The 138,365-nt window shown below is 56.3% G+C and overlaps 6 protein-coding genes across 11 annotated transcripts in view; 2 read left to right on the top strand and 4 right to left on the bottom strand.

The window, feature by feature from the left end:
* The window catches only part of Timp2 (TIMP metallopeptidase inhibitor 2), a 46,747-nt gene extending 18,721 nt beyond the window's left edge, over nt 1–28,026 (bottom strand). The window contains exon 1 of the mRNA XM_047544302.1: nt 27,646–28,026. Coding sequence (XP_047400258.1) covers nt 27,646–27,775 — 130 coding nt within the window. The 5' untranslated portion in view covers nt 27,776–28,026. The remainder of the gene's footprint in view (nt 1–27,645) is intronic.
* On the bottom strand, nt 3,503–5,688 carry Cep295nl (CEP295 N-terminal like). The gene has a single exon (XM_047544301.1). It carries the CDS (start codon nt 5,552–5,554, stop codon nt 3,881–3,883), a length of 1,674 nt encoding a protein of 557 aa, XP_047400257.1. The 5' UTR covers nt 5,555–5,688; the 3' UTR covers nt 3,503–3,880.
* Nucleotides 28,027–57,158: 29,132 nt separating the features above from the next.
* Nucleotides 57,159–66,687, bottom strand: Lgals3bp (galectin 3 binding protein). Of its 4 annotated transcripts, none has more exons than XM_047546862.1 (7): nt 66,394–66,687; nt 64,298–64,353; nt 63,955–64,128; nt 62,906–63,097; nt 62,395–62,526; nt 61,093–61,351; nt 57,159–58,624 (listed from the first exon to the last, which is right to left on the bottom strand). In XM_047546862.1, exons 2-7 carry the CDS (start codon nt 64,347–64,349, stop codon nt 57,520–57,522), a joined length of 1,914 nt encoding a protein of 637 aa, XP_047402818.1. In that variant the 5' UTR covers nt 64,350–64,353; nt 66,394–66,687; the 3' UTR covers nt 57,159–57,519. The 4 variants fall into 4 exon arrangements, with proteins under 4 accessions (XP_047402818.1, XP_047402817.1, XP_047402820.1 ...); XM_047546861.1 differs by lacking the exon at nt 66,394–66,687 and adding an exon at nt 65,973–66,208; XM_047546864.1 differs by lacking the exon at nt 63,955–64,128 and having other exon boundaries at nt 66,394–66,685.
* Nucleotides 66,688–68,954: 2,267 nt separating this feature from the next.
* Cant1 (calcium activated nucleotidase 1) lies at nt 68,955–83,867 on the bottom strand. The gene is given in 5 exon segments (XM_047547165.1): nt 68,955–70,956; nt 70,959–71,060; nt 71,865–72,068; nt 73,957–74,609; nt 83,727–83,867. Coding segments are annotated over 4 exon segments (1,203 nt in total). The 5' UTR covers nt 74,588–74,609; nt 83,727–83,867; the 3' UTR covers nt 68,955–70,690.
* A 6,144-nt stretch (nt 83,868–90,011) lies between these two features.
* On the top strand, nt 90,012–114,573 carry C1qtnf1 (C1q and TNF related 1). 2 transcript variants are annotated; one of them, XM_047546258.1, is made up of 4 exons: nt 90,012–90,677; nt 102,713–102,872; nt 105,025–105,164; nt 105,870–114,573. In XM_047546258.1, the coding sequence occupies exons 2-4, from the start codon at nt 102,727–102,729 to the stop codon at nt 106,418–106,420; spliced, it is 837 nt and encodes a 278-aa protein (XP_047402214.1). In that variant the 5' UTR covers nt 90,012–90,677; nt 102,713–102,726; the 3' UTR covers nt 106,421–114,573. The 2 variants fall into 2 exon arrangements, with proteins under 2 accessions (XP_047402214.1, XP_047402216.1); XM_047546260.1 differs by lacking the exon at nt 90,012–90,677 and adding an exon at nt 95,803–95,823.
* Nucleotides 114,574–134,264: 19,691 nt separating this feature from the next.
* The window catches only part of Engase (endo-beta-N-acetylglucosaminidase), an 11,145-nt gene continuing 7,044 nt past the window's right edge, over nt 134,265–138,365 (top strand). Inside the window, exons 1-5 of one of the 2 annotated variants that reach the window (XM_047547578.1) lie at nt 134,265–134,492; nt 135,957–136,027; nt 136,179–136,380; nt 137,210–137,358; nt 137,810–137,967. In XM_047547578.1, coding sequence (XP_047403534.1) covers nt 134,365–134,492; nt 135,957–136,027; nt 136,179–136,380; nt 137,210–137,358; nt 137,810–137,967 — 708 coding nt within the window. In that variant the 5' untranslated portion in view covers nt 134,265–134,364. The remainder of the gene's footprint in view (nt 134,493–135,956; nt 136,028–136,178; nt 136,381–137,209; nt 137,359–137,809; nt 137,968–138,365) is intronic. The other variant, XM_047547577.1, reaches the window with a different exon arrangement.

Below are 138,365 nucleotides of genomic sequence, written 5' to 3'. Positions count from 1 at the left end.
GCTGCTGTGTGCTGTGTGGCCGTGGGCGGTCACCATTCCTCATCGGCTGACTCATTTAGGAAGCAAACCCACGAGGGCTGGACCCTTGGATTCTTGTCTCAGGCCTGGTCTACACTGACCATTCGAGAGCCCTGGCCTGTGTGGGGCCCTTGGGCATGCGGCCCACCCTCCCAGGCTGCCGTGAGGGAGGACCAGCTCTGTTCCGGCTCACTGACCACTCCTCCTCAGCGCAGCCCTCCCGAGCAGGTGGAGAATGCAGGATGGTACAAGAAGGCACCCGGCTGCTCCAGGGGCTGCACGTCCACCCTGGTCCTCCAGGGGCCAGCTGGAGGCCCCACAACACCCACATCATTTTAGAGGTCTTGACCTGATCTCGGTTGCCACTTTCCGCTCATTAGATGAACTACTGCAGGTCAGAGGCAGGGTCCCTGTCCCACCTCCAGCATTAAAAACTCAGTGTTCCCATCTTCTTCCACACGTGAGGTCCTGCGGGCCAGCGTGGGCACTCTGGCTACACGTGGCTGGTGGGGGAGGAGAGTGTGAGGAGGGAGGACCTACGCCGACCCTCAGAACAGCAGACGGGGGCACCCTGGTCTCTCGTCCTGGCTTCTGCCCTCTCCATGGGTCTGCCCTCAACCTGGGGACAGTGGACTCAGTGGCCGCACGGCTCTGCTGCTCTCCCGCAAACCTCTCAGTCAGACAGGGAACCCTGTCCACCACCAGGTCTGCTGTGAAGGCCTTTCTGAGTTGCTGTGGTTTGGGGAGAAGGACCCACAGGGCAGGGGTGTGAGGAAGTGAGTGGATGGCTGTCCTGGTAATGCAGAGAGTAGAGGGGACAGGGATGCTGTCCCCAGGCATGGGAACAAGAGCACCAACCAGCAGGGAGTTCTAGAACACAGTGCTCTGGCGAGGCCCACACAGTAGACCAGAGTGCTTCAGGAGCAGCACAGACTCCCCGTCTGGGGTCTTCCCCGCCACCCAGTGCTCTCCGTGAACACCTCTGGGAGCCCCGTGCCCTTCCAGAGGCACTGCCCCCGTGTCACAGTCAAACGAGGCTGGGCGAGGCCAGGCAGCTTGCAGGGGAGCCACGGGAACCCAGGCTGGACCCTGCCCTCCAGGTCCCACGAGGCCGTCCGGGGTCCATCACTCTGGGGAGGACTTAGGGACGCCAGAGAGGCACAAGCAGGAGCCAGGAGGTGTCCTCCACCCCCGCAGCTGTGTCAGGAAGGAGCAGTGGAGAGAGGGGTGGTCAGAGCCGCGCCCGAGGGCAGAGGTGCAGTCAGGGCTCAGGAGGAAGCAGAGATGTCAACACCTCGCGGAGTCACCAAGCCCTTGTCAGGCAGCAGGGCCACGTTCTCGCCAGGACAGGCACGGCTCTGCTCCTGGGGGAGGCAGGTGCGTGGTGTGGGGACCGGGAAGCCGGAGGTTGCCCCACAGCCCTTCACACCACCATCCGCCATCCAAGGTCTGCTGGCTCCTGTGGATGGGGTGGGAAGGCACCGTGACACCTTCACAGAGAACTGCTGACAGGCCATCTGTTTTGGGGGGGAGAATAAGTCCCGAGAGGTTGATTTATCACCCATACACTGGCCCAGGCAAAGGCCAGCCCGTCCCCCCTCGGCCTTCTTCGAGATAGGTAGGGAGCTGGGGTGTCTTGTCCTGCTGCCAGGGGACAGTGTAGGTGTGACTGTCCAGGCAGAGATGAGTCACCCTTCATGGTGTCTCGCTGTCCATCCCCACACCTACTTTTAGCCCAGTGTGGCCAAGAAGGGGCGACTCCTCACCTAGAACACGCGGGCCACAAATACCACCTTCGCAAATGGAAACAAAAATAACCCAGCCCAGGGAAGTCTGTCCACTCCTTAGACTGCGGCTTCCAGGCCAAGTCAGGGGGACCTCGGCCTCACGATGCCTGGGTCCATCACAGTCACCATGAAGCCCAGGACTGTGCAGCTCCCTCTCTGCCTTCTCAGAGGCTGCCTCATGGCAAGCAGTCTCGCTCCAGGTCATTCGTGTAGGCCGGGCTGGGCATCAGGTAAAGCCCAGCCTCTGGTGGGTGCAGGGGACACAGTGACTAAGATACAAAGCACCAAACCCAGAAGGCTTGTGCTGCCACCATGGCCGTCCCAGCGAGCGCGGCAGTGCTCTGTGAGCTTGAGGCTCTCCCAGAACCTGGCTCTGGTTTCTCGGAGCCACGTGTACCTGGTGGGTGTGTGGCACCCCGTGGGTGTTTGGTCCCTGCCAACCACAGGGAGACACTCCACTTACTCACTTCTCTGTGTCCTGCACTGACCCTGAGTCCCACGGCACTCCTGTGTGTAGTTTGCTGTTGGTCCCCAGGGACAGTGTCTGGCACTCAGGATTTATCACTGGAAAATGTTAGAGGAAACCTCTTCCAGGGAGAAATTGTGAAAATGGGATTTCAGGCACGCCCACCTCCAGCTGTGGGGTTCTAAACTTCCAAAAGGACTTGAAAAAATGCGATGAATCCACAAGAGCATCTACTTGGCACCCACTTTTTGATCCAAATGCACTAGGGATCTAGTTGTCTTTTCAGAAGCAGACACAAAAGAAGCCTCGATCCTGGGAAGGAGGCTCGGAGAGCCAAGGACCATACTACACTGCGGAGAAAACGAGCCACACCCTCCTGTGCCACGGACACAAAGGGGAGCTCCCAAGACCCCCCGGGACGTCCAACCCCTTGCACAAAATCCAGAAGCAGGTAAAACCAAACACCATGATGTTGGTCACGCAGGGCTGTGCTGAGGGCTAGGCTAACCCCCACCTGGCAGGGACGGATCTACAGAGGAAGCAGGGGTGGAGAAAGAGCAGCAGCAACAGGCAAAATATGTGGCTTCTCAGCAAATGTGCCCGAGCTTGGGTTTGGGTGGCAGGCTCCCAGCCGTTCATTACATTGTCTGGAAAATACACGAGATAAATAAGGCTGTTGGTGGAGCAATGAGACCAAGGTGCCAAGGTATCCAAGGGCCTTGGAAGAGAAGGGGGTGGCTCAGAAACTGTCCTAGTCCCAGGATCAGAAAACTGGCCCCAGGGCCACCTCCAGCCACCAGCTCTATCTGCAAATCAAATCACTCATATCTGTGCCCTCCACAGGTCGATGGCAAAGCAAAAACATTTGCTCTCTGGCTCTTGGCAGAAAAAGTTTGTCAACTCCTATCCCTGTCCCTAAGTCTGCCAAAAAAAAAAAGAAAAAAAAAAAAGCCCGTTCCCCATTGTGGGGTGCCCCTGGCTGCCACAGCTGCTGGGTCTAAGGTAAAACCAACAAGCAGGAAACTGGCCCAACCCCCAGGTGCCCCACTCCGCCAGCCCCGCAGGACTCCCAGCAGGGCTAGGGGTGCCTTCCTTCTCTTTCTTGGCCCCTCTCCCTCCACACCCCCTGTCCATTAAGGTCACAGGAATGAAGCAAGTGATGTACTATTAAGCAAAGCTGCCTTTGTCATTCTCAAGGCCAAGAGAGGTTTTAGTGCCATCTCTCCGTCAACGTCTCGGCCCGGGGCTAAGCATCAAATGATGTATCTCTTGAAACTGTGCCCCCCGACCTGGGATGCCCCTCAAGTCCCAGTGTTTCCTCGGCTAAAACACCTGAAGAGTGGACTCTGCCTAGAGTTTCCACATGTGCCCGAGGCACGTGGAGGCAGCCTTCCCTGTCTGCACCAGAAAGGCTGGCCTCGCTCCCCAGACCCCACAGCTCCCCACATCTGTGCCAAGGAGACAGCCTGAGGATGGGGGCGCACACCGCTGACCTCTAGGGAGGCCTACAGGGTTCTGAGACGGCAACGCACGGGCCGGGCAGACTCAGGCACACCACAGGCAGAATCGTCGTCAGTGCTGTATTCTGCATGGGTGGGACCCTCGCCTTTCAACATACGCTCTGAAACTCTAGCAAGCGCTTCCTGGCTTTTTCCAGAAACTCCTCGTGCAACTTGTTCTGCTCTGAAATCTGCAGTTGGATGTCACGGATCATCTGATTCTGTTTCTCCTCGTCGTCCACGATGCTGCTGCTGGAGGGGGACGAGGTTCTGAACGACCCTCTGTCCTTCGTCTGGTACCTGTTGGGGTAGGCCCGCAGGAGGGCCAGGCGCACTTTTCTGCGCTCTCTCCGCTCCTCCTCCAGCTGGGGCGAGTAGTGGATCTCCAGGCTCATGTCTGGGACCTCCGCCGACTCAAAGGAGGGCTTCTGCCTCCTCCACTCCATCCTCGGCCTCTGTCCCAAAGCCATCCAGTCGGCTCCGAGCACGGGCTCCTGCGGGTGAGGCTCGGGGGTGCTCTCCAGCAGTGTGGCCAGCTCGGAGGCCTCGTGTGCACACTCGGTGCTCCTCGAGAGCAAGTCCTCTTCCTCGACGACGCTTCTCACCTCGGGCAGCGATGTCTGGCTTCCATCTTTCACTGAAGGTTGGGCCACCTGATGGTATTTGAGGAGCTCGGCCTTGCTTAGCGACGGTTTTAAATCGGTCTTAGATGACATCCGGGGGACCTCGGCCTCTGCAGGGTCCCCAGACTCACCAGCGGACAGCGTCTCCACCTCTGCCACCCTCTCTTGTGGGCTGCCACTGCCGCAGCCCTGCATGACTAAGAAGTCCTGCTCTTGGGGGTTCTGGTCCTTCCTGGGCCTCGAGTCCAGGTGCAGGTTCAAGTGCCTCTTCAGCTTCCTGTTTGTACTGAACAGCTGCTCAAAGGCGAACTCCAGCTCCCTCTGCCACTTGTTCTTGGTGCTACGCTTGTCTGGAGGTGTGGGGGCCACAGCTTCCCTCTTGTGGGAGGGGCCCATGGGCCAGAGCTGCTGGAAGTCGTCCAGTCTGTTCCTGGAGCAGTGGTCCTCAGAGCTGTTCCTCAGGCCTCTGGCAAAGCGAACGGTGGTCCCCTTTCCTGCCTTCCTCCTCCTCCCCTCCCGGCCTCGCTGCTTTTCCTCCAGGTACTTGAGTTCTTCTGCCGTGGCCAAGAGTGGGTTCAGGCTTCTGCCCACCCGAGGGTCTGCAGTCCGCCGGCCACGGCTGCTCTTGCTTGAAGTGGCCCGCTTTCCTTTGCTCTTCTCAGCGGGACCCAGACCCCGGGTCTTGGGAGCCCCCTGCCTCTCTGGACCCGCTGCTTTCCTCCGGGGCTTGGGGTGCCGGGCTTGCTGTCTGGGCAGTTCTTCCTTGTGACTCTTGTGTTCGTGAAGGACGACTCTGTGCTTCTCCTTGGCCCTCAGGGCTCTTTCTGCTGCTCGCTGGGTGGGCTCCTCCGGGTCGGCTTCAGCATGGGCTTCGTCTTCGCCTTCGTTGGCCTCGTCTGCGACGCTCGCTGCCCACTCTGCCGCCCCACCCAGCGCATGGGATGAACACAGCTGCTCCAGGTCTTGGAAGAGCTGGGCCTCCTGCCACTCGGCCTGCAGCTCCTCGGCCAGGCGCAGCAGCTGCTGGGCCTTCCACTGCAGGTTGGGTCTCCTCTGCAGAATGCCGTCTCCTTTGTCCCTGACTTGTAGCAGCATGTGCTTCTGCCTCAATAGCACCACTGCGTCATCCGGCGAGGCGCTTGGCAGCATGGCTCTCTGCATTTCTGTGAGTTCTGTTTCCAAGGGCAGGTGGCTGCAGCCAGGGGGGAGGCCTCTAGCACCTGGGGCCCAGAGAGGCCACTGCTACCTGCGAGGGCAGGAGGACACGTGCCGCTCGCTGGGCGTTCTCGGGAGTGAGCAAGACCCTGGAGACAAGGTACATGGGATCTCAGTGCAGGACACACCCTCCCTGACCTCTGCCCACCAGAGCCCACTCTCTCTCCCAGTCGCAGGCCTTGGGCAAGAGCCCTTAGGACAATTGCTTCCCATGGGGTGTGGTTTGGCATCCCAGGGGACATTTCTCAACATCTGGGGATGTTTTGGGGGGTTGCATCTGGAGAGGAGGTGCTACTGGTCTGTGGCTGGGCAGTGTGTGTTTTGGGGGCACAGAATGGGCCCCCAGGACAAAGGAGGAGCTGGCCAAAATGTCAATAGTGTAGACGGAGGCACATGTTAGGGTTCAGGTGGGGGGTGGCGGGTGCAATCGGAAGCATGTGCTAACATACCTGGGGAGGGCAGGGTGGAAGCAGAGGAGGAAGCATGGCCTCCCAAGGGCCATGAAAGAGGAAGGGGCAGAGGAGGGAGGAGCCTGCCGGTGGACCCGTGGGCCCGTGTGCATGCTGGTGTCTGCAGATACACGTGTGCAGCTGTATGTGTGTCCGTGTGTGCAGGCGCGTGCACGTCTGGTACTTGAGCCCCATGCAAACCCAACAGAAAGGAGCAGGCGTGAATGTCCTTTCACAACTCTCAGCTCCTTCTTCCTGTGACTACCAGAGGACTCTGGCAGGTCTCTGGCATCGGCCAGGGCCCGAGCTTGGTCAGGCCTTCCTGGGAGGAAGGGCCCGTCCCCATGTCTGTCACCGCTTGGCATCGAGGCCAGAAGCAGCTGGATTTGTGAGCTGAAGCAGCTGCATCCCGCATGCTGCAGGTCAACCCACTCGCTTTAGCCCTGGTGGAACCAGGCTTAACAATTTCAGCCAAAAGAGGCTGCAGTGGACAGAATGTAGCAGCACAACACGTCATAGCCAGCGTTGACAGACCGGGCTCCCCTGGGGCACCTGGTACCCAGCAGTTCATTTTTTGGTACAGTAAACCTGTGAGGGAAGGACCCATTATCACCCCGGGTTCACAGATGGGGAAACCGAGGCAGGGAGCAAGGAGGACACTTGAGCAGGTCACACAGCTGGAACCTCTGCTGTCTGGGTAGACCACCACGCCATGGTGGTCACACTGACACTGGCTCTGACAGAAGAGCCTCTGGGGGAGGGCCCTGCCCCTCTTGGTAAGTCAGGCCATGCACGGGAATCATACATAAGAACAGTGGCTAGTGTCACATTCCACCAGGCCAGGACAGCAGGAGGGAAAGCTGGGTCTCCACCAAGGTGACACAGCGGTTCAATGGGGAAAAGAACAGACTTTTGTTTTTTTGCTCTTTTTTTTTCCCCCAAAAAAAAATCATGCTGTAACTATGTACGCGCAAAAAAGGAACGCTGACCCTTTCCTCACACCATATACAAGATGAAATCACAAGGGTCGCAGACCTTCCTGGAGGGCACCTTCCGGCCTTGACGTAGTCAAAGAACCTTCAGATACAAACCCAGAAACTCAAGCAGCAGAGGAAGAAGTGGGTAAACTGGAGGCCCTCAGAGTCCAAACCACCGGCTTTGAAAGGCACTTCTGCGAAAATACAGGCACAGATGTGCAGAGACTCAAGAAAAGACTCCGATCCAGAATACTGACCAACGCCCACCACTAATAAGACAAAGGATCTAATTCACCAGTGGGCAAAAGGTTTAAGTAGACATTCATCAAAGACGACAGACGTACGGCTAAGGCGGTACGTAGGCATCCCGCAGTGGTCCCGGGCAGATGCGACTGAGGCTGTGTGGGAACGCCACTCCACACGCGGAGTGACTGCAGTTCAAGAGACAGACAACGGCAAGTGTTGGCGAAGAGGCGGGGAAACCAGGACGCTTCGCAGCGTTGGTGGGAATGCAAATGGCAGCCACTTTGGAAAACAGCCAGCAGTTTCTTTAAAAGGTAAGCACAGACTTACCAGGTGACCAGGCACCTGGCTCCACACCCAGGAGGAAGGGTAGCGCTTCCACCAAGAAACCGAAGCTCGGTGAACGTGGGAGACCTTCCCAGCTCGCGGAGGAGCTGGATTTGAATCGGTCTCCTGTGCCCTTCCTCTGGGGGCCACAGGGGTGTCCAAAGAGGCGGGGAGGGAGCTGGGCTGCTGTGAATGCCCCTCTGCTGTCTCGGGAGACCCCTGTGGGAGTGGGGCTCACTACACTCCAAGGGGCAAAGTCTATTTGTGAGCCAGGAGCCACTGACTCACAGCTTTATCAGCAGGTGACAACCTGCTTGAGTGCCCCCCAAACTCAGTCAATGGCCCACATTTAGGGGTCTTGGGGATGAAGTTGGGAAATCAGTCAACTCCACTGCCCAGAAATCGGGGCCCCAGGACACCTAAGGTGCAGTGCATCCTTACTCACCGCGGAGTCCTCAGTGCCTCCCGCTGTTCCTGTCCCCTGTGCCCTCCCAAACGCTCTGCCTTCAGACCAGGACCGGGTCCCAGCTGGACCTGAGGCAGCTCTGGCAGGGAAGATGACCAAGGCATCTGCCTTCCTGAGGCTGAGGTGGCCAGGGGTAGGGGGCCCCCGGGATGCCTGCTTTCTGGGTTGTCGGCCCCCCAGCCCTGTAGGGGAAGACCCTGGCCAGGCGGGAGGACATGCTTCTGACTGGGGCTCACTGCACCAGACACACGTGGGCTCTGCTGGACAGAAGGCCCTTCACTGGGCAGTGTCCCCCTTGCCACACTCCCACGGCCCTCCCACCCCTGTGGAATGTTCCGAGCATCCCCACGTGGCCCCTGCCAAAGAGCAGACGGGCTGCCCTTTGTTGCCTTCCACCCCTCAGTGAAGCCACAGCCCCCTTCCCAGTAAGGGAAGGCCCCTGTCTGGCCTTCCTGTGCACCACAGCCTCCTGGACACTGGGCTCATTCTCCCTCTCACTCTGTGACCCCAGCAGATGGAGTCAGGCCTCAGCAGCCCCACCCAGCAGTTGCCTGGACAGTTTCTCAGCAGATGCGGAACAGCCAACCCTGCCCTGAGAAGAACATTCCACACAGGTAGCAGGGAGTGCCAGGCCCACGGGGGTTCACTGCCCTCTCGTCCCTTCCCAAAGGAGACCCAGGGTCCTCTGAGCCGCCCGGCAGAGGGCATCTGCTGTAGGCCCAGTAGAGTCGATAAAAGCATCATGTTTGAGTCTGTGTAGGGCGCCAGGAACAGGGGCTTGTGTTCAGAGGGGCCTGGGTCCTGGTTGCAGGACATGGGCTCCCATGTGTACCCGGAGTGACTCCGACCCCTGCCTCTGTAGGAGAGGCATCTGCTGCCCACACAGAGGAAATGAGGTGGGCACGGTACAGACAGCACCCACCCCCACCCACCTCAGAGCCAGTTCCCTTGAGGACGGTCACACAGCTCAGTAGTGACAGTCATGACCAAGACTCAGGCCCTGAAACTGTGACGATGCTGCTGGATCCCCTAGGTGTGACGGCCATATGGTTAAATCCACCCACTGAAGTTGACCCTCCGAGACCCTGAACCTGGCACGTAACTGTCGCAGCCAATGCCATGTCCCTCCCGAATGTGGGTTGACAGCAGGGATCATGACCTCCGTGGGGACAGCAGTGTGACTCAGCTGCCTCTCTCCATCCCGAGGTGGCCCTTATCCCTCTCTGTGTCACTCTGGCTTCTGACAGCCTCACACACATTTCTTGGCTGGAACCCCTGAGGCTGTGAGCCATTTTGTATGTAGTTAACCAAACCAGGTAACATTTGGGGAGAAGCCAGGGCCACATGCAGCTGGCCAGGAGGACGTGGCCTCCATGATCATGCAACCCTGGCTGATGACAGACCTGCGTGTTTTCAGTGTCCCCAAGCTTCACACACCCTTCCCCACCATCTCACTAGCCCACATGGTGGGTGGTGAGGCCTAGTCCTATCTGTGCTCTCTGATGGGGACGCAGGGTCTCAGAGAGGTGGAATAACTTGCCTGAGGTCACACAGTACAAGGGCAGTGTTGCAAGGCCTCAGCTCTGAGCAAGCAGACCCCTGGTCCCAGGCTCCTAACCTGCAGCCAGTGGAGACCAGAGCTGGAAGTCACTTCTGTGGCACAAGTGGACTCCAGCCTGGGCTTCACTGTCCTTGCCTGACCTCTGACCTCCCTGGTCCTCCTGTGACCTTGAGAAGCATATTTGGCTTCTGATGGCAGCTAAGGCCTAAGATGGGCCCCTGTGCTTTCTGTGCATGTGTGATGGTTTGGATGTGAGGTGTCCCCCAGGGCCCCTGTTCATGCAGGAGTCCTCGGAGGGGAAGTGGCTGGGCTGTGAGAGCTGTAGCCTGATCAGTCCACCCAGGTCTGAATGACTGGCTGGGTGGTAACTGGGCAGCTGGGGCGTGGCAGGGGAGGGGGTCACTAGGTCGTGCCCTGCAAGGGTGCATCTGCCCCGGGCCCCTTCGCTCTCTGCTTCCTGACCTGCCGTGAGCTGAGCGGCTTTCCTCTGCTGGGCCCTCCCCTCTGATGTGCTGCCTCACTGGGCCCAGAGCAGGGAGTCGGCTGGCTGTGGACTGAGGCCTCTGAAACCCGAGCCCCAAATAAACCTTCCCTCCTCCAAGTTGTTCTTGGTTATTTCGGTCACAGGGATGCAAAGCTGCCTAACAGTGCATTTGCGGGGCCTCTGAGTTCATCAGAAGGACCACCTTCCGCTTCTGGTTCAAATATCCCACTCCTCAACGTGTATTATGAGGCGAGGTCTTGATTCCCAGTAAGTCGGTGCCGGTTCCACAGGGCTGAGGTTCTGCATGTCTAAAGTGCTCCCCAGGACACGGCTGCCGCTGGCCCACAGACTACAGCACGTGTCCCCCGAGAGGCCAGGCCTTGCTCTGCCTGCCTCCCCGGCAGTTGCTGAGCCTGAGCATCTCTCACCTGAGCCCCCCAAAAGCCCCTTTATCTGTCTCGCGTGGCCCTGCCCTTTGTCCGCACCCTCTTCTACACCAGGGCTGCAGCCTCTGTCCACCCAGCGACCTTTGACCATCGCCCACTGTCCTTACCACCAAGTCCCCAAATGTGGTCCGTTTGGGGACCTGCAGCACACACACCTGGGCTGCTGGTGAGAGGGCAGGTCCTGGGCCCTGCCCCTGATGGATCCCAGCTCTGTGCCCCAGGGCAGGGACGTGCTCCGTCCACTCCCCTCACAAGGGGTTCTCTGGCTTCAGGCTGGGAACGGGGAAGCAGCTCCCCACGTGTCTCCCTCCCATTCTGTCCGGGAGCGCTGCATCGCAGCAGGGCTAGCCAGGTTCTGCCACACCCAGCACGCCACCTGTCCAGCCACATCTTAACTGTGCCCACGTGGGCTCTTCTTTGTGAGTTGGACGTGGCCTTCCCCCTGTCCTCCCCCACACTGCCCTAGCCCAGGTGGGTCCCCCTCCCTGAGGACACACTGCCTTCCAAAGCAACAGACTGAGCCGCAGGGCTGCCCGGTGAGCACTTCTTTGAAACACGTAAATCAGCTATAGAAAGGCTCCTGCTAGCTGGCCCTGACCACGGAGGGACGCCTCCATAGTCAGAGCTTACGACCCCATATGCGGGGCTGGACATTTCCCTGCCTCTGGGAGTACAGAGAATGCATGGAATTCGACCTTTAATTTTAAAAAAGTACTGAGAATTTCTTTGGGATGATAGCATGGGGAATCTTTGGGGGGCTTTTAAGATGTATAGAGCAGAGACCCTGAAGCTAGGTGGCCCCAGAATGTGATCCAGGCTTTTAAGATGGATCTCTTACAGCTTCCCATGTCCTCCCAGGTCATAGCCGTGCAGCTGCCTCTCGACAGCAGCCCATACCTCCAGACTGCTGTGTGCTGGCACCGCACAGGCAAGCTCAATACGGTTCTGTCTAACGTGAGTGACGGGGGCCGAGTTCCCGATGCGCTCTGCTATGCACCAAGCACCTGAGCTTTTGAATCAAAGCCATCGATTCTAAGATGCGGACCCCTGCAGGACACTGATGGCCCTCAGGAAGACCCAAAATCAGCTGTGAAACTCCAGCTCAGATCTTTAACAGCTTACATACTGACTGAATCTGGCAAGATAAGATGTATTGGGAACACATCTAAAACTCACACGTGGGTCCCAAATACGACCCAAATAGGAAGTGGAAGAAGACGAAAGGGCTCTGCCAGGGAGGTGACAAGCAGGGTGATGGTCCAGCCAGGCCTGCACTGGCCAGACCTCACCTGAACATTCCAGGAGCAGAGGGCAAGAGGCACACCAAGGTGCCAAGGACAACCATTGCCTCTGTGACATCCAAAGAGCACATGCCTGTCCCTAGGGTATGGCCATCAGATGAGACGAAGTATCAAAGACGAAGCATCAGAGGGGATGGAGCATCAGAGGGGATGGAGCATCAGAGGAGATGGAGCATCAGAGATGGAGTATCAGAGGAGACGGAGCATCAGAGATGGAGTATCAGAGGAGACCGAGCACCAGAGATGGAGTATCAGAGATGGAGCATCAGAGGAGACGGAGCATCAGAGATGGAGTATCAGAGGAGACGGAGCATCAGAGATGGAGTATCAGAGGAGACGGAGCACCAGAGATGGAGTATCAGAGGAGACGGAGCATCAGAGATGGAGCATCAGAGATGGAGCATCAGAGATGGAGTATCAGAGGAGACGGAGCATCAGAGATGGAGTATCAGAGGAGACGGAGCATCAGAGATGGAGCATCAGAGATGGAGCATCAGAGGAGACAAAGCATCAGAGATGGAGTATCAGAGGAGACGGAGCATCAGAGATGGAGCATCAGAGATGGAGCATCAGAGATGGAGTATCAGAGGAGACGGAGCATCAGAGATGGAGCATCAGAGGAGATGGAGCATCAGAGATGGAGTATCAGAGATGGAGCATCAGAGAAGGAGTATCAGAGATGGAGCATCAGAGATGGAGTATCAGAGGAGATGGAGTATTAGAGATGGAGTATCAGAGATGGAGTAACAGAGGAGATGGAGCATCAGAGATGGAGTATCAGAGGAGACGGAGCATCAGAGATGGAGCATCAGAGATGGAGCATCAGAGATGGAATATCAGAGGAGACGGAGCATCAGAGATGGAGCATCAGAGGAGATGGAGCATCAGAGATGGAGTATCAGAGATGGAGCATCAGAGAAGGAGTATCAGAGATGGAGCATCAGAGATGGAGTATCAGAGGAGATGGAGTATTAGAGATGGAGTATCAGAGATGGAGTAACAGAGGAGATGGAGCATCAGAGATGGAGTATCAGAGGAGACGGAGCATCAGAGATGGAGCATCAGAGATGGAGTATCAGAGGAGACGGAGCATCAGAGATGGAGTATCAGAGATGGAGCATCAGAGGAGATGGAGTATTAGAGATGGAGTATCAGAGATGGAGTATCAGAGATGGAGCATCAGAGATGGAGCATCAGAAATGAAGTATCAGAGATGGAGCATCAGAGGAGATGGAGCATCAGAGATGGAGCATCAGAGGAGATGGAGCATCAGAGATGGAGTATCAGAGATGGAGTATCAGAGATGGAGCATCAGAGATGGAGCATCAGAGGAGACGGAGCATCAGAGATGGAGTATTAGAGATGGAGTATCAGAGATGGAGCATCAGAGATGGAGCATCAGAGGAGATGGAGCATCAGAGATGGAGCATCAGGGATGGAGTATCAGAGGAGACGGAGCATCAGAGATGGAGTATCAGAGATGGAGCATCAGAGGAGATGGAGCATCAGAGATGGAGCATCAGAGATGGAGTATCAGAGGAGACGGAGCATCAGAGATGGAGTATCAGAGATGGAGCATCAGAGGAGATGGAGTATTAGAGATGGAGTATCAGAGATGGAGTATCAGAGATGGAGCATCAGAGATGGAGCATCAGAAATGAAGTATCAGAGATGGAGCATCAGAGGAGATGGAGCATCAGAGATGGAGCATCAGAGGAGATGGAGCATCAGAGATGGAGTATCAGAGATGGAGTATCAGAGATGGAGCATCAGAGATGGAGCATCAGAGGAGACGGAGCATCAGAGATGGAGTATTAGAGATGGAGTATCAGAGATGGAGCATCAGAGATGGAGCATCAGAGGAGACAGGCCGTAGGACACGTGGAGGATGGTGCCTGGCTCACAGAGAGGCTCGGCCAGTGTGCAGAGTGCCACAGAAATGTGAAGACAACAGACAACCCATAAGCAGAGAACTGACAGGCAGATGCGGGTCTAAGTGACTTAACAAGGTGAAAGAAGAGTCTGTTCTGGAAATGACCGATGTGACAATGTCATGGATAGACATTTCAAAATCTTAATGCAACCATTGAAAGGATTGGGATTAACCTCGTGAGAAACGCAAGAATGATGAGCTGCCTGAGAACAAGGGGAGTGGAGAGGGGGAGACGCCACTTTCCAGAGGCCAGAGAAGAACAGGCAGTGACCAGGAGGGGCAGGGCAGGCCATGGACTCAGAGCCCAGGAGAAGAGTGATGGACAGGCCATGCTCGGGAAGAGAGATCCTAAGGAAGCTGCAATGCTCAGAGGGGGCCGGCAGGGGCATTTGCTGGGGACAGAGAAGTCTAGCAAGACACTTGCTAGATGAGGCACAGCCGTGTGACCCAGGGCAAGCTGCCTAAGTTGGGGTGCCTCGGTCTGCTCATCTGTGAAATGGGGTGGTGACAGCTGTGTACATGTTGCCATGGGAACCCTCCAAGAGCTTTGCCAGCCGTTTGGGGAAAGGGTGGTACTTACTGTGTATGTCTCCAGATGACTGAGCTGGACCTCTGAGAACACATTACAGGGAGGCAGAGTGTGGCCAGCTGGAGGGAAACACTTTCTACTGGGCTGTCTTGAAATCATTGGGTAGGTAGTGAGAGACCCATCACTGGAGGCATCCAAGCAAGCCCACATAAAACAAACATCACAGACTAGATTTTACTCTACTTCTGCATTCTATCCCCTACACACATGCTCTGGGACACACAGCATGCTGACCGCACCCTGGTGTCCGCTATTTCCTGACTCGGTTGGGTTCTAGAGTGGAGTGGTTCCAAAGCCACTACACTGGGTTTTGGACTAGGGGTGTCAGGGGAGGATATGAGCCCCAGCCAGGCCTCAATCCTGGAGGCTGGTGAATCTGTGGGTTTCACCATCTCCCCAGTGGCCCCCAGGACTGGACAGCTCTGGAGGGTGAGGAGGCTGAGCAGTCAGCCTCGAGAGGCTTGCTATGCCTCAGCTGCCTCCTCTACCAGCCTCACACTGACAGACCCCGAGATGGACTGACCTCTACACACATGGTCCAGACACCAGCTCGCAGAGTGACCTCTTATGGCAGATCCAACTGGCACCTCACTAAACACAAGGACAATGTCTATCATCCGCCTGCCAAGACCCCACAGAGGTCAGCGGGCCCCCACACCAGCAGCTGCTCTAGCCGCATCCTGACACCATCCACTTCTCCAAAACCCAGGTTTACCCCAGCCCATCCCAGTGGCTGCCCCGCCCAGCCTTCCCCGTCAAACCATCTGGGGAGCATCCGGGGTGGGGATCCCCAAACCTGCCTTCTGGACCTGTGATCAGCTGCCTCTTACTGGCCCTTTTCCCAAGGCCCTCCTCAAACAAGGAGCCTCCTCAAACAGCCGGGCACAGTAAAATCCGCCCTCACACCAGATAAGGGGGCAGACACAAGAAGAACCTCTACCCTAGGTGGTCTGCAGGGGTCTCAGGGGCCCACTGACCCACGCTGGCTGGGGTTGCAACTCCTCCTTCACCAGCAGCCAGCTGGCCCCGCTGGTTGGCTGGTAGGCTGTTGCCATGGGAACGGCAGAGCTGCTGGGCTGTGACATCACTGCAGGGGTGAGGCTGGGCACAGAGACAGGCTGGCCGGAGGGCAAGCACACAGGTGAGAAGGACAATCTCAGCTCTGGCACCAGCAGCTGGGGTGACGGGGGCCGCATTGAAGGCAGGTCTGTGGGAGGGCCCTTGCCCCACCTGGCAGCACCATGCCCTGCTCAGGTACGGCTCCTCCCCCGAGCTTCCAGGACATTAAGAAGGCCTGCTTCAAGGTCAGGGCTCCCCACAGTGCTTCCCACCCCATCCCCGTGGGGAGAGTGCCTGGCCCTGCTCGGGTGGAGGGGACGCACGCTTCTACTTCCACAGGGCTCCAGCCCGCCACTGCTGAGCAGAAGCCAACTGGGGGTGAGCACTCTGTCCCATCCCCTCTGCCCCCCACTGTCCCCCAGAGTGAGGCACCAGACGTGCTTGACCTTGCTCCAGGGCTGGGGTACCCTTTGTAAACCTGACTATTGAGAAATCTAGTTGGGGGAACATGGCTTGGGTCCCCAAAGGCAAAGCAACCAATGCTTGGGGCTGGTTCTTGTGTGAGGGGGAAGTGAACGGCAGGGCTTTGGTGAGGACATCTCAGGATTCAGTCTCAGGAGAGCTGAGCCTGGGGCCAGAGGCTCTGTCTAGGCTGGACAGGCCCCAAGAGAGGTCACTGGCCCTTGAACAGGGCAACGCGGCACTTCTCCCCACGAGAAGGTTCTCCACCAGATCCACCCACCCGTTTCTCTGGTCCCTCTTCTCAGCCCTTATGATAGTTCATTTTCTCTGTTGACTGACTGGGCTAAGGGCTGCCCAGATAGCTGGCAAACATGATTTCTGGGTGTGGGAAGGGTGTTCTGGAAGAGACTGGCATTTGAATCGATGGACTGCCTGATCTAGATCTGCCCTCCCCAGTATGAGCAGCCATCATCTGGCCTGTCCCAGGGTCAGGACAGAACCAAGGGACAGAAGGAAAGAAAATTCTCTCCCTGTTGAGCTGTGACACCCAGGCTCTCAGGCCTTTGGACCCAGAATGAATCACACCCCAGCCCTCCCAGTTCTGCAGCTTGCAGACGGCAGATTGTGGGAATTCTCAGCTCCGTAATCGTGCGAGCCAATTCCCATAATACATTCTGTCGTCTATGGATCTATATATCCTATTGGTCCTGCTTTCTGGAGAATCCTGGTAACTCCAGCTCTGAAGACACTTGCCCTTCAGCAAGAGAAAGTTCTGGAGAGGAGGGAGATAGCATGGTGGCTCAGAGCCACAGCGTGCAGGGCCTTTGACAGCTCTGAAGTTAGGACAGTTCTGCCCAGCCTGGGCCTTCCTGCCTCAGCCTTCACAGGCCCTAGAAGGCAGCCCACGCCTAGGTTAAGCCGCTCTGCTACACGCCTCCTGTGTGGAATCCACGGCTGGCTAAAACCAGCCAGGACTGGAGGTCTGGTCTGCACGGCTGTTGAGTGCAATTAGACCCATATGTGGCAAATTCAAGTTCATTACAGCAAAATTAGAAAACCTGCGTTTGCCAAAGGCAGTCTGACTCCCCTCAGGCGTCCGTACTTCTTATATTCCCATTTAGAAATCTACACACTTGTTGCCTGCAGAGCATCTGCTGCTGAAGTCTGCCTGGCCCCTCCCCTGCCACTGCACATCCACGAGCTTCTGAAATCCCCCTAAGAAAGGTGAGGAGGGGTTGTCTGAACAAAAGGAAGTCTCATGTTGACAGCCCTCAACGACTGCCATCCGGCCCCTCTGAGGCTCAGAGGGCTCACGTGAAGAGCAGATACCCCCACGTCAAGCCTCTCCAAGGGCAACGGGCCTCCTGGCCAACAGAGCTGAGCGCGGGCTCCGAGCTGGGCACCCATCCTGTTCCCAAGCCCACCAGCCAGGATCCATCTCCTAGGACTCCTGGCACCTTGCTCCGCTGGTGACCTTGGGCAAGTCAAGGCCTCCCCGTGTCCAAACACGAGCTGCCTTCCCGCCCTCCCTCACAGAGTCCTTGAGAAGAACGAAGAGACGGGAGGTGCTTCTGCACTGGAAGGCACAGCACTTGATGTTTTGAGCTCTTCGCTGGCTGTCCTGCCCCAACCTTCCGGAACTGGTGCAGAGAGCGAAGACCACCCCACACTCCCTCCCACGCCCCCGCCCCGGAGCCCACTGAGCGGTGGGGACAAGACATCACAGCTGAGAGTCAGGGACAGTGCTGCTGACGGCAGCTCCGCACTAACCCCTCCCCGACGTGCTTCGGTTCTCCCTGGGCAGGGCCAGGCTGCTCCTTTGTTCCCAGGGACATCTGAGGGTCAGAGGTTGACTGCCAAGAGGGAGGGCTACAGAGGAAAGCTACTCTCCCTGCAGCTGCTGGACAGGGGGCCCGTGTCCCCAGGGTCCTTCGGCCATGGTGTCACACATCCTGAACACACCACCCACCAGGGACCTGAAGCCTGTGAGCGACACTCAGGCCTTTCTCCCGAGGCCACATCAAGGGCTGCACCCATGAAGCACCCTGGGTCCCATCACCTGGTGGCTGAGGCCTGGCTGTGGTTGCTTCTGGGACACCTGGCAGACGCGGGACCGGGACATGGGGGCCTGTGTTCTCCCCCGTGCTGGCGGGGCATGGTGAGACGGGGGCAGGTGCGAGGGGCTGAGGGGCAGAGGTCATCTGCTCTGTGTGGCGGCACTGGGCGCACCCCTGCAACCTCCATGCCCGAGTGCTCTGGCTCTCTGCTGAATCCTCTCCAGGTCATGGACCCCAGCGGGCACACAGAGCTGGCCAGGGCCACACAGCCCCGCACAGGGCATTCGCAAGCTGCTAGACCAACAGGGTGTGGTGCCTGGAAATGACGAGCTGCTGACATCCCAGGAGAGATTTCTGGTCAACCCAAGACCCAGTGATCATTTGGAACATGTCACCCTCCTCATGTAGCCTGGGCTGGTGGCTCTGAAAACCCATCCACCCCCTGGGTCCTAGATCTGGGCCAAGGGGTATCTATCGGGCTGCAGATGTGAGCTTGGGGGCGTGGAGAACAGGTTACCAGACACCTAGAACATCATAGGCTTGCCCGGTGCACACGGGGAGGTGCCCCTTCCTGTCCTTCCTGCCCTCCTTTCTTCCTAAAGGGCTCTCAAGGCCACCAGTTTCTCTGGAGCACTGTCCAAGCTCCCAGAATATACAGAGGGGTGGGTGGGGCAGACGCCGACCAAGCCCTCCCGGCTTTTGCACGCTTCACTCATTCGTCAGAAGCCACCGTGGCAGGTGCAACCTGAGAAGTACAGCCATGCTTTTGCAGAAAAAGAAACTGAGGTTCCAAGAGCCACAGAGTTGGGACAGAACCAGCCCTGTCTGGCCCCAGAGCCAAGGCTGTTTTCCCCAAAACCTTTCCTCTGTCTTTTTCTTTAAAATGTCCACTTCCTCAGTGCAGAAGCAGCTGTCAAAATGGGTCCTGACTCGGGCCTCCATCATAACTAGGGGCCCCTGCAGAGAGCCTGGTCCAGCCTGTTTGCTTTGTCCCACCTGTGGAAGGTGACCCTGATCCCCACAGGATGCCAGGAAAGCCCAACCCATCTCCCTGGACTACAGATCAGCAGGGCCAAATAGAGTCTCAAGCCAAGCCAGTGCTAGCCCTGAAGACGCACTGGTCAGACCCCCAGGGCTCTCCACCCAGGGAGCATTCCACAACAGAGAGTGGGCTTTCCCCTCAAAGCCCACCCACCTCCTCTGGGGCCCAGAACGGGTGGGCGAATCCACTGCATCTCCAAGGTCAGGTTAGAGGATGACCCCAGGATCGCCTCCTCTCTGGTTATCCTGCTTGCTCCTGGAAGTAGGGAACAGGAACCGGGCGAGAGGTGTGCCAGCCCTACAGACCAGGAAGCCCACGCTGGTGTAGTGTGCCCTCAGTGACAGGGCAGGGGTCTAAAACATTTCTTTAAAGGCCAGACAGTAAACCGTTCCGACTGCGAACTCCAGCAGCCTCTGTTCCGCCCGCTCAATCCACTCTTGCAGGCAAACACAGCCACAGACCAGGCATTTCCAGTGGGCACAGCTGTGTTCCGATAAAACTTTATTTACAACAGCCGGTGATGGAGAAGGGTACGCAGTGTGCCAAACTCTGAAAGGAGCCAGCAAGGTTTAGGAGGCCAACTGCCCTCCGTGGGACCCAGTCACACCAGCACAGGTGCAGCATGCTTACCTGCCTCGGTATGCTTCGCCTACTCTGGGTGCTGCGAATCGACAGATGGGTTGGCTGCACCACTCCGAGTCGGACTAAAAACCACGGGGTCACCCAGCTGAGTCGCACGGAGCATGAATTGCGTCTCAGCGATGCTGATAAGCAGCAGGGCCATGTCTCAAGGGGTAACAGGCTCTGGTGTTGAAGCTGTACCTCTAGGACCTCAGGGAAACTCAGGCTGCCTGGGCCCTTCCTGGGTCAGCCTTTCCACCGCTGGCCATCCCAGGAAGCCCTCCCCTCTGCTCCTGCATCCCAAATGCCTTTATTTTGCGGGGCGGGGGGGACAGTCCTGGGAGTTGAACCCAAGGCCTTGAACATGCCAAGCCCTCGATCGACCACTGAGCCACACCCCAGCCCCCAAAGGCCTTTTGACTTTAATTATACAACAACACGTGTTAATCGCAGAAACTTCGGAAAATGTGCCTAAGCAAAAAGACCTTCAACCGTCCCCCTCGGTCTCCCCCGAGCCCTGGGTTCTGATGGCTCCTTCCAGACCGTTTCTGTACACGAGCACTTGATGTGTGCACCCTTGTTTGCTCAGATCTTGGGGTGGGAGCAATCTTCAGCTTCTCCACCTGAGTGTTGGCTTAACGTCCTTGTCAAAGGGGACACGTGCACACTGCAGTTTCTGAAAACGCAGGCTGCACTTGACAGTCACACCAGGACGCTGGTGGACGGGCACGCGCGGGCTGCCTTCCGGGTCCCACAGGTGGCCCTCCCGTCCCACACGCCTGCTTACTGTTTCCTGTAAGAACCAACAGAGGGCAGGCAGCCCAGGGGCCACGCCAGAGTTCACTCCATCTGTCACCCCAGCCCCTGGCTCCCAGGGACCACCTTGAGACAAGTGGGAGGGAATCAGCACCGTTCTGGAAACACGGCCCTTGTTTAACGACCCCCTTCCTGTTCAGCTCTTTTCTATCCGAGTGACGCTCACTTGGCCCAGGTCTCAGCTTGCACGTCTGTAAAACGGGATGGCGCAGAGGAGGGGTGTGGTCACTGCCACCATCACTGCTCTTAGTGCCACCGTCCCCTTCACCTCCTTTCACAGAATCACCCTGGCTACCCTCCTGGCCCCTGAAGGCACCAGATGGACTCAGGTCTCTCCTTGTTCCCCACCTGTGGGACACCCACGTCCTGGCCCTCGGCCTTGGCTGAGAGTTAGCCTGAACTAGGGCCAAGTCCAGCTCGGCACCGGGTGCAGGAAGAGCCGATGCCATGCCACCCTGGACAGCCTGTGACACGGCTCAGTCCCTTTGATCCTACTTTCACCCGTAGCCTTGCAGGGCAAATTCCTGTCTCCACTTCTGAGATGGAGATGTGGAGGCAGAGGCCCCTCGTCCCAGGTCCCTCTGTGGACCAGGTGGCAGGTCAGGACGCGGGGGGCACAGCCAGCCTCGACCATGCCCTGCTGCGGCTGCCAGCGTCCTGTCCCGCTGGCTGCTCCTCCCTCCACGTAGCACTTCCCTCTCCCACCACCCCCTCGCACACTCTCCACTGTCTGCTGAAGCACTGGCTAGGCACGTCCCCACCCAGACCCAGCCGTCAGCGTCCCAGAAGTCCAGTCCCCACCCCGCCTGACCAGCTGGCCAGCAGGGGACACTGGCCCTGCGTCCCCCGTCTGCCGCTGTGTGCACCCAGCAGCCCTTGGCCCCAGCTCGAGGCCCACTCCTCTCCTAGTCCCTCCTGGGTGCAGTTGCTGCTCTGCTCCCCCGACAGCCAATGAAACTGCTCCTGCACAGCGCCTTCCCCACCGCCCGCACCGCGTGGCCACTCTCAGGAGGCCAGGGAGGCACCCCGCCCTGCGACCAGAGGCCAGCCTTGCTGCGTCCCCCAGGCTCAAGGCTGCCCGTGCTTTGGGTCCACTCTTCACTCCATGCCCTGGGCTCCAACCCATCGGCCCCCACGTGGCTCCCCGTCCCACCAAGGGCTGTCTTGGCTGGGCCCGGCCCTCTGCTGGCCGGTCCCCTCACCTTGGCTGAGGTCTGCCTTCTGGGCCACCCTGGGGCCACATCTCACAACTGAGCTGGCCACGGGGCTGTCCTGGCCTTGACACGAGGCCTAGCAAGATGGGCAACCGCGGAACAGCAGCACGTCATTCTCCTGCCTCCTTCCTGCAGACAGGACGGGGCTGACTCATTGTTTAAAAACCCCTGAAGCACCTGCCACAGGATTTTGTGTACCCAAGATGTAGCCGTTCAATTGTCAAACAAAATGAAACACTCCAGAAAGAAAATATTGCAAAAAAAGAGGAAGGTCACTGAGGCAGTCACCAGGCCCACCCTTCCTGTTGGGGTGTGTCCTCCCACCCCGGGTGCTGGCCACCTCCCACAGGTGTGAGTTTAAAGGGCAGCTGCGGCCCACCCTGGGCTCCTTCCTCAGGACCTGTGCCCACGTGGAAGATGACACATAGCAGCTTCCAGATCTTTGGGAGCCAAGGCTGAACGGGTGGGGGGACCCAGGACATGGGGGACCTTCCTCCTGGAGCGAGGTCCAGTCCTGGGCCAGCCCCTCCTCAGGCTGCTGGAGGGAGACAGCAGACATGGGCTGCTCGGAAGATAGAAACGAGGCCGCATTTCCGAGACTGGGCAAATGGTCACAGGAAGCAGGAGACTTGAAACCCATCAACAGGCTCCCTTTAAATGGCAGTGACTAACCTGTGGGGCCACAGACCCCTCTGTGAATCTGGCAGCAGCCACAGTCCCTGCCCACACCATGGACCAACATGGACACAAACACACACACACACCCCATTTACAGTTCCAGGGTTCAAGACCTCCCAAGCCCACCTCTGGACAGCTGTCCATGCACCTGAGCGACGACCCGCTTATAAAGACCACACCTCAATCTGCTTTTCTGGGCACTGGCCCACCCCGCCCTGTGGGGACTAATGCCATGCCACCCAGCAGGGAGCAGTCACGAGGTGCCAGTCCCACAAGGGGTCCTCTTCCTCAGCTCCTGCACACCATGTCATGACGGAGGCCCCGCTGGCCAGGGCACTAGGCTCAGGCTGCAAGGATTCCAGTCTGCTCAGACCTCCAGGGTCCAAGTGGTGGACCCTGGGAGGACCCAGGGCCGAGGGAGCCGGCCGTATCCTGAGCCCGCTCTGGGACACTGATGCTGCTGGCTGCCCCTCACTCCGGGAGTCTTCCTCCTTCCCTGGGTGCAGGTGCTGGCAAAGCAATCTCAGGGCATCTCCTTTGCCACTCAGACCTCACCCCTGACCCCCCAGGGCCCCCCGTGCTAGGCAAATGCTCTACACTGAGCTGCACCCCAGCCCTAACTGGGGTCTAAAAAAATTCTAATGCCCACACCCAGGGCCCAGGCTCCCCTGGCACCTGAACCAGCTCTGCCTCTTTCCGTGATGGCTCCCGCGGCCACTCTGCAGCCTGAGCACCCCCGTGGCTTGCCCTGGGCCTGGGGCTGAGAATCCCACGGGGCAAGCTGCTGTGGCGGCGCCTGACTCTCAGCTGCCCCAGAGGTTTGGCTTGCTCTGCACCAGGACTTCCTCACCTCTGCTGGGCAGTCAGTCCCCCGAGGAGGCCCACCTGCCACCACCAATGATGTGCTGGGCGGCGCCTGGGGCACGTCCCTCAGCTTGGGTTCTCCTTGCTTCCCAACCTTGACTTCTCTGGGCTGCCTTTCCTCCTCCAGAAGGACCAGTCTACCACAGCACCGCTTGCCCTGGGGGCCTGGTCTGTGAGCCTGTGCGGGGGGCGGGGGGGTAGCATTCAGGGCGAGTGCTGGGGTCACACTCCAGGGAGGGAAGTGTGTCCTGACCCTCCTGCCACTGCAGGCTGCCTGTCTCCCCTTCCCTCTCCATCTCCTCCCTTGCCTTTTCTTTCCCTGCTGTGTTTTCTCCTGGAACCTCCCAGCTTCCTGGAATCCCCACTGCACATCTCTTAGCTGTCTTTGAACCCCAGAGGACCCTGCCCCCTGCACCTCCCCCAGGGCCTGGCATCAGTGTCCCTCATCAGGGCTGGGTGCCTGCACCTGCCTCCCCATGAGCCCACAGCCGTCTATACCCGGGTTCTCGGGGCACTGGAACGTGGCCCAAGGATGCGGACTGCACAGCCCGCACAGTGCGATCCATGCGGTAACCATGAGGTGGGGGCGGGGAGGCAGGTAACCAAGCCCATCTGCAGCTCTGCACACAGCCAGCACTGTCGGAGTGACCCCAGGCTGCACTGCCCTCAGATCCCGGGCAGGGAGAGGGTGCCCTTCCACACCTTCCCCACCTCCACACGCCCCCCGACCCACGCACACCTCTGCCTCTTGGTTCCAGCCCTGGGAGCTGCCCGCAACTCAGGCCCCAGTCGCCGCCTTGGCAGAAGGCCTCCCTCCCTGCAGGGACACTGTCCAAACGGAGTCAGGGAGCCAGCCCCCCAAGCCTTCCATCGGAATCCTCATCTTCACCTCCCACAAACGCATTCCAAGTTCTCACTTGCTGCCTTCTGGATTTGGGTTGTTTGCGAAGTTTATCTGACTCAACGCCGGGACCCTACTGACTACCTTCACAAACAGCTGCTCAGCCTGACCCAGCTCCACAGCTGTGTGGGGTTTGGTTTCTCCCTCCCAGGGGCAGGAGAGTGGCTCTTCTCCCCTTCCTCCCCTGGGGGCAGAGCCCGAGGCTCCATAATCGCTCATTAAACAGATAAGCCTGATAGGAACCTCAGGACGCGCAGAACCAAAGATCCAGGTCAAGCAGTGCCGCAGGAGATGCCCGGTGTCCAGAGAGCGGCCCCCTCCACGGAAGGCCTGGTCCACGGAGGCCAGGTGCCGTCCTGCTCTCCATGTGTGCAGGGGACACAGCCATCACCAACTGCTTGCTGTGAGTTTTCTGGGGTGGCCACGCCTACCTGTCTGGTCCCATCCCTGCACACACAGGACACCCCCAGGTCCATAGAAGGTCAGGATGCCCTTGGCCCCTTTGTCCTGGACCCAGCACATGGCCGTTGGGGCCTTGACCAAGCTGGTGGCTAGCCACCCTGCAGTCGCTGCAAGGCCTGCAGCAGGTGGTGAAGGATGCATTAGATGAGGAGGAGTCAGGCCGGAGCTCAGCGGCGCTGAGCTGGAGATACGCAACACCTCCTGTTTGTCTCCACCTTCCTGGAAAGGACAGGGACCTAGGGCCCTCCAGGAGCGGCCAGATCATCTCTTCCTAAATGTCATGGCCCCACAGTGAATTCTCTTTGCTGACCAGTTGCAGTCCTCTCATTGCCAGAGAGACACCTCCCAGAAATTCTTCCACAGCAGAGATCTGTTTCTTAAACCAAGTGCCTTGTGTTGACACCAAGCCGGTTAGCCAGGTCACATCCAGCCAACAGTGAAAGGAGCCAGCGTGTCTCAAGACACAGCGGCCTTCATCAGCTCCCAACATGCACCCCTTCTGAGACCCTTGGGTCATGGTGCTGGTTGCACAAACTCAGCTGAGGGGTGTTTTCTCTTCCTTTTTTTTTTTTTTTTTTTTTTTTTTGTACCAGGGATTGGATCCAGGGGCGCTTGACCACTGGGCCACATCCCCAGCCCTTTTTTTAATTGTTTGTTTTGAGAATAAGTCTTGCTAAGTTGCTGAGGCTGACTTTGAACTTGTGATCCTCCTACCTTAGCCTCCCAAGCCACTGGGAATACAGGCGTGTGCCACAAGGCCCAGCTGCCTTGAGGGACTTTTTAAACTATAAAAGTAGAGGTCTGAACCAGCCCCTTTGTATCTAAAAAGAGACCCAGTCCAGAGTAAGCTTTAGAAGCCCCCCAGGTGATCCTATTCCCAGGATGAAGAAGTGCTGCTAAGCAAGTCGCCAACCCTTGCCACTTAAAACCCTGGAGGACAGACCAGCCACCGTGGATAAGCAGGGCTCAACCAGGGCCCTACTCTGGGCTTTCAAGGAGGGCAGCCTGGGGCACTGGGTTCAGTAGGGCCCTCTCCCCAAACTCACATCCAGCCAGAACCTAACCTCATTTGGAAATAAGGTCTTTGCTGGTGTAATGCAGTCAAGATGAGGTCACACTAGATTAGGGTGCGCCCTCCACCCAATGGCGGGTGTCCTCACCAGAGGGAGATTTGGAGCCAGACACACACACAGGGGCGAGGGCAGTGTGAAGACAGGCAGAGCTGGGAGGGATGTGTCTATACCTCAAAACACCAAGGACTGCCAGGAGCCACCCAAAGCAAGGAGAGACCTGGAACAGGAGCCCCAAGGGGGGCCAACTGCCGATATCTGCATTTCAGACTCCTGAATAGTGAGACGATAAGTCCCCTATTTTAAGTCCTCCAGTTGTGGTCATTCGGTACGGTGGCCACAGGAGATAGACACGCGGGGTTTTGCAGTGTGAGTTGGGGCCTCCGTGCTGGGGCAGGGTTAAAAGTTTTGGCTTTATGATTTTTCGATGCAACGATCTGACACCAATGCTGGGAAATCTAGGCAGGAGGGGGCCCCGAGGCATGAATGAGAGCCCTGGACCCTCTCCACCCTTGATCCAAACCAAAGCAAAGGCAGCGCCCAGCTCAGTGGCTGCCTTCACAAGCTGGGCAAGGACAGAAGTGGCTGCCCGGAAATTCTCCCCATGCGGCCAGGGTGTGTAGGGCGGTCCCTAGCTCAGCTTCTTCTCACTCAGCTCCTCTGAACCAAAAGCCCACGTCCTACAAGCCAGTTTCCTTCTGGGGCCCCATGACTTGCTGATCAGAAATGCAGCCTCACTCAGGAAAGGAGCCTGGACATGCCTGCACCTCAGGGACACCCCCATGAAGACCACTCATGGCTCCCTCATGGGCACAAGCCTCTCTCCAGCCCCAAAGGTTGCTGCACAACAAAGTCAAACTGGAGGAAAGGTCACATTTCCCCTACATCGGGTTTTGTGGAAACTACTCTGCAAGCCCTCACCACGCCCTGAGCCCAGGTGGCCTTAGCCACATGGTCCCACAGACAGGAGCTGCTGAAAACTCCCGGGCTGGGCAGGCTAACTGGGGCGGGAAAAGGAGCCACGGAACGGACATGGGCAGGGCATCACTGGCAAAGGGAGATGAGGATCAGCCAGGGCAGGTGAGGGATGCCCAGCTTCACCATGAGGATACAGGGTACGGGACTATGAATTAGGAGCAAAATTCAAAGGGAAGGCAGAGGGCCTTCCAGGCCTGGCAGCTCTGCACCTGAACTTGCCCCGCGCCAGGCCTGGAGGGATCAGCAAGTGTCAGCCTGGGTGGCACCTCCCATTTCTGCCACACTGGTCCACTTCTGTCTTCTGCTCCTCTATGGATCAGACCACTGCGCCCCCTCCTGCCTCACCAGCCCCACCTTTGGAGGCAAGGAGTCCGGAGGGTGATGGAGATTAGATGCACAAACCCCACGTGCCCCTCCAGTCACCAAAGCCTCTAGTTTTCGTGGACATCCTGAAAAAAGTCACCCACAGCAAAACACTCAGGGTCCTGGTCCTTGTCTGGCCCTGTTTGTGGGGCCTCCTGGGCAGGGCACCCAGCAATGAGCCAGGTCTGTCTTTCTCAGCCTTCCCCCTAAGCTTGTAGAACCTACCCACCTGCGTGGGGGGCTTGCATCCTGGTCCCTGCTTAATACCTGAGCCCCCAAATGCGGCTGGTGGGAGGAGCCCCCGCAGAGAATCCCTTCCCCACCCAGTAGGGAGCCCAAGGAAGCCCAGCTCGCACCTCACCTGTGCAAGTTTCTTCCCGGGGTCCCCAGACCTCCAGCCACCCCCACCGCCGCCGTGTCCCCCGCCCCCAGCGCTGGCATCCCAGGGCGGCCGCCTGCCAAAACCCAAGCCCAAGCCTTCCCTGGCTCCCTGTTCTGGGGCTGGAGCTGCTGCGGAATTTCGGTGGAATTTTGAGGTCGTGAAGCATCTCGGCAAACAGAGGGAAAGAAAGGGCGAGACGGGAGGGGGCAGAAAGTGCGCCTGGGCGTCCACTCGTAGGACTCTCGAGGGAGCGGGCGGGCGGCGCGCGCCGGGCGGGGGTCGCGCCGCTTACCTACGTCTGCGTTGCAGAACGCCTGTTGCGGGTGCACCGGGGAGCAGCTGCAGGCGTCGGCCGGGCGCAGCAGCGTCGCCAGCAGCAGGAGGCCGAGCGCCAGCCGCAGGCTGCGGGCCGCGGCGCCCATGGCGGGCCGGGGTCGGCGGGCCGGCGGCCCCGGCGGTGGCTGCTTCGGCGGCGGGCTGGGGGCCGGGCGGGGCCGGCGCACCCTGCTCACCTGCCGCGCGCCGGCGCAAACTTTCTCCGCTCTTTGTCTCGGGTGGCGCGGGCCGGGCGCGGGGGCAGCGGGCGCGGAAAAGAAAGCGGGGCGGCGGCGGCGGCGGCGGCCCGGCTTGGCTCCCCGACTGCCTTCTATGGATGTGTTTGCTGCGGGCTCGGCCCGAGCCGGGCGTTTTATTGCGCTCCGAGGAGCCTCTGCTCCTCCTCTCGGTGGCTGGCGGCCAGTGCAGGCCGGCGCTCCCAGCACCCCTCCTCCCGCGCCTCCCGCGCCTCCCGCGCCTCCCGGCCCTCCCCGGCCCTCCCCGACCGCGCTTTGTTGTGCCCAGCCTGGCACCGCAGGCCTCCCGCACCACCCGCCCGGCGCCCTACTCGAGCGCTGTGCACCTGGCACCCGCCGCCCGGGCCGCACCGCGCGGCCCCCTGCAGCCCCCGCCCCCCAGATGGCCCGTTCGCGGCGCGGAGTGGGCCCTGTCCAGGACTTGAGACTCAGACCTGTCCCTCGAGGGCACCTGGCCACCCACCACCCACCCTTCCCCTCCAGTCTGGCTTTTGGGTCTACCCTGCCTAATCTTCCACCCGGACCGGACCCTGGGGAGATTGGAGCCACTGATTGAGCAAAGGGATGTGCCCTTGGGAGCAACCCTGTCACCCCCTCCCCCTGTGCTTCTGGCTTTGGTGAACTACTGGGGATTTATTTTTTCAAATGGAGGCCTTAGAATTTTAAGTGTGCTTGGCCAGTTGTTGGAGGGAGTGAGGGGTGGGGTTACTGTGGACCAAACAGGATTTTACATCAACTGGCCATATTTCAGACCAGCCAACAAGAGAGAAGGGAGGGCCCGAGAGCCCAGGAGCCAGCAGGATCTGTGAGCCTCTGCTGAGTTCCTGCCCTTCGCCCACATCTGAAGGACTTTCCCAAAACAGTTCTGTGTTCCAGGAATGGCCAAGGACTTAAAGGTGTGGAGGAGGAGAGAAGAGAGGGGACTGTTGGCTGGTCCCTGTCTACCTGTCAGGGAGCCTGTCCCACCCACAGGTTTGCAATCCAGCTGGGGAGATAGAAGCCCAGGAAAAGGACACAGTTAAAAGAGCAGCTGCCAGCTAGATCCTGTGGTGCTAACCTGTGATAGGACATGCTGGAAAACACTGAAAGCATGGGCAAGCAGCTCCTTCTGCTTCCTTGTGCTTTGAAACAGACAACTTGGAGAAAAACTAAAAAGACAGTCATTATTTTTAGCGCCCTGACAAATCTAAAGTCACTTTTGACTTTTGTTAACCTAAAATAGAGTTGCATCGTTCTTGAAATGGTGTTTGATGCTAACTTTTTGGAAAGTTATTGCAAGTTGGCTGCCTGTAACCTCTTCATTTTTCTTTCATTCTTTTTTATTACAAGTGGGAAAAACGCTATTGAACTTCACAGAGCCTAGACCCCTGTGTCCATTTAGGAGACAGACCAGTGGCTCATAAAGTGTATGTTACGGTGATGAGAACCTTGGAGGTAGGACCGATGGTGTCCCAGAAAGGGAGCACAAGAGGAGAGGCCTGAAATGCACCCTCCCCTAGAGGCTGGCTGCAACCTCTCATCTGTACCAGGTCTCATCCTCCCTACCTGCACACAAACAGGCTGGACTTTCTCCCCTCCTCCAAAATCTGTTCCTGACCCCAGTTCTACTAACACAGTACTCTATTCCTGTGATCCCCCCTAGAGTTATCTTCTCCAAACAAGCATCTGCACCCCAAGTTTCCAGTTCTTTGCCTCCCTCACTAGGTCTGTTCTCCCTCCTTCCCTCCCTCTCTTCTTCCACTCCATCAACAAGTACTTATTTGAGCATGCACTGTAGCCTGGACACTGTCCCAAGAGCAGGGCACTCCAAAGTCTATAGTTCTGGAACAGCAGGTGGAAAGACCACAAGGTCCTGAGACAGGACTGTACTGACCTTGGTGAAGGCTAGCCCTGTGACATCAGGGAGTGAGGACAGAGGGTGGAGGCCGGAGATGGTCAGAGGCTGGGAGGGGACAGATAAGCACAGGAAGGACATGCCTTCTCTGATGAGTGAGGTGGGAGGGGCAGTGCCTGATGCATCTTCTGGCAGTAGGAGCAGGCAGCAGGAACTGGCAGGACATAGCCACACACCCCTACGCTCACTTCCCCAGCCTTCTTGCTCAGAGAGATGCTTTTACAAAGTTTCTAGTGGATTGCTGTGCATGGCTGACCCAAGGCTTCAGAGTCCTGCTGGTGACTCCAGGAGGTGTCCAGGGGCTGAGAAAGAGGGAGCATCCCAGACACCCTGGCCTGCCCTCCCTCTTACCTCCAGCCCTCATACCACTACCTGCTGCCCACAGGGTCCCCCTCTGGGCCCAGCCTCTGTCCCTGATCTCCCTCTGCCCCCTCCTGCAGTTAGAACCTTCTCAGTCTCAGCCCAGGAAAGCAAGGCTTCCAACAAGGAATCTGCTGACCACAGGGGTCGCTTCCAACCTGGCTCTGGGCATTCTTATGCTCTCTGCTCCTAGACCAGAGGGTTCAGCACAGCACAAACGCCAGGAAAGGACTGCCACCCACGGCAAGGACAGGATCGGGATACCCCACGCCTGGGCAAGAGAGGGAGGGAGGAGGCCTCTGGGCCGGCGGCTCCCCTAAAGTTTCACCCCATCCAGGCTTCTTCACCTCTCACCTTAGTATTGGAGGGCGGGCTAACAGGGGAGCCATATCAGAGACCCCAGCCTGCCTTATGGCTACTCCAGGGGAGCAGCTCTCCAGAATTCTCAGGACAGACAGGAAGGGGCAGTGCTGCCAGGCCAACATGCAAATGGTTTGTGGTGGGGGGGCTTCCAGGAACTCAGACCACACCTCTAGGGCACCGATTCCTCCTGGAACACTCACCGCCCTCAGAGAGACTTTCCCAGCACAGAGCCCTGCAGAGTGTCAGCTCATCCCTCCCACGTCTGAGCACACCCAGCAAGCATGTCCCAGGGCGGACCTGGTAAACAGTGACTGTGGCCTGCAGGAAGTGCCAGCGCTTCCTGCAGCCTGCTCCTTCCAGGTAAACAGAGTCAGGGTGCTCTCCAGGCCTCCCCGGCCCCAGGGAGGGGCAGGAACCCAGCTGAGACAAACCTCGTCCACCCAGTGGGAGGAAGAGCTCTGCTTCTCCTAGACAGGCCCTCCCAGTCTGAATCAGATCCATCTCCCCTGAGCGCGCAGCCGTCTCCCCTAGAGACAGCTTGAGCACAGCTGAAGCCCCCACACTCTTTCCGGCAGGTTCCGGGAGAGCCAGACGCTCTCGTCAGTAACAGGCATCGAAACTGGAAGTGGACCCCAAGCTGACGGTCCAGAGCTCTGGAAGCTGTGGGGGTGTCTCAGGCAGGTCTGGGGTTGCTGGGAGCTGTAGGTGAGGATGTGTCCAGGGGTCTGGCTGCCTGGGAGGTTTCTGCAGCCATGTGATGGGACCAGGTGGCTTGGCCACAGTAGGCAGGTGATATCTGTCCCCTCTGGGGATGGCAAGCCAGTGAGTCAACACAGGAGGGCCTGCAGACAGGCTGCCCTTCCCCACACTGTCCACGTGCGCATCTCTGTGTATGAGGCAGACACGAATGAGGAACCTCATTGTCACGCCCTTCATTTGGGATCAAGTGTCTTGATGTTGGCATGTTGACATTTGGCCCAGAGGGTGCTTTGTGGGTGGCCACCCTGGGCGTTGTAGGATGTTGACTAGCATACCTGGCTCACCCTACCTATTGCCAGTAGCACCCCTTTAGGTTATGACAAACCAAAGTGCACCCAGCCCTTGCTGGAGAGCCACTCATGAAGAGATGAGTGAATATCTTCAGCCCTGAGTAAGCCCAGGGCAGAGGTGCGGGAACAACGAGCTGCCATTTTGTGACTCCAACAGTAGTGCATAGAGGAGAAGGGTCAGGGACCTGCAGACCCAGGAGGGAGTCATCCCATGCGGTCAACATTGGTCAGGGCAGAGGAGAGGCTGGGAATATGTCAAGACTTTAAAAAGTGTCCTTGAGTAATATTTGGTGTGAAATTAAGTATCCGTGTGAATCTGGACAGATGGAACAAAGGTGTTGCCTAGCCGTGGGCAGCACCTGCCTGGGTGGTGGCAGCCAGGAGAGGATGGGGTCTTCTGCTCCCAAACCCACTGCAGGAAAGCTACTTTCAGGAGAGCGTTCAACCCCACAGGGGCAGCCCCAGGCAGAATGGCTTCCGTTACACGGCTGCCCACCGTCGTCAAGGATCACCTTTTAAGTGATTTCCTTCTTGCTTCCTTCTGGGTCCACGTGTGTCCTAAGCTGTGCAGTAGAGTGTATTAGAGGTGAGCCCTGGCTTCTGCACACTGGCCCTCTATCTCCCTCTCCCTTCCTCCCCTCCCCAGCCAGGCACCACTGGGGGTGAGGGCAGTGGGGAGCCAGGGCACCCTCCTTAACCAGCCTACCTGGATGTGGCCCCCTGGACACCGTCTCCTGGACACCCTCACATGGGACACAGCTGTCACAGCCCCTGGCAGCAGCCCCGACACCACCTGTGTTGGTTGATCAAGTCTCTAGTGACTCCAGAAAGAGGATGAGAGGGAGGGAGGTGTCTTGGTGGCCAGCAGGAACCCCTGGTGTCTGGCCCTAAGAGAGACGGCTGCAAGAGCAGGTCCCTCCCCCGGGGCGGCCTCCTCCGGGGTGGTCTCCCCTAGGTGGCCTCCTGGGGTGCTCATCGGCACAGCCTGCTGCAGCTTTGGCCTGGAGCCTGGGTGGACCTGGTTTCCTGTGGGCTTCTCCTCCCAGACACCACCTTTTGCCTCCTCTCTGATTCACAGTGGCTCGCATCCAGCAAGGGTGGCCGGAGCAGGGCCCCTAGCCCTCCTCCAGGAGAGAGGGCGGGTCCAGGGAGTCTGGCCCCTGGGGCAGTGGATTCCCCAGAGTCCAACCCCAGGGCTCTGCCCACCTTCCCCACCTCCCCTCTGCCCACCTGCCTTCCTCCCCCACCCCGGCCACCCTGGGCTCTCAGACCCTCAGACCGGTTCTGCGATCACAGGGGAGTGCAGGAGGTGCTGGGAGGGGATGCTCCGCCTGCCGCTTGCATTTCCTCATGCCCAGACTATTTCCTTTTGGCCCTGGGCATGTGGTCATGTGCTGCTTTTCATGGGCGGGTTGGGGACCTGGGCCAGCGAGCCGCGATGGGAAGCCAGTGCCCCTCCATCCTGGATTTCTCCAGGAAGCGGTCTCAGCTGGCCCGGAGGGGCGGGGCCGGGGGCTGTGTGTGTGTGGGGGGGTGACTGTTGGTGGTTTCAGGTTCCCCTGGCTCAGGTTTCCAGCCCGTACTCCCGTCCTCCGCTTCCTCTGGTGCTGGGGAGTGATGGCCCATGGCCATGATGTCATCGCCTAATCCAAACAGAAGGGAGGCTGGTTTCTGGTGCGGGCTGCGGGCCAGTGCTGACTGCAGCAGTAAATCTCATTTCAAGGCTGTGATTAGGTCTGTGCCCAAGAATCCCCCTCCCCTCTCCCTGGCCCTATTTTTCTTCCTATGTGCTGCCTGGCCGTCCCTCCCTCTCGCCGCTCCTCTCCCCTCCAGCTCTCTTCTCTGGGGCTTCAGGCTCTTGGTGACGTCACCCTGCAGCGAGCAGGGCCATCAGTCCTGGGCCAGAGGCTCTCCTCGCCTCCAGATGCAGCCGGCCTCCTGCCTCTGGAGCCGGCGTCCGGGATTGGGAGTAGGTGGGAGCACTCACGTCCTCCAGGGACTATGGGGTTGGGGCAGTGGGCAGAGCCCTTGAAGGCCCTAACTCAACCTGGAGTTCGAGAGCCAGAAAGGGCAGGTTTGGGGTGACTCGGTCACAACAAAGGACTCAGGCAAGGAAGAGCCAGCTTCGTGGGAAGTGATTCATGGTGTCCCGAGGCCGTTTCCACTGGGTTCTGGAGTTGGGGGCCTGCTTACCTTTCTCACTTGCAGGAGAGCTGCCCAGCTCCAAAGGCAGAGCCCGGGCAGTGGCTCACCCAGGTGCCCAGAGCTCCCTGAGCCTGCCCAGCCTGGGTAGGAGTGGGCCTAACCTGAGGGACGTTGTTTCTCCCCTTCCTTCGTCCCGGTGTCCTCTGCCCCGAGAGCAAGGACAATGGCTGGTCCCCACTCAGTGTTCTGTGCATTCTCTGCCCCCATTGGCCCCGTGGCCATAGATGCTCATGGGGAAGGTGTGGAGCCAGGGCTCCCTGGAGAGATGGAGGGTGCTCAGTGCCCATCAGTGTCCTACCACGTCCAGCCGTGGTGCTTTTTTAAAAATTTTTAAATTTTATTTATTTATATGCGGTGCTGAGGATCCAACCCAGTGCCTCACGCGTGCTAGGCAAGTGCTCTTCCATTGAGCCACGACCCCTGCCCCTGGTCGTAGTTCTGACACCTCAGGAAAGTAAGGATGCTCCAGATGTGGCCTCTGACATGGCCCCAGGTGTTCCTGGCCCCTACCCGATGCTGCTCCCTTCAGAGCTTCCCCAGAGTCTGTCTGCACAGGGTCTGGCCAGGGGAAGGCGATGCAGGATCATCTCAGTCCTAGGGAGCTGCCCACATGGGAGGGGTCTCGTGCAGTGGAGAGGGCGTCACCCTGACACGGGGTGGAGATCCACACTCGACGCTGCGTTTCTCTTTCTTTCTTTTTTACTGGTTCTGGCAATAGAACCCAGAGGGGCTTGATGACCGAGCTATACCCCTAGTCTTTTTTTTCAATCTTAACTTGGGAAAGGTCTTGCCATGTTGCCGAGGCTGGTCTTGAACTGCCTCAGCCTCCCCCGTCACTGGGATTAGCAGCACATGCCACCCCACCTGGTCCCACTGTATCCTTGTTAAGGTTGTATTGATTTGTTCACCTGCTCATTCACTTAACAAGTAGACCTGTGTAGGAGCCCGAATGTGGATGGGAGAAACAGGACCCCGCCCATCCTCAGCGTGGGAAAAAGAGACAGAGATCATTTCACGGAGTGTGATGGATGCCGGGGCAATGGTGGCACTGAAGCCTGGCAGAGGGGGCAGGGGAACCCTGCCTGGGAGAACTGACAGCTCAGAGGAGACCAGGGGGCGGAGTCAGGGCCACCCAGGCATGGGTAGGCATGGCCCTAGATGGAGGGCCAGCGTACCGGCAGGCTGAGAGGTGGGCTGGGCAGGGCCAGGCTGGCCGAGCAGATGGGTGGGGGTGGGGCTGGCGGCCAGCAGGGTCCGAGGTGAGCAGCGTTGCTGGAGCTGGGCAGCAGCTGTTGGTGGTGACTCACAACCGAGCAGAGAGATTGGAAACACATGTTCCCGCCAAGAGGCGCGTCTATTACTCAGAGCCGGGGGTTCTTGGAGGACCCAGGAGTCAACAGGGAGAGGGTGGGGAGGGAACGTGGTGGGCGTGGGCCATGGGGAGCCCTGCTCACCGTCCCTACCTGAGCATCCATCCGTGGAGGGGGTGTCCCTATCTGTGACGACTTAAAACACTTTTTTTTTGTTTGTTTTAAATGAAAAGTTCCAAACCCCTTCTTAAGGGGAGAGGAGTGTAGTGCTCACCCAGGAATCTCCTCCAGCCCAGTTTCCTCATCGTCTGTCCAGAAGAGTCTTTTGCAGCAAATCCCTCTTCTTACCCTGAGGCAAATGCTGGGAGAACTGTTTTTCTTCTGGCAGAAGCTTGGCCTGTTCTCAGGTAGAATGGCTCTAGCTTTACTCCACCAGGCTCGATTCGATCGCAAGCCTCTCCTCTGAGGAAAGGCCAGCATCCAGCACCCTGCTCTGAGTCCTCGCCTCCAGTGCAGGCGCAGCTTCTCACCCGTCGCTGCGGCCGGCATGGCCATGTCTTCAGGGCCAGTGGCCAGTGCTTCGCCCCCTGCCCGTGTCTGCCGCAGTTAAAGGCTTAGAGTTTCTCAGAAGCCTGGAACTTTCCTGGGTGGGCCAGGGGAGAAATCTGGAATATTATCATGACCTATAATTTATGGAATGCATTCCACGCGCCCTTCCCACCCGTTATCAGTTTTTAATCTCGCTGTGTCATGAATGCAGCAGGACAGCTTACTGCTGTCGTGAACTTGGGTTCAGAACCAGATGAACCTCTGGGTGACTTTGCGTGCTTGTGTGGCTTCTCGGTCTCTGCCTCCTCGTTTGGAAACTGGGGTCCTGCCAGCTCCTGGGACAGCATCCAGCACACAGCAAGTCCTCGGTGACGATGGCTATGAAGGGGTCAGGAAAAACAAGGTTGCGTGGCTCAGAGCTTGCTGGAGCCAGGGCCCAAACCCAAGCCTGTCAGACTCTGACCCCTGTCCCCCTTTCCACCAGCTGGGCTGCCTAGCACACCCTTTGCAGAGTTCTCTGAGCCTGGAGGACCTGCAACTTTCAGTTAGGGTCTGGAGGCCTCTGTGCCCAGAACTCATTTCCCTCGGCACCAGGGTTAGGGGAGGCATCCAGCCCCGGGGAACACTTTCCTCAGGAACTGAAGGCCCTTGGGAGCCCCTGGGAAGGGAGAGGAACCGGGTAGGAGGATGCCTTTACCTGGAGGCAGGTGCCCTGAGGGGGATGAGTGCAGATCTTGGGATTAAGACCCCAAAGACACCGTTTAACCCCAGAGGGCTTTATCTCGAGGATGCAGAGAGCACCATGGAACTTAGGGCAAAATCACAGCCAGATGCGGGGCCTGGAGAGCGGTGGGACTTGGTGCCCCGCTGGCTCCTCCCACTGCCCGGGCTTGTCTTCACCTTCCACCTCCCTGGAGCCCTGGTGACCCCTTGCCCCAGCCCACCAGCCCTCCTGGTTCAGATCCTCCCATCTAGACCATCCTTCTCTAGGGTCACATTCTTCTGATCCGGTCAGACCATCTGGGACCTGGCTCCATGGTTGTGGTCAGCAGCACCAACTGGGGGGTCACGGCCTGGGGTCTGAAGGGTAGACCTGCTCAGAATGGGCATGGGAATGGACACTGCTCCAGAGGGAGGCCAGAGTCCCCACCAAGGAGGTCACAAGACAGGCTGGGGGACAGTGGGCCCATGCTGACCTGCCCACGAGATCCAGTACCCTTAGATTCTTTCATCCCCAGAGGGCCACCACATCTGCCAGCCTGGCAGCCACGGCCCATCAGCTTGAGAGGCCCTGTTCCCAGAAGGGCCCTGGGGCTCCGTCCCCCAGGCCTCTGACCTTAACGGGGGGGGGGAACCCTCTTCAGGAGCCTGTCCTGTCCTTCATGCCCCCTGGGCAGCTGAGGATGGTGGCAGCGTGGGGGCAGCATGTCTCCAGGAGGCACCTCGGGGCTGCCGCTCTCGGCAGGATTCTGTGAGCTGAGAACGGAAGTGAGCAGCCTCGAGGACGAGGTGTGGGGTGAAGAGGGGAGGACCTTCTCCAAGAGTCCAGAGGTGGCAGCCTTCTGGACACAGCGGGGACTGCAGGACGGGGTGGCACACGACAGGCAGGCTTCCTCCACCACCTTGGCCAACCTCTGGCTCCTCTCGACTGGAGCCTCCTCATCCATAAAGTGGAGACGAGAACCTGCCGCGCCCCTCGGGGTGAGGTGAGAATCCCGTCCATTGCCCACTAGCAGGTTGGAGCCCAGCACCGCTGGACTGGCTGAGTGCTGCTTACCGGGTGGGCTAGACGTTCAGGGCTGGGGATACCGCACACACGTGGTGCGCAAGAAGGCTGCCGTGTGCCCAGGGGACCCCTTGCAGCCAGGAGCTGCTGAGCGGTCAGCACAGGTGGTACACCATGCAAAGGCCATCTGGCCCCACAGGAGCTGATGCCCGCTCCTGTGCCAACGGCCTCAGCTGCAGCGGGCCACGGGGAGGAGCCGCCCGCAGAGGCTGAATCTGTGAGAGTCCACAAGGGCAGCAGCCAGGGAGACAGGGACTAGAGGTTGCCTAGAGCCGGGGGCTTCCCCGGGGGTGCAGGGTGACAGCAACAGGGACGGGCGTCTCTGAAGTGCAGAGACTATTCTAAAGCCGGCGAGAGCACATTGAGCCGGGAACCGCGCAGGTCCGACGGTGGTGAGCGGTGTGGCACCCGAGGCTTTCAATGGAACCATTGTGTTTATTTATTTCTTTATTTTTTTAAAGAAAGGAAGAAGGGAAAGTGATCCGGGCCTTGAAACCCAGATGGAGACTAAGGAAGTTAGAGAAAAGGAGCCGTCCGGGTGGCGGAGGTGGGGGGGGTGGCGGGGAAGGTGGTGGCTTCCCCAGGCGGAGAGGTTCCCAGCACCGCTTCCTGCCGGTCAGCAAGAAGAGGCTGACAGGGCAGGGATGTGGCTGAGAAGCCAGTGGGAGGGCAAGGCCAGCCAGAGGGCGTGAGAGCTGGCAGCAAGGGGGCCCAGGGCCATGCTCCCGCTTCTACCTGGGTCCAGCCGGACACTGCCGGGGGGATGCAGAGAACAGGAGGTGGGACAAGGCCCGGGCTCAACTCCTGGCCCCCAGCAGATGACCTCTGGGGCCACGCAGCCCTGGGGGACGAGGGCTCCACTCCCACTTGGTCAACCCTGGTCCCTCCTCCTCCTCACCCTGAGCGAGGACCAGACCCTCATGCCTCATGCCACACCAGGAGGGAGCTAGGTGGGGTTGCATGGTTCCCAACAGTGTCCCCACCACCTTGCCCACAGTGGCTGTGTCCCAGGGGAATGGACCCCCCAGGGTATTCGCCATGGCTTGGTCCCAGCCCCCCTGAGTGACCAGGGAAAGCCACCAGCAGGACAGAAAGCAGCTTCTCACACTGGGTCCAGGAGAGGCAGAGCTTTGCTAGCCAAAGAGCAGACAAAATTGAAAAGAGCCACCAGTAAGAGTGAGGGAGAGGCTGGAGCCAGACACCTCGCCTGGGCAGGGACCTTCTGGGGGTATCGGGGAGGTGGGCACTCTGGGCGGGTGCTGTGGGAGCCACATGAGGCACGTTGGGCAAAGGAGACGGGCTGGGTCTGGTGCTCCGAAGGCAATCACACCTCATCAAAGGTCTTCGTAGATAGTCAGGTCACGTTTCAAATCATCACTCGTGAGAAACGGACCTTAATGTTCAGGACCACTCTGGGTTTACAGAAAACCAAGCCAGCGGGCAGAGAGCTCCGTGGATCCCCCACTGTCCTCCCTCCTGTCACATCCTGATGAGCATGATGCGAGGGGTCCCTGACCTCCGCGTTGTGTTCCCAGGGGCCGTGGCCCGTGTCAGGGTTCCCCTCTCTGCTACCCGGGGGCCATGGTCCACGTCAGGGATCCCCCCTCAGGTACCCAGGGGCCATGGTCTCTGTCAGGGTTCCCCTGTCAGGTACCCAGGGGCCGTGGTCCACGTCAGGGTGTCCCCCTCTGGTACAAGCTGTGGGTTGTGACACTGTGGGTCACATAGGTTGGACTCACTGCCCTGAACATCCCTCTGCCCCACCCGCTCATCCCTGCCCCATGTGGTGTGGCCCTCAAGGTGACATTTGCTCAGAAAGGGCCACAGTAGCCCGACTGAGTTCACCTGGTGCCGTCCTGTCCTGTGGGCATTGGGATCTTCACAGGACCCTCCTGCAGCCTGAGGTCTGACAGGGTGGCTCCTCTCCCGTCCACAAGTGGAACCCAGAATTTTTGTGTTAGGGCCCTGGAAGAGAGCAGGCAGCCAGCAGGCACGAGCTGGGTCTGGCCATCCTGTTAGCACTGCTGAAACCCTCCAACCATCCCCAGCTGGATCCTGCAAATGCCCCTCAGAAAGAACAAGGCCGGAAACCGCTCAGGGCTGTCTGCCAGCAGGAAGCGGGTGGCAGGTTTGTAAGCACCGCAAGCCTGGGGAGGCTTGGGCCGCGAGCAGGCAGCCCTGACCTTGGGGTGGCCAGCTTTGTCAGGCCTCCTCTGGGGCCAGTGTGAGGACGGCAAGTCCCCAGCAAGGTGTGGCACCTCCTGAGGCAGGCGATACAGGGAGGGTGCCAGGGCCTGTCCAGGGCAAGGAGCACCCAGCACAGCCACGCACACACGTGGGACCCTAGGATGGGCCTCCTCAGTGCAGCTCAGGAGCACTGCTGGCCAGGGCCAGCCACCCCATGCACACGAAGCTGCAGAAGGACAAGCAGGTCACCCACGAATCACAGCAGTGGCCTTGTGACCCTGCGCTCAGGCCTCGACTCGGCCGGAGACCTTTCTACAGGACCTGCGCCCGTCCTCCTTGGCTTCAGCTTGGGGAAGCTCTTTCTGACCCAGTCCCCAGTGAGTGGCCCCTGGTGAGACGGGAGGCTGAGAGCCGCTCTTGGCTGCAGTGTGGCTTCCTAGCAGAGAAGAGGACAAGTTCTGGGAGACCCCAAGATGAGGAGAGGAGCCCCTCTCTCCTATCCCCTGCTCACCGCCCAGCTTAGAGGTGACCACCCCTTTGGAACTGGGCACTGGCTTTGCAGGCCTTCTATTTCAGGTCAGATCATCCCAATCACACACACGACCCACCAAAAACCTGTTCAGTCATTTTTTGCAAAAACGATTTTATGTATTTACAGAGCACCTGCCCAGCTAGGCCAGACCTGCCGCCTCTCACCACCAGTTTGCACTTGTCCCTGCCAGGGTGACCGTGGTCAGGAGAGAACTGCAGGTCTGTCTCTGTGGCTCAGCATCCTGACTCCAGTGGCGACCCTCCCACCCAGAGGAACCAGCCTGAACATAACTGGAGGGCAGATGGGACACCAAGCGGGCTTTTCACCTGGTTGGGCTGCAGAGGACACAGGACACTGCGGGTTCCAGAGTGGCAGTGAGCAAGGAGGCCGGGAAGCCGCGATGCCCAGGAGCCCGACTGGATGCACCCCGGCACACAGCCATCCAGGCTTCTGCGGATGAGGCGTGGACCTTCTTCAGCTGCGCGGCCTTCTCTGTTCGCCACGAAGACCAGACCAGCGGAGACAACCTGCGAGCGAGAGGCAGAAGCCCACCCCATTGCCTCCGGTGGCTCATCGCCCACGGCAGGTGAGGACACTGACCGCCGTGCTGGGGCGTCCCGGGTCTGCAGGAGGTGCCGCGGCCCTGGGCGGACCCCAAGCGCCCACACACTGCACTGAGGGTAGGACGGGCTGGCGGGGGCCGGCAGGCGCCATCCCCCGGCATGCTGGAACTTTCCTGGGGACTTCTAGGCTCTCCGACATGCCCAACAAAGCCTCCTGTGCCAGAGCTCCTGTGCCAGGCGAGGAGGAGATGGGACTTGCCAAGGTCGGCCTGTACCAATGATAGGGGGCCGTGTGCGTGGGGCGAAAGGCCGTCCCGGGAGGAGCCTCACCCCACCCCACCCCGTCTGGCATGCCCCCCCTGCCACAACCCCAGGGAGGCAGCAGCCACCAGCCAGACGCCTGCAGGGCTTCCAGCAGCCCGCGGGGCCACCTGCCCCTGCTCGGCCCGCTGCCCCCAGAGGATGCACTTGCTTTCGTCCCCCATGTCCCCAAAGTCACGCCTTGGGGGACTCGGTAGTAGCGTGGGTTTTGGTCTGGGTTCTGAATGAGAACCGCGGTCTGTGGAAGCAGAGAAGGGAGGCTGGCTCTGGACAGGAACCCCTGCACATTCGAGACGACGTTGTCTTGTTTTCTTTCCAAGTACGAATTAAAAAAAATAAACAAAAACAAAAACAGAAAGGAGCATCGCCCACTGTGCCAGGCTCTGGGGATGGAGGTGTTCCTGAGGCCTGGTCCCTGCTCCCGGCAGCGTCACCGAAGCGAGCGGACAGGCAGTTTCCACAGAGAGGAGCAAGATGTCACAGCCGCCTCCTGAGGTGGTGAAGGTCATCTCAATCCTAAGTGACTACACACAAACCCATGGCCCCCAGCAGTAAAGTAGACTTGCTGGGTCACTTAACTGGCCTGTCCCCAGCGAGGACAGATGTTGACATGTTGGATCGAGGCTTACCACGCCTTCAGGCATCTGCTGCTTTCTCAAACTGGATCACCTTGTAGTCAAAAAAGGGCTGCCAGATGGCAGCCGGGGACTCTGCTGCGGAGAGGCCGACATGTAGACCCAGACTCAGACGGACCCTTAGCCCTGCCTCCACTGTTTTCTGGCCTGTGACTCTGGGCAAGTCACAAACGCTGGAGAAGAGTAACACTGGTCTTGCTGAGCTATGGTAGGAGGCAACTGAGGGAATGAGCAGTGAGCATGTAGCATGTCCCTGCGGTGTCCTAAGTGCCTGGGAACCCTGGTCAGGGTCACCCACTGCATCCTGAGCTGCTGCCCACGTCTTTCTTTTCTTTCTTTCATTTCTTTTTCTTTCTTTCCTTTTTTTTTTGAGCTAGGTTTGTTTGTTTTTGAGGCAGACCTCACTGTATTGCCCAGGCTGGCCTCCGCCTCCAGGACTTAAGCCATCCTCCTGCCTGGGCCTCCTGATTAGCTGGACCACAGACGTGCACTACAGCATCTGGCTCCCTGCTGGTTTGATGTGAAATCCACCTCCCACACAGCCCCGCTGACTCCCCTCTGTCTCCAGCAGGGACACACTGTCCCTGGGCTGGCCTTGGTCATCAGCTTAGTGCTGAGCCTAGGACTCAAGCAGGTTCTGTGAGAACAGAGAAGACATTGCCTGCCAGGAGGTTGTGGCAGATGGTCTTTCCCAAGATGGCCAATGGTGGCTCCCACCCACGTGGGACCTTGACCTCCTTCGCAGGTGGTGGATCTGCGGCCCCTCCCTTGCACCAGACAGGCTTTTATGACCCGAGTTCCCGACAGGGTACCACGGGGGTGGTGCTGTGTGTTGTCCAGGGCCGGGTCATGGAGACGCCACACCCTGTGCCTCACTGTTCTGGAACCCAGCCAGCACACTGAGGCCAGTCAGGCCTCCACGGGGGAAGGAGCCCCAGCCAGCGGCCAGTGCCCATCTGTAAGGGAGCGACCTCAAAGGGCATCTTCCAGGCCCCAGGCGACACCACTAGAATGGAGATGAGCTTCCCTGCTGAGCCCTGTCCAAATTGCTAAGTGCAAGAGCTTTACTAGCCACGAAGCTGGGCGACCAGAACGGGAGGCTCACCTCAGAGCCTCCCAGAGGAGGCTCACCCTGGCTTTCAGATGTGGCACAGAGCCTGGAGCCCCTGCAGCCACTTTGCCACCGTGGGGGAGGCCCGCATGAGAATGAAGTTGCTTGTAAAAGAAGTGGACCTGCGAGGGGGCCTCTGGATGTAGCTGAATTGCAAGGCTCACCCGCCGGGACGCTCACCCAGCTGTTGTATCTCCCAGGTGATAGGAACCAAAATATCCCCCTCAAAAATGTAAGTCCTTCTGAATTGGTCTGTTCCTCATAGACTGAAGCACCTTCATGGATGAATTTCCTGTCGCTGGCAGGGGAGCCTCTGGTGGGTTCAGCAGAGGGAAATGCCCAAATGAGGGCCTTCGCCGTACTCACCATGGGGCCGTGGGGGGCTGGCCTGGAGGGAGCTGGGAGGAAGGTCTCCACCTGGAGTTTGTGGCAGGACCTCTAGGCAGGAGGGGAGGGGCAGGGGCAGGGGGCTGGAGAAGGGCCTGGCTGAGGGTCCCGCACCCCTGGGCAGTGGCCCTCCCCAGGTCCCCTCCCGAAGACCAAGGCCTCCCTCTTCTTGTCCACAGGGTCTGGCTGTGAGGAGGGGCCACGGGTCTCCCAGGGGACTTTGGAAAAGCTCTCGAGGGGGCACTTGCAGGCCCAGGCCACTTGGGGCCTTCCACTCGTGCTGCCCACGAACAAAGGACAGTCCCTGGCTCGCTCCTGGCCTCGCTGCGTGCTCTTGGGCCCCAGCCAGCCAACCCCAGCCCAGCCCACCCTCCCACAAGCCCCAAGATGTCTGCCAAGCGCCCCCTGCATTCTCTCTGCTGGCGACAGAATCTTAAAGGACTGGGACCTGTTTCCCTTCCTCCTGGGCCCTGGGGACCCCCTTCCCTGAGTTTCCCATGGGTGCCCTCTAGGCCCTGTGGTCTCTCCCTTTTCCGTGTGAGTCTGCACAGCGAGGCCCCTGGAAGGCGCCTCCCTGAGTGCTCAGCCCCTGGGCCACAGGGCCCAGACCACCCTGGCAGAGCCAGGGAGCCAGGTCCTCATGGCCAGGCCTCTTCCTGAGCCCGAGGCCTGGGCAAGCCCCAGCCCAGAAGTCCCTGCCCAGGGGCGCAAACCCTCTGAAAAGAGCCAAACTTCCAAGTATTTTAAGAAATCCTCAGAACCGAGGAGCCCAGGCAGGCCACCTGCCTGCAGATGTGACCCTCCGGGCCTGGCAGAGTCCTCCCTGCTGTCCCTGGACCAGTGAGGAGGGCTGCTGGCCCCACCCAACCCCTCTGGCTATGGGGGTGGGCTCAGGGCCAGGGGAGCCCCTCCCCTTCGCTCCCCTTCCATGAACCCTAACCCCCCGGGAATCCCAAGCATGGACACAGCCTGTATTATGAAGGGGTGGGAGGAAAGCAATGGCCAGCCTGGGGCTCCAAACTGAGACCCTAAAGAGGGAGGACTCCCAGGGCAACATGGGACGCAGGCTCCTCCTCATGGTCAGAGAAGCTGGCCGGCCTTCAGTACCTGTGATAGGCCTGCACTCCAAGTAATCTGTCCACTCCTCCTTTTACAGAGACCAAGGCAAAGGCTCAGAGAGGGTCGCCTCCTGCCTGGGGTCACACAGCTAAGAGGCGGAAGTCCAGCCTGACCATGTGGTTTTCAAGTTGTCACACCCGTCTGGAGCTCAGAGCCACCTGGCTTGCCCGGCTGCGTTTCAGAGAGCCATGGGTGTGGCCCCCGGAGCCACAGGTAAAACGTTCAGAGTAGGCAGGGGCTTGACTCGGGCACAGGATCTTCTAGGCCTCCTGAGAAATTCGCCCCAGGATGAGAGGGTAGGAGGTCAGGGTCCCCCAGGTTCTCCCCCAGAAAAGTCTCTTCACAGGCTTGGGAACAGCGTCAGTGAGAAAGCGGGAGACGAGAAAGCTGGCAGCCTGGAAGATGGCGAAGGTCAAGCGCAGCCCTGGTTACCATCGCCAGCCACCCCCAAGTCTCTGCGTTGCCACGGCAACGCCACTCCTGCGCTCCCGATCCCGCACAGGGCCTGCTGTGACTGAAGCGAAGAGCCTCTCACAAACCAGGCTCCTTGGGAGGGCCGGGTGGCTGGTCTGACAGGGAACAGCTGCTCAGCGAGCTGCAAGCCCACGGGAGAAGCAGGATCTGCTGGGCTCCTGGGCCTGCCCGCCCCGCCCCCAGGCCAGCGTCTGCTGGGGGCCCAGAGGCCAGGCCCTCCGGGAGAAGCCCTGGCCCCTCTCCTCCACCGGGATGGAGCAGTCCTCACTGCAGACACCTGGTGACCGGCTAGCTTCTCCTGTCCATTCTGGTGGAAAGGGGCAGGGTGAGGGGAAAGGGGACAGCTGACCAGGTCAGGACAAGACCACGGCAAAGGGAGCTTTCAAAGTTCCTGGGTGAGTCCAGGGTGAAACCCAGGGGCAGTCGATCACACTCGGCAGCCTGAACCCTGGAGGCAGAGGCCGCCCCGCCCAAGGCCTGGGACTCCCTCCTGGGTTTCTGGTTCCGTAGGTCTGGAGCTGTCCCAAGAGGTTTCCTTGCTAACAGGTCTCCTAGTTGACTGCTTCTGGCAGTCCCCTGCTTTGAGAAGTTCCCGTTCAGATGAGCTGATCTCAAGTGACCCAAACTGGTCCTGAATGTCACAGCCGGCTCACCCCGTGACTCAACTGAAATTCACATTTCCTGTTTTGTGCTTCTTTCCCTGGGTGTAGGTGTGGTGGGGAGGCGGAAGTGACTCTGCCTGACCTTTGCTTTGAACGCACGAGGTAATTCATGCCTCCAACCCAGGCTCAGGGCTCAGGGAGGGCTGCTTCGCGCTGGCTGGAAAAGATGAATGCAGTCTGGTTGGTGGGCAGAGGCGGGACGGCTCTGCCCTGTGGGCAGGTTATGGAGGGATACAGAGACTGATGTGGTCCCAGGGCAGGGCGGTGACGACACAGCAGAAGGAGAGGCATTTCCAGAGGTTGTGGAGGGTGAGCTCTGGTCCCTGGCTGTGTGGCCCGAGGACAGAGAATCAGCATTACCAGGAACCAGTTACAAATGCAGGGGCTTAGGCCCCTTTCCGCAAGAGCCTTGTGATCCAGGCCACCATGAGGGCTGGGAGGTCCCAGAGGCCTGAAGCATGTGGAGGACACAGTGAAGAGAAGGGGGAGGAATGTTCCAGAAAGACAAGTCACATGCCTGCATTCCAAAAGCAGAAAGAACTTTCATTGACCAGAGCCAGGACTTGGGGGCTGGGTGGGGGTGGGGAGGACCTCTCTGTGCGAGATGGCCGTAGTGGATGCGGCTGGCTGTTCTTGGCCCCTTCACTGGTGACCTCCCAGTTTGCTCTGTTAGCAGATCATTCAGTGACATCTGCTAAGGCCCAGTAAGACCTTCGTAAGAGGTAGAGGTGGGCTGGGGATACAGCTCAGTGGGTAGAGTGCTTGCCTTGCATGCACAAGGCCCTGGGTTGGATCCCCAGCACCACAAAAAAAAAAAAAAAAAAAAAGAGGTGGAGGGACCCCACACAGGGTCTGGCAGCAGGGGCAGCGGTGGCTCAGCTACCACACTGCACGGGCAAGTGGGGTCCAGAGACAAGCAGCAGGTAGGGTCGGGGGTGACAGGGACTCGGGCAAAGCCCACTCAGGAGGATTCCTGCTGAAGCCAGGAGTCCCTCTGCAGCAGCCCTGGGGGGCTCTAAAACAGACATGGCTGAATCACGTCACCTGGGGTGCTCTGGGAGTGAGCACAAGGGCCGTTTGCTTCTTGACCTCTTACCATGTCAAAAATGCCACTAGGTGCCTTGCTTCGGGTTGAGGGTGTGTGTGGGGCTTGGGAGATGAAAGGGATCCTAGACAGTCTCACAGAGGAGGGGTCTGGTGGGGAGAAAGGGGGACTCAGCTCTGACACTAAAGAAGGGAGCTTGCCCCCACCCCGCCCTAGTCCAGCTCCTAAACTAACAGAGCGCCAGACCGTCCCAAGCCAACCACTCACCTCTGCCTCTCCTGTTAGGATATGCCTCCTTCCTTGGAGCCCAGACCTATCTCTCTGTGGTTTCTCTGCGTTGGCCTCTTGGATCTTTTGAAGTTGTTGTGGTCAGTGATTCATTCAAATACTCTCCCTAGTCCCACCAAGATCCTCACGTTGATTAACTGACCATCAGTTTCTAAAGGTCCAATTTGCACTCACTCCCTGTCACCTTCTGCAGAAGTTGGCACCAGTCCACTGAGTGGCCTTGGCCAAGCAACTGGGCAAACTCGGGACTTGTGAGCCTGGGTGGCAGGGTGAGCTGCCTCAGCAAACCGCGGGGTGTTCAGAAGCCACACGTCCACCCACGGCCAGCAGGGGGCGTGTCGGAACACAGCATTTTCCCGTGAGAAACCGTGCTGGGGCCCCACCCAGGTCTCCAGGGGCCGGCGCAGGGTCGGAGGGGAATGTGGGAAGGCCCCCAGGCACCAGGACTCTCCCTGTGGCACCCGCATCTACCCAGTTGCCAGCAGGGTTTGATCAGGGGGCAGAATGGCATCCCCCAAAAGACACATGCACATCTTACTCCTGCTACCCCGTGAGTGCATCCTTACTTGGACATAGGGTCTTCGCAGATGTGACCGGGTTAAGGATATTGAGAGAGAGGAGGTCACTCCACCTTTAGGGCAGGTCCTGGAGCCAAGGACAGGTGTCCTTAGAAGAGAGGCAGAGACACAGAGAGGAAGCCATGTGAAGGCAGAGGAGGAGGCCGGAGGGAGGGCTACATATTGAGGATGGCCAGCAGTTCCCAGAAGCCAGGAGAGAGGCCTGGAACAGACTGTCCCCCTTGGAGCCTGCAGAAGGGACCAACCCTGCTGACACTTTGATCTCAGAATTATGGTCTGCAGAGCTGTGAAAAAGAGATTTCTGTTGTTTTAAGCCACCCAGCCTGTGGCCATGTTTTGGCAGTCCCAGGAAACTAACACCAGTCCCACTTCGGTCCCTCCCCTGGAGCTGGCCTCCTGATTGGGTGGGTGGGTGAGCCGGAGGCTGGGCCCTGGCTCCAGGGGCCGCGGGGGCACAGGCACAGCCAGCTGCTGGTGTGCCGGCATGAGCAAGTCCGGCTTGGTGCGGGCAGTGTGCCTCGGGCCCTGGGGGTGCCCCCGGGTCCCCTACTCATGTTTAGTGATTTGCTGGAGTGCTCTCAGAACTCGGGGAGACAAACCCTTCACTTCCTGCCATTGGTTGGTTCTGAGGCCTATTAGGAAAGGCACCAAAAAGCAACCAAAGGACAGGGACGTGGGGACAGGAGCAGAAAGCCCCAGGGAGCAGAAGGCCTCTGTCCTGTAGGGCTGGGCACACTACCCTTCAGACACGTGGGCACTTTCACCAAGCTGGAAGCTCCCCAGGACCCTCACAGAGGGTCCCACGCAAGGTACAGGTGCGATGGACTCAGCCCTGGCCATTGGCAGCTGCCACCAGGCCTCCTCCCCAGCTTCTCCCCAGCCTGGAGGTTGTGGGGCTCAGAGTGCCAGCTCTCCTGCTGCGTGGGTGGGTCCTCCTGCCACGGCCCCCGTTCCCTTCCTTAGTGTGAACTCAGGCAGGATAGAGAGCAGCTTATTATGAAAACCCAAACTTGCTCCTCTTGCCCCCATCACTCAGGAAACTTGAAGTTCAGCAGCTCTGTGCCAGGACCAGGACGGCGACGCCCGTGTGATTTCTAGGGGACAAGGTCCCGACTGAGCACTTTGCAGTCGAGCCTGGCCCTCCTGCTGGCACCCCTGAGCTCTGCCCGAGGAGACCCGCGGGAGCTGGTGCTGGTCTCTGGGAGGTGCACTTGTGACCAGTCCTGCACAGCTGGGCTTGTGACAGATGTGAGAGGGCCTGGTTCTGCTGTTTTGCAACTTGCACATTCTTGGCTCCAGCTCCTGGCTACCCGCCCCCCCCCCCCCCCCCCCGGCTCCCCCAGCCACATTCTTTCAGCAGATCAGCTGCTGCCACATCAGACCTTCTCTGTCCAGCTCCCACTGAGGCCTGGGCCTGCCATCTTCTCTGGGGGCTGTGGGCGTGGGGCAGCAGCAGGCCCACGGACCCCAGCCTTGGCCGGGTCAGGAGCCTGCGTGTGCGAGGGAGGCCAGGGCCCAGCCCTGGGTGTGAGGGCCCACGCAGCGAGGAGGCTGCCTAGGGAAGGTACAGGAGTGCTTTTCAGGTGGCGGAAGGGGCCATCCAGGAAGCCCTCCCCTGGGAGCCAAACGGGCAGTGAGGTCCCCTCCCCAGCCGGTCCCCCCAGACCAGTAAAGGAGGAGGATCCTGGGCCCTGACAGGATCCCCAGGACTCCCCAGGGGGAGCGGTATTCCCTGGAGGGGGTGCAGGTTGTTTTGGGAGGAAGGAAGGGCGGGAGCGGAGGCGCAGGAGAGCCATGACCGCGCCATGGGGTTGTCCTGCAAGCTGCCCCTCTTTTTGTTTTGACTTGATGTTGTGTCTGGAGCATCTTCTAAGTCAACACACAGAGAAGGCCACCAGATCCTCCTGAGCACCTGAACAACATTCTACCCTGTGGACGCCAGTCTCGGTCCTGCCAGGGGGACACCCACTGCCCTTGAACTGAAAGGGCCAGTTGCAGCTGGCAAGGGCCTCCTGGGGCCCCAGGTCTGTGGCCAAGGGGCAGGACAGCTCCTGTGCCGTGGATTCTGGTGACCCACAGGGACACTGTCCTTGTCTTCTATGGGGGTGTTGGTGGGCTCTATTCTAACCTGACCATTCAGGATCCAGAAGTCCTCTGCTGCCTGGTGCCAAAGGACAAAGTTACGACAATTTAGTTAAAGATCCTCACTAGCTTTATTTTGTGCTTCTAGAACTGGGCATTGCTTCATTGTGTAAATGGAGCATACCCATGGGCGAGCACAGGAAGGCTGGGCAAAGCAGGAATGAAGGCCATCACCTCAAAGCCACTCTTGTTGGAAGGCGGGGCTGCAACAAGAGAAAAATAACAGACTGCCCACACCAGGCTCCCTGGATTACCTTTTTTGTTAAGGATTAGGAAAGAGGTGACTTTGTTATCAAGCCCACTGAAACTGGCCTGTTTGGGAAATTTGGCTCTTTCTCTCCTGATTTCTTGGAAGGTCAGGGAAACAGCTGTTTTGGGTTGCTGACGTAGAACTTCAGCGTGGGTGACTCCATTGTGGTTTTTAGCCTGGTCTGTTGGGACCCAGGGCAGGAGCCGAATCCAGAAATGGCCTCTTGTAATGTTTAACACTGGTTACGTCCAGCTGCAGATGACCACAGTTCTCTGGGGCACATCCTACCAGGAGGTGCAGTCCATTTCTCACCTTTGGGTCTATCCTGGCCTCCTATGGTATGTGAGACCTGGCCTTAAGAGGACTTGAGCATCATGTCTTAGAACACTGACACCAGTGACCAAGGCTAGGAGGAGGGACCATCAGGGGACAAGGGCCCCACGGCCCAACTCCCTCAGCCATCCCAGAGGAGGCCAGAAAGCGCAGCCCTGCCAACAGCATGTGTAGCCAGGAGGGGCCATCCCCGCCGTGGCCTATCTCCACCAGTGGGATCAGGGGCGAAGGCACGGTGGCCATCTTCAGTCACCATACTTTGGAGCTGCATGTGGCAGGCTCCGCTCCTCAGCCCACCTCTCTCTTCCTGGGCCTCCCTCACGTGCCCGCGTCATCTGGAGTTGGCCTCTGTTGTCTGCAGCTGAGAAGCACAGCCGGTAGGAAAGTGCCCCAGGAGGGGGTTCTAGGTAAGGGACCCTGAGAAGGTGGACTGAGCGCAGAGAAAAGCCCACGTGACACGCCCTCTAGAACGGCTTCGGCTATTACGCGGCCACACCTTGGGGTGCTGGCCAAGACGAGGAGCAAAAGGAACTCCCGCCGGAGCGTGGGCTGGACGGCGGCCGAGGGAGGGCGCGCCTGGCCCCTAGGAGAGCTGGACCCTCGGCCCCGCCTCCCGACGCCGAGGCCCAGGCCCCAGCCAGGCACAAGGGTGTGCTTAGACCCCGGCTCAGAACAAAACATAAAAAGGGCTGGGGGTGCAGCTCAGAGGTGGCAGCCCTGGAGCCAATTCCCAGCACAAAAGTGGCGAAACCAAACCAGCGCACAGGGAGGTGCCACGCCTCGCCTGCCAGGGTGGCCGGCATAAAAACGGGAAGGTCCGAAGGCACGAAGCTGGGCGGGGTGGGGCATGTCAGGTGGGCGTGGCGTGGAAAACCACCCCGCACTTCCTCTAGAGAGCGGGGCGCAGCTCAGCGCTTACGCAGCAGCGCCGCTTCTAGGTACCGCCGTGAGAACCGGCAGAAGGCGGCCCAGCGGGCGGGCGCTCACCACCGCCAAGGGCAGGAGCCACCCGAGTGTCCACGGACAGAGCACACGCCACGCCGGAGCGTGCCCTGAGCACAGCACAGCCACCGCACAACCCCACTCCCGGGAGCCGGGCAGCCGGGCAGCCGGGCACTGGGGGCTGGCACAGCCAGTGCTGTTGATAGGGACCGAGTCCAGCTTGGGACTCGAGAGCTCAGGAACTCGAAGGCACACCTAAACATGGTGAAGATGGTAAATTTTGTTATGCATATTTTAGCACAATTTTTAAAAAATCACATAGCCCCCGAGATGGTCTGAGTTCCCCCAGCAAGTCTTAGAGCCCAGTAACTCTGGACACACGAACCCATGCAGAAACTTCTAGCATAGCTCTTGGTACATAGTACTAGTTCAACAAATATCTATTTAAAAATCGTTCAGAGAAACTAATCAAAACAACCCAAGTGCCCACCAACGACAGGAGCGGCTGGTCAGGACGGCAGAGTGAGACCATGCGCTTCAGCTCTAGCTACACAGAGTCACGTCCATCAACCTCACAGGTGTAACAGGCAACAAAGGGTCACTAAATTGTATGCACCACGTGGTTTCCTTTATATGAAGATCAAGGACAGGAAAGACTCATCTACGGTGAGAGAAGTCTGAGTAGTGGTTGGGGGGCTACTCAATGAGGGGCCTTCTGGGTTGGGGGATTGTCCCGCAGTTCCATCTGGGGGGTGTTTACATGGGTATCTAAATGTAATGTGGAAGCTGGGCATGGTGGCACATCAACTCAGGAGGCTGAGGCAGGAGAATCTCAAGTTCCAGGCCAGTCTGGGCAACTTAGTGAGAACCTGTCTTAAAATTAAAAATAAAAATAAATAAATAAATAAAGGGTTGGGGATGTGGCTTAGTGGGTGACTGCACCTGGGTTCAATACCATTTACTGTTAAAAAAAAAAAAAGTAAGGTGGAAATTAATTGTGCTCCACAATACAGCCCATGGGTTTCACATGCACAAAATAGGTTTTAAAAATCTCACTGCTATAAATAGTAGAATGAGACAGACAGAATTACCCTATGTACATGTTCGATTACATGAATGATGTGAGTCTACATTGTGTACCACCATGGAAATAAAAAGTCGTACCCCATTTGTGTACAATGAATCAAAACACAGTCTGTAAAAATAAAAATTTAAATAAAATGTTTAATAAAATATTTCATATATTTTAATACAATAATAATTTAAGACCAAAAAAAAATCCTACTGCGTCCTGGGGTTCTGTCGTTGCCCGGGGGGACTCAGCTATGGCCTGTGGTACCTGAGATGAAGCTCCCACTGGACGGGAATGTGGGGGGCATGCTGCAGCACGCGGGGTCAGGGGAAGACAAAGGACACCCGACTTGGGAGGGGCGGGCAATTGCTTCAGGTGGAACCACAGAGATCAAAGAAAGAGAACAACAAGCTCAAGTCCTAAGCCATGGGTGGCAGCAAAGGACTCCGTGACCTTGCTGATGGGTCTCCTACACAACTGCAGAGCTAAAGCCACGTAGGCTTCCAGGGTAGGGTGGGACTAGGAGGAAGCAGGTAGGGCGATTAAAGGCAAAGCCTAAAGAGGCGCTCAGTCGAGGGACATACAGTGGGGAGTGCCCTTCATCCTTCATCCTGCTGCCTGGAAGGAAGACGCAATGGCTGGAATCCCAGTCTTACGGCCCACAGGTATCCGGAGGACGGCAGTCATATGCTACAGCAGTGGAAAGAGAGAAGGAGCCTCCCTCTTCTATTCCAGAGAGAAGAAAGAAAAACCTCACTTAAGCCACGGCTCTTTTGAGTTTTTGATACGTGAAGCCACAGCTAAAATTACCTAGTACAGGTGCGTCCATGGGAGAGCCTGGCTTAGTGGATGCCTGTGGTCATCTCCCCAACCATCTGACGGGAAGCTAGACTCACTGGTGGCCCATGCGTTCCTCAGGATGATTCAGAAGAGGAATCCAAGGGATCCAGGAGGCCTGAAGTGTGTACCCAGTGCCATCAGTCCCCAGCCAGGACAGGCCCAGAAAACTGTCCTCCCCCAGTGCCTGGGGAGTACACTGGGGGAGACACACCAGCCTCTCGGAGTGCCCTGTGGTTAGCGTCCATAGGTCGGGCCTTCCCACCGCACCAGGAGGAGGTCACCCGCTGACCGTGAGGGTGCCAAACAGATGGCAGTTCATAAAATGCCTTGGGATCTGATCCTGGGGAGCAGAGGCCACCCAAGAGTCACAGCCTCACCTGATTCCCATCTGGGTCACCCAGAGCCCCTTGAAGGAAAGGTGGGCAGACACGCTGAGAAGGGAGGGGTGTGCCCAGCCCGGGGAGCGGCTTCCTGCTTCCTGCTTCCTCACAGGCCCTTGGCCACCGACCAGCAACGGAGCTCACAAGGGAGCTCAGGGAGGGGCTTAGAGGACTGTCTCCTGGACCCCTTGGCAGGGCTGGGAGCCGCCCAGGGCCTCGCCGGTGCCCTGCCTCTAAGCCACACGCAGCCCTCCACAGGCCACCTAAGTTCCTGGCTAATTATCCCAGCGACCCAGGTGAAGACGCTGGGGGTGCCGTTGCTGTTTCCCGTGTGGCCCGTTTGGAGCAAAGGGGCACTGCCTGCAGCGCCCGAGCCCGGCCTTGCCGAGAGCGGGCTTCTCCCCCTCCTCCCACCCTCCTACCTGTTTGCACACGTCCTGCCTCAGGAGCTCACCAGCTCTCCTCCTTTGTCGCCTCCTGCCGTCTCATCATGCTGTGGCCATCACACCGGACCAGAGCTGCCCTGTTTGTCCCTGGCCACTTAATAAAGGGCACAACCTCCATCGGTCTCTGAGGCCTCCAAGGTGCCACGTACCATCCTTGGGGTGTGGCTCTGGTCCTCTGCTGGGGCAGGCTGCTGTGCTTCGGGCTCTACGGTCTGGCCACCCAGGGAGAGGCAGCTGGACATGCCGAGACGCCTGGGGGTCAGGGCTGTGGGAGACTTGGGGACGGCAGCGGGAGCCGGTCATTCCTCCTGGGCCACGCCCAGTCCTGAGGCGAGGGACCCGCCATGCTTTGCACTGCTTCTGGGCACCAACCTACCTAGGGCCTCAGCGGGGGCCTCGTGGTGTCCCCAGTCCCGGGAAGAGGGAGAGGTATCACCTGGTTTCAGGTTGTGTCGCCAGGTGGAAGGGGGGGTGGCATCAGGACAGGGCCTCCCTGGGCAGCATGCCTAGTAGCACAGCTCGGTTCCCCTTCCCTGGGCATGGAGAGAGGGGGCCAGCACCGCTGCCCTGCTGAAGTGGCTCAGGGTTTGGTCAGGCTGGGGCTGGAAGGAGGGAGACAGTGGACGGAGTGACAGTGGGTTTTGGAAAGAGGACGAGGACAGACCTCGTGGGGTGGCCCCATAGGCATGAGCATCAGAGTCCTGTGACTCTTCACTGGAAGACCCCATGTGGCTTGGCATCTTCCTTTGGGGGACAGGTAGGCTGCTCTGAGTGGCCACCGGGCCTGCTCAACTGCTGAAGAGGTAGCCACAGGGGGAGGAGGGCAGCTTTGTGTTACGGGGTGCAATTTGGACCGATCGCCACTGAGAAGTCCAAATTCGAGTCTTTATTAAGCCGGCTGGCTGACTGTCTCACACAATGCCACAAAAATGACTTTTGGGAGAACAGCCCCGACCATAGGGTTGCAGGGGTTTTTATACCAAAATCACATCAATCATGAGTGTCTGTTGCTATGATTTGAAATTACGAACTAACATCATGAGATCATCAGCAGAGGGGGAAGTGGGTCCAAACGACCCTTATCTAGGTACAAACTAAAGAATGGTTACTGACATCCACACAATCACTGTTGACATCACCGTCCACATGGTGCATTGTTTAGGAGAAATAGGAATCAAAAGAGAACAATTTTTCATCACATAGGAATTGTCGTTCTGTATTATTAAACATGTCACGCTAAGTAATTGATGATGGGCACAGAGACAGGGTGTTCCCAGGGGAGAAGCTCATCTCCTACATAACATGGAGTCCCAGAGCAAAATGGAGTCTGTGTAGCCACTGCCCACATAGCCTGGCCTGTAACATTTCCACGGAGCCAAACCTGTCAGTCCATCACACTTTGCAGGGCTCTCTTGGCCTTGTCACCAAGGCGGATCCCATGGGCAAGAGGCTCACCTGACACCTCAGTGCGTGCCCCCAGAGACCGCTGCAGACCCCTCCCCTCGAGGGAAGCCGCACATGCTCCAGGTCCGGATGGGCCTGGCACATCGTTCTGCCCCCGCTGCTCCCTGCCTTGCCCTATCAGACGCTTCACACCTCGGTGGCCACCCACAGTTCATGCGGGTGGGCCCAGAGCCAAGCCCAGGTCCCTGGAAATACTGCCACGAGGGTATCACACATTTCATGACGTATGGAGTCCCGGAGGGTCTCCCCCGGTCAGAACACACGTGCCAGGGGTTGCTTCTGGTCCTGAGAACTGGGTGCTGCTGGTTTCAAGCCCAGGGAGGAGCCTTTCCACCAAAGGATACCTCCACCTTCCTGGAACTGGCAGCAGAGTCTGCTCTGGCCTCTGGGAGTGCACATGTGCCCGGGCAGAGGAGGAAGAGGAAGGCAACGGGGCTAGCTGGGCGGCGGCCCTGGAGGCCTGCCAGGGACAGGGCGGCTGTCCTGGAGGGCAGGGGTGTGGAGGACTCAAGCGATTCCTGGGGCGGTCTCCTCAAAGTACTGCCGCCACTGGCTCCGTGCAGGCATGGCCTCCTTCCACGCAGCACCCGCGGGTCTTTATGCCCGCTGGACGGGTTCTGCTGGCCTCACCTGGCCCACACTTTGCTGCCGAGAGGGTGGCTGTCGGCCCAGGGGACCCAGAGCTGTAGGGGGGTGCCATGCCTGGGTCTCTTAGTAGACCCTGGGGCACTGCCCTGCTTTGCTGTGTCTCTGTGTCTGTGTTTCCCCCGTTCCTTACCCACTGTGGTGTGGTGCCCAGCCTGGGGGTCGGAGGTTGTCAGTGGTTGATCAGTCCACAGATTTTGTTGTTGTCCTTGCAGTACTGGGGACTGAACCCAAGGCCACTACCCCTGGGCTACACCCCAACCCTTTTATTTTGAGGCAGGGTCTTGCTAAGTTGACCAGGCTGGCCTTGAACTTGAGACCCCCTTGCCTCAGCTCCTGAGTTAGAAGCAAGCAGCACTGTGCCTGCTTAGTCAGAGGTCTGGAAGGGAAGCAGGGGGGAGGCATGTAGTAGTGTCAAGATGGCAGACCTGGCGCTGGCTGTAGAACCTGGAGCCTGGGGCCTGGGGGCGGGTGTCCTCCGAGGAAAGGGGGACGTCATCTTCGGGTGGGCAGAGGTCGTGGGCTTCTGCTTTTGCTGTTGGAACTGCGTGAGAAGAGGGTGTCCTGGTGCTGGGTCCCAGCTCTGCCTCCCAGCACTGGCTTTGTGCCACTGACTCTGGAGGCAGGTTCTCTCAGACCTGGCCAAAAGGGCTGGCATGTGCCTGACTGTGTGTGTCACCAAGAAGCAGCGACACTTCAGGATTCCTGCTGGTGGTGGGGAGGGAGCCAGTGCCCAGGTCCTCAGCCTTCCCTCAGGATGTCTCCAGGGCATTCACGGCCGCTCCCTACCCCTCCCCTACTCTGGGTCCCGAGGGTCTCTCAGGGTCTTCCCAACACACCCCTCTTCTGCCTGACTCAACCCATCAACGTGTCTTTTCCTTGTGAGTCATTATGTTATTTCCAATTTTTGTTCTCACAGCACTGAGATGTGACTCTTGTCCCTCCCGCTATCCATACCCACAGGATAGGAGGAAGATCCCTGACTACCGTTCTTCCCTCTCCCGTCTTCCACGAGGCTGCTGCTCCTGTCTCCCCATCCCTGCCTGGTACTCATTTCTTCAGAGAGGGCCCACTGCTCCAGGCAGGCCCAGCCTGCACATGCTGCCTCTGCACCGAGGTCCCTGTCCTACCCGGCTTCTCGGTCCTACAGGCTGGGACCTTGCACTGCCCGTCTCCTCCACTGGCTGGCCCAGTTTCACGAGGACAGGGCCTCTGCCTCACTCCCCATGCCCCGAGCCCAGCACACCAGCCTCCTGCACATGTTACAAACCCGACAACACTTTCTGCATGAATGAGCATACTGGGAAGCAGAACGTGATTTTAATGACCTCAGAGCAGCGGCAGTGTGGTCTGAGCGAGAGCACGGGGGCACAGGGAGTCCCACGGAGGCCTTGGTCCCATCTTGTTGCTTTCTGACCTGGAAGTCAGTCAGGCAGTGGGACTCCTGGGAATTCCCAGCATTCATGGAGAAAGCTTCCAGCAATTTCTTTAAGCTCAGAGACTGGTAGAGGCGGGGGGACATCTGGTGGCCAGTTGCTGGAGTGGCTGCAGAGAGGACGGAGGTGCAGGAAGGAGCCCTCAGCGTGGGTATCTGGGGCATGCCCGATTTCCCAGGTTGCCGTTACCTCGCCTCAGCCCCAGGCCAGCCCCGGGCCATGCTGTCTAGTCCAGGCTGGTGGTGTTGGTCAGGTAGAAGGGGCGGACTGTCACTCGGAAGCCGCTGAAGGCCCCCGTGGTGCAGGGGAAGAAGGAAGCTCTCCTGGAACTGTTGCTGCCTGCAGTGCTGGGGATCATAGCCTTTAAGCCCTCAAAGTCAGTGACATCTGCCACAAAGCGCCCTTCGCAGAGCATCAGGGCTTTGTTCTCGTAGCCAATGGTGGGATCCGGGTAGCCGGATTTGGTGAGGCCCAGCACAGGGAGCTCACTGGCAGAGCAGGACAACCCATAGTTCCAGCAGCTCTGGAGGGTGGGGAGGTAGACCAGAGACCAGGACAGCTGCTTGGCCCTGAAGAGGAAGCTGGGGTGTTGTGGGGTCTGGAAGGACTGGTAGGGCCCATACTGGTAGCCGTAGGGGGTTGGAGTGTACTCCTTTCTGGACCAATACTGCAGCTTCTGGTTCCGACGGTTCCAGGAGTCTGCTGTCACCATGGCGCTCCAGGTGGCCGAGGTGTACATCCGGGGCTTGTAGGTGTCCTCAGTGAGGTTCAGGCCTCGGTACTGGGCCAGCAGCCGGAAGGGAACAGTGTGGAACTCCAGGGCCTGCATGATCTTCTTCTGGAACAGTTCCTCGTGAGCCTGGTACAGGGACAGGTTGAACTGCAGCTCAAAGAGTTCCTCGGGCAGCATCATGGGGAAGCGGACCTGCTGGACCAGGTCCTCCTCCTCCCAGTGGGAGGCACCCCTCTCCCTGCTCCAGGCGTCCAGGGCCTTGAGCAGGGCCAGCTCGCTGGGCACAGCCAGCTGGCTCTTGGAAAGCAGCGCCTGGAGCAGGGTTGTGGGGACACCCAGCCAGGCCTCAGCCTGCGTCAGGGCCTCGAAGTTCCAGGCCAGGAACTGCACGCACAGCTCCTCCAGAAGGGCATCTCCAGTGTCCAGTGCATAGGCGTAGATGTCCAGGGGCATGTGGAAAGAGGGGTCCTGAGGGAGCAGTATGGCGAAGAGGCGCCCGCAGTAGTCCTGCAGCTGCTGGGCGCCGTAGGCAGAGGCCAGCTTGTGGAAGCACTTGACTGATGGCAGGGAGACCTCTATCCTCCGGGAGTAGAAGTACCTGGGGACACAGCCATCTCTTACACCTTTCCCAGTGGCCCGACCGCTGGCACTGGTCTCCCCCAGAGACCCACCTTCTGAATCCCGAACCTCAGGTTGGCCGAGAGCAACTTCAGGGTGTCGGGCCGTGGGGCAGGGGGCTGCGGAGGACGGCACCCACTCCTGCCCCCTCCCTCACCCACCTCCTGGTCGCCCCTCCTGTCATCGTGGGCACCGTCGTGGGGGTCTGAGCTGGACCTCACAGCGCCGAGCCTCTTGCCTGCAGTCATGCCCTGGCTGCCCCTTGGGTTCCCTGCTTGGTTCTCAAGGGTGCCTCTCTGCCCCAGCACCTGTTCAGTGTCCTGTGAACCAGCACCCCAGGGGTTCCTGTCTGCTTTCCCTGCACCCAGGAACCCATGCAGGGCAGCAGGCCTGACGTGCTCAGAGGCGATCCTGGGTGGCTCCCCACTGTCCTCTTCACAGCCAACTTGGAGGCCAAACAGGGCAACTGACTCCTCTGGCCACAGCCCCACCCAGGACAGACGTCCCCTGAGCCCTCCTGAAGCACACAGACCTCTCACAGGGAGAGTGCTTGGCAGCTCAGCTTCTGCTGCCCAGCTCCCCTGCTGTTGATGGACCCTCAGATGGCAATGACAAGATCAGGGAGGCCACCAAAGAAGGGGTTGTTATTAGCTTGTTTTTGGTCTTGCTAAGTTGCTGTGGCTGAGGCTGACCTTGAACTTGTGATCCTCCTGCCTCAGCCTCCTGAGTGGAAGGGCCCACAGGCGAGCACCACTGCACCCAGTTGAGTCACCAGCCTATAATGCCCACCCTGTGCCAGAGTGGTCCCTGGCCACGGAGCTGCCTGCTACATCAACAGAGGTGCAGAGGCTAGCTGCTGGCTCCCACACCATGCCCGTCGTGCCAGAAGTCAGGGCCACTGACCCTGACCCAGGGCCCAGCCTCAGGTAGGCACCTCCCAGGGTGCCCCACCCCTAGGGGGAGGTGGAGACAGGGAGTCAGGTGGGTCTCCCGGCCCGGCCCTGTCCTTCTCAGGGAGGAGAACTCACTGTGAGGGAAGAAAAAGGCCCAAGGCCAAGGGAACTAGTGGCCGCAGAGACCCAGAGGCTGACAGAGTGCTGGCTGGCTGCCAGGACACTCCTCCTGTCCATGGTGGCCTTGTGAGTGAGGGGCAGAGGGAAGGACAGAGTGTCTGGGGGGCCGGAAGGAGGGGATTCTCCCAGGCCTTGAGAGCCAGGAGCAGCCACCACGCCAGGCTCACTGCGGCTTTTCTCCTGCCTTTGGGGAGAGAGACAGAGACACACAGAGACAGACACAAAGACAGGGACAAAGAGAGAGAGACAGAGGCAGAGAGGCCAGGCGAGGGCATGGGGGTCACTGAGCTCTGACCCAGGGCGGTGGCTCCGGCTGACCAGGAAGGCAGGGATGGGCATCTGCCCACTTCTCTGTAGACATGGAGCCCACCAGGAGGGCATAGACCACTCACCAAGTTTTATACTAGGCTGGAAAGACATCTTGTTAATTTCTTTCTAATTGCCAATATTGTTTTTGCTTAAATGTCCTTTTCAGTTATATAAAGCTTTGGGTTATAAGAATCAGAGAATAATTTTTAATAGATGCAGTGTTTAAAACCTTGCTGCTTTCCAAACACAGGCCTGAGGAGGCAGCCTGGTGATGGAGTTGTGTCCTCTGGCTGGCAGGGAGGTCCGGAGGGAAGGCTCAGGAGCGGGGCGCGGTCTCTGCCATGATGTGGGCCCCACGTCCTTTCTCTGCATGCGGATTGGACCTGAACCCTGGCTGAGCCTAAGGGGTTACTGAGCCACCCGGCCTCTGAGATGCACTTTCTAGTCATTGCTGTGCCTCCCCAGAAGTCCGAGTCACTTTGGCTTTCTTGTGCCTCAGTGGGACATTCTCTGGCCTCCGGGGCACCCCCAGCACCCCTTCCCAGCTGCATCTGCACTTGCCCACCTGGCCACCCTGCAAACAAGCTGGGCTCCACTGCCCAAGTAAAATTCCTGACCCACAGAGCGCTCAGAATGTCATCTTAGCCCGTGGTGATTCAGGGAGACTTCCCGTGTGCATCATGGCAATGGATTTATTTATGTGTATGTGGGTGTGAGCGTAGGGACGGTGCATGTGCCTGGCTGAGTGTGCAAGTGAGTGTGGTGAGCACGTGTGTGAGGGTGCCTGTGCACACGCACACAGGGGCCGTGTATGTGTGACACTCGGATGCCTGAGTGTGTCCCAGTGTGTGCACATGTGTGCCTGCAGCAAGTGCGTGTGGGCGAGCATGAATGTGGATCTGTGGAAGCACAGGCATGTGTGCGTGCACAAGTGTGCAAATGCTTGTGTGTGGGTGTGAGTGTGCGGTGTGCAGTGTGTGCACAACAGTTCTGCTGTGCTGGTGCCGTCGCCCTCACCCGCAGGGGTGTCTGAAGAGGGACCCAGTCCACGGCACTGGTGACTCACCTGACAAAGTCTCTGACCACAGGCATGCACTCGGAGTCCACGCTCATGGTGACGTTGCTGCCCGGCTCCCCCAGCAGGGCCTGTGCCTCGGGGTTGGCAGTCAGGATCAGTGTGTGGGCACAGAGGTCCAGGACTGGTTCCTCCGTCCCCTGTCCCACCACCTGGATGAACAGGTCACAGCCCTTCTGGCTGTCGAAGATCTGGCCGAGCGCAAAGGAGAGCTCCCCGGAGAGGTCGAGGGTGTGGACGCTTCTGGTTTCTGGAAGGGGCAGAGGGAAGGCACTGTCACGCGCTGTGACCCAGAGCCCCGCCCTCACCCTCAGGAGTCAGTCTGGCCATCTGCGCTGAAGGTACCGCTGTCTGTGGGTCTGCTCAGAAAGGCTCCAGGAAGGGGCCTGAATGACTCCAAGCCTGCACGGACGGGCAGCTGCCCTGGGTCCTGGAACAGGAGCAGGCCAGACCTGCTCACCCTCCTGGCCTACAGTTGGCTTCTGCCCCACTCTGGGCCCTGCTCGGGTGGCTGAGGAGTTAGGGCCCTGGGGCAGCCCTGGGTTAGACCTCAGGATGCCGAGGGAGGAGCAGGGCCTGGGCAGGCCCCTCTCCCTCCCGGAGCCTACCCAGCGTTAGGTAGAACGGGTCTTCTCTGCACAGGTAGCGCTGAATTGAGGCTGACATTTAGACCAGGGGGGTCAGCCCCTGACTCCATCTGGCCCAGTGGTGCCCCCCCCCGCACCCTCCCCAGGGTGGACCCCCAACCCAGCCAGACTCGGTCCCCAGCTTGTCCATATGGGTGGGATTTGACACCCCATGCCTTGGGGGCCCCAGCTCAGGGCAGAGAACACTGGGCCCATGTGTGCCAGCCCAGGAAGAAGCTGCTGTGGCAGGGAGGGAGGGCGCATCCCCCAGGTCTCTGACTTGCAGAGCAGGCTGGGCCGTTCTGAGCAGGGAACGAGCCAGGGGCTGGGCAGGGCTGGGGCCTTCCCACCACCCGGAAGCGTCTGCATCCCTGCCTGTGGCCTGGGAGGAGGAGTGTTGTGCAGACCACGGAGCAACCCTGGCATTTGGCACAGGCCCCACGTGCACCGGGGGTGTGGCTCCTTGGCCAGCAGTCTGCAATCAAGTTAGCAAGGTACTTCTGAAGGGGCTCCAGCAAGGGATGGGTAAGGACTTTGGGGTTCCCTGGGAGGGAGTGGGCTCTGCAGACTCAGAAGGCAGCATGCAGGAGGGCAGAGACGTGGGACGGTCCCTGCTCCTGGTCCCACAGGGTCTGACACAAGGCCGGGAGGCCGCGGGGCCCCTCACCGTTGGAGCAGACCACGCCGGCGTCCTTCTTGTGCCTGCAGTTGCTCTTCAGCCAGCCCAGGGACTTGCAGTCCGCCAGTGAGGGTTCTGACCCCGTGCACTCCACCTCATCCAGCATGACAGGTCCCGTTCCTGTGGCACAGCAAGGAGGACAGAGGCTGGGCTCGGGGAGGAGGCCCTGCAGACAGGCCGGGGCTGCTCCTCCAGCCTACAGAGAGTGGACATCTTTGGATTGTTTCAAGGAGATGGATTCCTGGAGTAGAGCTTGTGGGCCGGAGGGGCAAACAGTGAAGCTCCTGAGCCACTAGACCTAGTGCCTTTGGTGACACCAGCCAAGCTGAGGGAGCCGCCCCATCTTGCCTTCGCAGGGCTTCGGGCCACTGAGGGTCTGCTCATATTACATTAGCAGGAAGAGTTTGCAGGCCTTTGCAGCCTGACAGCCTCATGTTAGGGGACTTCTCAGTGACCTCGGAGAAGGGGGCCTCACACTGGGGGACAGAGGAGGTCCCACCTGGTCCGAAGGCGGCTCCACCCAGTGCCTCTGTGGCGTTCTCAAATCCCAGGGCCCGGCAGACGACGCTGGCATCAGTAAGGTCCCAGAGGTTGTCGCACACCGTGCCCCACTGGCCTTCGTAGAAGATCTCCACGCGGCCCTCGTTAGCTGCGGCCCCGTTGACCAGCCGCATGTCCCCGTCCTTCACACCTGTGGGGAAAGCCGAGGCCAGCTGGGGGGAGAGGGGGCCCCGTGGCACCAGGTGCGAGGGGCCATCCACTGGGAGGAGGGAAGGGCCACATGGAGCCCCAGAGGTTGCGTTCCCTTTCCTGGTCTTCCAGCCCTGAGCCCTTTGCTCCCCAGAAGAGGGGCACCAGGACCCTTGCACTCTAGCACCTCAGAGCAGGGGTGGTGGGGTCCCCAGGGAAAGACGGGAGTGGAAGGAGGCCTGCTTGTGGCTCCAGGTGCTGGCCTGTGGGGCAGGAGGCAGATGCCCTGTGACTTGTGCTGGGGGTCCTGGTAAACGCCCCGTGACCGGACTGTGTAAGTTGAAGGGCTGCTAGATCCAGCTCAGCTCCAGAGCACCCGGCTCAGCGCGCAGGTGCGCCGCTGGCCGGGGCCCAGCCTCGGGGCTGTGCATCCGAGCAGGAGCGGGGCTGCAGCTCACGGCTGCCGCCCAGCACCACAGGGCAGTGTAGACCAGGCACTTCCAGCCCAGGACAGAGTCAGAAGTCACCATTCAAAGTACGGTTTCTATTAAATTCATAGGGCTTTTGTACCGTTGTGAAGTTGAAAAATTCTAAGTCAGGGACAGTCTGTAATTCAAGCACAGAGAGAAAATGGGGTTCCTGCCCCACACTGTTCTCCTGGAGACCCAGTGACACCTCTTGATCCTGCTGGTGCCGACGATCTAGCAGAAGTTGGTACCTTAACTGGGGGTCACCCACACCAAAGCATGGTGCTCAGTGGGGTGCACCAGGCCTTTGCGGGTCACCAGGACAGGATGGGAACCCCAGGACATACAGTGTCAGGAGTACAGGGAAGAGCACTCAGGGCCCTTTGGAAGCCTGATCTGTGTCCAAAGGCCATGGCCTCAGGGAAGCCCCAGCGGCTGGCCGGTTTGATTGGCAACCCCTGCTTGGCTCTGCTGGCTCCCACTGATGGACGGATGGAGGGGTTCCTCTGTATTTCACTCATCTGCATCTCGTCCGGGCCCAGGGGTGTCCCAGTCTCCGCAGACCCTGCAAGCCACCATCACTTGGAATGGCCAGGGCTCCATGTGAGAGAGACGACCCCAATTAATCCGGGGACCAGGCCAGGACACCTCACCAAGGAGGGGCCTAGCCCACAGGGAAGCACACAGCGGCCTCGCAGGCTTCGCTTCGGGGGTTTCCCAGTGACTCCACTCACCTTGAATCCCTGGGACCAGCAGCCACATCCAGAGAAGGCAGGGGAGAGCCATGGCCCTGCAGTGGAGGAAGGGGCAGGTGAGACCAGGACTGCTCCTTCCGCCCACCCTCATCCAGGCTGGGGGCCCAGGGGCAGGCCCTCTCCTGCAGAGCCCAGGTGGCAGGTGTGGCGGGCACCCTCACAGGGCCCCTCGCCTGTTCTGCAGGTGGGCCTCTAAGGTGAGTGAGCCTTGGTCAGATGAACAGTGGGGTGGCAGTGGGGTGAGGGGGCAGGGTGTGGGGAGCCTGCTAGAGCTGGGGTTTATCTTCAGGCAGCAGACCCTGGTGGGGCGTGTCACAGAGGTTTGTGGCAAAGATGTGCCAGTGGCGTGGGGAGGACCAAGGGAGGAAGGGGAGCCCATCAGGAGGAGGCCGCAGGACCCAGGCCCAGAGGGAGAGACTGACGGCAGAGAGCTGTGTGGGGTGGGGATGATGGAGAGAAGCGTTCCAGGCGGAGGCCTGGGTCTCTGTGCAGCCAGGTGGAAGTTGGGGCATGACAGATCAAAGGCACTGAGGCTCAGAGAGACAGGGGACCAACAAGGCCACAGGGCCAGGCTGGGCGCGGGAGGTCTCAGGGCTTCAGCTTTTGGGCTGGAGTTCTGTGCTCCACGTAATTCTTTTTTTATTTTTATCTTATTTATTTATTTTAGGTAGTGGGAATTTATCTTGGGTGCACTTTACTACTGAGCTACATCCTCAGCTATTGTAAAAAATGTTTTGAATTTTGAGACAGGGTCTCACTAAATTGCTGAAGACCTTGCTCTGTTGCTGAGTCTGGCCTCAAACTTGCAATCCTCCTCCTTCAGCTTCCAGAGTAGCTGGGATTACAGGTGAGAACCACCATGCCTGGCCTCTATGTAACTTTTTCCATTTGGTACCGGGAATTGAACTCAGAGAACTTAACCACTGAGCCACTTCTCCAGTCCTTTCTATTTTTTATTTTGAGACAGGGTCTTACTAAGTTATTTAGGGCTTGCTAAGTTGCTGAGTCTGGCTTTGAACTTTGGACCCTCCTGCCTCTGCCTCCTGAGCCACTGGGACTACAGGTGAGCACCACCATGCCTAGCCTCTATGTAACTTGATGCAGTGATGTGCCACCTTTCCTCAGTAGGAGCAGAGCCAGGTGACAGCCCTGTGCCACCCAGTCCACTCCCTGGCTGTGCACTGGGCCTGGTGACCTCGAGGCTGGGCCTGGTTCCTTGCTACTCAGAGTGGGGGCCTGGTGGGTGGCAGTAGTGGCATCCCCAGGACTGGCAGGAGGCATAGCCCTCTGCACTGGAACCTGCATTAACACGCTGGGGGGTCCCAGGTCCACTGGCAGATGAGGAGTTTGCCCTCTGCATGGGCACCTCCTACCAACGCCACTCACACAGCCTCCCCAGGACCCTGAGACATGCCTCAGCAACCCCTCCCCACCACCTTCACCACTGAACGAGCCAAAGCCTGGAGAGCTTGGCTTGTTCCAGGTCACAGGGTTGGCAAGTCACAGGCAGGGTGTCCCTCCCTTCCTAAAGGTCTCTGCAGGGGCTGAAGGATGGGGCACCCACCTCCCTGTGCTGGGACCACCCCAGTCCTAGCCCTGTGTCCTGGGAAACCTCTATCCCAAGCACAATGAGGTAACTGGTCACCCTCTTCACCTGTTCACATGGGACAAGAACTCAGGGCCTTGGGAACAACAGCCAGCCCAGAGATGGTGCATGCGTGTGAACATGGCTGGCCCTGGGTGGTAGCGCTGTCTACTTTTGCCTGAAGTCCTTGTGTGCGAGACTGGGACGAGCTCCTGGGCTGGCTCATGCAGTCCTTTGGTCCTTCGTGCAGACGAGGAAGAGCCACTCTTCTTCAGGAAGGTGCAGAATGCACAGACCAGCAAAGGGCAGCTGCTGTCCTTGTGCAGGGAACAACCTGCCCAGTTGTAGGAAGAGGCCCTGCAGGTCTCGGAACAGGAAAGATGGGTCCTGGGCTCAGGAGCACCAGTCCCCCAGATCCAGGCCCAGAGGCAAGCAGGGAGCCTTCATCCTTGATGAAGAGAAGCACAGAGAGCAAGAGGCAGGAGCTTACCTGCTGAGGCAGCTACTGAAGTTGTGCTGGGCTCCCTCCTGCAGCTGCGGAGCCCTCTGCAGATGGGTCCTTCAGCCCCAAACCCTCCCAGGGTGGAGCACTCCAGACGGGTCCCAGGAAATGCTTCAGAAAACCAAGTCTGGTTTCGATTTCCAGAAACCACCTGACCAAGGTCTGCTGTGGGATTGGCTGCTGAAGACCCCCTCGCAGCGTCCTTTATTCCCCTCTGCCTAGTGGGGTGGCAGTAGCCCAGGCGCTGCCGCCTATCAGGCTGACTTGATAACCGCCAGCAGCAGTAGTGGCGATGGAGACGGTCTTGGGTGGGGGCCAGGAAGTGTTGGGGACAGGGCGGTGGGGGAGGGGGGTGGCAGGGCTGGTGGGTGGAGCAACAGGGGCTCTGGGCCAGAGGGCTTGTTGCTGGTCTGGCAAGCTACAAGCTTGCCTGGGCCGGGCACTCCCTGCTGGGCAGCCCTTGTGGGGGCGATTGTGCACAAATCCACGTTTGAGCATGCTGCACACAGTGGGCCACACCCCACGGGGCTCCATGCGCTGACCCTGGCCAGGAGCAGGGAGGCCCGAGACCTGGGAGACAGTGTGCCGTGGGGTGCAGAAAGTGAGTGGGTGAGCCCAACCCTCACCCAGCAGCTGGCCCCAGAGCCTGCTTGGACAGCGTCCACCATCTAGGGGCGGGCGGTCTCTGGAGCACAATGGCCCTGCTGGGTCGCACCCCTTCCCTTTCCTCCCAGGGAGCCAAGCCGCTGCCTTGACTTCCTCTGGCAGAGCAGCTCATGTGAGGGCTCCAGGCTCCGGGGTCTGAGCTGGGCCTGGCTGGTGAGAACCCCGCAGTCCCTCAGCCACAAGGATGGCTTCAGGAGGGGCCGGGTCCAGCTGTGTGAGCAGGAGCTGGCTCAGGGATGGGAGTGCCAGAGACAGAGCAGAAACACAGCGGAGCAAAGCGATAGCTCGACTGGCCCAAGTCAAGGCCAGGCCCGGCCTCTGCACACAACGGGCCCTCAGCATCGGCTGTTCCGTCACTAGCATCCTGTGGTCCTGGAGAGGGGTGCACCCTTGAATGTGCCCAGGGCTCCTGACCAGGGGTTTTCAATCTGGGCTGGAGGGGAATCACCCAGAACAAACTTCCAGTGCACTAAGTCACCACCACTAAGCGGGGGACAGGCATTGGCATTTTAAAAGCCCCCAGGGGTTCCACTGAGTGGCCAGTTCTGCATCCCCAAAAGCTGAGGACCCCAGCTTGTGAGCCCGGAGGTCAGATAGTCATAACTATGCATCATGCCCAACCAGTCCCCGGAGAAGCTGTGAAGACCCAGGGAGACTGCAGACGGGATTTACAGTCTCATTAGGTCGAGGGCCTCAGGGTTGGTCTGCACAGACCCGACAGCGCGTTCCTCAGCCTCCCTGGCGTCTTTGCACCAGTGAGCACCGGGGGACAGGAGTGTACCCCAGGGCCTAGCAGCCCAGCTCCTGCCTATGGCTTCCAGTCGCTTCTCTGAGCCAGCCAAGACCGATGGGCTCCCTCCTGGGCTTGCAGCTCCTCATCCTCAGCGCTTGTCCTCCACCGCTGCCAAGGACCTCAGGCCCTCAGTGCAGAGTCGCCCACGGCCCCTGGATCTTGGTTTGCTTGACCCTGCTTTCTGAGTCCTGCCTGAGGCCCCCTTCCTGGGGGGTCTTTGTGTCCTTTAAAGTTCTCCCTTCCTGGCTGTATGAGTTCCCAAAAGAAAGATATGCCTGACTAGGATCATCTCGGGAGGTGTGGCAGAGGGACCATCTGCAAAAGGTGACACGGGGTCAGGGCCATGCAGCGTTCGCAGCTATGCACTGGCACTGGGCACCACTGGCCACCAGGATGGGTGGTCATGGGACCTAGACAGGAGTGGGCGAAGCCCTGGGGAGTCAGACTCCTTCCAGTCACCCACAAGCTCTCCTGGGGTACAATGTGTCTGGGGACCTATAGTACACAGGGAATGCAGGAAGGGCTGAAGGGATGGGGGACGTGGACAGGCTTGCTGCCACCACCAGCTCCCCTTTCTCTCTGACTGCCATCTTGCTCTTCCCTCCTGTGCTGGGTGCCGAGGTCTTGGCATGAGGATTCTGGGGTCCTTGGGAATGCAGGCTTCCGGGAGAGCCCAGACTTCTCACCTGAGCACCACCTCCTCACCCAGACTCCTCATGTGGATACACAACGGGGCATCAGGCCACTTGAAGCCCTCACGCACATCCACTCACTAGCACATCCACTCACTACCCGCCGTGGCCGAAGGCACACGGGGGCCGGGGGGGGGAGGGAGGGAGGGAGGGAGGGAAGCAAGGACCAAGCAGGCCTGAGCAGGAGCCTGTGCTCTCGGCACTGTTCCTCTGATGCTGGAGCCCACGCAGACCAGGAAGCACCTGGATGCTGCGCCTTCCCAAGAGGTCTCCAAGGCCAGGAGGTGCCTGTCCGACTGCCTCCGGGGCATGACTCGGACTGGCCCCGTCCTGCTCCTGAGAGAAGGGTGCCCCAGGGGGCATCTTGACATGGTCAGCACAGAGCAGGAGATGAGCACTCAAGTTCCCCTGACACTTTATTGTTATAAAACAAATGGACGAAGGGAAGGGACACAATCATCACGCTGATAGCAGCGAACACAGAGGGACAGGGAAAGGCTGGCTTCAAGATCTCTGAAAATCACTCAGTGAAACGCCTGGCCTGGGGCTTGGGGTCACAGAGCACATCAGGAGGGTCTGAAGCCAGTGACTTCCCAGACTCTGGACTTTCTGATTCTGTCTTAAATAACACAGCTCTAATGGCATTGACGCTCATGAGGGTGGCAGCTCAGAGGTCCACCAGGCAAAGGCAGAAGAGACTGGGGTCACTGGCTGTGCCCATGGAAGCCCAGCTCTGGAGAACATCACATTCAGTCATGTGTCTTTGCTCTGCTGCTTCTCCTACAGCAGGAGGACCGATCTGTGCAAGATGGTCTCACCACAGCCTGCCTGGTGGCTGTCCCAGTTTCCAAGTAGAAGTCTGTGAGGGTCAGCACAGGGCCAGGTGCAGCCAAGAGTCCTCCCGCCCACCATGGAGCCTCTGTGCTGCTTTGGGGCATGTCACAGGGTGAGGTGGCCAGGCGGGGATGGCATGATGAATGGACTCATCCCTTCCTGGCATAGTCCTGCTAACCTGTCCCCAACATCCCCGGAGCACTGAGAAGAAAAAACAGGGACCAAGGAAGAGCCAAGGTCTATGTGAAGCTCCCATGGACAGGAGGCCGCAAAACTCCCCCAGGGAGGAAAAGGAAGGCCAGGAGGACCCAGGAAATGGCAGGACAATCTCCAGGACAAAGCAGCCTGATGGAGGGTCTGTGGTCGGCCTGCCAGAACCTAGGTGCCTCTGGGTCAGGGAATGAAACATTCAAGTCATCTGTGAGTCCTGAAGGGCAGGGGCTTTCTGAGAGCTGTGGAGGACGGTAGAGAGCCAGGGCTCTGTTAGCACTGCAAGCTGGCTTTGTTGCCTGTGGCTGTTAGGGACAATCTCCTGCTGCTGGCAGTTAGTTTATTCCCTGTGACTTTGCTCTGTGGGATGAGATTTGGTAATTCTGTTTGATAAGAGAGGAAACTACTTTAGTCAAATAAGTTAATAATTTTTAAAATGTCACAGTGCTACACAGCCACAGAACATTCCTGAAGGGAGGAAGTAGGGTCCCTGGCTGTGGGGATGGCTGGGAGCAACCTTGCAGGGTGCTAATCAGCAGCAGGCAGGTGTTCCCAGAGGCCGCCATGCTCCATGCGTTCTGCAGTATAAACATTGGCTTTCCAGGGGTCTTTGGGGCACACAGAATGAACGCCAGGGTTTGAGAGGAAGATGAGGGGTAGCCGGGAGCTCCTTGTGGGCAGGCCCACCTCGCACTCACCATGGTTTCCAGGACAGCGCACCTGCTCAACTGCCCCAGGTGCTCCTGAAGCACTGCTTACATGGAGAACACAGGCAAAGGCAAGAAAGGGAGGCCAGACGGAAGAGAGGGTGGCAGAACCTGGAGACGGGTCAAGGCGCCTGCAGCGATCCATCCCCACAGCAGCAGGCAGTGCAGAACGGGGATCTGGCCGGGGCTGGGGAGGCCTCCCAGCTGCTCACAGAACTGAACTCGGGCTGCTCCAGACCCGGGACTGAACCCCTGCTCTGGAGACCCCTAAGCCAGGCACACACCTCTTGGTTACAAAGAGAAGAAGATAGAAGAGCTGTCCTCCAGGGCTTACAGAACCCGAGGCCGCCCCTTTGCCTTGCTGGGCGTGGGAGCGTTTTAATCTATATGAACTCTATTCCTTCGTACTTCACACTCCCGATCTTGGTCTCTGGGAGGAGGACACGCCCGTCAAGCGTGAAGGCCATGATGTAGCTGGCGATGACCCCCGTGTCCTCTTCAGACTTGAGGGCCACAATGATCTGGTCATCAGTGTTGGGGATGAACTTGAAGGATGAGAAGCCGTGTGTGGGGACCACCTCCCCAACGCGGCTGACGGAGATGTCCCCAAAGTCCTGGGCCACGCTCAGGAGGAGGTTGGTGCCCTGTGCTCGTCCTCATTCTCGCTGCATCGCTCGTGGCTGGCCCTGCGCGGCAGGAAGAACCAGCGCTGCAGGGTGTCGCTCCAGCAGGCAGATTCATGAATGAGGTAGCCTGGGCGCAGGACAGACAGGCACACAGGTGGGAAGGACGCCTGGCCCGCCTCCCGCCCCGCCCCTCAGGGTGTGCTGGGCCCTGTGCAGCGGCAGCAGCAACTCACCATCCTTCCTCTACATCTCCCAGTGTGGGGGGGACTTCAACCTGTGGCTGGCGACAGCACAGGCAGGCACAGCAGACGGTGAACGCCGCTCTGAGCCTTTGGTAGCCTGGCCCTGCTGCTGACCCAGGTGCCCATGAGCCTCTGCCAGGCATTCTGTCTCTACTTTTGGGTCCTTGGTGCTGATCGAGGGGCACAGAAAAGAGAAAGCCCAGAGGGGACGAAACAGAGGCAAGCCTGACCTGTGGCAAGAACCCACAGAGGGGAGGCAGGCTGGAAGTGGAGGAGGCTTGCGCCTCCCTTTCAGGTCGAGGAGCACTTTCAGGAGGTGCTCTCTGCTCCCCCAATTCTTCCTGTACCTGGAGCTGCTTGACACCACTTGACAAGGGGCCAAGGAAGGCGGGCAGAGCTGCCCACCTCCTCCTGCGTCACTGGAGGGCCCACGGTCCCAGCCTTGGGAATGAAGACACCCAAGCCAGGGCCGCTCCTGTGTGCACCAGTGGGCGCGGCGGAGATGCTCGGTCAGGACCAGGCAGGGACAAAGAGAAAATGGCTCCTGTGCCCCAGAATCCCCTGACCTGAGGGAAGCGACTAGACAGAAGATGAACCCTGAGCAGGAGGGACCGTTACTGTGCCTGGGAGCTCAGAGACCCAGCACCTGCAGGATCGCGGTGGGGGTCCCGTCTGAGCCGGCTTCTTACCTGGCGGTCGGATCCCAGCAGCAGCCCTCAGAGCATTGTAGCTGGACACCCAGTTCTCGTGGTCCACGCTGCCCCTGTGGCCCACCACCTTCACCCACTCGGGGTTCTCGTTCATCACCTCCCCGTTGGTGGTGGTCCACTCCTTGCCCAGGCCGCCCACGTACAGGTGCTCATCCTTCACTGCCAGCCACTCGGCTTTGAAGCCTGAAGCAATGAGAGGAGGGCGTGCCTGAGACTCACCAGCCCTCGCTCCAAGGCCCATGCCCGCAAGAGCTGCCGCCAGTCAGGCCAGGAGACCCCGGCGGCCCAGCAGCTTCAGACACCAGAAATCACTGCATGTGAATTTCACTGGGCAAGAGTCAGGGGCAGGAGCCTGTGCAGAGCCCCACACCTGGGGGTCCCAGAGTTGGCACCCACCTCCCCAACTCTGTCCTCTGATGATTCCATTTTCCTCATTTTCCCTTGGCAATTCTCGCAGGAAGTCTGTTAGCGGGCTTGAAACCCTCCTGTACTGCAGCTCCACCCTCCCCTCAGCTCCCAAAGGCCAACTGGCCATGCTCCTGAACCTCTCCTGACCCCTAGCTCCCGACTCCTCCAGCTGTTCCCTCGCCCGAGACCACTCGCAAATGCTGGAGAAGTGCAGGCCTGGAAGGCCCCACCTGAGAGCCCAGTGTGGGTCTGTGGGTGGGGCGACGTCTACATCTCGATGTGCTGCTCAGGATCTGCACTTGTTTTTTTCTCGGCTGACTCACTTAATGTGAGACTGACTTTGAAGGTCGCAGCGCAGTTCAGGCTCAGGAGCCTTTGCTCTTCTAGCACCTTCTGACCTGTTCCTAACCCTGGCTTCTAACTTGTCTCCTCACATATCCTGCAAGCCTCTCAGCCCCAAGGAGCTGGAGCCCCAGGCCTCCCTGCACCGGAGGGCAGCAACTCCTGGGAGACTTCTCTGGGAGACCCCGCGGGGGTCCTGCTGAATTCTGGCAGCCCCAGTGATCCTCAGTCTGAGCCACATCTGTGATAAGATGCTCCATTTACTGGGTCTTTAGTCCCTTCTGGACGACCTGAACACAGGCCAGTCCCAAAGGCCCTGTGATCCTACTGTCTTCCTTATCCAAGAGGAAGAACATAACCACACAAGATGGCCTAAAACCCTGATGGACATGAAGCAGGAAATTGGGCAACCAACATTTCCTCTGATACCTGCATGGAGATGTGGTCCCTCCAACAGCCCAGCCGGGGGCAACACTGGCTTTCATCACGGGAAGAAGGCCTGACAGGCTGCACCATGTGGGCCCAGTTAGAGCAAATCCTTCTTTGACCTGAAAGAGCCTGCAAGGGCATTTAGCCTTCTAAAAGGGGCAGATCCCCAAAGATCTGCGGGGGCAGACAAACACCGACTGGTCAACACCCTCAGAGCCTCGGGTACTTTCTCCGCATGAGAGCTCCGGCAGCTCTATCCCCTGCCCTGTGGAAGCAGGGACTCCTTTCTGCAAACATGGCTGACGGCAGATGCTGCCCCAAAGCAGACTTCTGCAGTGCAGGGCAGCAGCGGCCTCCCGGCTCCAGCAAGCTCAAAGTCTCACTCACACAGAACCACCGGCTGCCATGGTTTTCAAGGTAAGGTACCTGGGGGTGGAGTCCCAGCCCAGTCCTCAGATGCCTCTGGAGATATACTAAGGGACATGGTCTCCAAGGGAGTAAAAGCAGAAGTGACACGGTCCTGCAACTCATCCTGGAAGAAATGCCCCACTCTCTGGCAGGCTCTAGTGATAAGTTTTGACTTCTAGAAGCAGCTGGGCGTGACGTATGGCTCCTGCTCAGGGTGGGGGCACGGGGCTCAGAGTAGGTGTGAGAGCCCCCCACTTCTGGCTATATGAAAACTTTACCAGGCACAGGGATCACTTTCCAACTGCAAACCAAACGAGAGCCAGCCACCCTCAGTTCCTGATGAGGACTTGATAGAAAGTGGCTCCATTTAGGGCCTGGGATGTGGCTCAGGGTTAGAGCATTGCCTGGCATGCATAAGGCCCTGGGTTAGCTTCCCCAGCACCCTGTAAAGAACAAGCTGAAAACAGAAAGCGGCTCCATTTACCTTTCTCCACGGTCCCATCGCCATCGGACAGAATCACCCAGGGCACAGCCTTGGTGCCTTCGATCTGGTAGATGACCCCCGTGCGGTCGTCCACGGAGTAAAGTTTCCCATTAAAGACGACCAGATCGGAGAGCTCCATGCCCCTTCCCTTTTCTGCCAGGTGGGACTCTAGGATCCCATGGTCTTTGTCCCACTCCACAGTCACTTTGTCCCCACTGTCCGACAGGGTCAGATAGCCCTTCTTCAAGTAACTGAACCAGGTGTTTTCCTCCTGGGCCTTGGACTCTGTGTCCAGGTCAGCAATGACTGCAATGCGGTACCGAAGCCCGCCTGATGTCCTCTGGGGGGCCGACAGGGGGTAGGTGTCATTGTAGTGGACAGCAGGCATCTGGCCAAGTCTCCAGTTGTGTGCATTGTGAGTGAGGGACCTGCCTGGGGCCGGGCGGTGGGAGTACAGCAGCCAGAAGAGGGCAGCACCCACGAAGGATGTCAGGATCACCCTCCAGCGGGGGCGGAAGCGGGGGTCTGCAGCCTTGGTCATGGACGCCAGCACAGGAAGTCCCCCCACACTTATCCGGAGGGAGTGCATAGGCTCATTCCATTCCAGGTGGTCAGAGGGCTGGATGGGCATCAGACTAAGCACCAGGCGGAACCTGCACCCCAGGGAGAGAGGACACTGGTCAGCAAGTGAGAAACACATGGTCTCGGCAGTGTCCCGGTTGCAGTCAGGCTTATCCAGAAGAAATAAGCTTTCATGGCTTGGTCAGACTCTGATTCCAGCAATCTTTGCTCTTATTCAGTAAGATGAAGTCTTTCTAGAAGAAAAATCATCCCCTCTCCCTGTCCCAGCTGGCAAGACAGAAAGATGAGCAAGAATGAGGGGTTTTGGGTGGGATGGTGTCTTGTAGACTCTCCAAGGGAAATGAGCAGGGAGTCAGGGTCGGGGAGGGGCAGGGCAATAGAGAGGACAGACCCAAAGGTCACCTCCTCTAAGCCCTCCCCATGTTACACAGTGGGACTGCTCATTTCTGCCCAACTCAGCATCCCCAGCTCCCAGTCAGTGCCCAGCACAGAGAGGACAGGGGCTCAGTAGGTGAATGAGGCTTTACTTCTTGGGCCGAGCCCCGTGATATTAAAAATAAAGCAGATGGGAGGCAGGCAGAAGTACTTCCTGTTGATTTGCTGTGCTGCTGACAGCAACTGTTCCCTGGAGCCATTCTACTGATTTCAATGACTGTAGGGACAGAGTCCGAGCCACTTCTGCTGCTGGGAGCCCAGCCTGTGTGTACACAGGCTCCAGGCCCCAGGCCCTTCCTGGGCCACACCCTAGGCAAACCTCAGGGTTGGGTGCTGGTGGTGGGCAGGAATGGCGGCTCCTTACCACCCTGCCTTGCTTGCTTCCAGGCACACAGCGTGATGGCTCGGCGTGGCCACAGAGGTGCCAGGCCAGCACCTACACACTGCCCCCCTCCCTGGAGAGAGCCACCTGTCTCCAGGACAGTTGCCTAGTGTCACACTGGGCATCAAGAAGCTGCTCCTGGCCCTGCTGGGGACACAGCTGGCTGCTATTATGGCCCTTCCACCCTTCACTTAGAGTAGTTCAGTACCCCGCTTCTGGATCAAGGGAGCCTGTCTGCTACCTCAAGGAAACAAGGAACAAAACACATGTGAGTTCATGGGCAGATGCTGCTCTCACCGCCAGGCACCATCTGGGAAGGGCTTGGGGACTCTAGCAGCTCTGTGCGAACCTGGGGCCCCAGTACACCTAAATGTGAGGCACCCACATCCAGGCTGAAGGCCACTTACAGAGCAACTGCCCAACATGGAAGTCTGAATCTCCCATCCTCTCTGTGGACAGTCTTGGGTTTTAGCCTGCAGGGTCAGGTTCAAAAGTAAAGTGTATGCATGGGGTCTGTTGCTTGGAGCAAGTGGGAGAGGGTTCCATGCCCCAAGGGGTTATGGTAACCACCTCACCAAGAGGGCAGGCCTCTTGGCAATGACCACAGGGTGGTCACTGTGGCCTGCCTGCCTGGGTGCTAGAATCCCTGGTGCTGGGGGCTTCTGCTCTGACTGGGTTCTGCTTCTCCCTGTCCCTCCCTCAACCTTAGGGCTTCAAACCCTGGCAAGGCCCATGAATCCCAGTGTTTGATCTTCCCCTGGATGTGACCACTGAGCTCTGCATGCCTCCACCTCACCTCCTGTGCAAAATGTTGCCTGTATTTCCAACGCGTCTTTTTAAGTCCTAGGCCCTCTCCCCTCAAGCCTCCTCGGTCTTCCCACAGGAATGGCATGGTGGTAAGGCTTCCGTGTCACAGCTGCCAAGTACTCTTACCAAAAGCTAGGAGGTGCACTTTCCTGTGTGGATATCATACTTCAACAAAAAGTTATAAACCACCACAAAAATCCTAAGTGGCCTTGATCCCTCCCTTTTCCTTCTCAAAGCCCACTGGCAGCGCCAATCATTCAAAGCTGGCCTCCTATCCACTGGACCCTGTCCATTTCTAGGCTCAGCCCTCACTAAACCATGCCAACAACCTCCTTCAGTCCCTCTGCAGCCACTATCCTCTCTGGCAACCCTCTGCCACCCAGCAGCCAGCACCACAGCCTGTGGGATCTTTGGGTTTCCCCACTGCAGTAATACAGCCCCCAGTCCGGCCCTTCCGGCCCTCCACCACCTCCCCTGCTTGCCCACTACAGCCATGCCAGTCTCCTTCAGTCCCCTGACTACAGAGCCCTCCTCCCTGGGCAGAGCTGGCTTCCCTGGCCTGGAACACTATGGTCCTGCTCTTTGTGTGGCTAGTTCGCTTCCATCTGGAGGATTTTCTCAATGTCTATTCCGCGGAAAGACTGTGTCCCTCCTGCCCTCCACCACCTATGGGCCTTATGCAATTGCTCTTGCTCTGCCTTGAACTCTGCAGGGACTTGCCTGCTGTCCCCCGCACTCAGCCCACCACTGGGCAGCTAATAGAAACTTGGTGCACATTTGCCAGAGGAATGAAAACTAAATGTCTTAACAGTCCCTCAATACCCTGTCCCCTTTGTGCCACCAACTGAGTCATCTTACAAACTCAGCCTGAGATCAAGTCCCTGATATGTGACCTGTTTAGCTGCCACGTCTGAGCTGTAGGTCCAGGGTAGACAGAGCCCAATGTCACACACTGGATGTCGTCCTCCTTGGCCCTGGAGCCCTTGCAGGCACTGGCTCTCCTCACCCGTGTCACCACCCACACCTCCACCATTCTTGTCAAAATTCCAGTTCACTGCTCCCAGCAGCCCCTGTGCCACCTGCAGCAGCTGAGGCCTGGGCGCGGCGCACACCCCTATGCTTTGTGTCCGGGAAAAGGGTTTCCACTGCCACTCAGGCTCAGTCCCCCAGCAGGCTGGGCACTGCTGCCTCCTCTGGTTTCACCTCACTCACCATTTACCCTTCAGACTCCATTCACCTGACAGCAAACCCTGAACTGTAGCTGGCGACAGCAGGTCTGCAAGCCATGAAGGAAGACAAATCCTTCCCAGCCCCTTGCTCACCATCTCAGAAGAGCACCCACACACACCGCTCCCTCTTCCTCCAGGGGCTCCACACCTGGATCTGCACTTCCTGCATGTTATCTGTGCCCCTCGGTACTCTGTCCCTCCTAAAGTCAGTGGCCTCTCTGCTGGCCCCCTTCTCTGCCAAGTGTACAAGCTCAGTGTCACCACCTTATCCTGTGGCTCTCCCAGAGCTCCACACCTCTGCAAGGAAGGCCCTGCACCCCTGTGGCCTACACCCCCTCCTGAACTGCAGGCCATTCCAGGTTCCACGGTAGGAACTTACTCTTCTGGGTAAGGACAGGCCCAACCCTCAGGGCCACCCTGGAGTAACAGCACCTGGTTCCTGCCACACACCCAGGCAGGAACCAGGTCTACTCGCTGCTCCCTGTCCTCACTCTGCCTAGTCCTCTTACCCTGATGACCTCAAAGGGCTCCCAATGGCCTAGAACTCTGGCTCTGCCATTTCCAGTTTTGAGACCTCAGACAAGGGACTTCCTTTTCTCAGCCTCCGTTTCCTTCCTAGTGCCAAGCTGAAGGGAGAGGACTGCCAAACCTGACTGCCACTCTTCTGAAAAGCACCTCTTACCTGCTTCAGTCTGTAGGGAAGGCCTGGGTCTTTGGGCCTAACCTCCCATGAGTTCTCTTACCTGCACAGCACAGAATTATTTATAATTCCAGACTCCAGGCGTCTAGGCCCCCACTCAGGTTGTTCCTCTACCTGGGATGCTGGTCTTCTCTGTCCACAAGGAACCACCCATGGACTCCCTGGAAGTGCCAAGATAGCCCCACTTCCCTGTCCCCTCCTCCCCTGCCCCGTGTCTATGGTGAGTGTTCCTCTACATGACCCCCCTTCTGTAGGAAGCTGATACTGGCCCCAAGATACCCAAGAACCTAGGACAGTGACCTTCTATGGCAATGCAGACTTTGGAGATGTGGTTAAAGATCTTGAGGTGGGAAGGCTGTCCAGGTGGGCCCTAAATGCAATCAGTGTCTTCTAATAAAAGGCAGGCAGGAAATTGATGTGGATAGAAGAGAAGGCCATGTGACCACAGAGGCAGGGTGATGTGGCCACAAACCAAGGAACGCCTGGGGCCCCCAGAAGCTGGAAGGACAAGGAATGGATTCTCCTCTAGAGCTTTCTGAAGGCGTGCAGCCCTGGGGACACCTTGATTTTGACCCAGTGACACTGATACTGGTTTCAAGTTCTCTGGTTACTCAGTCTCCATGACCTTGAGAGAAAAAGTGTGTGCTTCCTTAAGTCACCAAGTGTGTCACCTGCTAGGGCACCTAGGAAAGGAAGACCCCCCCCAGCATTCTTTGTGCACCAGCACACCGCACACCACAGCCTGTTCAGATGGTCACTCCATATCATGTTGAGCTCCCGGAGGGCGGCTCTGCCTCAGCATGTAGACCCCTGGTTGAGTCCCAGATGGGCAGGAGCCCCTGGGACACAAAGAGCCCCTGGGCTCTTTGGTTAGAGCAGGGAACCTTTGCTTTGAGAGACAGCAGAAAGCCACCTGCCTTCAAGGAAAATTCCCAGACCTCCAGAGCATCTTCCCTTGGTCTTCTTCTCTTCTTTGGCACCCCAGGAGTTGCCTTTATTTTGCAGAAAAGGAAGTTTCACAGCAGCTCCCTCTCTCTGTTCTCCAGGACCCGCACTGGGTTCTCCCGGAGGCTGACTGCTGGCTGTCTTGCCTGGCTGCCCAGGCCACACAGCCAGAGCTTCTAGGGCTTCGGCTTCCGTTTAAAAGGTACACAGGCATGTCTTTTGTCAACCACCAGCAACAGAAGCCAGGGCAGATCAAAGACAAGTGGACAAAGTTGGTCCCAGAGAAAGGACCTGAGCCTGTCCTCCTTGCACCCTTGAGGGTGACGAGAAGTTTGTAAACTCCTCTTGCAGCATAATATTTTGATAAGGAAAAAAAGAACCAAGGGCCGCAGTAAAAATCACAGGTTCCTGGGCCAGCCCAGTGCACCTGGCAGGGGCCTGCAAACAGGTGTCCGCCCAGGCTCAGAAGCCTTAGGGGACCACACCCCTGCTACCCAGCTTCTACTTGTGGACCATGCTCCCTGCAAAGAGCAATCGGAAGCACCAGCTACCTCAGAGGCTCTGGGTCCTGACTCCTCTCCACCCTTTTCTAGGCAGGCACTGAGAAAAGCTCACCAACATTCAAGCATTTCTGGTTCCTCTACAGAAAGAGCCAGAAACAGCAAGGCTTAGCAGTGGCAGACACATCTGTCTGTCTCCTCAAAAAAGGACCTTTCTAGATGGCATGGGTACAAGCAAAAAAGGAAGGAGGGTGTTCTTCTCTGAGCTCACTCAGGAGGCCACTCCAGACTGTGTCGCTATCCCGGGAATGAGTAGCTCCTCCACTGCCAGGCAGAGCCGAGGCTCAGAAGGCACCTACCTCCATGGCTACCCAGGCCAGCACCCTCTCTCCACCACCACGCAGAGGGAGCAGGGGTGCCCACACAGCAGACAGCAGGCAGTCTACTCCTTCAGAAGTGGAATGGGACTGGTGGCAGACCAAACAGGTTTAAGGCACTGTCAGAGCAGACTCCTCCCTCTCAGGATGCAGGCAGGGCGGGGACAGCCCTGGGTGGCAGGTCTCCTAGCCCCTGGCTCCTGCAGAGGAGCCATCTTCCCTTCCTTCCTTCCCTTCCACCCAGACAGCAGGCAGGCCTTGGAGCAGCTCAGCTCAATGCTAAGAGTTGTTTCCTGGACGGACAGTAAAGAGCAAAGCCCAGCGACCCACAGACTCTTCAGTGCAGCAAAGACAAAAGCCAAGGGCTTCACTCCAGCACCCTCTGGTGAGAATGCCAGATGGCAGGTCTCAGAGAAAGGGACGCTTAAGCTCCTCCGTCCTTGAGCCTTCATTTCAATTCTGGACAGAAGGGAGGCATGAAGAAATAAGAAAGCGAGTGACGACTTTAGGGACTGCTGAGGCCGCCTGCTCCTCACAGGCACCGACGTTGGGGACTTCCGACTTCACCTCCACCCATCAACCAGGGTCCTGCACTTAGGTAGGACCCTGGTTTCTGCATCAGCTTGCATCAGTTCAGGAGAGCTTGTATTCAGCCTTGGTTTTTGTTTTTAGTACTGGGGATTGAACCTAGGGGTGCTTAACCACTGAGCACATCCCCACCCTTTAAATATGTTTTATTTACAGACAAGGTCTAAGTTGCTTAAGTCCTTGCTAAGTTTCTGAGGCTGATTTCAAACTCAGGATCCTCCTGTCTCAGCCTCCTAAGATGCTGGCCTTACAGGAGTGTGCTGCTGTATCCAGTTCGGTCTTTATTTTTTAAGTCAACTTATGAGCAATGTGTTAGTTTACATGGCTGTTTTAACTAATTACTACAGACTCAGCAATTTAAATATCACAAAACTCACAAGGGTCTCACTGGGCTATAATCAAGGGCTGGTTCCTTTTCCAGGCTCTTGGGGACAATCCACTTCCTGGCCTCTTCCAGCTTCCAGGGGCTGCCTGTTCCTTGCCTCGTGGCTCCTTTGAAGCCAGTCACGTGATATTCCTGGTACCCTTCTGCTGTCACTTTTCTCTTACTCTTCTACCTCCCTCTTCCACTTTATAAAGCCTAAGATCATGTTGGGCCTGAAGGGAAAATGCAAGATAACCTCCCAGTTTCCAGGCAGGAGATCAGTAACCTTAATTCTCCTCTGCCTGTAACTTAGCATATTCATAGGCTGGGGTTAGGGAGTGGCCATCTTGGGGGACAGTACTATTCATACCTACAGCTTCAAAACCTCTACAGTTTGCATTTCTGCATCACAATATGACTATATTTGCTTAATTTATATCACTTCAAGAGTTACCCAACCCTGCTGAGAAACCCCAAACAACTCTATCCTCCACTTTCCCAGAATGCCTGAAAATGCAGGGGAAACAACAGTCTGGATGGACCCAAATCACAGGTCACTTCCACAGACAGTCCAGTTGCACCCTCACACTTCCCTCAGTGAGGGCTGCTGGGACAGGCGGGCAGTAGATCCTTGGAGCCACTCCACTTGGCCCATTCCACTCATGGGCACTTCGATGCTCGGTCACAACTGCTCTGTCTGGAGCCAGATGTAAGCTCCTTCTGATTTCCCACAGCGCCTTTCAAAGGCACCGTGACAGTGCCTGATTGGAAACCAGGAGCTGTGGGATCCACTAAACTCCTGAACTTCTTATACAGAAATAATGAAGATTTAAAAGAAGTGTGAACCAAAAGAGGAAAATGAATGCCTTATCAAACAGATTTCTCTACTATCAAGATTGTTTTTTCCTAACCAACACCTTGACTTAACGAAAAGGAAAAGCAACATAAAAGTTCTTAAAAGTCAGTGCAAAAGTTTTAAATTCCCTTAATGTTGGCATTTAACACAAGCTTCTGGGGAAATCTCAACAGCAAAGTGCACTGTCCCACCACATCCTGGTACCATTCCAGAGAGAAAAGACTTCCCTGTGGCAATGACCCACTTCACACTCTGGACCACAGCTGCAGATCCCAGTTCTTCTGTTCTGACAGCACACTGAAGCATCTGCACACCACCTCGTGCAGCTGCTGGGAGGACCACCCTCACTATGCAGGATGCTCTCAGATGGAGGTGACTGGCCCATGTGTATTCTTGGGGACCCATATGTGCGGCCACATAAACACCACCAGGGCAAGGACAACTTCTCCCCTTGCATCCTGGGACTCTCCTCACCACCCCTGTGCTCAGGAAAGTGTGACATGTCAGGTGCACAGATAAGCCGATGGGCAAGGATGTTTTAGAGTACCAAGAGCTTAAACCAACACATTCTACTGAGTTGCTATGGGCTGTGAAAACCCAGGTATAGCTGTGGAAGGAAGAAAGGGACTTCTGGCTAACAGAAGGTATCAAGTGATAAGATCTACACCTCCACCGAGGGACACCCAGTGGTCCTATTCAGTTGCAAGATTATGATTTTGTTTACCGCTTCTGATGTAACATCAACTTTGAGCATCAGGTCAATTTGGACAAGAAAAAAAGTAACAGACCTAGAATACTAGACTGTTGTGGTGGCTTTGGGACAATGCCTAGAGAAATCTATGCTTCACCTGAGTCCTCTCCCTGAGGACACAATGGGTCACATGTGACAGGAAACCCCTGCCTCATCCAGGTAACAGCAGCCTGGCTCCTCCAATGTGCTTTCCACAGGGCTTTTGGGGACACAGAGAAGGCTCATTGAGGCCAGCAGGGAGGGGCGCCAGGGAGACCACCATGCCAAAAGGTTCCAGCTGAATTGTTATGCTGAGACCTAGGGAGGGGCTAGAAGAAGGGTCTACACCCCAGACCAGGAAGATGGTCAAAGATCCTCACGACAGGGAGGAGCTACCAACTCAGCTCCTTCAGGACTGAAGCACATGCTCCCTTGTCACAGGTCCTTCTGAGATCTGGTGCTTTTCTCAAGTTTTGGGCCAGTTAGGTCCCATTGACACCAGCAGACTCAGGTTCCAATCCTGTACTTTGTTGAGAACATGATGGGAAAAAATGTCAAGTAAATCCTGAGAAGGGAAAGAGAAACGGAGCTGGCCGTGCTAAAAAACTAGTTTTCCTGGGTTCACTAAATGGGGGAAGGTGATTGGGAGAAAAAGAGTTTGCTGGGAGGTGGATGGAAGAGCGATCACGGTTGCCCTGGGTCAGACCTTGGAACAGAGGGCAATAAGGACTGTTCAGAGAGGAGAAGCAAAGGTACCAAGCAACAAGAAAGGGAAATGGGGTGCCAGTCCCCAGGGATGGGAGATCAGACTAGACCGAGGGGGAGGGAGGATAGTTTGCTAGTAAAAGATGGAGTGAGACGTGCTGTCTAGAGCAAGGCTGGGTCTTGGGTACCGGCAAGGAGAGCAAGGGCTGGGGCAGAGCAGGAAGGCGGCCTGACAGGTGGGGAGAGGCGGGAAGGCGGGTCATCCCATCAGTCTGGAGGGGCGCTGCACAGGCCGGAGCGGGCCGCCTGTACTCGGGGTGGCGAGAGCGGGAAGGGGACGTCCCCGGGGCAGGCCCCCCGTGCGAGCGGGGCAGGCCTCCCACCAGTCCGACGGGGAGGGCAGTGCACACCAGTCGGAGGGGAACGTGTCCGCCCGCAGGCTGTGGGTCAGGGCCCCGCTCGCGCAGGGAGCCTGCGGGGCCAGGGCCGGGCCGCGGCTGGGTCGGGGCGGCAGCAGGCTCCGCGCCGCGGCGACCAAGGGCGCCGGCCCGCGGGCGCGCCGTCACTCACCGGCTGCGGGCCTGGCTCCAGTGCCCGCGGGCGGCCGCCTCGCTGCGCAGGGCCGGACGGGCGGGCGGCCACTTCCGCCCGGCCGCGCGTTCCCGGCAGCCTCTGCTTTGCGCCTGCGCCGCTCGGCTCGGCCGCGCGCTCCCGGCGGCCACTGCTCTGCGCCTGCGTGTCTCCCCGTCCCGCCCGGCCACATGCTCCCGGCAGCCTTTGCTGTGCGCCTGCGCGCCAGGCAGCCGGGAGCGAAGTTGAGGTGTGCGGCTGCGGTGCGTCCCCGCAGGCCCCACCACAGCGCGGCCGGTGACGCTGGCCTACGGGTGGGGAGGCCAAGGCTCCAGGGCCGTCGTTCTCCTGCCCCTCGAGGGGCCCTGGCCCGGGTCCTCCCGACCCAGCCTTTGCGGTCGCCTTCAGGGAGGCCCTCTGCGCGCTGTGCAGCGGGCCGGCTCCCGCCTCCAGGACCCGGGAGGTCTCCGGGAGCGGGCCTGGGCGGTGTCCCCTGCGCTCCCGCGGGAGGGTGCCGGACGCCCCTCTCTTCCGCCCCCGCCTGGCCCGAATCTGCAGCACAGCCTTTGAGGCATCGGGAAGAGGCCTGGTGCACCGTGGAGGGCGCGCCCCTGATCTGCCTCCCTGCCCGGAGGCGAGGGCTGCTGCTAGTTTCACGTGATTGCCCTGGGAGGTGCTTTATGGTACACAGGTCCTGAACACATTAACACTAAATTACCTGTTTAAAACCGTTTATTTTTCAAGTGACAGCGACGCCCCCCTCGCCTCCACGTCTGGGGATTGAACCCAGGGCTTCTCGCATACTAGGGAAGTGCTTACTTACCGAGCTGCACCCCCAGCCCGTTAAATTACCTTAAAAAAAAAAAAAGGAAAGGAAGAAAATGTACAGAAGGGAGCCTACAAATCTTTCTTGAATTCATTGATGTCATGCTAAACTGAGTTCCAACACATTGTATAGATTGTTATTGTAAATTATCCAAATCTTTAATTACTATGATATCTACATATGCATCCCAGCTTACGAAATGACACATTGTTTCTATTATCTTTAAAGTTCTCCAAATCCTTCCCATTCCCAACCCCCTTCCACCCTCCAGAGGTAGCCATGATCCAGAATGTTATGTTGATCATTTTCTAGCCTTACTTAATTGTTTTTGGCATATAGGTATGAAACTATATTGTTCTACCTATTTTAACCTTTAAAAACAAAATTGAACTGTATTGGATGACAGATGAAGTTGTTCCACAGATATTAAATATCTTCTCTTTGCCTGATTACTGTGATAATTGTATCTTTTCTTACATTTTTAAAAACCATTTATTCTTCTGTGGATGCTTTAACATCTCAGTGCTGTTTTTAGGAAATAATCCATCCTTTGCCCCATTAATAGGCAGGCAATGCCAATTTTGTCATTGATCAAGTTTCAGTGCACACAGTTTGGAGACTCTTATTTTGTATTGATATTTCATATCTGCTCCAATGCCACTTCATTGTCCTCTCATTATAAGTCTTTGTATGTTGTAGAACTTGTCGCCCCACCCTCAACTATTTGGGATTTTCAGTATTTTGTTTTGAGTCTGTAGATAAATTGGGAGGAACCTGAGGTTTGTATGATGTGAAGTTTTCTGCCCAAGACCAAGTTCGCCTTTCCATTTATTCAGTTCTTTGCTGTTTTTCAGTGTGCTTTGGTTTTTCACTTCACATTACAGCTTGGGATGGTTCCAACTCACTGTGGAGAGAGCCACGTCGTTCTCTTAATCAGTTGTGTGGCATTCTGCTGTGCGATGACGCTGTAATTTACTTTACCAGGCCCCCATGAGCTCATTCAGGATACCTGTGATCTTTTTATATGGCAGCAGTGCCTCAGGGGATGTCCTGTGATTTGAACACAAATGTCCTGGGTTTTAAATGGTATTTGCATGCTGGGAGTGAACACACACTCCAGAGAAACTGTGTTGTGAAATTGCTGCTCTTGAGGTCAACAGTGACACAATTAGGTTTCCATTTTTGTCTTTGTGTCATTAGAGAATTTACCATAATTTCTGTAGGGGCAGAAAGACATGATGTTCCTTGCCCAGCAGATCATGGCCCAGGAGTGTACAATTTCACAATGTAGTTTCTCTGGAGTGTGTGACCTAGTGGGGACAGACCAGGAGGGGAACCCGACAGAGCTTTTGTTCAGCTCCTTCTGGACCCCTCTGCAGTGTTCCTTCCTTCTCAAAGTGGGGCAGGACCCCTTCTGGAATGAAGGTCATATGACCCCCCCATAGACAAGGTAGATCAGAGAACTTCTTTATGGTGTGCTTCAGAGCCATAGTTCTAGGTGTTATGGTTGACTTCGGGGCAGAAGGATTCTAGTTTCCATGACGGCCCCAGGGAGAGAGGGGCTGAAGGCCATAGAGACTGTTTCTATGCTGCTTCAGAGGCCTTGCATCTCCTGCAAAGCATGCAGCATGCCAAAGCACCGTATCTGGTGGTTTCGTGTTCTTAGCCTCCAACTCACTGGGTCCTTCTCTTCTTTGGTTTCTGAGACACAGTCTTCACAAGCATTCATTCATTCACAGTCCTTCCACAATTTAGTACTTAGGGCTGTGCTGGCCGCCAGGGGGCCCTCTCACTTTATCTTACGGAATAGACTATTATGTCATTGTTCTGTCTAAGCCTGTGTCTAACTGAAAGCATTCATTACCAAAATAGGGGAGTATAGGGTTAGAGATGGAGAAACTGAGGTTTAGGGAAATTAAGTGGATTGATTACAGTTGGAAGGCATATAAATGACAAAAGCAAGACTGCAAGTGTAGTTTCTCACCACTGCTGACCTCGGGAGCCTCCTTAGGGAGGGAGGGCCCTCTAGCTTGTGGTTTCCTCCAGGTTTGAGGCCCATAAAGAAGCAGATTAACCTGGTCTTTCTTTGCAGCTATCAATCCTGATCTCCACCTGCCCAAGCCTCCCAGAATAGGGGCAGCGCTGTCCAGGAGCCACAAGCGTGGGCTGCTGGCCAGGAGGCTGGATCTGGCTGCCAAGTTTCTACTTTTCTATCTCAGCAACTTCTCCAAGTCTCCATGGAGGCTCTCCCCACCCCCACCCCTTGGCAGTGGGTCACCACCAATTGGAGCCCTTGGGAATGGAATTCAAAAAAGTTTATAATTCCAGTCTCTGTCTTTGTGGGGTAACTGGGCAGCCTGACCCAAAATAGCTGGAAGGGCAGGATGTGAGGGCTGTGGTGGGAAAAATCACGATACCACTAATGATGCCCTCTGCTTATCGGGAACCCAGTGCTTACAGTCTTCAACACAGCTTTTTCCAGTGATGGGAAAACAGACACAGCAAGGAATGATGACATGGCCCGGGAGGGGGAAGAACTGCCAAGTAGGGAAGGGCACAGAATGTGCTGCCTCCTCCACCAGGGGTTCCAGGAAATGTTCCTCCATGAGTCTCTGGGACCTCATCCCACAAACAGCCCTGGTCTGAGGAAGGGGGGCTGTTTGGGAACATCCAGGAAATCTGTAGGGCCTTGGCCCACACGTGTAGGTGCAGCTCCCAGGGAATTCCAGGGTGTGCTTGGTGTGTCTGGCTCATCTGGGGACCCAAGGAGGTCTCAGCGGGGTCTGGGTGTTGTGGCTGCCTATGACTTCTGACCTGCACCCCAGGGCTGACGCAGTCTGCCCCGGCACCGCTGCTGTGGGTTTTGGTTTTGGTTTGTTCTGTTTTCGTTTGCCCTGCCTCTTGTCCGAGCACCCGCAGGAAGGTGTTTGCTATGCTGAGAACGTTCTGGTTCTAACTGCTTGGGGCATTCACGGCCGGGGATGAAAGAAAGTCTGGCCGTCTGCAAGAGCGTGCACACTTGCCAAATTTGCTGCTTCTCCGACTTACAATCGTAAAGCAGAAACGATACTGGGGGCAAAGGGCAGCCCTCCGGTGTGGCACGCTGCCGGCTTCCTTCACGGGGCCTGGCTGTGTTCTTCGGGAGCTGGCCTCGTCTTTGCCTGTTTGCCTGTCGGCTTCGGCTGTGGATCACCATGGCACCTCCTGATACTTTCAGCCTGGGTTCCTATTCCTTGGAATTTCCCATGCCTCTGAGCCGGCTGTCTCACACAAATAGCCTGGGAAGCCCTGGGCTCATTTTGCTACATTTAATATCAGCTGCACACCCCCCCCCCTTCTTTCTGCCTCAAGGAAGATGAGTAATCCCTTTTCTAATCTCTTGGGAAATGTGGGGGCTCATCCCAAAAGGAGGAAAAGAAGATTAAGGTGATAATAACGATAATTACTATGAACATTCTAGCACTTTGTGTCTGCCTCACCCATCTTTTTTATTCATTGCGAGAGAAACTGCAGGTTCATAATTGCTTATCCCAAACCCCCAATACAAAAAGCTCTGAAAACTTGATTTTCCTTCTAAGTGTGTCACAAATGTGATAGAACAATGTGACTTGAGCTATTGTGAGGCTATAAACGGCCTTCATTTATCCCACCGCAGAATATTCCCAGTGTTTGGGAAGCACGCTGCCTAAAGCCCCCTGGTGTGAGGTGCTTTGTGACTTTTGTGGCTTACTCTGAACACAAGTGGTCTAGTTGGTTCCAGTTCAGAAACCCTGGGCCCATCTTTGCATAATAGGGAAGGAGACTAAGGCCCCCCAAGGTTCTCTGCACCTCCAGGCTGGGTCAGCATAAGATGCAGATCTGGGACTCAGAGCCTCCTGTCCAGATGAGCCAGCTGCAGACAGGGATCACCATCTGTTGTGTTTCTGAGTTGCAGCATGTGGGGCCTTCAACCTCGTGTCTTGGAATCATGTTCCAGACAAGTGTCTTTCAGTTCTTCAACACCAGAGCCATCTTGCATGGAGGAAAGAGAAAGATCAACTCTTCCATCTTCTACGTCTTTTTTGAACTGTGTGCTGAGCTTTGTGAATTTTGGTATTGGCCCAGGCCTTCACTAAGTGGAGGCTCATGGGAAGGGCAACAAGGAGCTTTCCCATTGCATGTAGGGAGTTTCCAGCCCACAAGAGTCCCAGGAGGCTGTAAGTCTGGCAGCGGTCTCCTGGGGCTGCATGAGATGCTGCCGGCTTGGCTCCTCTGCTTTGCTTGCTGTTCTCCTGAGTATCCTGACGGCACAGGTTATTTGGGGACAGTAAATGGGGGAGTCAGGCTGTGTGCCTGGATGGGAAACTTCCTCATGTTACTTACAGGAATGAAGATGAGCGTATCTCTGCATTTTCCTATATTGATAAGCAACAGAGGATGTAGGTTTTGCCAAGCCTCAGACACGTATGCCAAAGAACGTGAGCTGTCCTGGGTCTGCGAGGGCAGTGGAGGTCACGTCTCTAATGGAGACGGGGTGCTTGATCTCACCAAGCTCCTCAAGTGCTCTCTGGGCTCCAGAGGTTCCGCAGCATTTCTCCTCCACTTTCCCTCCTTCTCACGTGGGATTGGCTCTGGAGATTGGGGTCTCTGGAGTGGCAACCCCACACTCACAAGCTGCCATCCGAGGTCTCCTGCTTCTCTTGCATCTCCACCCATTCTCAGCTCTGCCCAGATGTTGGCCTGGGCCCAGCCTCAGGGCCAGCGCTTGTGCCTGGTGGCATCCTGCTCACACACTCCTCCTCCTCTTCCCTTTCTATTCTCGTAGCCTTTCCAGATGTCCGTGAGGCCCAGGGAGGAAATTCCAAGGCAAGGAATAGCAAAGTGCAGCCTTTTGTTTTGCTCCTAACATCCCAAACCAGCATCCCTCTTTCTACATCTCCTGTCCAGATGCAGCCAGAGAGGAAGAGAAGAGATGCCCTCGCTGGGGTGACGGCAAAGCGAGCAGCTATGGCATCCAGGTCAGGGGCAGACGGGAGAGAATCGGGGCAGAACCTGGGGAGAAGCAGAAAAGAGGGAGCGCTGTTACCATTGCAGAGCAGCTGTGCTCCTCTGGCCAGATCCTTCCTCTCCTAGTGATGCGATAGGGTTCTGGAACAAGCTGTCTGACTCAGAGGTAGGGCTGGAGAATGGAGGGCTTCTCTGCCGCAGGCCCCAGGGGGCAGCGGTCCACAGGGGGCAGCCATGAGACTCGCTCAAGAAGCGCTTTTATATAAGATTAGGAAAATGTCTGTTTTTCATCTCCATGAATGAGAGACCTGGTGGAGACTGTCCCCTTCGGCCCCGCCCTGTACCCATGGGATGGGTTCCCTGGGAACTCTAAGCCTTCTGAGTGGCATTGCCCTCCCCTTTGCAGCCTGGAGTTCTCCAGGCTCAGAACAAAAATGCACGCACGTACACAGGCGTGCCCCGAATCCAGAGCGCTGTTGGAGGGCTCTTAGACTCTCCGGAACCTGACTGTGGTCCCCGGGCCCCAGGCTGTGGTGTGCCTTAACTCTGCGGTTAAGCGGGTGCTTGAGCCCCTCCCCCGCCACCAAGTAACTTGGGGTTCTCAGCCTTGCTGGATGCCCCTGCCCTGTGCAGGGCATCTGGACAGGCCCCAGGTGCACAGAAGTGGCCACCTGCACCCCAGCTGGGCTAGCTGTTCCGCGCGTGGCCAGGAGGAGGAGGCCAGCCGGCCGGGCACACACATAGTTAATCCTCAGCGGCTGCTGTTTGGCTAAAATGCGCTGGGAGCGATCTAGGCTCCTCAGCAGCTCACATCTGGCTGGGTTTGCTCTTTACGTGTTTGTCCCGCTTTCTTCCTCTCTTCCTTTACTTTCGAGAAACCACGTTTCCGCTTCTGCCCAAGGAGACCTTGGAGCCTGCGGAGGAGATAAAGGTGCTGGGACGGGACTGCCTATGCTCCAACCTCCCCGCTATCCGTTCTGAGGCTACTTCCCAGGGGACTTTTTTCCCCTGTCTCCTTCGACAAGTCTGTGCTTCCTGAGACCTGGCTCCGAGGAGGTTTTGCCGCTGGGAGATGTTTTAAGAGGCGGTGCCGTGAGAGCCCCAGAGAGTCAGCGCGGGTGCAGCTCTTTCGGAAGGAGGTAGGTGGCCTGGGGCAGGCAGGTCAGGATGGGGAGGGAGCCAGTACCACCTCGTTCCTGTCTTCCTGCTTCAGCCTGGCTGCTGGGGCAGGACTGGGCAGAGCCTCGCCAGGGGGACAGTGGGTGAAGTGGGAGGGGCAGGGTGGGAGCTGCGGCAGAGGGTCAGGGAGAGCAGAAGTGCCAGGGAAAGCATTGTGTCTGGTCTCGCTACCCCTGCCTGCGCGGGTTCGGAGCGAGCCCTGGTGCCGGCTCCCTCTGACTGGGCAGGAGGCGGACTCTTGTAGACAGAAGCTGTCAGGAGCAGCGATGCCTTCCCCCATGTTTCATGGGGTGTTATCTTGCTTCACTCTCTCTTGGTGCTTTTCTGAGGGTGTTGGGGGGGGATGGTACCCGTGTCCACCTCAGCACCTGGCAGGGATCCCCCCAGTGCTACCTGGACCACCTGAGATCCAGGTCTCTCCCATGCTGTCTGTGGCCCGCTTGGGCCCTGCACAGGACGGGAAATGTGGACTTTGGCCCCTCATCTCACAGCCTTGGTGTTCCTGGAGGGTATCCAGCTTGGGCAGGAAAAAACAATGTCACATCCCTGGGGATCCTCCTTGGAAGTGAAGCTGCTGTACCACTGAGAGTGGCCCCAGTCTGGGGCTGCAGCTGCTGAGCCTGTGGAGTCTCTGGTTGGTGCATGTTCACCCACCCGCCACCACCCAAGTCTCCAGGGCACCTCCGCAGGTGTGGGTGTGGTCCCTACCCTGCCAGTCCCTGCCCTGCCCTGGTTGCTCCCAGACCTGAGAGCCAGGAGCCTCAGTGTACTCCGGGGCCCCTTGACAGTCCTGACCCATCCTGGCTGGGAAGAGCAGAGGGAGCTGCCTCTCTGACCGGTCTCGCCTCTCCCATCTCACCTAGTTTCTAGGGATGGAGGCCACGGGGCAGGCTTTGCCAAGCTTTGAAAGGAGACCTGTCTTGAGAAAAGACTTCCTGGACCCCGGGAGCATGACCTCCTCAGACTGCTCGGGCTCTGCTTGTCACAGTGCAGAAGGCGCACTCATGGCAGGCCACGCGGCCCACGCACACTGTGACAAGTACACATGCTTGGCTGGCATGTGCCGCAGGGAGGGGACCTGCCTTCACAGGCCTGCCCAGGGTCCCTGCTAACCAGAGAGGAGGGGAAACTGGAGGCGGGAGGCAGAGGGCTGAGGACAAGTGGCAGCTGCCCACTTTCCCCCTTAGACCTGTAGAACCAGAGAGAAGCTTAGAGATATCCCAGCAACCGTGGCAAGAATAATGGCAGCCGCCAATTTGTCAATTCTTCAACCCTATCAAGGGACTCACCCGTGAAAATCTCAGAGGGGTTATGGCTTGCCTGAGGTCCCAGAGCCAGTGGACAGAGGACCTCGGACCCTGACCTGTGTCTTCATGCCCTGAGACTATGTTCAGAACACCCCAGGTAGGCCGGAGACACTGGGCATAGCACTCTACAGTGAGGCTGGGATCTGAGCTTCTCAAGTGTCCCTTTCTCTCTGCCAACAGAGAAAGCCCTGGGCAGGACGCAGATAGCAAGGACCCCCACTTCCTTCCTTCCTTGCCTTCTGCCATCTGTCCAGCCTGAGGACACCATTGCCCAACAATGAGGTACTCCCTAGCAGGAGCCGGGAGCCTGGGAAGCCCATGCTGTCCCGGAAGGTGAAGGCAGCTCCCTTCCATTCTGGGATGTGACCTCCCCACTGGGGCAATCAGGGCAACATTAAGTCTTTGTGAACGTGCTCCTTTCTGCTGTTCTCCCTGGTGCCTCCCCCAGCTGTAATTAGCATGACTCATAAGCCAAGTATTCTGGCATTGAACTTCACCCATCAAAACAAAGATGAAAAGAATTTCATAGAAATCTGTGCCACAGGGTGTCCTCGCTGGACACCAGCTCCCCTGCATCTTGTCCTAAGAAGTCGGTGCTTCTGTGGGTCTCAGTTCCTGGGGCCAGGGTGGCGGAGACCCCAGGGCTTCGGGGAGCGGGGGGTGACAGCACGGGCTGAAGGGCAGGAAGAAGGAGTCCCCTGCTGCTGACTGCCCGCGGCGGACTCTTCCTGACCCACCCTCCCTGAGAGAAAGGGAAGTTGCCTGGGCTCCCTGCCCCTAGAGCCCCAGAGACGTCCAAGTCGGGCCCTTGGCTCCTGGGGAGCTTCATCTTGGTAGCTTAACTACTGCGTGGGCAGAGTGTTGTTCCCCTCGCCCCCGTTTTACTCACTGAAGTCTGCCTTCTACTATTGTCAAGGCAGCTGTGTGGACAGGACCCTGCCACCTCCTGACCCCTGCACATGGTGTGGGAGATGGCCTGCCCACCTCGGAGAGCAGTCTCTGAAGGACCCCGTGCTCTGTGTGTTTCCTCTGTACTCGGGCTGCCCAGCGAGCCAGCTCACCAGCCCTGGAACTCAGGCCCTGAGCCTGTCCTTGTGGAAGTGCCAGTGCTGAGCCTAACCACCGACCTGGAGAGCCGCAAACTCAGGCCTGCCCTTTTCCTCCTCCTCAGTTCCCCAGTACGCAGCCGAATTGCTGCAGGCTCGCCCTGCGGGAGGGACAGGGGCTGTGAGCAGGGGTGGGGGCCCCTGTGCTTTTGGGAGGAATATTGGTCTCTGGGTCCTGGTCAAGTTGCAGGTGTGCAATTTTGGCGCTTGGGTGTGTGTTGGGGTGGGGTGGGGGTTGGGTGCATCTGCATCCCCTAAACCCATCCCTCCTTGCCCATGATCGATTTCCAAACCGGAGGACCTCCTCACTATCCACTGGGGGCAGGGGTGTCCCTGCTTGTCTCTGAGCCTCCTGCAAATCAGCAGGCCCCTCCTTGGGTACCCGCCTGGCCCAGGATGGCTGTCTGGATGTCCACAGGCTGGCCTGTCCTCAGCGTCTGACCATCTTCCTGGCTCCTGTAGGAATTTTCCTTGAAATGAGACAGCCAGCAGGAGACAGCGGGCAGGGAGGCAGGAGCCGAGGCAAGGATGGGAAGAGAGGCAGCCAGGAGGGACGGGGTGTGGGGAAGCCAAGTCCTTGGTGCCCAGGGCTGGGTCAGACATACTCCTGGAAGCTGCTAGAGCCACACGTGGTGGACGGCCCCCTCCCTAGGACTGCTCCCTACCACTCATGGGATGTCTGGTTACCAGCCGCCCTCTATCCTTGGGACCAGGGAAAGAGGACCTTGCCTGGTATTGGTGGTGGGGGTCTGAGGCAGGTGCAGCCTAGAAGCTAGGCTGGGCCCCGTGACTCTGCCCTCAAGTGTCTGGGACAACCTCAACACTGGAGACCAGTGTGCTGCCTTCTGGTGAGAGATGGGGAAATGGATCTGGATGGGCTCAGGGTGGCCATGGGTCTCCTGAGTCTTCTGGCAGTCACCACCCCCAGGACCCCCTGAAGGTCTATCTGGAAGGCAAGGGCCCGTAAGTCCTATGTGCTGCTTGACCGGCTGAAGGTTCTGGATTGAGGCAACACTGGGAATGGAGGCTGCTGAGCCAGGTTGGGGTTGCGGGAGGCGGGGAGGCTAGAGTCCGATGTCTGTCCCTTCCTTCCCCAACTTTCCTTTCTATTCCGTCCTGCACGTTCCTGCCCAGTGGCACCTCCCGTGGTGCCCACCCATGACCGACCCTAGGTGGCCTTCCCAGGAAGCGCAGGCCAAGCACGTGTGTAGCCCCTCTCCTGGCCAGCATGGCCTCTTCAGCCCACGCCCTCCTGAGGTGGTACTCAGCCTCCCTCCCTTTGCAACTGGGCACTCGGGTCGGTTTCCCCTGATCAGGGCGGTTGGGGTGGGAGGAGGCCATCTGCATCCCTGCCCGGCCCTCCTCACCGTCCGCTCTCAGAGCTTCCCAGCATGCTGCTCTCTCCACCTGCTAAAGCCAGACCCTGAGAAGGCACACCCAGAGGCCACGGCGCTGAGCGCCTCCGTGGAGGTGTGAGGGGCTGACTGCTCTCGGTGACTCCCCTGAACCCAAAGGCCCTGGACTCAAGTGCAGGGTTTTAGGATGCTAGCAGGCTGGCACCATGGTCTTGGCAGGCTGTGTTGAAGAAGACGCCCCATATCGTGCCTGGCATGCAGGAGGGGGGGACACTGCATAAGCCTCTGTTTAATGTGGGGACACAGGCTCTGCTGGGGGCATTTCCCTTAGAGCCAAAGGTGGCTGCTGCTGACAGCGCTAACGGAGCTGGCTGATGCAGGGCACTCCCCAAGCCTGCGCCCCGTGTGCAGGGCAGCTGCTGCCTGAGCAAGGCTGCACTGTCTTGCTCCATGGGTCCTGGACCCCAGCAGGCACCCCTGGGCACTGGTGGACAGATGAACAGAAGCAGCCGAGTCCTCACACCCCAGCAGCTCTGTGGATCCGCAGATTCGCCACAGCACCACCGGCCCCACCCCGCCACTATCTACATTTCCATGCATAGTCAAGTTCCCTGGAATAAGCAGAATGCTCCCTCAGTCTCCAGGGTGGGGCTTATTTGTCATTTTTCCTAAGTGGAAAATAATGTGTACTTACTATGAAAAAAATATGGGACTGTTATGGGGGAACAAAAACAAAGAAGCACAAATGAGAAAATGTTAGAGCCATGTTCTGCTCACGCAGGGACAGTTGCCATCAGCAGCAGGTGGGTGGCCTTCGAACGCTCTGGTTTTGTTGGCGTGTCCGCTTGTGCGTGTTTGTGAGTGTGCACTGTGAACCTGCATTTTCCGGCACGGGTCTTTCCATGTCAGTAAGTGTTCATCTTTTGCAGCAGTTGCTAACTGAGAGCAGCTTCCGAGTCTCCCGGTCCCTCCCGTCCCCAGCCCTCCCCACTGCTGAGCTGGCCTCCCGTCAGCCAGTGGGGTTTTTTGTTTTGTCTTTGGTCTTCCACCGGGTGGGTGCGCTGTAACCTTCTTAATTAGGTGGTCTTCCTAGACACTCAGGTGGCTGGTAACCTTGGCTAAGGAGCACTGGGGTTTGAGGGTCTTCGGGTGGCAGAGGGAGGAACAGGCAGGAAGGACAGCTCTGAGGCTCATGGGGGGGTCAGCATTCTGGTCACACGTAATGGTGTCCCCTGGGTCCCTCCCTCCCTCCTCTGCGGGAGAGGTTTGAGCAGCTGTAGCCAGTCTGTAACGAGTCCTCTTCGGATGGTGGCTCTGCTACTTGGGACTGACTGAAAGGTGAGGGTGGGCTCAAGCCGCACTGGATGGGAGACACTGGATGCTGGAGGTGCTGAGAAAAGGCCTGGCCCCATCTCCCAGGAGTGCCTAGTCCAGGGGACCAGATGAGCACACCTGCGATTGCAGACCACTCCGTACCAGGTGCTGGGCAGAGAGGGCAGCGAGAGCAGGCGGAGGCGGCCTCAGGCCAGCTCTGCAGATGCATGGATGGAGGAGCTGGCAGGACAGGGCAGCCAGACAGTACAGACCTTAAGTGTGACCTGTCTTAGGGACTGAGAGTGGCAGCATGTGGGCAGACGGCTGGAGACTCCGTGCAGGCCAGCTCTGTCCAGGGGGTGTCCCACCACGAGGGAATGTTCCATCAGCGGTGGTGCCTCGGAGGCAGCCGCTCGCCACGTGAGTGCTTGGAGTGTGGCCGCCGTGCTGAGGACGGAGCTGTTTCGTGGGTCTTCCCCGTGGTGGGGGGTGGGAGCGCAGGTCTGGCAGGCCCTTGAGTGGACGCAGGATCGGGTGTTGTCGCGGAAGGCGTGGCGCGGGTCAAGGCAGCGGAGGGCTTGGGTAAGAGGTCTGCAGCTGTGCTGGGGGTCAGCGGGGGCAGCTCCCTGGCAGAGGCTTTAAAGCTCTCAGGACAGGAAGACAGGATAGAGTTGATACTGCCAGCGTCGCTGGTGATCTTGGCAAGAGCGCCCCGGCTGGACCAGGCAGGAGGACCGACAGGCGCCGAGCTGGATGGCATTTCTGTTGGGGCCACAGTTCCATCCCCTGCCGCGCTTCCCCCGGCGGTGCCCATGAGGTGGCAGGGGTGCCCCAGCCAAGGCAACCAGACGGCGTGGTTCCTGCTGCCTGTGAAGGGCTGAGTGCGGTGGGACTCCAGGCCACGGAGTCCTCAGGTACTTCCCTCCCTCGGTCTTGGGAGCCTCCACCCCCATGGGTGGCACTGTGCTGGTGCTGGGGAAGTGGGCCGTGGGCCAGGCCACCTGCAGAGCCTGGGGCCTCTCCTCTCTCACAAGGTTCTGAGGGCAGGGTAGCTGCTGCCTGAGGCCGCCCAGCTGGGAGGGGACCTGAGGTCAGCAGCTTAGCTCAAGGCAGTCTTTGTTCCCCCGGGATGCAAAGCAGCTCCGCAGGCCTGGCTGGCCAGGTGCCCCGGGCCGATGCCTGGCGGCCCACGTGGCAGCCTTGTTTGCAGAGCCTGGCAGGAACTTAGACAGAGTCCTGTCAGCTCCAGGTGAGTTTTCTTGGCCGAGATGCAGTTGCCCCGGGAGAGGAGGGATATGACTTTGGATGGGCGTTCTTGTTCCCTCCTGTCTTCACTGTTCAGTCCCAAGTGGACATCACCCCATCCAAAGGGAACCTTTGCTTAGGGACTAGCAGCAGCCCTGGGAGAACGCCCCTTCTTCACTCCTGGACTCGGACTGCAGAGGTGACCACATAAACCCAACTCAGAACATAAACCAAGACAGGGAGCAGCTTCTCTGGAGAGGGAAAGAGGGCAAAGAGGAGCTGGCTCTGGGACCCCACATCGCCCCAGACCCGCAGCCTTCCTCCAGCAAGGGGCCTCACCCACCGCTGCCTTCCCTGCTGGCGGGGAGGGAGAAGTTTCCAGGGCAACAGGGCCTGCCAGTCATAGAAGGGAAACGAGGTGCAAAGGGGCTTCTGTCACTGTGTCAGTCAAAAGTCACTCAGCCTTCCTCCTGCCATGGCGGATTTTGGAGCTTGGGAAATGGGCAGTTAGTGTGACAGATGACTTCAGGGGGAAGGAAAGGGCTGAGAGCAGATGTCACGTATCAGGAAATCCTGATGGTCAGCGGGGTCAGAGAAACACCCCAGTAGGGCACCTTCTCTTTCATGGCACCCCAGGGTCTGAATCTTGCTGCAGCAACTGGAGGGTGCTAAGCCTGTCACGGGGAGGTTGTCACCAGGCTTCTGTGTCGGGAGGACGTGGGGAGGTGAAGGCACTGGCGCAGGGGAGTGAGGGGTGGTGTGGCAACAGTGTTCCCGTTGATCCAAGGCTGAGCCAAATGTGTGAACCTGGAAGCCATGCAGCGCCGGTGAGAATCCTCTCATCCAGGAGGTGCCTGCAACAGTGTAGGGTGGTGTCCTAGAAAAGCCAGATGATGGCCTCAGGGGGACTGGGGTCTGGGAGACAGCCAGAAGCCCTAGAATGCACCTGCAGGAGCCATTACCAGGGACAGGTGAAGTGCAAGGTGTGCCGGATGCACGCGAGGAAGGCGTCCAAGTCACCCCTAGATTTCTGGCCCACTCTCTGTTCATAGCTCCTCCTCCCTCCCTGATGACTTCACGTCAAACTAGAACAGAGCCGCCTGCTAGAACCTGATCAAATGACCAGAGTTCTCTTCTGTACTTTCCAATATGGCGGCCTCCAGCCACCCGTGGCTATCCAGAGCGCGAATGTGGCTGGTGTGACTAGGGAAGAGAACCTTGAGTTATTTTGTATTTGTGGTGCTGGGGATGGAACCCAGGGCCTCACACATGCTAAGTAAGTACCGTACCACTGAGCTGCATCCCCAGCCCTAACTTTTGTTTTATCTTAATTAATTTAAGTAGCTACCCAAGGCTCATGATCCCTGCACCGGGCCTGGCTCGTCACCCGCTCACCCGTTTGGTTCATTGTTCGCCTTCATCTCGGGCTGTCACTGGGTGCTCGTCTGCTTCCCTCCCTGGACTATAATATTCCCAAGGTCAGGGAACATATTTAATTTGCGGCTGCAACGCTTCCTCCCAGGCTCTTGCACAATGCCATGCAAGTCATGGGTGTTCAGTCCCCCAGGCCTGGGTTATGCTGCCAGTCAGGAGGGTGGCTTGGACCTGCCTTCCAAGGCTCCTTTCAATCCAAGGAGATTATAGGCTTTCTGCCTCTTGGAACAGCTGCTTACCAATGAGGATTAAAGAAAGAAACAGTGTTTACAAAATGGTCTTTTTGATGGCACTGGGCAGGGCAGAGCATCAGGGCAAAACCCAGGCAGGCGGCCTCTGAGCGCCAGGAGTCAACATCAGTGCGTGGACGTGGGGCCAAAACCAACAGGACCAGTTTTAGACAAATACAGGGAAACCTGAACCTGTGGATGATGTTGTCTCCTTAGAGAGTCCACCACAGGCCTGGAGGGATAAACACATCAGACCTGCCGCTGCTCCATGTCTCCTTCCCTCCTCCCCCACCTCCTCCGGAAGGGCTCCTGCCTGTGGAGGCAGGAGATGCGGTGCCTCCAGCAGGAGGTGAGATGTGGTGGGAGAAACTGGAGCAGAGGGACCAGGGAACCTGGCTCTGATCCACCGGCTCCTGGACAGACAAGCGAAGAGCTTGAGTCACACCGGGACTGTTTCCAGTTGCTCTGACCGCAGCACAGCCTGAGACAGGGCTGTGTGGGTCCAGGCCCAGGAGGGCTCCCTGCCATCAGGCCAGGCGTCTGGACCCACCTTCTCTGCGCAGCCTCACGGGCAGCGAAGCAGGAGGACTTCCTTTGGCGGGAAATCTCTAACAGCAATCCTGGAGTCAAGTGTGGTTCGATATTGGGCAATACTGGTTTTGCCCAAAACTGACTAAGTGATCATAATGTCGTGGCTCTGACTTTGCTGTGGGATCTGGTAAAACGGTTGAGCTCTTGTCGAAGAGGGAAAGATTTCAGTCTGGGTTTGCTTTGACTCTGAAGAAGAGGTCAGCGAGGAGGGCCCCACGCTGCCTCCCGCTCTCAGGCCATCCCCGAGCCTCTGCCTGCTCTCAGGGCTGTCACCTGCACCGCACCACCAATGCCATCATCCCTAACCCAGCTGTGGCCTGGGTCCATCTCTTCTGACCCAGGTGTAGAAAACTCCTTTTTGAGGCTGGAAGGAGGCGCATCAACAGGCAAAGGGGTGCTTCCTTGGGGGGCCTGGCACTGGTACTTAGCTGGTGGCAACTTCGCCCCCCAGGGGACAGACATAGGGCAATGGCTGGAATTTCTCATTGCCACAGCCACTCAGAGGGCTAACAGCATCCAGTGAGTGAACCTAGGGCACCACTAAACATCCCGGGGGCACAGAGGCCCCTAGCAATAAGGAACTGTCCAGCTCCACGGTGCCCAGGCTGAGGGTGAGCCAGGGTGGCCTGGCTCCTCCTGTGGTTACTCTCCCACTTTTCCAGCACAGACATATTATTTCGGATTCAGAAAATAAAAGAGTTTAAAGAAAGGAAAACTTCCTTTTAACTGATGCAAGCTTACCACTTAAAAGGAAAAAAAAAAAAAGTAATTATTTAAGGCACCAGGAAAAACAGGAAACACAGAAATAGAGAAATAAACAGATTTAGAGAACTTGACTTGACCAATGTTTGTGCAGTACCAGTGAAGTCCAGGGCGCTGCAGGGTGCTCGGCTGGTCCAGGCTGCACAAGGGGACATCCCGGGCCAGGAGGGGGCACCCTGGCTTGCTGGGCAGGATCTTACAGACCAGGTGAAGCTCTCTGCAGTCTGAGTCAATGTGAAGAACAAATTAGGAAGGAGGGGGCTTTCCCAGGTGGGGGTCTTCAGGAGTCTTCAGGGGGTCTTCAGGAGGAACATGAGGGGCTCAAGGTGGATGCTAGCTGGGCAGGAAGGACTTGGGGTCACCTGAGGTCGGCTCTGAATTGCAGTGTGGACGCTTGAGGCTAACTTCCCCAAGTCTGTTTGCTCACTGACAAATGTGGTGTGATAATGAATGAATATTGTCTCCTTAAAGGACTCACCTTGGGTCCCTACAAGGTCTGGGATGGGGTAGAAATGATTAATGAGGAAGCATTCTCAGCCTAATCTGTAGGGCTGGAAGCATCGATTAAATCATGCATGGACTTTTGTGCGGTGCCTGGTGCCAGGGTTGGCTCTGTTAGCCTGGCTACCAGAAAGAGGAAGACAAGGGGCGCTTCTGGTCTGCCACACTTTACCAGAGTCCTCAGGTATGCACGTGGAAGTTTAAGAAGCAGAGGACTGGACCGCAGGATGAGGTGTCCGCAGCAACAGCAGAAGAGCTGGGGGTGACCAGGGCATGTGCACGCCCTGCAAGAGCCCAAAGATACGGCACACAGCTGAGGGGTAGATGGAAATTTAAACACACGTCTACAAGTTCACGTAGACACATAGACACTTTCTTTGGCAAGCTGGGGCTGGTCCAAGCAGCCTGCTGGTCACTGGGGTCTCTGGGCCCTGATGCTCCCGGGCTGGTTAGTAGAGATCTGGGAGGTGGGAGACCAGCCAAGCTCTGCAGCGGAGGGCGGGAGGGAGGTGCCCTGAGCAGAGGGACGGGTGGCAGTAGGCTGGGGGAGCTGGTCTCCTCATCTGGCTCCTGAGGCCACACGGGAGGGCCAGGCGCTTGCTCTTCCTGAACTGGAGCTACAGCAGCCAGCGTTCTCACAGATGTGGCGTGGGCTCCTGCGGGGACAGCTGTTGGAGCACTGTCCTCAGAGCTCCTCAGTGAGCCCTCGGGTGGAGGGAAAGCTGAGGCCAAGAAGCCGCGCCCTGGGGCAGGGGCGAGCCTTCCCAGTTGACACAGCCTGAGCCCTGGGATGTTGGAAAGAAGGTCGCAGCTTCCCAAGAGGAGTCAAAGGCAGCTTTCATCTGGTCTGTAATTACCGACAGAGAGAAACCCGTCTCAGATTTTAATTTTCCTTAAACACAAGAGAGGAGCTGAAGGATGGGTGGCGGGCGGCGGGGATCTTAGTCCTGCTGGTTTGTTTTCTTCCTGGGTAGCTGAGAGGGTTGAAGTAGGTGCCCTCTTGGTCCTCTGAGGGGTCAGACTTCATGTTTTGGTGAACAGACGAGGGTGAGATTGACCACAGTCACGCGTGCCACAGTGTGGAGGTTTTCCAGCCCACCAGGAACAGCCGAGCGGGGACTCCTGACTCCAGCCCAAGAGGGTGAGGGGCAGTGCTGCTGACAGCCAAGCAGGAATGCTCTGTCCCCAGTGGGCTCACTGGGAACCCCCAACACTCACCTCTTCCAAGAAGGGCTGTCTCATTACTGGAAGGGGAGAGTCCTGCCCCAAGCCTTTGCCAAAGGCACCGTGGTCTCCCATGAGCCATGACTCCATGACCCCTAAATTGGATGCTGGCGGACACCCATTGAGCGCCCCCTGGTGGCCAGGAGTAGCTTGCAGTCCACTTCCTACCACATGCCCACCAGCGAGGACAAGTGTGGCTGTAATGGCGTGGTGATCAGCCAAAACTGTTTTGGGATTCCATCCACTGGCCTAACAGGTGGTAAACAACCATCTTCATGGACCAGTGGCTGAAGGAATCTTGTTCCCGGGGCAGGGCTGGTACAGACACCACTGTGCTCAGTGGCGCTTCAATACCAGTCCTTGGGCTGAGGATCAGTGGCAGAGTGCCTGTGTGCATGTGAGCGTGCATGTGTGTGTGAAAGCACTGAGTGTGTGCCTCTGTGTGTGTGTGTGAGAGTGCATGCAAGTGTGCATTAGTATAAGCATGAGCGTGCCCTGTGCACACGTGTGTGTGAGTGCATGCAAGTGTGCATTAGTATAAGCACGAGCGTGCCCTGTGCACACGTGTGTGTGAGTGCATGCAAGTGTGCATTAGTATAAGCACGAGCGTGCCCTGTGCACACGTGTGTGTGAGTGCATGCAAGTGTGCATTAGTATAAGCACGAGTGTGCCCTGTGCACACGTGTGTGTGAGTGCATGCAAGTGTGCATTAGTATAAGCACGAGTGTGCCCTGTGCACACGTGTGTGTGAGTGCATGCAAGTGTGCATTAGTATAAGCACGAGCGTGCCCTGTGCACGCGCACGCGTGTGTGTGTGTGTGTTTGCCCAGAGCAGCACAGTGCTCCCTGATGATGTAGGAGCTTCAGGTTCTGTCTCTGCCGAGTGCCTTCCTAACCTGTGCTGCCCCGTGTGTCTCTCCTTCCAGGGACCAGAAGGAAGATGGGCTCCCATGGACAGGGCCTTGTGCTGGGATGCTGCCTGCTTCTGGCCTTCACCTGTGGCCCAGTCCTAGGCCACATGCCAAGAGACCAGCAGGAGCAGGAAGAGGGCCAGGAGCTGCTGCCCCCACTGGACCATGACAAGAGGTGAGGGACTGTGACCCACAAGCCATTGTAGGAGCTCCAGCGCTGGCCAGCTCAAGCGTGGGTTCAGGGCACCCCAAGTGCTGGCTCGCTGGGAAATCTGAGGAGTGATTCTTGGGGAGGCGGATCCTGGGAGATAGACAAGCCATGTCTCCTCAGGGACTTGGGTGCTCTGTCTGAAAGTGAGGTCCGCAGTCCAGTCCTAAAGGAGCGTGAGTTTTGCAGCTACATCCTTAAATATAGAACAAGCCACGCCCTGAACTGGCCCTTCAGCTGTTTGCATTCTTGCTTGGGCCCTGGGAATGTGTGCTAGAGTTCCAGGTATCACTTGGTGGCAGGAGGCCTCAGGAGAGACAAGGGACCAAGAGCAGGTCCCCATGACCCTGAGGTCTTGTCCAGGTGCAAGACGGCCGCAGGTCGGTGGGCGCCAGCAGGCCAGGCGTCACTTTCCTCAGGCTGAGAGGCACTTCGCTTTCATGTCTGCGACCTTCAGCGACACACAGACTCCAGGTCCCTGTGGAGGTTCTGTAAGGACTCACCAGTGCTTAGGATGACTCATCAAGTGGTCACCCATCAAACCTGAGGTCCTGGAGGCCTGGGGCATGGCGCCATGCTGGTTTTGGGTTTCTTTGTTACCCTGGGTGTTGGCCTGACTTGGTGTGCTATCTTTACTGGGCAGGATTTGGGGACAGGGAGCCCCATTCCTTTTTTCTTCCTCTTCTTGTTTTTTTTTTTTTTTTTCATTCAACAAACATTTATTGCCCGCTGTCAGTCAGGCCTTCCCTCAGGCACTGAGGAAGTAGGTGAATGACGGCCCCTGGTCTCCAGGAGCTCCGAGGATGGGGGAGAAAGGCCCAGGGTGACCATGCCGTGAGGCAAGCTGTGTAGCAGGGGTGTGCCACACACTGGGGAGAGGGCAGAAGAGGAAGGCGGGACTCAGGATGCCGGGGGTCCGCCCAGGCGCAGGAGGGAAGACCCGCCTGGAAGCGTGGCGGGCACGCGTAGAGGTGACTGGCTGTGCAGGGCAGACGGGGAGTTGGGGCCAGAGAGAGGGTGGGAGAGGGGGAACCTGGGGTAGCTGAGTCTAGGGGGAAGGGTCTCACCTGAACTTCATTCTATAGGGAATAGGGGGTCGTGGAGAGGTTTGCATTGGTCGGGGTTCTAGAAGGAACGCTGGAGGAGGCATCAGGAAGGAGAGACAAATTCCAGAGAACTGTCCACGTGGTGCTGGTGCATGAGATGACCCCAGCCCCAGCCTGGGGGCACACTGGGAGCAGGCTGATGTGGTGGTGCAGGGAGGCATGGAGGGGGACCGAAGCCGCCATCGCAAGCCCCTGGTGATGGTGCTGGGGACAGCATTTGGGAAGGAACAGTTCTAGGGCAGAGGGATAGAGGCTCCAATCTTGGACCCTGACATCTGTGGGGCCTGTCCCTCTCTGGATGGAGGCTCCTGGCCTTTCTGGATTCTGGATGGGTGGCTGAACTGAGGGCCTGTGGATCCATTTCCTGTATTGTCTGGGGGTTCAAAGTGGGAGTAGAGGTAGACAGAAGCTGGCTGGTTGAGAGGTGCTTGGCTGTCACAGAGGAGGACCACGGCCTGGGCAAAGGGAACGGCAAGCCCGAGCACAGTGCAATGCCAGAGGTGCCACGAGGTGGCAGCATGGAACCACTACGTCCACCAGCTACTGAGCAGGTCCTTAGGGAAGTCAGCAGGGAAACAGCACCTCCAGCTGCTGCTGCCCAGAGCATCCTGCGCATCCAGTTGAACCCTCTTGCCTACAAAGTGTCATGGAGTAGATCATCTTCTGAAATCATAGATATGTGACAGGGACTCCCAGAGTTGGCCTACGTCACTGAAAGACCGTGTCCTGCAGGTGTGGAATTGTCCTGTGCAGCCCGTGTCCTTACGTAGCCTGCAAATGATTGCTGTTTGTGTCACTACTGCTCCATGACTACTGTTAACAAAGGGTGGAGAGCTCTCTGGAGTTCAGCAGGATCCCAGAATCTGCCCTGTGCCACTGTGAGCCAGAGACCAAACATCCAGGTGAGGGAGGGGCAAGGCAGGGCCAGGACCCCCAGGGCCCCTGACAGCAGGAGAGAGGCGAGTGCCCAGCCCTGAGTTTGTGACTTTCACCCTGACACTTTGTTCCCACAGGAATGAAGAGAAACATGAAAAATATAGCCCCAGCCCGGGTGAGGAGCCCCCTGCTTCCCGGTGCTTTCGCTGCTGTGACCCTGGGACGCCTGTGTACCAGGCGATCCCCGCACCCCAGATCAACATCACCATCTTGAAAGGTCAGGTGGCTACAGAAATAGGGCATCACCTGGGGGCTGCTGTGTGCAGACGGGGAGGGAGACTGTGGAGTCATTAGCTGGGGGCTGGGCAGGAGCAGAGGAGGGTTGTCATCTGCAGGGACAGGAAGACATCCATCCCAGTTTTGAGTGTCTGGCACGTTTCCAAGAGGAGCCCACAGGGCCAAGGCCAGGAGAGGAGCCTCAGGGCTGCAGGGCCCTTGCACCTGCATAGGGACTGAAGGCCTCCAACTTTGTTTTGAGGCTTGATGCCCCAGCCTGCCTTCTGAAATTCTGTCCAGTCCCACCCCCAACAACCTTGCACAGCCTGGTGGGAACAGTGCCAACAGATTCCGAGTTGAGCCCTGACATCTGCAGTCCATTTGCTCAGGGCAAGCTTGGGCCTGGCCACGGAGCCTGTTGCTTGTGGACAAACCCATATGTTCCTTTATCTCTGCCAGGGCTTTCCAGAAGGAAAAAAATGCTTCTGGATGAAAATAGATCAACCCTTGAAACGGTGCCTGTTGGCCTTGCTGATTTGAGAAAGGAAGCCCCCCAGAGTGGAGGACCAGGCCTCACGGGGGTGGGGCAGCAGGGAAGCCCTTGGGGTCAGAGTGTGAGGTCCAAACAGGATGGAGCCAGAAGCTGAGGTGCAGGCCCACCGTGGAGGCGCTTCCTTGACACCCCGTGTCTTCCTGTCCCTTCCAGGTGAGAAGGGCGACCGAGGTGACCGTGGCCTGCAAGGGAAATACGGCAAAACAGGCTCCGTGGGCGCCAGGGGCCACGTGGGACCCAAAGGGCAGAAGGGCTCGGTGGGGGCGCCGGGGGACCGGTGCAAGAACCACTACGCGGCCTTCTCGGTGGGCCGGAAGAAGCCCCTGCACAGCAGCGACTACTACCAGACGGTGGTCTTCGACACGGAGTTCGTGAACCTCTACGGCCACTTCAATATGTTCACCGGCAGGTTCTACTGCTACGTGCCGGGCATCTACTTCTTCAGCCTCAACGTGCACACCTGGAACCAGAAGGAGACCTACCTGCACATCATGCGGAACGCGGAGGAGGTGGTGATCCTGTACGCGCAGGTGAGCGACCGCAGCATCATGCAGAGCCAGAGCCTGATGCTCCAGCTGCGGGAGCAGGACGAGGTGTGGGTGCGCCTCTTCAAGGGCGAGCGCGAGAACGCCATCTTCAGCGACGAGTTCGACACCTACGTCACCTTCAGCGGCTACCTGGTCAAGCACGCCTCCGAGCCCTAGCGCCGCCCCCGGGGCGGGGCGCCGCCGAGACCGCGCCTCCTGCCCTGCGGCCGCCGCCCCACCGCCCTGCGGGCCGGGTCTGACCCCGCGCCTCTCGCCCAGTCCCGGCTTCCTTGGCTTCTGCTTCCGCGGCTTTGGCACCCAACCAGGCGCCCTTGACGGGCGGGAAGCCGGCACCACGTGGCTGCCGCGGATGAGATCACTGGGTGGGGCGCCTGCGAGAACCTTCGGGGCCTCCAGTTCCCCTCTGCACTCAGCCTTAAGTGACCCACGGTGCCCTGTCCAAGACCCGAGCACCCTGCTCCCGGACCCGGAAGTGACTGAGCCATTGCTTAAGGCTCCAGAGGAGCAGAGCCAGCCTGGGGAGAAAGGCCAGTCTTGCCATGGTGGCCTGCCCCCAGCTGGCTCCCTGCGGAGAGCGTCCTGAGACCCCACCCAGGGGTAGAGCTAAAGGGGGAGCATGGGTGGTGAGGAGGGACGTGGGCCTGAGGGCCCGAGATCACACCTGGCTTCATTCCACTAGGTCACCTACGAACCTTCTTGGGGGACAGCGGGACTGACCTCCATGTCTTGCTAACATTGCTGTAGCCTTGCCCGAGGGCTCAGCGGGACCTTTGGGCCACCGCAGTGAGGATCTGGGCCGCACATGTCAGGCCCTCTTCCGTTGGCTCTAGGCTGGTAGAAACCCATGACTTGCTTCAGGCCACAGGCTTCTGGCAGTGGCTGGGGACCTCAGGGACCCCTGGACCTGCAGATGTTGCTGTAAGGAGTGAAGTTCCAGGTAAATCTGGGCTCCACTCCTCTTCCCCAGGCCACTCTGAGCCCTGCCGCCATCTCTATGCCTGCTGCTCTGATACCGCGTCCTGCCCCTCCTCCCAGCTGGACCAGCCATGGAGAGCACCAGGGCCTTTGGTTCTGTTTCTGTCAGACCATCCTGCACCACGTCAGAGTCCTGCTTCCTCCCGGGTCCAGGATCCTTGTCTCAGCATCCAGTATGTTGGTTGGTAGCAAGGCTGATGGTATCGCCTAGACCCGTCCACACCCAGGCCTCCTTGACCTGTAGCCTGAGGCAACGTGGGAGGGGCTTTCTCTGAGCCCCAGAGCAGGGGAGAGCTGGAAGGGGCTGGAAGGTACCCCCGCCTGCTTCTGGGGCTCGCGTTAGGTCAGTCCTGAGACGGGGGTAGAAGAGGACCCCTGAACCAACCCCTGGGCTCAGACTCATGCTCTGGAAGGTGGAATGTCCTCTGAGGCAGGAGTCTCTGCAGCTCTTCTGGGACCACCCAGAGCAGGGCAGGTGCCTTCCATGGGTGCTCTGAATGTCCCTGACATTGGCCCTGTTTTCTGGCTGCAGGGTTGCACTCTCTGACCTTGGGGAACCGGTCAGCTCTTCCTCCTCACATGCTGTGTTGCTCCTCAGCCCCTGTCACTCTCTCTACCCACCTTAGCCCTGACTTGCTGGCCGGGGCCTTCCTCCCCACCACCTGGTGCTTCTTGGTTTTGAACCATCCTTCTTCCCCCCGGAGCCTGGTGACTGGCTTCCGAGGTCTGCGAGTGCCCACTTTTGAAGGACGTGTGCTCGTCCGATTCCACAAGGTGCATTACCGTGGGCGGGGTGGTCGGACGGCTCTTGTCGCCTGCTCTTCAGCTCTCAGACCAGCAGACATTAAACTTGGAACCGTGTTTTTCAGCATTCTGCCTCTGGCGTTTGCTCACTGAACCAAATCCTCCTCTTCTTCTCCCCACCCCAGTGTCCACCTCCTGGGGTCCTTGGCTTTGTACTTGGGGACCTGCCAAGCCCCAGATTGCCTTGTTCTTTGCAGGGAGATGTGGCCTCTACAGGTGGGCCACCAGAACAATTCACAGAGTGTGGGCAGCTCTGGGGACTTGGGTGAGGTGGCCAGAGGCATGGGTTGCTCTTCCCAACTGAGAGAGTATCCTACAAAAAGCAGAAGCCAGGGAGGTGTCCCCTGACCGTTCCCGTAACCTGGACAACTGTACATCTGTCCTGGGTGGCTGAAAACAAAAGGAATGTTTTCTCTCAGTTCCGGAGGCCAGAAGTCCAAGATCAAGGGGCAGTCAGATCTGCCTCCTTCAAGGGCTCTCGGGGAGGTCCCTTCCCGCCTTTTCCAGCTTCTGGTGGCCCCAGGCGTTCCTTGGCTTGGGACGGCCTCACTCCAGTCTCTGCCTGCTCTGTATTCATGAGGCCCCTTTCCTATGTGTCTAGGTCTCCCTTTCTCCCCTCTACAAGGACACGTTGGTGTTGGATTTAGGGCCCACCCTAAGTCCGGAATGGTCTTCTCTTGACATCTTTAACTTAATTATATCTATAAAGCCTCTGTTTCCAAATAGGGGCTCTTTCAAGGTACCGGAGGTTGGGATTTGCATGTATCTCTTTAGGACTACAGTAAAGCAGCCTGTGGGCTCGACACGCCCCTCGACAGCCCCCGACAGCCCCCTTACACCCAAGTGCTGGGGGACAGATGCTTCTCCTCCTCCTTTTCATTGCTGGCCAAATGGGTTAGCAGCCAGGCCCTTCTCAACTGCCAGCGGCCAGCGCAGAGGCTCGAGCCAGCAGGCTGGCCAAAGGCTGGCCTCCCGCCTGTGCTCGGTCCTGGGTGGGGCCCTGTGGTCATGCTCAGCCTGGACCGCGGCCAGAAGCAGGCAGATACTGCCATCCTGCTCTCTGTGGGACAAAGGGCAGGCCCACCTCTACAGAGCTGCGGCCACTTAGCGGAGCTGCCCTTCCTGTGAAGCTGGGAGAGGGGGCTGCGTGCCTGGAAGGAATGCGTCGGCTCTGTCCAGGTGCCACTGACCACCCTCATCCTCTCCAGGGACGGTCACGGGGCCCAAGCACACGTGTCCCACTGCTGGTTCGGTTTCCAGGGGAAAGGAGGTGGCATCTGTTCTGAGTCCGCCTTAGGCCTCTTTAGACGCCACTCCCCCAACTCTGCAAATTCCCCCTTCCCAGTCCTTAACTTATCCGATCCTTCCGTTTGTCCTTCTGCTCTCCAAACATTTACTTGGTTCCTGCTTTGGGGCAGCCCGTGTGCCAGGCGCTGGGGACATAAGGACAAATAAGGTATGGTCCTTGCCTTGCGGAGGACTTGTCCAGGATTGTGACTGCAGTGGGACACAGGTGCAGCCCTCTCGGAATTGCACGCTCAGTTCCAAGTTATCCGCTCCATCTGATACCCTCCCCATGCAATTTACTGCGTCAGGGTCCTGTCCCCGTTTCCTGTTCCCAGTCAGGGAGAAACTGGCTAACCATCTCTGCAAAAGACCTGATAACCGTCACAATACAAATAGTGTTTTAGCAAAGGGACTTAGACTGAGGGGTCGGGCAGAAGAAAGAGCTGCTGACAGTAGGATTTCCCTGAGTCTTCCTAGCCAGATCTGGGCAGAGGAGGGCACAGCTGACCCTCGCCCTTGAGGATGATTTTCTGTGGGTTCACCATGACGATACACTGAATGATAGAAGCTGGCTTTCTAAAGGATAAAGTGAGCCATTCTTTCCCAGATCATGGGGTGGGGGCAGGCGGAAAATGCAGGATGTTACAGAAATTATAAACAAAGCCAGAAGGCTCTACATGCAAAAGAACGTAGCTGGGCCTCTACCTCACACCTTGTACAAAAAGTAATTCAAAATGAACCAAAGGAGCAAATGTAAACGCTCAAACATAAGAGCCAAAGTTCTTAGAAGTAAACCTAGGTACCAGTCAATCTTCATGACCTCGGATTAGGCAATGGTGTCTCAGACATGACTCCAAAAGCACAAAGAGAAAAAGAAGAAAAGCTAAAGTGCATGTCATCCAAATTGTGAATGTGGCTGTTTCACAGGGTGCCTTTAAGTGAGGACAACCCACAGAAGGTGGCAAGTGTTTCCAAGTGTTTCACATCTGATCAGAGACTTACATGTAGGATACGTAAGGAATTCTTGCAACTCAATAATAAAAAGACATGCCCCAGTTAGAAATGGGCAGAGAGCCGAGGAAACATTTCTCTAGAGAAGGTTCCAGGACGCCAACAGACAGTGAGCATTAGCAGCCATTGGGGAAACCAAGCGAGCCACAGTGAGCTACGAGTCCACCACCAAGAGAATGGCTGCAGCCAAGAGGATAGATCCTAACAAGTGCTGGCAACGCTGTGGGGAAATTGGAACCCAGATCCACGGCTGCTGAGAAGGTGAATTGGTGCAGCCTTTTTGGAAAAGAGTCGGGAATTGCCTCAAAATGCTAAACACGGGTTCCAGCTGACCCAGCAGTTCCACTTCTGGGTATGTACCCAAAAGAAATGAAAACACACGTCTGTGTAAACACCTGTAGGTGGATGTTCCTAGTAGCATTATTTGTAATAAGGAAAAAGTGGATATGACCTAGTGTTCACCAGTGGATGAATGGATAAATAAGATGTGCTCATCATGAAAGGAATATTACTCAGCAATAAAAAGGAGTGAAGTACCCATCCTGCTAGGACACGAACACACCTCAGCAACATTATCCTAAGGGAAAGAAGGCAGACATGAAAGGTCACCTTCTGTATAATTCCATGATTCCACTTACACAGAACACCCAGAAGAGGCAAATCTGTAGAGACAGGAAATAGATTAGGGGTCTCCTGGAGCTGGGGGTGGGGCGAAGGGGAGAAACGGGGAGTGAGTGCTAGTGATTTGTGGTTTCTTTCTGGAATGATGAAGTGTGCTGAAATTGATCACCCTAGTGGTTGCACAACTCTGTGATTATACCGAAACTCTTAGATAGTTGTACGGTATGTGAAAACAGTTATAAAAACAAAACAAAAAACAAAAACCCACGTAAAAACAAACAAGAAATCAGGTCCCTGTGCCCTTCTCATCTGAGTGCTGGGAAGTCCTGGAGCTCCCGAACCAGACCCTTCAGGGTCAGTCCTGTTACTCTGGCCCTGGCTTCGGACGGGCTGGAGGCAGGCCAGTAAGTAGAACGGGAGCGTCAGGGTTAGTTCTTCCAAGAACATTGTTGAACCATCATTTTGAATCAACCGATGGGTGAGATCACTCAAGTGCAAGAGGCTGATCGCAGGGGAAGCATTCCAGAAGGGACGAGTAACGGAGGAACACGCCTTCTCTCCGAACCCTTACACAGCTGGGTAAGACGCGGTGACCTCAAGTGCCCCCGCCTCCACAGGCATCAGAATCCAGCCCCTCCCAGGGTGGAAGGGAGCACAGGGAATTTCACTTTAGAGACTGCTACCAATAGCATAGGAAGTCCATATGCTCTGGATAATTTGGAAGCCTTCCCACCTAGACAAAGCATCCCTCCAACTGTTCACTCGAGATGCTGCTAAGTTAGCTGTGCATGCAGCTCGGGATCTGCTTGCTAAAGATACACCATAAGAACGTCCTCACGCTCTGTGTGAGGGAAAAGCTCACGGGAGAGCTGCCAGCACCCACTCAAACAGCTGTGCCCCTTCCGTCCAGAGAGACCAAAGAGCGCCAGACTGAGAACGGTGGCAGAGAACTTTAATAAACACAGATAAAGACCCAAGTGGAGAACTCTAGGAGTGAAAAACTAACAAATAAAACTAAGAACTCGATGGGTCATACAGAGCTACAGAGAAACATCAGTGAAATAGAAGATTAATCAGAAGAAAACACCTGGAAAGAAGTGTGGAGGAACAAAAAGATGGAGAACACAGACCAGAGGACACATCTTGCAGAAGCGACGCTGGGAGAACCAGGCCTATCTAAGAGCCAGACACCAAGGCAGAAGGCACAACGAGACCAGAGCAAGAGGCTGGCGGACCCAGGTCTGCACAGAGTGCAAGTGACTAGGAACTCGGGACAGAAGCACCTTGTGAGCAACAGCAAGACAGGTGGATCCCCGCACCCCAGAGCAGAAGGAAGGGGTTTATATGCTACGCTAGACAAAGGGAGACGGCAGTCAACCAAAATGCACCTGGCCTTTCTCAAACTAACATGCCCAATGCCAGTTAAAAATAGTCAGTGACTGGCAACAATTTTGTTTTTCTTGTGGGGTTTGGGATGTGTGCTACCGTTACCTGCCAGGCAAAATGGCGGCCATAACCAAGATGACCAGAGTCAGGTCATGCTGGATGCCCACAAATGTCAATAAGAAAGTGTGATGTTTGTGTGAGTGGAGAAGAAAATGAGAGAAAAGGCAACAGAAACAATATTTGAAGATAAAATAACTGAGAAGTTCCCCACATGACTCAAAATCACCAAGGTACAGATTCAAGAAGCCCAGTGAATCCCAAGCGGGATAAATAAAAACCAAGTTCACACCCAGCATGGCCTTTTGTGGTGAGACTATTAAAAATCAGAGACAAAGAAAAACATCCCCTCTTTCTTAAAAACAAAAAGGGGAAGATACTTTCTTTTCAAGGGATCTATAATAAGTATGGCAATTGACCTCTTGGCCAAAGGGGAAAAGTCAAAAGGCAGTGGAATGGCATATTGAAAGGCTGAAAAAAGAACAGCCATCCATCTACGGTTCTAGTCCCAATTGAAACATAAAAATAAAGACATCTGCAAACAAGCAAAAATTGGAAGAATTTTTCACTAAGAGAAATTGATCCCAGAGGGAAGGTAAGGGATGCAGGAATGAATGAGAAGCCACAAAAGTGGTAAGTTTGTGGTATTCTAAATGAGCCTTACTTGTAAAAAAATAATAGTCTTGGAAAACAGTGTGGAAAGTTCCTCTGTTAAAGATAGAGTTACCATGACTCAGAAACCCCACTCTTGAGGACATACCCAAGAGAAATAAAAACATGCTCCCACACAAAAACTAGCACAAAAGTGTTCACAGCAGCAGTGTCCGTACCACTAAAAAAGGTGGAGGCGCCCCACGTATCCATCAACGAAAGAATATCTGAGTCAAGTGAGAGGGGCCCGCACGAGGGGAGGTGATCTGGCTGTAAAGGAACGAATCCCTAGGGTGTGCTACTGCACAGGTGAACCAGCCTCAAAGCATGCTGATGAGCGAACAGCACCAGGCACAAAACACCACATATTGTGTGCTTTTGTTTATGCAAAATGTCCAAATAGGCAAACCCGTAAGGACAGGAAGTAGATGAGAGGCTGCCTGGGGCTGGGTACTGGAGAGGAGAGATGAGGAGTGACTGGTAGTAGGTTTCTTTGTTGGTTGTGGTCGTAGTCGCAGAACTCTGTGAATATATGCACTGAATTGTGTACTTTAAGTGGATGAAATATATTTCATGTAGATTACATCTCAATAAGTGCATAAAAATAATGACTTTGTAGGTTTAGAATATACCTAGTAGAGGGTCTGGGAAGATGGTCGAGTGGGAAGCACCCGGACTCGGCCCCCGCGCTTTTGCAACCGCACTGGTGGAACCTGTCTGAGGGCACTTTGGGAAGACTCCAGGGGAGGCTTGGAAGGAGGCCGCGGTGGCTTTGGTCAGTTCCAGCTCTGCGCACAGCGGCGGCTACCTACCCCTGTTCCCACCTCTGCATTGGGCATCTGTGTACAACCTCGTGGAGCAGATTGTACGTAGCACGTGGGAGCCAGGTGGGCAGAAGACCCGGCCCTCCAGCTATCAGTGATCCGTGCTCTGACCACTGGTCACTGCTTCTGATTTCAGAGGTAAAGAACAGAGGCAGCAGCCACTGCTCTCCCTCTCCAAGCCCCTCTCCCTGCTGAAGTGACTTCCAGGGAACGTAAAGGACCTTTTATCGCCTTCCTCCATTTTTCCTCTTGGGGTACAGACATTAAAAATGAGGACATTCAAGAACAGCTGCATATGCAGGGAAAATCACAAAGTGAGCGCACGTGCCCAAGGAAGGCGCAGGCTCAGAAAACATCTGAGGAGTCCCCAGTTCTGCGCCTCAGTCTGACCCCGGCGTAGAGACGAGACTTACTGAGCACGTAAAACAACAAAACAACCACAGCAACAAAAACCCAGAAAACTCCGAGAAGGGGAAGAATCAGATTTCCAGAGTCTCCACACTATGAGATTCATGTGTCTGGTTTTAAACAAAAATCACAAGGCATACAAAGAAACGAAAAAGTATGGCACATCGGAAAGGGAAAAAAAATCAACAGACGCTCTTTTTGAAAACAAAAACACTTGATTGCAGTTCTATGAGACAAAGACTTTAAAACAACTGTCTTGCCAGGCACAGTGGCCCATGCCTGTAATCCCAGTGACTTGGGAGCTTGAGCAAGGAGGATCCCAAGTTCTAGGCCAGCCTCAGCAACTTAATGAGACCCTGCCTCAAAATAAAATAAGAAGGACTGAGGTTGTAGCTCAGAGTTAAGTTGTCCCTGGGTTCAATCCCCAGTACCAAAACAAACAAAGAAACAGAACCACTGTCTTCAAGATACTCAAAAAACTAAAGACACATTTGGAGAAAGTCAAGGAAACAATGTATGAACAAAAGGAAAATGTCATCAAAGACAGAAAACCTAAAACAAACAAATAGAAATACCAAACCCAAAAATCATGATAACTGAAAATTTAAAATCATGGGAGGGATCCAAAAGTATATTTGACCGGGTAAAAGAAAGAATTGATAAGCTTGAAGCTAGGACCATGAAATCATCAGGTCTGCATAATGGAAAGAAAATAAACTGAAGTGAACAGAGTCTATGGGCTCTGTGGGATATCACCAAGCAGACCAACATACGCTTTGTGGAGCCCCGAGGAAGAAGAGAGAGAAGGGGCAGAGAGAATTTCCAAAGAAACAATGAAAACTTCTCAAAATTGACTAAAGTCATGAGAATAGCCATTTAAGAACTTTAATGAACTCTTTAGTCTGAGTTCATCTTACTTTGAAATCCAGCTTTGAGAAGCACAAGATAAGGAGTGAATCTTGAAAGAAGCAAGAGAAGCTACTTGTCACATACGAAGGACCCTCCATAAGACCTAGCGGATTTCTCACCAGCAGCCTTGGAGGCCAGAAGATAATGGTATGTGATATATTCAAAGTGCCAAAAGGAAAAACTGTGGACAAGAAACCTCTATCTAGGGGTACTGGGTGTGTGGCCCAGGGGTAAAGCACATGCCCAGCCCATGGAGGCCCTGCTTCAAGTCTCAGTACTGGAAAAGATAAGGGACGGGGGAGGGAAAAATTAAAACATTCCTAGATAAAAATGGAGGGAATGTTGAAGGGAATCCCCGAGGGTGGAGGGGAGGCATGCCAGACGGTAACTGGAAGTCACATGAAGAGATCAAAGTCTCCATAAGGTAAACACATAGGAGATCATAAGAGCCAGTACCGTTTTAACAATGTTGTGTTTGCTGATTTAAGGGACTAACACATTAAAAAAAATCGCCAGCTTAAAAGTTAGTGTGGTTGTAACTTCAGTAACTCCACACCTTACTTCTCACATGATCTTGACACCGATGCACTTGAAAGAATTATTAGTCTATGATTTTGAGCACACAGTGTATGAGCATGTAACTTTGTGACATCAATGACTGAAAGGGGTGGGGACAGAGATATAAAGAAGCCGAGTTTTTATATGCTATTCAAGTTAGACTGTATAAATTCAAATTAGAGTGTTGTAACTTTAGTATTTTATATGTAATCTCCTTGACCATAAAGAAAATAGCTGTAGAATATCCCCAAAAGAAGATGAGAAAGGAATTCACTACAAAGATCCAACTGAACACAAGAAGACAGAATTGTAGGAGATGAGGGATAAGCAGTAAGGCCTAAGGGAAGCAAATCCTGACTTTTGGATAATTTCTTTGAATATAAGTGGATTAAAGTCGGGCTGGGGTTGTGGTTCAGTGGTGGAGCGCTTGCCTGGCATGGGTGAGGCACTGGGTTCCATTCTCAGCACCAAATATAAATAAATAAAACAAAAGTCCAGCAACAACTCAAAAATTTTTTTTAAAAATATAAGTGGATTAAAGGCTCCAGTCAAAAGACAATGATTATCAGAGTGGATAAAACACATATTCCAAGTACTTACTGTACACAGGAGACTCACTGTGGATCCAAAGTCCCTAGTAGTTGAAGGGGAAAGGATGAAAAAAGGCATTCCATGCAGATAGCAACCAAAGAGGGCAGGGCGGCTGTCCTAATGCCAGAAAAATAAACTTTAAGAGAGAGAGACAGAGAAAGACAGTATGGATTAACAAAAGGTGTGACCAACGTCCACACACCCAGTAACAGACCTTCCCATTATCTGAAGGAGAATCTGAGCGAGCTGAAGGGAGAAAGGGACAGTCCGAAATGACATCGGAGACTTCGACGCCCCACTGCTGATAGTGGAGAGGACAGCCAGAGAGGTGAGAAGCGGACTTAGGACAAGAGACCACGAGGCCTTGGGGACACACAGAACACCACCCCAAACAGCAGCACAGGCCTGCTCTTCTCCGAGGGCCAGGGACTTTCCAGGCACATCACGCGTCAGGCCATAAATGAAGTCCAAACGGATTTAAGAAGATATAAAGTGCCGTCTTTGACCACCACAGGATGAAGTTAGGAACCAGTAGCAGAAGTTAAGACTGGAAATGTCCCGAAGGCAGAAATTTGAACAACCAATGGATCAAAGAGAAATTGTAAAACAGTTAGAGCTAAATGCAAATCAATATACTAAATATACTAAAACATACAGAATTCAGCAGAAGTGGGGCCAATGGGGAAATTTATATATATGTTTATGTTAAAAAAACAAACCAGAAAGTTGGGTCAGAGATGTAACTCAGTGGTAGAGTGCTTACCTAGCATGCATGAGGCCCTGGGCTCAATCCCTAGCACTGTGTGTGTGTGTCGGGGAAGACCTGCTCAAGAAAGGTCACCAACCAGCAACCTGACTGTGTTAGTCGGTTTTCTATTACTATAACAAAAACCTGAGGCAATCACCTTATAGAGAGAAAGGGTTCATTTTGGCCCACAGCTTGGGAGGTGTCCTCTGTGACTGGTTATCTCTGTAGCTTTGGGGCCTGTGGCGAGGCAGCATGCCATGGTGGAGGCTCTCTCCTCATGGCCGGGGAGGCGGGAGGGGCTGGGGCCCTACCATCCCCTGTAGGGTGCACGCAGTGAGCTGAGGACCTCCCACTGGGCCTCCTCCTACGCCTGCCCCCGTCTCCCAATGTTGCCAAGGGTTGGAGGTCATGGCTTTCGCGCCTGGGCCTTGGGAACATTTCAGATCCACACTACAGCACTACCTCTACCGCTGGAGGAACCAGAAACGAGTGCACCCAACCAACGCAGCAGAAGGAGGGCAGCGACAGAGACCACAACCAAGACCGGCAGCCGGAGGAGAGGGGACAACGGGAAATCAGCAGGACCAGAGCCGGCCCTCGGGAAAGATCCACAGGACACTTATTTAGATGGACTCAGAAAAAAGGAGCAAGACTCCAGTTGCAAGTCAGAGCACGGGAGCAGGACCACCGACTGCACGGGGTGAGGAGGACCACGTGGCTGGCTGCTGGGTGGAGTGGAAATTTCCGGAAATGCCAACACGCCCTGACTAAATCACAGTAAGACAGAAAATGCAACCACCTGTGATTAGGAAGGAGCGTGAATCAGGAAGAAAAAGAAAGAAAACCCAGGGGAAAGCAAGACCGGGTCAGAGACCGGAGTCCCTGAACAGCACCGCAGCTCCTCAGGACTGCCAGCTGTCCCCAGGAGGACACGCGGCCATTGCTGAAGCGCGTCCGGGGTCGCTGAACGGATAAGCAAACCGGGCAGCTACCGAGGAGACGTTCCTCTGGAGAAGGAGGTGTTCTGATGTGTCACAACACGGGGACCGCGAGGAGGATCTGCTGAGGGAGATAGACACTACTCTGGGCCTGAGAGCGTCCCAGTCGGAGCCGGGCAGGGGCAGGTGGGGGCAGCGTTCAGTGAGCACAGAGCTTCAGTTTCACAGGATGGGAGAGTGTGGAGGGTGGTGATGTGCTGCGCGCTGACTCCGGTTGTCCCAGACCCCGTCACCTTCCGCCTAGTTAAAACTTCCCTTCCCCATGGGGTTGTTGACTAGGACAGAAGCCTGCTGTTCCTCATCCCACTGACCCCAATCCCAACATACCCCATGATAAAACCACAGGGTCAGCACCAGAGCCAGGAGCTAAGTTCCCCTTTGTGTGTGTTTTCAACTGGCAACCCACAACCCCGCTGGAAGGCCCGAGGAGCAGCACCTGGGCCTCGGGGGCTCTGGTTCCTGCTCCCGCCTGCCGGCCCAGCACCCTGCTGACCTGGACTTGCGGCAGGCCCCCTGGGCGCCCCTCCTCTCCGGGATCTGCGAGGGACGCGCTGCTTCTGCTACTTTCTGTGTATGTCGTGTGGCCTTCTGGGGTCTCCCCTGCTCACAGGCTGCAGCCCGCCTCTCCTCCCAGTCAGGACCCCCAGAGAGTGGCCATCTTGGTAGGCATCGTGTGGATGGCCCTCAGACAAGAGCCCCAGGGTGCTGACAAAAGTCTGTTTGCTGTGACAGGGACTCTGAGACCCAGGGCAGACCCTTAGGCCTCAGGTTACCCACCCAGATAAAGAATCCCAGGTAAGCCACACTAAAATATTACCATGTCCCCTGGAGCCCCATGGGGACAGGGCTAGGGTATTAGGAGAGAGAGAAAGAGAGGGTGCAAATTAGAAGAGAATCACACCACAACAGGGTGAAGGTAGTGCAGGCCATATAGCCCATCTCGTAGAGTGCCTGCCTCTCATGCTGGAGAGACCTGGGTTCGAGGCCCCAGCACTCTGGGGTTGTGGAAATTACAAACAGGGTGAAGGTGGTAAATCTTATGTGTATTTTATCACAATAAAACATTTGAAGAAAATGACACGGGAGGGAGGGAGGGAGGGAGGGAGGGAGGGAGGGAGGGAGGGCAGTGAGGGCTGCTGTTGCTTTAAGGCGTTGCCGTCAGGTGCGCACACGAACCTTTTCATCTGAAACAGCACGGGATGCTCCACCTGTCGCTTATTCCAGAAAACACTCAAACAGGAGCTGGTTGTTTTAGTTTAAAAACACGGGACCTCTGATGTGGTCCCTCAGGCTGGAGGACCCTGGTGCAGACTGTTTCTGAAGGTGGCCACGACGCTGTCTCCCACCCACGTGTTCCTCTTACAATGTGACTTTGACATCTGTCCCATCGAGAGGTGGGCCTCCATGCCCCATCCTGGACCTGAGTCCTGTGACTGCAGAGGGGGAACGCTGACTTCCCATGCTCCTGGGGACACTGCTCGGCAGCCCAGCCACCCCATTGTGAGGAAGTGAGAAGCCACCTGGGGAAGCCCGTGCTCCAGGTGAGAGCCCAGTGTGGCTTCCAGTCCAGGCAGTATCAGGGACCCGGGCTCCCACGTACATAAGCAGTCAGGTGACTCGCCAGCCTCGGGATCCTCCTGGTGCCCTTTCCAAGGTCCTAACCCACAAACCCTCTGTGCACAGTGAAAGGCCCTCACTTTATATCAGGAGGTAGATTGTTTATTATGCAAAAATAAAGCACATAGGCGTGCATGGGGCTTAAGTGCTGAAGACCCATGCTTTGTTCTGGAAATCAGTAAAGACACCAAATGGTACTAGACTTTGATACACATGCTGTTGTCTGTAGGGTAACCATTAAATAGCAGCAGAGGAGTGCATTCCATCAGCCAGTGGAGCAATGAGGGCCTCGGATCAAGGCAAGAAAAAGGTGAGAGTGGAGAAGAACAGGAAGGCAGATCGGGGAGGAAAGCAGGGCAGCTAGTGAGGTGGGCACCTGTTTGTTTGTGATTACCTTAAGGGCACAGACACTAAGGGCTCCAATTAAAAGCAAAGATTGGGGCTGGGGATATAGCTCAGTTGGTAGAGTGCTTGCCTCACAAGCACTAAAGCCCTGGGTGCAGCCCCTAGCACCACCAAAAAAGACACACACACACACACACAAAAGAACAAAGATTGTCACACCAGACACAAAACAAAAACAGCCCAACCATGCGGGGCTTCCTGAGGACAGCTAAGATGGAAGTAAGACCAGGCGGGGTTCACTGGGGCTCCCGCGCACGTCAAGGGTGGCAGCAGCCCTGGCGAAGGTGAGGCTGGGGCACCGAGGACCCCCTGGGAGATGCAAGGCCAGGCTCTGGTTTGCATTTACCTGATAACACCTGGAAACATGGAAGACAAACAAGGAGGGAGAAACAAATGCAATAAAAGTGGGAAGCGTGACACTTCCCTCAGCCATGGGTGACGAGAGCAAACAGGGAAGATTCACACACGTGAATAGGCGGGTGACCTCATTAGAAAACTTAATGTAGGAGGGACACGTGGAACACCGAGGGGCAGAATATACCGCCTTTTTGGATGAGCATGGAAAGATTTTAAAACTTGAGCAGGTTCTACCATTAAATAAGTCTAAATTTCAAAGAATGGGTGCGAGCTCCGTGGTGTACACCTGTAATTCTAGCTGCTCAGATGGATGAGGCAGGAGGATCGCAAGTTCAAGGCCAGCCTGGCAAGTTGGGTGAGACCTGTCTCAAATAAAATATAAAATAATGAAATGAAATAAAATGGTCCAGAGGTGTAGCTCTGTGGAAGAGCACTTGCCAAGAAGTCAATCCCCAGCACTGCAAAAAATAAATAAATAAAATGAATCCCACAGAGTAAATCATCTGAACACAATTTCAATTTGCTAAAGGTCAATCACAAAAAGTAACTTAGATATTCTTATATGTTCAGAAGTTAAGAAATATAATTCTAGATAATCTATGGTTTAAAAAATAATCACAAAAAATTAGAAACTATTTTGAAGTTACTTATAATGGAAAACTACATATCAAAACTTTTAGAGGGTTAGGGTTGTGGTTCAGTGGCAGGGTGCTTGCCTGGCATGCATGAGGCCCTGGGTTCAATTCTCAGCACCACATAAAAATAAATTAAAGGTGTTGTGTCCACCTACAACTAAAAACAAAATATTAAATTAAAAAAAAAAAACTCTTAGGATATAACTTGAGCCAGACTTTGATTCTAATCAAAGAAGTAAGTCTGAGAATCAAAGAAACAAGCATCTATCTCAGGAAGTTAATGAAAAAACAAGGAATTAAACCCCAAGAATGTAAAAGAAACAAAGATTAAAGGAAAAATGAATAAAATATGAAAATAACTGTAAAATAAGCATCATTACAGATTTTTGTAGACATGGAAAACAAGTAAATAACAGGAATAATTTATGGCAATAAAGTTGAAAAATTAGATAAAACAGAAGCTTTTTAAACTTCTGGTATTAATACAAGAGGAGAGGAAAGATCTGAATCTGAACAGTCTTTAAAGCCTCCAAGGGAAGCTGTAATGAAAAAGCTTTCCACAGAAGAAATTTCTTAGCTCAGATTATCTTACAAGTAAACTTTACAAAATATTTATGGAAAATCACCCCAAACTGTTTCAGAAAAGAGGAAAAGGGTATATTTCTCAACTTTAAAAAAAAATTAAGCAATCGTAACCTTGATTCTAAAACCTGATAAAGAAATTGATAAAAAGGAAAGTAGTAGGTCAATCTCACTCATGAACACAGAGAATCCTAAAAACCACACTAGCTAGTGGGAGCCAGTACTAATAGGAATAAAACATCAGGAATAAATTAGGTTTATTCCAAGAATACAGGTTTGTATTTTAGCATGTCAAACAAATAAGGAATAAAAATCATAGCATCATCTCAAGACAAACGGAGAAAAATGTTGGATGAAAGTCATTTCCATTTAATATTAAAAACTCCTAGGAAACTCGGCAAAGAAAGGGTCTCTTTGTTTGATAAAGCATATCCCCAAAACCCCACAACGAACCTAGCTAACTGAAGTGTCGCAGCCTTTCCCTCAGAGACAGAGAGCAACACAAGGACTCTGGATCATCTTTGAAGAAAGGGGGGACAGCAAACCCCATGTCCCATGTGCCCCCTCTGTTTCCAAAAGCCCAGCCAAGTTCAGGGAACACCAGCAGCAAAGCTGGGCACAAAGTCCAGACACCTGTGACCCTGGAGGACGCTGGCTTCCTCTGGTGCACCAGCCAGGGCAACTCAGTGTGAGCTGTAGAGAGCTGTTTTTGCACAGGCACCAGGACCTTCGCTGTCCAGACAAGCTAACTAAGCAAGCCAACCCTGCTGCTGTCGCTGCTTCTGCACCTGACGCGAAACTCTTCCCGGAACTGAGGGCACAGTGGAAGAGATGCACGTTCACTCATCCAGCGCCCACCATGGGCAAAGCCCTGTGAGGGACGGAGGTGCTGTCTGTCAGCCTGTGGCCACCGAACTCTTCTTGGAGTGGTCTCTGGTCTCGCGTGAACTTTCCCCGAGAAACCACGTCTCGCAGGCTGTCCCCAGGGTCACTTTGTTTGTCCTCTCCATAACCTACCCTGCTGCCCTGGCACGACTGGGCTGTGGACAGGACAGACTCCCCCTGGAGCACTTTGATTCAGTGTTGGCTTGGAAATCAGAGCCAGCGCCGTGAGGAAAGTGTCATGGTTTGGCTGTGGGGTGTCCCCAAAGCTCCTGTGCCAATACAGGCCTGTTCAGAGGTGAAAAGGTTAGGCCATAAGAGCGTAACCTCATGAGTGGATTCAGCTACCCGATGGATTAATAATCTGAATGGGTCACTGGGTGGTACCTGCAGGCAGGTGGGGAGTGACTGGAGAACGCAGGTCACTGGGGGCCTGTCCTTGGGAATTTTCCCTTGGCTCCTCTCCAGCTCTCTGTTTCCTGGCTGCCAAGAACAGAGCAGCTCTCTGCCCCCAGGCCCTTCCACCGTGATAAGCTGCCTCTCCTCAGGCCCAGAGCAATGGAGCTGGCTGATGGTGGACTGAGCCTCTGAAACCAGGAGCCCAAATAAACATTTTTGTCCTTGAAGTTGTTCTTGTCAGGAGTTTCCGTGTCATAGTGCTGAAAAGCAGACTAAAACAGAAAACAACATGAAAAAAGGATGTAAGGATTGGAAAGGAGGAAATAAAACCTGTCATTATTAACAGTCCCTGTGTACCGTGGAGAATCTGTAAGAATCTACAGATGGGTTATTAGGATGTGTAGTTAATGAATGTAAGATCAAAAGATTAAAAACCACCGTACCAATGACAAGCAGATAGTGACATTAAAAGCAGACACTGGATTTTCGAGCTACTGCATAATGAACCACTTGAAAACCTCAGCAGCTTGAAGGAGGTCAGCTGACTGCTGCTCTTGGGCAGGCTGGCGGTTCCTCTGCCGGCTGCAGACTTCTTCACCTGGCTCCAGGCTGCTGGCAGTTCTGCTGGCACGGGGAGGTCTAGGATGGCCTCAGCTGAGATGTCTGGGTTGTTGGGGCCTCTCTGTCCACCTTGTCCTCCATTCCAGCTTCTTCACTGCAGGGCAATCTCAGCACAGAGTTCCAAGATCTCCTGGGATCTTGCTCAGAAGGCACACCGCAGCCACTGAGGCCAGACTCCACTGGTCAAGGCAAGTCACAGGCCCTCCCAGAAAACAGGTGTGGAATAGACCTCACCTTTTGATGGTGACTAAGATAGAATTGTTAATGGGTCCCAATTAAGGTTCTTGGGGGTTTAAGTGCAAAAATAAAATTTTAATGTAACCTCACTCCATGAGACATTCCAAACATTCCCGCCAACTCCTTTGTCCCCAGGGAATGGGAATAGGGAAGTGGGACAGACCTAATTAAAGGCTACAGGCTCAAGGGCTAGCCAATAACTTTAACACTTTTCCAATACCTGTTTAGCATGGATTTTAACCAATAGCCTTGGCACTTTTCCAGTACCTATTTAGCATGGATTTTGATCAATGCCCCTACCCCCAAGCTACGTAAGTCCCTAGACTAGCACATTTAAGTGGAAAGCTGCTATCAGGTCTCTTCTCACATTGCAGGAGTTCTCTTTTCTTCTCACTTAAATAAACCTTAATCCTTTCACTCTTGCCCTCCATGGGTTTTATTCTTGGAATTTGCAAGAGAAGAACCCAGAAAGAAATTGGCAATGAGCTGCTGGGGTCTACTGTGTCCGCTGTGATTAGCTGCTGACACTGACACAGCTTACACAGACCCCACCACCAGCAGAAGTAGAGAATCTGGTTTCATCTCAGACTTTGGTTTCAATGGGAGGAGATGGGAAGACCTTCCAGTCACATTTAATCCATCAGAGGTGGGACTTAGAGTCATCAGTCTAGAGGCGGACCTAACAATGTGTGTAAAATCTTGACACGGACAACTCTAAAGGCTCTAAACTCTCAATCTGTGCATGGTACATTGGTTCTCGCTCTCTGAGGAGCAGATGCCAGGAGGCGATGGTGGTACATGAGATTTACTGGGGGAACACTGAGGGAGGATCAGAGGAGGACGCCAGAGTGAGCAGGAAGTCCTCGAACACAGATCTGAGGCTAGGGGAACAGGGGCAGGAAGGAGGACGGGTCAGGCTGACGCAGCACAGCTCCTGTGGCGAGGTCTTGGACTCTTCATTTTTGCCTACAAACGGGTGGTTAAAAGCAAGATTAAAGACTTGGTATCCCGGCCTCCATTTTGTATCTGAGTCGTGGTGGATTCTAGGATAAAGGTCTGATCTGATGAGCATCTCGTGGTGAGTGGAAACTCCCCCCAGGGGACAGCAACTTTCTTGTCTGGGATAAGGGCCCACCTGACCCATGCTGAGATAATGCTGGACTGACCACACCTGATCGAGGTCACCAGATTTGCAAATCCCCAACACAACCCCTGCTGTCTGTCCCCTTTCTATAAAACCCCAAAGTCATTTTCAGCCCTGGGAGACAGGGCTGAGGACATGGGTCCTTGTCTTCCCAGTGTAGCTGCACTGATTAAAGTTCCTTCTGATACCACCGCTTACCGGTGACGAGTTCTGCTTCCTCAGGTGTTGAGTATAACATCAGAGGAGCACGCCAAGGCAAGCACATTTAAAAGTAGTAATAATACAGACTTCCCTGGAGGGAGAAGGGGGCCATGGCTGATGATCTAGAATTCCCAGGAAGTGAGCACGCGCTGTAATGTACAAAGCTGCTCTCCCCACCCTTTCCACTGCAGCCATTTCCCCGCCTCCCAACTACTGTCAGTTGTGAACATCCTGGCTAGCTATTGGTTCATCGTCGGCTTGCATTATTGGTGCTCTGTTAGCCCTGCGGAGTTCAACTGCCTCAGGGTAGCTACTCCGCCATTTTTTTTTCTCATGCTTTTCTCTCCCCCTGACTCACTTCTTTCTCCTCCTCGCTTTCCACTCTCTCTAGCACGCACCCTTTCTCCTTCCCTTTCTTTTCCTCTCATTTTCTCTCTTACCCTGCAGGGAGACACTCTGTTTGCCTAATAAATTCCCTTATGTGATTTCCGGTGTCCGACATGGTTTTCGTGGGATTCATTACACGGGCTCCATCTCTTATAGATTAGGGTCTTCTTTGTTCTGTTCTCTCCCCCCTTATCTCTTCTTCCTGCCTACGTGACTAGGTCCAGGAGTTGCTGGTGACATAGCAAAAAAAATGTGAGCCCTGATGGCAGGGAAGGACCAAGTGGAGATTCAGGTAGGAGCCCAGGGGACATCAGTTAGCAGCTCCCTGCCTGCAGTCCTTGACAAGGACAGGTATATTTGGTAGTCAGTGGGCTCCGGAGATCCTTGACATTCCAGTCTCCCAGAGGCAGTCTCCACCTTCCAGATACAGATGGCTCTCATGGCCTCCGCTTCCTGATTTGACCCGATCCCCCAGTTCTGGCTTCACGTCTGTGCTTTCCACGAGGACCTTTTCTGCTTGGTTTTTGGAGCAGCCAGGCCTGGTTTGTTGTGTTCCCAGTCTTGCCTCTGACCTGGGGCTCTGAGAACACTCCCAGGGAGGTGTGTTCAGACTGCCCGCAGGGCTGCCCTCAAGCTCAGGACCTCCCCTGTGGTAGCACCGGGGTCAGCCAGGGGCTGTGCAGCCTGCAACGCCCCGCTTTGCAGTGGATCCCACCCCTGGAACCACACTGCAGCAGGAGGTCCCCAGGGTGCCCCTCTCAGGAGAACACAGAACACACTTCTGCTGTAAAACCCAACTGTGCAGCCGGGTGCGTGCCCGTGGTCCAGCTGCCACGGAGGCTGAGGCAGGAGGAGTGCAAACACAAGGCAGCCTGGTGACTTAGCGAGACCCTGTGTCAAAATAAGATAAAAAGGGCTGTGGACGTGCTCAGTGGTAGAACACCTCTGGGTTCAAACCCCAGTATCTCTCTCTCACACACACACACAAATGCAACAACAAACCCCAGTTATGTAAAGGTGTAATATTTCCCAGCCTGGAATTTCTATGACACGAACAGAATTCCAGAATTCCAACAGGAGCTGACAGTCTAATTCTAAATGTCACGTGAAAGACCAAGAATAGCCCCAAGAATCTTGGAGAGGATCAAAACAGGAAGACTTGCTCTACTAAACATCAAGTTTTATTTTGAAGCTACAACATGAAGATGGTGGGATTTGCACAAAGGTAAATGCACAGAGAAATGGAATCGAAAAGAGAACCCCCAAACAGACTCGGGCATGCACAGACATTTGATTTTCCGGAAGGGAGCTGTGTAGAGCCACAGGGGATGGACAGTCATTCCAAAACATTGTGGAATGAGTGACTGCCAATGGGATAAAGAAAAAAAAAAAGAGATAAAACCACACCCCTTCTGTCATGTAAGAAACAAAAGCAATTCCAGAGCCGGAGGGCAGCTCAGGGACGGAGCACCGGCCTCACATGCTGCACCCCCAGCCCTGCAAATGTAGAGGTAAAATAAAATAGTAAAGTAAAAAATAAGAGAACGTTTCCTGTGAGCTGGGGGTTTGAAGTGAAAGGCAAGACAGGCCTCTCGGGATCTCGGGGGACCCAGTGCTCCCCCTGGACCAGCCTCTGGGTTGGAGGGGAGAGTGGAAAGCACAGGGAAGGAGGAAGCCCAACAGAAGGACCGAGGGCTTCTGTGGCAGTGGAGATGAAGGACTGCGGGTCGGGGTTCGGGAGGAACTCAGCGCGGAAATGAAAGTGAAGGCGCCACCATCCAAACCAGGAGAACAGCTCTGGGGGCACGTGGGACGGCCCCTCAGCGCTGCCCCCTGAGAGCAAGAGCCACTGACTTCAGCGCCAACCTCCCCACCGTTGGAACTGGACAGAGAATGAGACAACCAGCCCAAAGAAAATAGCAGGGAAGAACAAAAGCAGAGAGGAGCCAAACAAGACAGACAAAATAGGACAAAGTAAAGAGATCGCTGTTTTGAGAAGATGAATAAGAGTCCCTGGTGGGTCGGAACGCACCGAGAAGGAAGGAGAAGACACAAATAGACAATGTCAGGGGCTCACGGGGAACGAGGGTCTAGAAAACATTGTCGGGAGCAGCCCAGGGCCCCCAGTTTGAGGGTCTTGATGAAATAGATACTTTGCTAAGAAAACACTTATTAGTAAAACTGGCCCAGAAAGAAAGAGAAGAATCTGAAGCGGTAAATAACCAAGCAGGAGGATGAACGTTCCCTCCCCCAGGGCTTCTGAAGACGGCAGGCCCCCCACTACGCCAACTCAAGATGCAGGAGACCGCATGTGTGACCCTGAAGTAGGGACACGGCTACACAGAGAAAACAGCAACGTCCTAGGGACAATGTTAAACAGTGCCCATCGCGAGACGCAGAAGGCCTGACCCTCCAGAGCTCTGTCAAGAGTTAAGATAAGCCACACACTCGGGCTCCATTGCCAGGCAGAGGAGGCCAAAGGTCAGCATTCACACACATGCCAGCTGTCCACACCCGTGGGGAAAGACATCGCAGGGAAGACCAGAGGGCCTGGTGACCAGCACAGAAGACAGCTCCCCATAAGACCCATCGGCATTAAAGCTAAACCAGCAGCGAAGTCACGGTGCCCCAGCCTGTGAGCCCTTAGGCTGGACACAGTGCTGGAGAGGCTGGGGGTCACCCATCCTCGTTCCTTGCTGGTGAGAATGCCGAGAAGGCTTATGCAGAGCCAGTGTGGATGGCAATTTGGTAGTGAGTGTTGAAACAGAAAATGCAGGTTCTACCGTTAGCAACTTCACTGGGATGTTTTTATCTGAAGGGGAAGGAACTACATGTGTTTCCAAGGTTTATACAAAGATTTTCATTTTAACTTTTAAAAAGTAACAGCAGACAGATGTTTGCTATTTAAATGTCCAGGTGGATGTGTTATGGGGCGCAACTTAAGAACAGACCGATCACCACTGAGAAGTCCAAATCTGAGAGTCTTTATTAAGCCGGCCGCTGACTGTCTCACACATGCCCCCAAAAATGGCTATTGGGAGAACAGCCCTGACCATAGGGTTGTAGGTGTTCTTATACCAAAAATCATATCGATGCTATGATTCAAAATTACAAACTAACATCATGAGATCATCAACAGAGGGGGAAGTGGGTCAAAATGACCCTCACCTAGGTACAAACTAAAGAATGGTTACTAACATCCACACAATCACCGTTCACATGGTACATTGTTTAGGAGCAATAGGAATCAAAAGAGAACAACTTTTCTTTACATAGGAATTGTGGTTCTGTGTTGTTAAACATGTCACACTAAGTATCTGATGATGGGTACAGCGAGGTGTTCCCATGGGAGAAGCTTATTTCCTACATAACATGGAGTCTCAGAGCAAAATGGAATCTGTTTAGTCATTTCTGTTAGGTTGGAATTTGGGCGACTGTAGGAGGGAGACAGGAGCAACTGAGACGAAGGGCAGCGCACCAAACGGTGATCCATCAAACAAACAGGAAAACTCCACTGACCCTTAACTCCACCTGTTGACCCTTAGTTCCACTGACCCTTAACTCCACCTGTTGATCCTTAGTTCCACGGACCCTTAACTTCACCTGCTGACCCTTAACTCCACTGACCCTTAACTTCACTTGTTGAACCTTAACTCCACTGACCTTTAACTCCACCTGCTGACCCTTAACTCTACCTGTCGCTCAGCAGGACCCCCGCCCATTCCAGCCTATAAAGACCCTGGGCAGCCAGGGCCGCCTCCCTACCCTGACCCCAGGGGCTAGGAATTTTGCCCAAGGGCCAAATTCCAATAAGGCTTGCTTCAGCCGCTTTCTGTCCGATTTTATTTGACCCCTAACTGTGCCCCGGAGCTTATAATTTCCCTTAGAATCTGGCCTATAACATTCTCCTGGAGCCCGATCTGTCAGCCCATCACAGGATGGGTGAGTATATTAGGATGTCTTAGAATTATAGTGTATGAAGTAGATGTCCAAACAACAAATCAGAGTCATAGAAATCAGTATTCCTTGATTTCACGAACATTGCTGGGTGAAAAATCATTCTGAATGCAGAATACTTTTTACAATATTCATTTTTATAAAACACAAACAATATCATACAGGTGCTTGTATTTTGAGACACGTACGTTTTTAACATGTATGAATGCATGGAAAAGTATTTAAAAATTTTTTTAGTTGTGGGGGCTCTGCCTGCTTCCTTTATTTTGTTTATTTTTATGTGGGGCTGAGAATTGAACCCAGTGCCCCACACATGCAAGGCAAGTGCTCTACCACTGAGCCACAACCCCAGCGCCTGGGAAAGTATTTTTAAATGTCTGGAAGAATATAGACCAAACTGATAATATTGGTGAAATATCGAGGGGCCTTCGGAGGAGTGGGAAAGTGGACAAAAGGGAACTTCACTTTTATCCTCAGTGTGCTAAAAGAATGTGATGTGTCAAAGACAAAATTATAACAAATACGCCAACAGATGGAATTGACTTGGTCTTTTGCTTTTGCAGGGCTGGGGATTGAACTCGTGACCTTGGGCCCGCGGGGCCTGCACTCTGCCCTGGTGCCTTGCATGGCTCATGAATCAGAGCAGCCTCCACTGCACAGCATGGAATGAGCGCCCGGCCGTCAGGTGACGATGGTGGCTTGACAAGGTGGGAGCTAGGAGACGGGCCAGGAGAATAAAGCCCGGCTAGTTAGCATCAGGCAACTCCAGGTGCTCTCTCCTTACATCGACTTGGGTGGACTGGACTCTCCCGGCTTTTGGAAAACTGGCCTGTCTGGGGCTCTGCCTGCTTCCTTCAAAGGTTCAGGTTGTTTCTGCGGCACTTGGCATGCGTGACCCATCCCAGTTTGGGCGGGCCTGTTGGGGCCCAGGCCCCATGTCGGCGTCCTGTGCTCCTGTGATTGCAGTAAAACAAGGGAGTGGCCGGACAGCGTCCTAGGTGGTGCCCTTCTATTGTGGAGGGGTGTGGAGGTGTGTGGGCAGGCGATGGGCAGGGAGTGGTCACTTTCTTACTGGGCAGGATGTTGGGGCTGATGCCTGGGTCCAGGCTCTGGTGGGCGTGAGGCTGGGCTGGGCAGGGCAGCTGGAGCCTGTGGCCAGCCCGGTGCGTCCATTCATTAAGCCTTTTCTGAGCAGCTGGGGGAACTCTGAGGGGAGGCGACATTCTGAGTGCTTAAGGTGCTTCGGCTTTTCCTTAGTGGTTCTGAAGCATCGCCCTGAGTGGAGGGAAAGGGCGAAGACAGAGGGTCACCAAGGTCACATGATTCTAGGAAAGACCCCTTGACAGCCTCGGGAGGCAGGCCGATGCTGAGAGAGGCTTTCCTCACTTTCCTGTCCCGACTTACGGTGGTTTGACTTAATGCTCCTTTGACATTAGGGTGGTCTGAAAGTATATCCACACAATCATTCTGTGTTTTACATTCTATGCAGTATTCAACAAATTCTATGAGCTTCTTGACTCTTCCTTGTAAAACAGGCTTTGTGCTAAACACCTTTGCCCAGTCGTGGCCAGTGTTCAGGGCACATTTGCGGGAGGCGGGCTCAGCCTTAACGATTGCAACTCGCGATGGTTTTATCAGGACGAATCGCCATCCTAGTTAGGAAGCACTGTATTTAGCCTCACCTCTCTGAGATTCAGCTCCCGTAATAGATACTAAAAACCGATTGGTTAAATCACATAGTTATTATTTCTCTCCTGTAAGAGCCTGGATTAAGCACTCCAGGAAGACCCTGGTCTGGGCTGTTGGGCCCCAGGTCACTGCTCTGTACCCTCTGCACGTGGACCCACCTCAGTCTCAGATGGCTGCTGTGGTTCCCACCATCACATCAGCACACCTGCCTGGCAGCTGGCAGGAAGCAGGGAGGAGGAGTGAAGGGCTTGCCTCTTTGTTTTGCAGGCACAACCAGAGTTACCCTTGCCACCGTCCTTGTCACTTGGATTTACTCTCATGGCTTCTCTAAGCTCTGAGGGCTGCTGGGGATGCTGTGCTTTCGTCGGCAGCCCCTCAGCTGGCTGAAGGGCAGGCCTTCTGGTCCTACAGGACGAGGGGAGGAAGAGATGCTGGAACCTTTGGCAGCTCCTGCCATATTCCTCAGCATGTCAGTGGCTAAGACCGGGGAACCCTCTTCCTGGGAACTGCAGGAGGGGTCAAAGAGAGGGTGGAGGAGAGAAAGCAAGCAGACAGAAGCCCAGTTCTTCCACTCTGGGCTCAGAGGAGGGGCAGCCGTGGTGGCCAACACAGCTGATATAAGACCACTTGCTCCCTGAAGTGGATGACCCAGTATGGTCAGGCAGAGCAGTTCCTGAGGCCCAGCTGCCCAAAACCTGTCTGACTTCCTGTTCTGGTGTGGACAGAACCCAGGACAGTTGAGACCCCACCAGGAATGTCAGAGGGGTTCATGGCAGGGCAAGGTGGCTGTTAGGAGGCAGAAAAGTGTCAATGCAAAGCAACTTCTAGACTTGCCAAATAAATATACAGGATCCCAGCTTGATATGTGTTTTAGATAAACAATTTTAGTAAACAAAGGGTATTTTTTTAGTACAAGCATGTCCCATCCATCATTTATTTGGAATTCAAATTTAATTGGGTGCTCTGTATTTTATCTGGAAACCATATAAGGTTAGGGCTTTAGGGGGCCCAGCCAGGCCTCAGAGGAGTCGGGAGCCTTGTGAAGAGCCAACATAAGCTCCAGGCAGACACAGGCACCTCTAGTCTTGGCCTGCACCATGACCAAGGCCCATATTCAACAACCTTAGTCATTGTCCCCACCCTCGGCATTTATGGAAGCTTGGGGCCTCATAAAGCTCAAAGTTTGCAACAATAATAAATAGGCCAAGTTAACTTGGCTTGGGCAGCAGCTTCAGGCCTGGCCCCGGAAACTCCAGGCTGCAAAGGGAGGCCCTAGTGCGCATGCTTGCCCCTTCAGCCCTGCTCAGAACGCTGTTTCCAGTGAGCTCCTAAGCTCGGGACCCTGTGGAGGGCCTTCAGCAGATGCCCCCTCTTGGTCCTGCAGGCACAGAGGGTGTGGTCCCTGCAGAGCACAGCCTTGGGGGTTCAAATTGGTTGGTGCTCTGCATATAGAAACCCTGCCAAGACCTGATTCCAGCCCTTCCACCCCACTGTCTTTTCCATGGCTCCCTTTAAGTTGCAGGAATTGAGAGAAGCACATGGGTCTTGTCCAGTAGACTGCCCCGCCCTCTGAAAGAACTGTTGTCTTTACTTGTTGTGAGTGAGCTATGGCAGGAACATAGACCCAACATGTTTGTGTCTCTCCACAATGTCAGAATTTATTAAATAACAATAAATCCACAAGCTATACCACTTTCAGCGGTGGCAATTCACTGAATACTCTTGGGCCACTGATAGTCATAAGTCAGACAATCACAAGTTTTTATTCCATGCCAATCTTAATTTCTAATGTCTATAATGCTCAAGTTACACATCATACTTCACACATTGATATATATATATATCAATTATATATATATATATATATTCATGCAAAGACTAAGAAAGAGGTAGCCTCAGGTTTACAGGAGGCTGTTTCAAGAGCACAGGCAGAGGTATGAATGCAGTCATCAGAGTTACTGTAGATGATTAGATAAGGATTTCAATGAACCAGTTCTGCAGAGTTGTCAAGGCACATAGCAGGTTTCAGAGTGTCAGCTTGGGGTGGGCTGTGTGGGTCATCATGGGCTGAAGAAGCTGCTATGTGAAGCCTGAAGGAACAGAACATCAGAGGTTCATTGCTCTGGCAATTTCTCAGACAAGTTTTGTGATGAGTGACCAGATAACAGGGCCAGGGTGCTGCTGTGTCCAGTCTCAAGGTATTTCTCCTTTCATGGGTCTTAGGTGAGAAGGTTGCATCTGGTGAGGTTGATAAGCTCCCGTGTCTGGTGTCTCTGGTGTGAACCTGGACGCTCTCATGTGCAGGTGCTCCTTGATTCAGTTTGACAAGTTGGCATGCATAAGTTATTTATCAATTTGTGCCTTATGGTGGTGCTGGGCAGATGGTGTTAACTTGTACAAACAAGGTGTGGAGTCATTCTACCTTGGCACCTGTACTCAAAGTGCAGCAGAAAAGGCAAAGAACTGCTTTACAAAATGGAGTAACTCAGGGTTAGGCAAGCCTGAAAACTGCTGTTCTCAGGTCACAGAGTCACTCAGCAGGGCACAGCCCGCTCTCCACATTTGTCTATTCCTTTCCATTGGACTATTGTCATTGGACTCTTTTTCAAGTGCTTCTGCTGAACAGGTTTCTGTCTCATTCTTTTATCGATTAATGAGTAGAACACAATCTTTAGCACTGGTTGATATTTAATATGGAATGAGAATCAGGATTTTACCTTTTTCTGAGAATTATCTTTTAATAGGGGCTAGTAGAACTGAAATAAAATCTCATTTCTACCATTTACTGACCCTGTGACTTCTGGCAGATTTCATCTCTCTGAGAAAAGCCTCAGTTTGCTCAGAGAGGAGGCTGTGCACATGGAGCTGGAACTCGCGGAGAAACCTCCAAGTCTTCTGCAAGGGGGCTCAGAACTCGCCTAAGCCCCGCCCTCGCCCAGGCCCCGCCCACCCCTCATGCCCCGCCTCCAGTCCTTCTCGGACTACATAATCCCCGCCCGCCCGTCGGCGCGGAGCCGGAGCGCGCGGAGTCCCGCGGAGCCCTATTCCAGCGCGCTGCCGCGCGGCGTACTTCCCATTGGCTGAGGGCGGGGACGGGGGCGGGCCCGGGCCTGCGATTGGCTATTGGAGCCGGTGTCGCGGCGGCCCGAGCGGCCGACCATGGAGGCCTCGACAGTGCTGACCCGGGCCGCGGCGCGGCGGCTGCGGCAGGGGCCTTCAGCCGCGGAGGCGAAGGCTCAGAAGGAGCCGGATCGGCCGCCCAGGCGGCGGCGGCGGCCGGGGTCAAGGTGGGCACGACGGGGTCCGGCGGAGGGGCGGCGGCGCCTGGGCACAGGTCCCCGCGGACCACTGGGACAGCGGTGCGTCCCACCGCCGGACTCGCCACTGCGCGGGACAGACCCCCGAGCGAGGCGCAGGCCCGCGCCCTTTGGCAGGGCCGGTCCCCTCCTCAGACCTGGGTGCCACGGCTGCTACCCACCTCCCGCGAGGCATTTGCAACGGGCCAGCAGTTGCAGCTGGTGGAAGGGGTTGACTTTCTGGAGGGGTGACACTTGAACTGAGGCTTTAGGGAGGAGCAGAATGGGCAAAGGTCAGAAAAAGGGCTGGACCGGGCTCTGTTCCCTGTGGGGGCGTTTGCCCACTTGCAAGCCCCTGGTCAGTAGGCCTCTGAGAGGAGGCTACAGTTCCAATTTGGTTTTAAGCCCAAAGCAGTGAGGCTGATGGGCTGGAGATGGGCAGCCAATGGCTGTTGGCCGGTGGGGAAGATTTTTGGATAGGAAGAAAGTTGAGAAGCCCTTTCCTCCTGCTGGAGGAATAGAGGTGGGATTGTTCTGAGCGCCCTTGAGGGCGCAGCCAAAGGGTGGACAAAGCAGCCTGGAATGGGGCTCCGAAGAGGAACTTGGGGAAATGAAATTCAAAAAGGAACCTTGGCATCTCCACTTTCACCTCTCAGCCACTCCTGCAGTTCCTAGAGGTTCTGACTCCATGTCCTGCAGAGGGAGCTCTGCCAATAAGTGTCTGCATGGATGTGGAGTATGACAGGTGACAGCCCAGGTGACAGAGGGGCAGCTCAGGCATTGAAAGGTTTAGGGAATTCAGACTCTGATTCCTGTGGTCCCTAAGTGGCTGCTGCAGTGTCTTTATATTTAAATATATACATACATACATATACATGTAATATAAATACACATACATATAATATACATTTTTAAGTATATGTGTGTATATGTACACACTTTAATTTATATTTGATTTATATCCAATAAGAGCTTTCCATCTTAATGTACCAAAGGCACTCTTTCCTGCATTATCTATCCATGAAGGCTAAAGAGTTAGTTCTGTGGAATACACTTAGGGGAATGAGGAGGTCTGAGGAAGCCTGACCCTTGCTCTCTAGGACAGTGAGCTTGGTTGGTATCTCGAGTAGCCCTCACCCCTCGTCCCTGTGGACCTGTGAAGGATATCTTGATCTTTGGTGTGTATTGAAGCTGTTTTGGTGGATGAGGTGTTTATTCACAGGCGTGATCTTTGGCATCTGTGTCCAAGCAGAAGCCAGGCCTGTTGCTGCTTCAGGTGACTAGAGATGTCAGAGCTCCTGAACACTTTTGGTTAAGCACATGTTTCCACAACTTGTGGTAGATAATATAAGTTGTGTCTAGGTGACACTTACATTTGCTTCCAAGTATTTTTTTACCCTTCCATTAGACAAAGGTTTTTGTTTTGTTTTGTTTGTTTTTAAACTGACTGCCTAGAATCAAAGAGGATCGAGAAGCAGCAGGAGTCTTTCGGGAAGTGGTCAGTTTCACCCCGGATCCTTTGCCAGGTAAGAGGACCTGGGCTCTGAATAATGCTTCCACATTACTCTGGACCGGGTGGCTCCACCACTCCCCCTTAAGTTCTCTCAGTCATCATGAAAACATTTCCACCATTCAGAAATTTCCATTGATTCCTCACTGCTTCCCTCCTCCGGCCAGTTAGATATTATGACAAGGACACCACAGAACCTGTCAGCTTTTACTTTTCTTCACTGGAGGAACTCCTGGCCTGGATGCCCCACATGGAAGATGGCTTCAATGTGGCCCTGGAGCCCTTAGGATGTCGTCAGCCTCCACTGAGCAGCCGTAGGCCCCGGACCCTACTGTGCCATGACATGATGGGCGGGTACCTGGAAGACAGGTGAGGATGAGCTTGACATTGATCCTACTGCTGGTCATCCTCTGGGGGCCAGGGTGAGGGAGCATACCATGCAGGAGGTGGGCTCTGGACCAGGCCAGCTTTAGGGGGCCTTCGTGTGCGAGAGGAGAGTTGTGGCTGGGTGATCTCTTTCAGCTCCAGTCTTCTGGTTCCTTGAAATCTGGTAGATTTGAGGGGGCACAGTAGGGAATGCTCCTCTGCCTGCCTGGCACACTGGATTTACCTTTGTAGCTCTTACCCACGCTTGGTCCTGATCTGTCCTGTTGGCTATGGCTTCTGGTGCACAGCACAGTTAGGCTCCCCTGCCACTCCCAGCTGTGCACGTCTCATTCAAGGTGAGATCTGAAATGTCCATAAAACAGTCTTGGTCGTGGTGATGGGAAGGAAGGCTTGAGTAGAGCTAGCCTATACCCTGATAGGCAGGCCATGAAGCCTCACCTTCACATGCAGGGAGACTGTCCCAGGGTGCTGCTGACCTCTCCAGAGAGGAAGTCACAACCATGGAGAGCCTGTTTCTGCTCTTTTGTTCATCTGCTCACAGCAGCCAGAAATGCCCAGTCCACTCAGATGAGTGGCTGACACCTTGCACCCTGCAGAAACACTTCCCTCCTGGCTGCGCTTGACAGCAAGAGTACAGCTTGTTCCTGCTTCTTGCTCTCCCTGCACGGGCTGCACACAGCAGGCTTTCAGTGCGTGCTGACCGAGTGGAACCCAGGAGGAAACTTGCTTAGGGCTGCTTTCTGTTCCTCCTGAGGTCGCTCTGTCCTCATTCTGTCTCCTGGGACCTGAGTTTGTTCTGTTTCTTTGCCAGGTTTATTCAGGGCTCAGCGGTGCAGAATCCCTACTCCTTCTACCACTGGCAGTACATTGACATCTTTGTGTACTTCAGCCACCACATGGTCACCATCCCCCCTGTGGGCTGGACCAATGCTGCCCACAGGCACGGAGTCTGTGTGCTGGGTAAGAGCCAGGCATATTAGCACAATGCTGGGTGACCCAGCAATTAGAGGTGGGGGCTTTGTCTGCTTGCTAGTAGGGGTACCTCAATGGCCAGGACAGGCATTTGCACACCTCCGGAGAGGACCAGAGAGTTAATGTTTTTAGCAGGCAGTTGGTCACTGCTGGTGGCCAGCATGAAAGTGGCTATAGACAATGGATGAGCAAACAGGCAGGTGCCACCTCGCTTGCAAGCACAGGGTGGCTGACTCCTGGTCGGACAGCGCCTCTCCAGGTTCGACCCGAATCCAGGTACTGGTGTGCGTGTAACCACACTGCCAGGCCCACCCCGGAGTGTCTCAGTCACGGGATGAATCTGACCGTCTAGCAGGTTTCCCAGGACTGCTTATGCTAGTGTGTCGCAGCCCCCCTGGGTGAAAGGCAAGGCCTGACTCATCCCTCTGCGTCCCCACAGGGACTTTCATCACAGAGTGGGACGATGGGGCCCGGCTCTGCGAAGCCTTCCTGTCGGGGGAGGAGCGCTCCTACCAGGCAGTCGCTGATCAGCTGGTGCAGATTGCTCAGTTTTTTCATTTCGATGGCTGGCTGATCAACATAGAAAACTCTCTGAGTGTGAGTACGACCTGCGGCCTGCTTCTCTGCCCAGCCCTGTGTGTCGCTCACCGCCCCCCCAGCTCCTGGCCCCCGCCCCAGGTCACAGCAGCAGAAGCCGTTTCTTGTCAGGCAGAGCCAACACTGCCACCTCTGTGACTGTGGAACAAGATGGGTCTTCCCTAGGAGCTTGAGCATGCTGGCTGCACCCTCCTCCCTCCCCCAGTGTGGCCAGGCCTGCGCGCTGCCCTGTTCTGCTTTGGGCTGGTTGTGGCTTCCCTTCCATGGTCTCCCTTCCCTTCCTTTGCATTTGTCTCTTCCTGAGTTCTGACCCTTGTCCTTCCTGTCCATCAAGAAAGGAGTCATACATCTGGCTGGATCCTCCTCTTGGTGGCTATGAGGTTGAGGGGCTTTTGGGA

This window comes from Sciurus carolinensis, chromosome 3, assembly GCF_902686445.1.
Source record: "Sciurus carolinensis chromosome 3, mSciCar1.2, whole genome shotgun sequence".
NCBI lineage: Eukaryota > Metazoa > Chordata > Mammalia > Rodentia > Sciuridae > Sciurus > Sciurus carolinensis.
This window is presented reverse-complemented; position numbering and strand designations above follow the sequence as displayed.

What these genes read in the sequence shown, in the direction of transcription:
- Cep295nl (XM_047544301.1), bottom strand. Translation starts at nt 5,554, where the DNA reads ATGCAGAGAGCCATGCTGCCAAGCGCCTCGCCGGATGACGCAGTGGTG.
- Lgals3bp (XM_047546861.1), bottom strand. Translation starts at nt 66,046, where the DNA reads ATGTTCACACGCATGCACCATCTCTGGGCTGGCTGTTGTTCCCAAGGC. An exon ending in GGCCTTTGGACACAGATCAG is followed by an intron (nt 63,098 to 63,954) that starts GCTTCCAAAGGG and finishes CTTTCCCCACAG; the next exon opens with GTGTGAAGGACGGGGACATG. An exon ending in CGGCGTGGTCTGCTCCAACG is followed by an intron (nt 61,352 to 62,394) that starts GTGAGGGGCCCC and finishes TGCCCCTTCCAG; the next exon opens with AAACCAGAAGCGTCCACACC.
- C1qtnf1 (XM_047546258.1), top strand. Translation starts at nt 102,727, where the DNA reads ATGGGCTCCCATGGACAGGGCCTTGTGCTGGGATGCTGCCTGCTTCTG. An exon ending in CCACTGGACCATGACAAGAG is followed by an intron (nt 102,873 to 105,024) that starts GTGAGGGACTGT and finishes TTGTTCCCACAG; the next exon opens with GAATGAAGAGAAACATGAAA. An exon ending in CAACATCACCATCTTGAAAG is followed by an intron (nt 105,165 to 105,869) that starts GTCAGGTGGCTA and finishes TGTCCCTTCCAG; the next exon opens with GTGAGAAGGGCGACCGAGGT.